Raw genomic sequence first — 120,515 nt, forward strand, 5'->3', positions numbered from 1 at the left:
GTCGTAGAAGGCGACTAAAAGGGGAGGGAGCGGGGGGCTGGAAATCCTCCCCTCTCACTTTTTTTTTTAATTTTCCAAAAGAGGGAACAGAGAAGGGGCCCAGGTGAGGATATTCCCTCAATGGCCCAGTCCTCTGTTCTCAACGCTACCTCGCTAATGCGGGAAATGGCGAATAGTATGAAAGAAAAAGAAAGATATATATATATATATATATATATATATATATATATATATATATATATATATATATATATATATATATATATATATATATATATATTGGAGTTACCGGGCGAATGAAGTCATTTCTAGCGAAACTGTATCACTGGCATCACAGTCTCGTCAAAGAACTTCTCACTCCAAAGGAGTCTACATTTCCCAGCTGTCGGAGGTAGAGCAGTCTTAGGATGCAGGGGCCTTCAGAGAAAGGTCCTGGGTAACTGGTCCTGGGCTAATTATAAAATATATAAACATAAAGGTTGACTGCCTTAAATGCAGGAAAGACTAAGCCATCTCAGTTTTTTGGGGGGGTTTCCTGAAGGTCATTATTGTCGTTTCTAAAAACTGGCAATATGTAATGGCGGACGATATGCGAAAAAAAAGTATGTGATAAATACATTTGATTCAAAGGAATGAAGGGAAAATCTTTCTACCCACAAAATCAACTGAGAAGATTTTCGTTTGCCATCACAGGCAGCTGGAAATTAACTTGTGTCTTATTTTGTCTCATTCAACATTTTTTAGGTACTTTTCACGAGTGTGCCGGTCCTGAGGAATGTACGAAGACTTATGAAATAAGTTTAGTGTTGGAACGCTGTAGCTGTGGTGTGGCGGGTGGCGTACGGTAGTAGGAGGGGAGGAGGGAGGGAGGCTAGGGAGGTGCGGACTCTACATCAAGATAAGGCGTCCCAGATGGTGCCTCTCGCCCCACAAACCTTACCAAAGGAAATTGTGCGGGAGGCGGAGGGAGGGTGTGTGTGTGTGTGTGTGTGTGTGTGTGTGTGGGTGTGTGTGTGTGTGTGTGTGTTTCTACACGTGTATTAATTTCTCATTTAAGCCTATCGACTGTTAAGGTCATTAAGGCCGTCAACTTCAGGTTATTATTATCAGCAGTCGAGGAAAAAATCAAACACCTTCCTCAGGTGTTCAAGATAATTCTAGAACCACACACGCTCCCACGGCATACGTTTGTGTGCGTATGTGTGTTATATGTTTTCGCTCTCATAAAATTCTTAAAGAAAGAATGATCACTAAGGACTTACAATCAGAAATACAGACAACCAGCTTGAGGCCACACGTTTGACCCTGGGCAAGCCCTTCACCTAAATAAACCATCATCTGCACTACCATGATAGATTACTAGAAGGTACTGAATACTGTTTCCTGACATCTACGCGACACCACTCGAGTAAAAGACGATGAACAGCGCGATCGAGATATTCTTCCGCGGCCACACAAAATGCATCACGGCCAAAAGTAACCTAGACGAACCTAACTTACGCGTTTATATAGAAAATTCTCGGTCGACCCTTCTGGAACAATAACAACTTCATATACAGAACTGTAACTCTAAAGTCTTCAGAAAAGAGAAAAACAAGATACTCTCTATACATGGCAACACACGGACGACTAAAACTGGAAAGACAAAGAAGGATTATATCTACACATATGCCTGGATATACTGAGAGACTCAGAACAAAAATCCGAGAGAATAATAAAAAGACTCCAGCGTTGTCTGGCAAATTCCGCCAGAATGACGACGGGACTTGTGTGTTTTCGCTAGACAGGAATCTACTCTGAGCACCGACACCTTCAAATGAAAACCCATAAAAGAAAACTAAGACAGCAGCAGAGACCATCATTGTGAATCCAGTAATATATGCGGCGAGCGCTCGCTCACTAGCCCAGCTTACGACAAAATGCCTTCGTCTGTGGGTAGGGTTGTGTAAACCACGTACCCAACTCCTGCACCGTGCTCAGTGACTCACAGAATCTCATTCCACTTCCTCAGTGAGCAGTGTCAGCCTGTATTCTCCAGTTCCCCCACCTGTGGCGTCCCACAGGACACGAAGATAGTTATGAACGGACGGGCGAACCGACCGACATACAACCCCATCGACGAACACGGACGAACGTACGGGTAATCACGAACGCAACGACCAACGCAGCTTCGAAATCATCAATAAACACAACACAAGCACTCGGGCACAAGTAACGTCTCCGTGTCTCACCAGATCTCACCAGATCAACATACTCGCTCTCACCCAAGATCTTTATGCTTGGCTACTGGATATAAACTAGACTCTAGCGAGACCAGGAAGGCTTGACTTATGTAGTGCTAGATCTAGGTATCTAGATTAACTGGTTCTTAACCTATATGTATATCATGTATGTATATGGTGCACTGCAAATCATCAAGTATACATAGCAGGCTTGGTCGTGCCCGATTTAGGAATAACAATAATTATCTCAAAACACTGAATGCGCTTAATTTTATGAAATGCAGTATTTTGACTCGATATCCTTAATCACCATATACAATACGACATATTCCCAGATTTTCATTAAAATATGAAGAAGTTCAAAATCTGAGCAAAATATTATCCAAAGCTAGCCTTGGATTTTTTTTATTTTTTGGAAAAAATAGATTTTTCTGAAATTTTCAGCATAGATATTTTTACGTCTTCTGAATAAGAATCCGTGGTCAAAACCTTAAAATTCGTGTAATTAGTCGAGTAATTAGCATATTAATATAATCATAATTAGTATTAAGTATGTAATTAAGCACTTAATTTTACGAAAAGCAGTATTTAGACTCGATATCCTTAATCAATATATACAACACGACATATTCCCAGATTTTCATTAAAATCTGAAGAAGTTGCAAATCTGAGCAAAATATTATCGAAGGCTATAGCCTTGGATTTTTCTTGATTTTTTGAAAAAAAATTTCCTAAAATTTTCAGCATAGATGTTTTTACGTGTGCTGAATAAGAATCTGTGGTTAAAACCTTATAATTCGTGTAATTAGTCGAGTAATTAGCATATTAATATAATTATAATTAATATCAAGTATGTAATTAAGAAGGCGACTAAAAGGGGAGGGAGCGGGGGGGCTGGAAATCCTCCCCTCTCGTTTTTTTTTTTAATTTTCCAAAAGAGGGAACAGAGAATTGCGCCAGGTGAGGGTATTCCCTCAAAGGCCCAGTCCTCTGTTCTTAACGCTACCTCGCTAATGCGGGAAATGGCGAATAGTTTGAAAGAAAGATGTAATTAAGCGTTTATTTTTACAAAATGCAGTATTTTCACTCGATATCCTTAATCACCATATAGAATACGACATATTCCCAGATTTTCATTAAAATCTGAAGAGGTTGAAAATATGAGCAAAATATTATCCAAGCCTTGGATTTTCCTTGATTTTTTTTTTCTAAAAAATAGATTTTCCTAAAATTTTCAGCATTGATGTTTTTACATGTGCTGAATAAGAATCTGTGGTCAAAATCTTAAAATTCGTGTAAGCAGTCGAGTAATTAGCATATTAATATAATCATAATTAATATTATGTATGTACTTAAGCGCTTAATTTTACGAAATGCAGTATTTAGACTCGATATCCTTAATCACTATATGGAATACGACATATTCCCAGACTTTCATTAAAATCTGAAGAAGTTGAAAATCTGAGCAAAATATTATCCAAGGTTTTTTTGAAAAAATAGATTTTTCTGAAATTTTCAGTAGAGATATTTTTACGTCTTCTGAATAAGAATCTGTGGGTAAAACCTTAAAATTCGTGTAATTAGTCGAGTAATTAGCATATTAATATAATTATAATTAATATTAAGTATGTAATTAAGCGCTTAATTTTACAATATGCAGTGTTTTGACTCGATAGCCTTAATCACCATATAGAATACGACATACTCCCAGATTTTCATTAAAATCTGAAGTTGAAAATCTGAGCAAAATGTTATCCAAGGATTGGATTTTTTTTATTTTTTTTGAAAAAATAGATTTTTCTGAAATATTCAGCAGAGATATTTTCACGTCTTCTGAATAAGAATCTGTGCTTAAAACCTTAAGATTCGTGTAATTAGTCGAGTAATTAGCATATTAATATAATCATAATTAATATTAAGTAATTAAGCGCTTAATTTTACAAAATGCAGTGTTTTAACTCGATATCCTTAATCACCATATAGAATACGACATATTCCCAGATTTTCAATAAAATCTGAAGTTGAAAATCTGAGCAAAATATTATCCAATTGAATTTTTTGGATTTTTTTGAAAAAATAGATTTTTCTGAAATTTTCAGCATAGATATTTTAACGTCTTCTGAATAAGAATCTGTGGTCAAAACCTTAAGATTCGTATAATTAGTCGAGTAATTAGCATATTAATATAATCATAATTAATGTTAAGTATGTAATTATGCGCTTAATTTTATGAAATCCAGTATTTTGACTCGATATCCTTAATCACTATATAGAATAAGACATATTCCCAAATTTTCATTAAAATCTGAAGAAGTTGCAAATATGAGCAAAATATTATCCATTTTTCTTGATTTTTTGAAAAAATAGGTTTTCCTAAAATTTTCAGCATAGATATATTTACATCTGCTCAATAAGAATCTGTGGACAAAACCTTAAAATTCGTGTAATTAGTCGAGTAATTAGCATATTAATATAATCATAATTAAGTATGTAATTAAGCGTTTAATTTTACGAAATGCTTTTTTGACACGATATCCTTAATCACAATAAAGAATTCCACATATTCCCAGATTTTCATTAAAATCTGAAGAAGTTGAAAATCTGAGCAAATTATTATCGAAGGCTATATAGCCTTGGATTTTTCTTGATTTTTTGAAAAAACAGATTTTCCTAAAATTATCAGCATAGATATTTTTACGTGTGCTGAATAAGAATCTGTGGTCAAAACCTTAAAATTCGTGTAATCAGTCGAGTAGTTAACATACTAATTTAATCATAATTGATATCATATATGTAAATAAGCGTTTAATTTTACGAAATACAGTATTTAGACTCGATATCCTTAATCACTATATACAATACGATATATTCCCAGATTTTCATTAAAATCTGAAGAAGTTGTAAATCTGAGCAAAATGTTATCCAAGGCTATCCTTGGATTTTTTTTATTTTTTTGAAAAAATAGATTTTTCTGAAATTTTCAGCATAGATATTCTTACGTCTTCTGAATAAGAATCCGTGGGCAAAACCTTAAAATTCGTGTAATTAGTCGAGTAATTAGCATATTAATATAATCATAATTAATATTAAGTATGTAATTAAGCGTTTAATTTTACGAAATGCAGTATTTAGACTCGATATCCTTAATCACTATATACAATCCGACATATTCCCCGATTTCCATTAAAATCTGAAGAAGTTGCAAATCAGAGCAAAATATTATCGAAGGCTATAGCCTTGGATTTTTCTTGATTTTTTGAAAAAAACAAATTTTCCTAAAATTTTCAGCATAGATATTTTTACGTGTGCGGAAAAAGAATCTTTGGTCAAAATCTTAAAATTCCTGTAATCAGTCGAGTAATTAACATACTAATACAATCATACTTAATATTATGTAATTAAGCGATTAATTTTACGAAAGGCAGTATTTAGACTCGATATCCTTAATCACTATATAGAATAAGACATATTCCCAGATTTTCATTAAAATCTGAAGAAGCTGAAAATCTGAGCAAAATATTATCCAAGGCTATAGCCTTGGATTTTTTGATTTTTTTGAAAAAATAGATTTTTCTGAAATTTTCAGCATAGATATTTTTACGTCCTCTGAAGAAGAATCTGTGGTTAAAACCTTAAAATTCGTGTAATTAGTCGAGTAATTAGTATATTAACATAATTATAATTAATATCCAGTATGTAATTAAGCGCTTAATTTTAGAAAATGCAGTGTTTAGACTCGATATCCTTAATCACTATATAGAACAAGACATATTCCCAGATTTTCATTAAAATCTGAAGAAGTTGAAAATCTGAGCAAAATATTATCGAAGGCTATAGCCTTGGATTTTTCTTGGATTTTTTGAAAAAAAAAATTTCTAAAATTTTCAGCATAGATGTTTTTACGTGTGCTGAATAAGAATCTGTGGTCAAAACCTTAAAATTCGTGTAATTAGTCGAGTAATTAGCATATCAATATAATTATAATTAATATTAAGTATGTAATTAAGCGCTTAATTTTACGAAATGCAGTGTTTAGACTCGATATCCTTAATCACTATATAGAACACGACATATTCCCAGATTTTCATTAAAATCTGAAGAAGTTGCAAATCTGAGCAAAATATTAAAAAATATTTTTCTTGATTTTTTGAAAAAAAATTTCCTAAAATTTTCAGCATACAAGTTTTTACGTGTGCTGAATAAGAATCTGTGGTTAAAACCTTAAAATTCGTGTAATTAGTCGAGTAATTAGCATAATAATATAATTATAATTAATATTAAGTATGTAATTAAGCGTTTAATTTTACAAAATGCAGTGTTTTAACTCGAAATCCTCAATCACCATATTGAATACGACATATTACCAGATTTTCAATAAAATCTGAAGAAGTTGATAATCTGAGCAAAATATTATCCAATTGAATTTTTTGGATTTTTTTGAAAAAATAGATTTTTCTGAAATTTTCAGCAAAGATATTTTTACGTCTTCTGAATAAGAATCTGTGGTCAAAACTTTAAGATTCGTGAAATTAGTCGAGTAATTAGCATATTGATATAATCATAATTAATGTTAAGTATGTATTTATACGCTTAATTTTATGAAATCCAGTATTTTGACTCAATATCCTTAATCACTATATAGAATACGACATATTCCCAAATTTTCATTAAAATCTGAAGAAGTTGAATATAGGAGCAAAATATTGTCCATTTTTCTTGATTTTTTGAAAAAACAGGTTTTCCTAAAATTTTCAGCATAGATATTTTTACATCTGCTGAATAAGAATCTGTGGACAAAACCTTAAAATTCGTGTAATTAGTCGAGTAATTACCATATTAATATAATCATAATTAAGTATGCAATTAAGCGTTTAATTTTACGAAATGGTTTTTTGACACGATATCCTTAATCACAATAAAGAATTCCACATATTCCCAGATTTTCATTAAAATCTGAAGAAGTTGAAAATCTGAGCAAAATATTATCGAAGGCCTTGGATTTTTCTTAATCTTTTCAAAAAACAGATTTTCCTAAAATTTTCAGCATAGATATTTTTACGTGTGTTGAATAAGAATCTGTGGTCAAAACCTTAAAATTCGTGTAATCAGTCGAGTAATTAACACACTAATATAATCATAATTAATATTATGTATGTAATTAAGCGCTTAATTTTACGAAATGCAGTATTTAGACTCGATATCCTTAATCACTAGAGAGAATACGACATATTCCCAGATTGTCATTAAAATCTGAAGAAGTTGAAAATCTGAGCAAAATATTATCCAAAGATTTTTTGAAAAAACAGATTTTTCTGAAATTTTCAGAATAGATATTTTTACGTCTTCTGAATAAGAATCTGTGGTCAAAACCTTAAAATTCGTGTAATTACTCGAGTAATTAGCATATTAATATAATTATAATTAATATTAAGTGTGTAATTAAGCGCTTACTTTTACGAAATACAGTATTTAGACTCGATATCCTTAATCACTATACAGAACACGACATATTCCCAGATTTTCATTAAAATCTGAAGAAGTTGCAAATCTGAGCAAAATATTATCCAAGCCTTGGATTTTTCTTGATTTTTTTTCTAAAAAATAGATTTTCCTAAAAAATTTCCGCATTGATGTTTTTACGTGTGCTAATATAATCATAATTAATATTATGTATGTAATTAAGCGCTTAATTTTACGAAATGCAGTATTTAGACTCGATATCCTTAACCGTAAAATTCGTGTAATTAGTCGAGTAATTAGCATATCAATATAATCAATTAATATTAAGTATGTAATTAAGCGTTTAATTTTACGAAATGGTTTTTTGACACGATATCCTTAATCACAATAAAGAATTCCACATATTCCCAGATTTTCATTCAAATCTAAAGAAGTTGAAAATCTGATCAAAATATTATCGAAGGCTATAGCCTTAGATTTTTCTTGATTTTTTGAAAAAACAGATTTTTCCTAAAAATTTTCAGCATAGATATTTTTACCAGTGCTGAAAAAGAATCTTTGGTCAAAACCTTAAATTCTCTGTAATCAGTCGAGTAATTAACATACTAGTATAATCATAATTAATATTATGTATGTAATTGAGCGATTAATTTTACGAAATGCAGTATTTAGACTCGATATCCTTAATCACTATATAGAACACGACATATTCCCAGATTTTCATTCAAATCTGAAGAAGTTGCAAATCTGAGCAAAATATTATCGAAGGCTATATAGCCTTGGATTTTTCTTGATTTTTTGAAAAAAAAATTTCCTAAAATTTTCAGCATACATGTTTTTACGTGTGCTGAATAAGAATCTGTGGTTAAAACCTTAAAATTCGTGTAATTAGTCGAGTAATTAGCATATTAATATAATTATAATTAATATTAAGTATGTAATTAAGCGTTTAATTTTACAAAATGCAGTATTTTGACTCAATATCCTTAATCATCATATAGAATACGATATATTCCCAGATTTTCATTATAATCTGAATAAGCTGAAAATCTGAGCAAAATTTTGTCCAAGCCTTGGATTTTTCTTGATTCTTTTTTTAAAAAATAGATTTTCCTAAAATTTTCAGCATTGATGTTTTTACGTGTGCTGAATAAGAATCTGTGGTCAAAACCTTAAAATTCGTGTAATCAGTCGAGGAATTAGCATATTGATATATTCATAATTAATATTATGTATGTAATTAAGCACTCAATTTTACGAAATGCAGTATTTAGACTCGATATCCTTAATCACCATATAGAACACGACATATTCCCAGATTTTCATTAAAATCTGAGGAAGTTGAAAATCTGAGCAAAATATTATCCCTTGGATTTTTTTTATTTTTTTGAAAAAATAGATTTTTCTTAAATTTTCAGCATAAATATTTTTACGTCCTCTGAATAAGAATCTGTGGTCAAAACCTTAAAATTCGTGTCATTAGTAGATTAATTAGCATATTCATATAACTATAATCAATATTAAGTATGTAATTAAGCGCTTAATTTTACGAAATGCTATATTTAGACTCGATATCCTTAATCACCATATAGAACACGACATATTCCCAGATTTTCATTAAAATCTGAAGAAGTTGAAAATATGAGCAAAATATTATAGAAGGCTATAGCCTTGGATTTTTCTTGGATATTTGAAAAAAAAAAATTTCCTAAAATTTTAGGCATAGATGTTTTTACGTGTGCTGAATAAGAAAATGTGGTCAAAACCTTAAAATTCGTGTCATTAGTCGAGTAATTAGCATATCAATATAATTATAATTAATATTAAGTATGTAATTAAGCGCTTAATTTTACGAAATGCAGTGTTTAGACTCGATATCCTTAATCACTATATAAAACACGACATATTCCCAGATTTTCATTAAAATCTGAAGAAGTTGCAAATCTGAGCAAAATATTATCTTGGATTTTTCTTGATTTTTTGAAAAAACAAAATTTTCCTAAAATTTTCAGCATACATGTTTTTACTTGTGCTGAATAAGAATCTGTGGTTAAAACCTTAAAATTTGTGTAATTAGTCGAGTAATTAGCATATTAATATAATTATAATTAATATTAAGTATGTAATTAAGCGTTTAATATTACAAAATGCAGTATTTTGACTCAATATCCTTAATCACCATATAGAATACGACATATTCCCAGATTTTCATTAAAATCTGAAGAAGTTGAAAATCTGAGCAAAATTTTATCCAAGCCTTGGATTTTTCTTGATTTTTTTTCTAAAAATAGATTTTCCTAAAATTTTCAGCATTGATGTTTTTACGTGTGCTGAATAAGAATCTGTGGTCAAAACCTTAAAATTCGTGTAATTAGTCGAGTAATTAGCATATTAATATAAGTATAATCGCTTTGAAGAATGTATGTGAGAAATACTTAGAAAAGCAAATGGATTTGTATGTAGCATTTATGGATCTGGAGAAGGCATATGATAGAGTTGATAGAGATGCTCTGTGGAAGGTATTAAGAATATATGGTGTGGGAGGCAAGTTGTTAGAAGCAGTGAAAAGTTTTTATCGAGGATGTAAGGCATGTGTACGTGTAGGAAGAGAGGAAAGTGATTGGTTCTCAGTGAATGTAGGTTTGCGGCAGGGGTGTGTGATGTCTCCATGGTTGTTTAATTTGTTTATGGATGGGGTTGTTAGGGAGGTAAATGCAAGAGTTTTGGAAAGAGGGGCAAGTATGAAGTCTGTTGGGGATGAGAGAGCTTGGGAAGTGAGTCAGTTGTTGTTCGCTGATGATACAGCGCTGGTGGCTGATTCATGTGAGAAACTGCAGAAGCTGGTGACTGAGTTTGGTAAAGTGTGTGGAAGAAAGTTAAGAGTAAATGTGAATAAGAGCAAGGTTATTAGGTACAGTAGGGTTGAGGGTCAAGTCAATTGGGAGGTGAGTTTGAATGGAGAAAAACTGGAGGAAGTGAAGTGTTTTAGATATCTGGGAGTGGATCTGTCAGCGGATGTAACCATGGAAGCGGAAGTGGATCATAGGGTGGGGGAGGGGGCAAAAATTCTGGGGGCCTTGAAGAATGTGTGGAAGTCGAGAACATTATCTCGGAAAGCAAAAATGGGTATGTTTGAAGGAATAGTGGTTCCAACAATGTTGTATGGTTGCGAGGCGTGGGCTATGGATAGAGTTGTGCGCAGGAGGACGGATGTGCTGGAAATGAGATGTTTGAGGACAATGTGTGGTGTGAGGTGGTTTGATCGAGTGAGTAACGTAAGGGTAAGAGAGATGTGTGGAAATAAAAAGAGCGTGGTTGAGAGAGCAGAAGAGAGTGTTTTGAAGTGGTTTGGGCACATGGAGAGAATGAGTGAGGAAAGATTGACCAAGAGGATATATGTGTCGGAGGTGGAGGGAACGAGGAGAAGAGGGAGACCAAATTGGAGGTGGAAAGATGGAGTGAAAAAGATTTTGTGTGATCGGGGCCTGAACATGCAGGATGGTGAAAGGAGGGCAAGGAATAGAGTGAATTGGAGCGATGTGGTATACCGGGGTTGACGTGCTGTCAGTGGATTGAATCAAGGCATGTGAAGCGTCTGGGGTAAACCATGGAAAGCTGTGTAGGTATGTATATTTGCGTGTGTGGACGTATGTATATACATGTGTATGGGGGGGGGGGCCATTCCTTTCGTCTGTTTCCTTGCGTTACCTCACAAACGCGGGAGACAGCGACAAAGTATAATAAAAAAAAAAAATAATGTACTTAAGCGTTTAATTTTACAAAATACAGTATTTTGACTCAATATCCTTAATCATCATACAGAATACGATATATTCCCAGATTTTCATTAAAATCTGAAGAAGTTGAAAATCTGAGCAAAATTTTATCCAAGCCTTGGATTTTTCTTGATTTTTTTTTCTAAAAAAATAGATTTTCCTAAAATTTTCAGCGTTGATGTTTTTAAGTGTGCTGAATAAGAATCTGTGGTCAAAACCTTAAAATTCGTGTAATCAGTCGAGTAATTAGCATATTAATATATTCATAATTAATATTATGTATGTAATTAAGCACTTAATTTTACGAAATGCAGTGTTTAGACTCGATATCCTTAATCACTATATAGAACACGACGTATTCCCAGATTTTCATTAAAATCTGAAGAAGTTGCAAATCTGAGCAAAATATGAAAAAATATTGTTCTTGATTTTTTGAAAAAAAAATTATCCTAAAATTTTCAGCATACATGTTTTTACGTGTGCTGAATAAGAATCTGTGGTTAAAACCTTAAAATTCGTGTAATTAGTCGAGTACTTAGCATATTAATATAATTATAATTAATATTAAGTATTAAGCGCTTAATTTTACAAACTACAGTATTTTGACTCAATATCCTTTATCACCATATAGAATACGACATATTCCCAGATTGTCATTAAAATCTGACGAAGTTGAAAATCTGAGCAAAATTTTATCCAAGCCTTGGATTTTTGATTTTTTTTCTAAATAATAGATTTTCCTAAAATTTTCAGCATTTATGTTTTTACGTGTGCTGAATAAGAATCTGTGGTCAAAACCTTAAAATTCATGTAATCAGTCGAGTAATTAGCATATTAATATAATCATAATTAATATTATGTATGAAATTAGGCACTTAATTTTACGAAATGCAGTATTTAGACTCGATATCCTTAATCACTATAGAGAATACGACATATTCCCAGATTTTCATTAAAATCTGAAGAAGTTGAAAATCTGAGTAAAATATTATCCAAGGTTTTTTGAAAAAATACATTTTTCTGAAATTTTCAGCAGAGACATTTTTACGTCTTCTGAATAAGAATCTGTGGTTAAAACCTTAAAATTCGTGTAATAAGTCGAGTAATTAGCATATATATATATATATATATATATATATATATATATATATATATATATATATATATATATATATATATATATATATATATAATCATAATTAATATTAAGTATGTAATTATGCGCTTAATTTTACAAAATGCAGTGTTTTGACTCGATATCCTTAATCACCATATAGATTACGACATATTCCCAGATTTTCATTAAAATCTGAAGTTGAAAATCTGAGCAAAATATTATCCAAGGATTGGATTTTTTTGATTTTTTTGAAAAAATAGATCTTTCTGAAATTTTCAGCAGAGATATTTTCACGTCTTCTGAATAAGAATCTGTAGTTAAAACTTTAAGATTCGTGTAATTAGTCGAGTAATTAGCATATCAATATAATTATAATTAATATTAAATAATTAAGCGCTTAATTATTTTTTTGAAAATATTTTCATATTTTTTTGAAAAAATATTTTCTGAAATTTTCAGCGTAGATATTTTTACTTCTGAATAAGAATCTGCGGTCAAAACCTCAAAATTCGTGTAATTAGTCGTGTAATTAGCATATTAATATAATTATAATTAATATTAAGTATGTAATTAAGCGCTTAATTTTACGAAATGCAGTATTTAGACTCGATATCCTTAATCACTATATAGAACACGACATATTCCCAGATTTTCATTAAAATCTGAAGAAGTTGTAAATCTGAGCAAAATATTATTGGATTTTTCTTGATTTTTTTGAAAAAATAAATTTTCCTAAAATTTTCAGCATAGATGTTTTTACGTGTGCTGAATAGGAATCTGTGCTTAAAACCTTAAAATTCTTGTAATTAGTCGAGTAATTAGCATATTAATATAATTATAATTAATATTAAGTATGTAATTAACCGTTCAGTTTTACAAAATGCAGTATTTCGACTCGTTATCCTTAATCACCATATAGAATACGACATATTCCCAGATTTTCATTAAAATCTGAAGAAGTTGAAAATGTGAGCAAAATATTATCTAAGGTTTTTTGAAAAAATAGATTTTTCTGAAATTTTCAGCAGAGATATTTTGCCGTCTTCTGAATAAGAATCTGTGGTTAAAACCTTAAAATTCGTGTAATTAGTCGAGTAATTAGCATATCAATATAATCAATTAATATTAAGTATGTAATTATGCGCTTAATTTTACAAAATGCAGTGTTTTGACTCGATATCCTTAATCACCATATAGAATACGACATATTCCCAGATTTTCATTAAAATCTGAAGTTGAAAATCTGAGCAAAATATTATCCAAGGATTGGATTTTTTTGATTTTTTTGAAAAATAGATTTTTCTGAAATTTTCAGCAGATATTTTCACGTCTTCTGAATAAGAATCTGTGGTTAAAACTTTAAGATTCGTGTAATTAGTCGAGTAATTAGCATATCAATATAATTATAATTAATATTAAATAATTAAGCGCTTAATTTTACAAAATGCAGTGTTTTAACTCGATATCCTTAATCACCATATAGAATACGACATATTCCCAGATTTTCAATAAAATCTGAAGTTCAAAATCTGAGCAAAATATTATCCAATTGAATTTTTTGGATTTTTTTGAAAAAATAGATTTTTCGGAAATTTTCAGCATAGATATTTTTACGTCTTCTGAATAAGAATCTGTGGTCAAAACCTTAAGATTCGTGTAATTAGTCGAGTAATTAGCATATTAATATAATCATAATTAATGTTAAGTATGTAATTATGCGCTTAATTTTATGAAATCCAGTATTTTGACTCGATATCCTTAATCACTATATAGAATACGACATATTCCCAAATTTTCATTAAAATCTGAAGAAGTTGCAAATATGAGCAAAATATCCATTTTTCTTGATTTTTTAAAAAAAAGGTTTTCCTAAAATTTTCAGCATAGATATTTTTACATCTGCTGAATAAGAATCTGTGCACAAAACCTTAAAATTCGTGTAATTAGTCGAGTATATAACATATTAACATAATCATAATTAAGCATGTAATTAAGCGTTTAATTTTACGAAATGGTTTTTTGACACGATATCCTTAATCACAATAAAGAATTCCACATATTCCCAGATTTTCATTCAAATCTGAAGAAGTTGAAAATCAGCTAAATATGGACTTTTCTTGATTTTTTGAAAAAACAGATTTTCCTAATATTTTCAGCATAGATATTTTTACGTGTGCTGAAAAAGAATCTGTGGTCAAAACCTTAAAATTCGTGTAATCAGTCGAGTAATTAACATACTAATATAATCATAATCAATATTATGTATGTAATTAAGCGATTAATTTTACGAAATGCAGTATTTAGACTCGATATCCTTAATCACTATATAGAATACGACATATTCCCAGATTTTCATTAAAATCTGAAGAAGTTGAAAATCTGAGCAAAATATTATCCAAGCCTTGGATTTTTCTTGATTTTCTTCTAAAAAATAGATTTTCCTAAAATTTTCAGCATTGATATTTTTACGTGTGCTGAATAAGAATCTGTGGTCAAAACCTTAAAATTCGTGTAATCAGTCGAGTAATTAGCATATTAATATAATCATAATTACAATTATGTATGTAAGTAAGCACTTAATTTTACGAAATGCAGTATTTAGACTCGATATCCTTAATCACCATATAGAATACGACATATTCCCAGATTTTCATTAAAATATGAAGAAGTTGAAAATCTGAGCAAAATAATATCCAAAGCTAGCCTTGGATTTTTTTATTTTTTTGAAAAAATAGATTTTTCTGAAATTTTCAGCATAGATATTTTTACGTCTTCTGAATAAGAATCTGTGGTCAAAACCTTAAAATTCGTGTAATCAGTCGAGTAATTAACATACTAATATAATCATAATTAATATGCATGTAATTAAGCGCTTAATTTTACGAAATGCAGTATTTAGACTCGATATCCTTAATCACTATATAGAATACGACATATTCCCAGATTTTAATTAAAATCTGAAGTTGAAAATCTGAGCAAAATATTATCCAAGGCTACATATAGCCTTGGATTTTTTTTATTCTTTTTAAAAAAATAAATTTTTCTGAAATTTTCAGCATAGATATTTTTAAGTCTGCTGAATAAGAATCTGTGGACAAAACCTTAAAATTCGTGTAATTAGTCGAGTAAATAGCATATCAATATAATCATAATTAAGTATGTAATTAAACGTTTAATTTTACGAAATGAAGTTTTTTGACACTATATCCTTAATCACAATAAAGAATTCCACATATTCCCAGATTTTCACTAAAATCTGAAGAAGTTAAAAATCTGAGCAAAATATCGATTTTTCTCTAATTTTTTAAAAAAATAGATTTTCCTAAAATTTTCAGCATAGATATTTTTACGTGTGCTGAATAAGAATCTATGGTTAAAACCTCAAAATTCGTGTAATTAGTCGAGTAATTAGCATATTAATATAACTATAATTATTAAGTATGTAATTAAGCGTTTAATTTTACAAAATGCAGTATTTTGACTCGATATCCTTAATCACCATATAGAATACGACATATTCCCAGATTTTCATTAAAATCTGAAGAAGTTGATAATCTGAGCAAAATATTATCCAAGCCTTGGATTTTTCTTGATTTTTTTGAAAAAATTGATTTTTCTGAAATTTTTCAGCATAGATATTTTTACGTCTTCTGAATAAGAATCTGTGGTCAAAACCTTAAAATTCGTGTAATTAGTCGAGTAATTAGCATATTAATATAATCATAATTAATGTTAAGTATGTAATTATGCGCTTAATTTAATGAAATCCAGTATTTGGACTCGATATCCTTAATCACCATAGAATACGACATATTCCCAAATTTTCATCAAAATCTGAAGAAGTTGCAAATATGAGCAAAATATTATCCAAAATATTATTTTATTTTTTTGAAAAAATAGATTTTTCTGAAATTTTCAGCATAGATATTTTTACGTCTTCTGAATAAGAATCTGTGGTCAAAACCTTGTAATTCGTGTAATTAGTCGAGTAATTAGCATATTAATATAATCATAATTAATGTTAAGTATGTAATTATGCGCTTAATTTTATCAAATCCAATATTTTGACTCGATATCCTTAATCACCATATAGATACGACATATTCCCAAATTTTCATTAAAATCTGAAGAAGTTGCAAATCTGAGCAAAATATTATCCAAGCCTTGGATTTTTCTTGATTTTTTTTTAAAAATAGATTTTTCTAAAATTTTCAGCATAGATTTTTTTACGTGGTAACTTTCTTGAATACCCTCAAGAGTAACTTGCTAGAGTAGCCTCATAAGTACGTTTCTACAACAGCTTCAAGGGCAACTTTCTAGAGAAGCTTCGAGGATAAATGTCTAGAGCAGCTTCAAGGAGAACTTTCTAGAGCAGCCTCAAGGGTAAGTTTCTAGAGCAACTCCAAGGGTAAGTCTGTAGACAAGCTTTACGGGTAAATATCTAGAGGAGCTTCAACGGTAAGTCTCTAGAGCATTTTCAAGTTTAGGTTTCCTGAGGAAGTTCAAGGATAAGTTTCTACAGAAGCGTCTGGGGCAGCATACAAGAGAGTCTTCAATGATAACTGTCTCAGAGCAGTGTTTACCATAGTGAATTACCTCAAAGGTAGTATTCACAGATAGCATTAGACAACCCTCAAGATAAGTTTCTAGTGAGTTTTCTAGAAGAACTTTTAGACCAAAGTTTCTGAACAGGTTTGATGATAACCTTAAAATAACATTGATTGTAACCTTTGCAAGATACCTTTGGAAACTTTCTAAAAGAAAAAGAGAGAGAGAGAGGAGGGGTTGGAATAACATTCAAGTTTAAGTGGAGGTAATTTTTCTTGGGCAACTTCGAGGGTTTAACTTCCTGAGACTCAACATGAGGAGCAGCTCTTGATGTTTCCAGACCAGTTTTCTGAAGCGACCAAAAAGGGTAACATTTCACGCGACTCCTGGAGTAGTTTCACCAGAGGCTTTCTCAAGAAGATTACTGCCTTGAGCTGGGCGCTAGGACCACTGACCACAAGAGAAGGGCCCTTGGGTAGGATGGCCTGGCCTTTGATCCGACCCTTAAGAGTCAGGTCAAAGGTCATTATTCCGAAAGGTCAAAAGTGGTAAGCACTGTCGTGTTCAAGGGTCGTACTCTCATCCTCAGGGGTCATAAAGCCACGGTCAAAGGTTAAAGAACGTTTTTAGAGCAGCATCTGGAACGAGTTACTGGAATAGCCTTAAGAGTAACAGTTTAGTACGGTTTCCAGAGTAACTTTCTGCCTCATTTCCAGGCTAACTTACTCAAGAGCAGCGTCTGGAAGACGAATTTGCCCAAAACAATGTCGTGCGCCACGTTCACAACCGTCTTGCACGGTAATCAACTTCACCCAAACCCCAATAATGATGATGATGATGATGATAATGATAATAACTTCACCCGTCTCCCCTAATGATAACATAGCATCTCAGAGCATTATATCCCAATGACAAAGCTAAGGTTGCGTCTTACACTGGATGGCCAAGACCTGGAGTTCGCCTCCTTTAGATATTGAGATGCCTTTGGAATAAACCAAGGCAGCCGCCGGCCTACTTCCGTTCCTTCCCTGAACCAGAGATGTCACAAGAACTCTCTCATCTTCAGCAGACAGACTGAATTCATTATAAGACTGAAATTCCAGATCATACAGAAGGTAGAAGCCAACGGGGCAGTTTGGGGGAGGAAAAATAAAATTTGGCGTTATGAAGACAGTGTTTGGACGGTACATAAAGTGCAACAGGTTGGATGTTGCTTTTCCCCTCGCCAGCAGAGGTTTGTAAAAATTACCTCTTGGGTTTTCAGCTGGGGACCTGGGCTGCTGGAGTCTACAGGGACGTGTTCCCGTCACTCGTGGTACGAGGCTCCAACAACAGACATGGCCCCCAACACCACACATGCCAGTCATTCGTGACTGGATCCGTATTCCAATAATTCCTCACATTAAACTCTTCCTCTCGTGGTGTGAGTTCCAATAAAAACCAGTTCGTATCCTCCCCTATTGTCAGGGTGAGGTGCCTACTGTGCCATAAGAGAGGTTTAGTTCTCCAGCAGTCCTACTACACGAGACGAACGTATCTACTGACTCAATTACTTCCAGCACATACAACGATGTGATTTACATTCTCTCTTAAATTTTTAGTCCACTGGTGTTGCTGTTCCTGAGACACAGCGCAACGCACAATGGTAGGGGAGCCACACAGCGCTTCTCAGCAGCTGTGTGTTCGACCTGTTCTCACAGTCATCAAGATCTGAGTCACCTCCCTCTTCCAAGCTAACATATTCATCCATACTCCCACAGTCATAATTTAATGATATTCACAATTTCATTCTCAGCAAACGTTACTCCACACTAACGATAACACACGCACACACAGACACACACACACACACCCGATCTTATCAGCTTACGGAGGAAGCCATGTCGTCTCCCACTCCTGCTACACTTGACTAATCTCTTTCTCGTCATCGTCACACAATTAACTGACATAAGCCTTAGCTCTAAACCTGTACCTAACCTGGCTGCAGCGAATTATACACACACACACACACACACACACACACACACACACACACACACATATATATATATATATATATATACATATATATATATATATATATATATATATATATATATATATATATATATATATATATATGTAAAGTCTCCTACTTCTCATTCAGAAGGTTCAAAAATTGGCTTGTGATCACGACTCACTTCAGAATACTGTACCCCTTACTACAAATTAGAACATTCATATAAGCACAACATGCAGAAGGAAAAAAACATAAAGTAAAACTCAAGTACAGTAAAAACAAACTAGCAAACGAAATGACATCAGTACAAACAGACCGATGAGTTCTCTTCAGGCCTAAAGCCAGAACATTCAGAGGGAAAGAGGCGGATGCTCAAGTCTATCTCCTAACCTGGCCTATGAATAAAAATGTCTATAGAAAACTGAAAGACAGTCAAGGGCACTTCATACGAGGCCTAAGAACAGAAAATTCTTTGGGGAAAAGAAAGAGAGAGAGAGAGTCAAGAACATCTCATAACTATGCCCGACTCCCTTTGAACATATTCTAAGAAGTTCCTGTTACCTTAATATCTTGTCTCCATCTATAGCGGTGGGTAGGGAGGAGCATTTTGCTTTACTATCTTGTCTCCTTATATAGTTGTAAGTGGGGAGGAACTTTCTGCTTTACTATCTTGTCTCCATCTGTAGCGGTGGATAGGGAGGAACCTGCATTACTATTGTCTCCATCTATAGTGGTGGGTGGGGAGGAACCTTCTGCTTTACTAACCTGTCTCCATCTATAGAAGTGGGTGGGAAGGAGCCTTCTGCTTTACTATCTTGTCTCCATCTATTGTGGTGGGTGGAGAGAAGCCTTCTGCTTTACTATCATGTCTCCATCTATAGTGGCGAGCGGGGAGGAGCCTTCATATATAGAAGTGTGTGTGTGTGTGTGTGTGTGTGTGTGTGTGTCTACTCGATCGCCGTTTCCCGCGTGAGTGCCAATAACAGACAAGAAAAAGTCACATCCGCTCATATCCACTCTCTAGTTGTCAATTGTAATGCACCGAAACCATAACTCCATATCCACAAACAGAGCCTCACAGACATTTCCATGGTTTACCACAGACGTTTCACATGCGCTGGTTCAGTTCACTGACAGCATGTCGAACCCAATACACCACATCGTTCCAATCTACTCTATCCCATGCACACCCTTCACCCTCCTGCATGTTCAGGCCCCGATCGTTCAAAATCTTTTTTCATTCCATCCTACCACCTCCAATTTGGTCTTCCGCTTCTCCTTGGCCCCTCCATCTCTGACACATATATCCTCTTTGTCAACCTTGCCTCACTCATTGTCTCCATATGTCCTACGGATTTCATTGTTGATAAGTACACAGTTTTATACTTCGGTTATAAGAAAGAAAAGGCAAGCTACAGTATGAATTCTGTTGAAATGCAAAAGGTAAATGAGGAGAAAGGCTTAGGTGTGATAATCTCTGGTGACCTAAAATCATATAAGCAGTGCAAAGAAGCAGCGAAAAGAGCAAAGAAAATTCTTGGATTCATAGGTAGGGCTTTTGAATCTTAGTCCAGGGAAATCATCCTTACTCTTTGCAATTCGTTGTTCTTTCCTAGCTTGAATGTTGTGCTCTGGTTTGGTCATCCTACTTAAAAAAAAAAAAAAAAGGAACAGGCGCAATGGAGTAGAGCTTCGAGCCACCATGATGGTTCCCAGCTTGAGACAATCTTATGAGTGCCTGCGAAACGATTTGAATCTATTTTGCTGGGAAAAGGAAAGGTTACGAGAGGATCTAATACAAGCATTCAAAATGATCAAAGGCTCTGGTAATTCTGAACTCACAAATATTACTGAAGACCTGATTCGTCTAACTTCACTCGTAGTAATGGATACAAACTCGTGGGCAAACGTTATAACTCGAATAAGGCGAAGTACTTTTTCTCTAACAGATACGTTTAAGAATAGTCTTGATATGTATTTCGCTTCAAGTTCACGACTTACTATATTTGTGTCTCCTTAGTCACATCGCCAGTGTGCGGGTTATTTTCTTTGAATCAACTGTCTTTTCCTTTATCACATTAATCTAGGAGTTTCTGATGTCTTCCGGTATCACAAACAACCTGAACACGACACAATGGTCTGTTGCAGGTTGAATGGCTTTGTAACGCTCCAGCTTGAGCCTGGCAACCTTACTAAACCACATGAAGACACGACCTGAGCAAATACATAATTCATCCCTGTATAGATCCTAACTCCCCAGGGTAATTACGCGTATCGCGAATCATGCTCTGTAATTTATACACAGGTATATATTACAGGTAGTTCATTAATGGCAGCAGGAACATGGACATAACGAACCAAAACATACTATCCTTTCCAGTACATAACGTTTACGCTTCACCTCCAATACAAGTAATGCTGTTAGCAGCCAATTCATGTGGTCACCATCTGGATGCACAGAGTGAGCAGTTCTAGACAACACGAGCGGCTGTTTAACACACCCAGAAGACCCGTCGCGTGAGGGCTGGCCGTCCCCGTCCTGGCTGTATTATGTGTGCCGGACAATTATCCTCCAGTTTCCCTCCCCGAGTCATACTAGGACTCAGCATGCCACCAGTTAAGCGGTGTTTACGACGTGATATTTCACGTTACTGTAGGGGTTTTGGGTAATGAGGAACACAACGTTCTTATAATACCACTGATAGCCGGCAGGGTGGAATACATGGGGGGTGTCTCGACGGCCAGGCGTCTCACGTAGCCTACAAGAAAAAAAACACTTTGTGTTTGTGTGTGATGAATTCAACGTTAGCCCCTGAGCTACAATGGTGCGACCCTTGGGAATGATGGGCTGGCCTCAGATCTGAACCCTTAAGGCTTAGATCACAGGCCAACACATCATTCCCAGGGGCCGAGCCAACCTGTTACATGGTTAAGAACCAACCCCCGCGGACGACGTGTCGCCTGAAAGGATATACGTGTTTGATGTTTCTCTCTAATGCTGATTGGCATGGTTCATTAGTGCCACAGGTTCTACTTGGCTCCTTGGGGAATAATCGAAGCCATGCGTGATCTGAGCCTCAAGAAAGGGAAGGATTTTTCTTTTCTTTAACACTGTGTTTATCTGTTGATGTGTGTATGTGTGTGTGTGTGTGTGTGTGTGTGTGTGTGTGTGTGTGTGTGTGTGTGTGTGTGTGTGTGTGTCACTAAAAGGAGGGGGTGCGACGCAATAGAGGTCGATAACCTTGCTACTCGACAACGCCCCCATCAAGAGCACTCCAGGCGGTTCCTCACTCTACGAGACAAAACCCGAAAGTAGAAGGTCTGATCCGGCTCCTTTGAGCAATTCCCAAACCAGAGGAAACGTATCACTAGTATTGCACGATAGCAATCCAGATGGCCCCAGTTGTTAGTCTCAGACGTTCTGGTTGTAAGGAATGTTGGACAATATATTTTCCCTATGTTAACTGGTGCCCTAAACATGACTTACTCACATCTTACTACTTTAAACTAAAATTTTTTGATAGAAGGTGGTAGGCAGAATGGACGAATGGGAGATCAGTGATAGGCTGGTTATTGAGAGGGGCTGGCAAACGACATTAGAGAAGTATTAATTGATTTTCTTTGTCGGAGGAGCTACTAGGTTACTGCGTAATGCTGCCCATCCCTAGAGCGGTGGGCAAGAGAGAGTACAGAGATCACAGAAAGTTCAGGGGCCAGTTGTCGTTTGAAGCACTTTTGGGGACATAGTCATTGCAGGACAACATGCTTATTTCCAATCCACTGCTGAGGAACTTTTAACTTCATCAGTGCTGTTTTTGAACGCGCGCACACACACACACACACACACACACACACACACACACACACACACACACACACAGTTCCTGGAACTGTGTGACAAACTACAAAGAACTGAACACATTACGTACACGGCTAATGAATTCAGCAGGATGGGACACGGGGAATGAGGCTAAGTTATGAGTATCATCTTAGGGGAGGAAATTACAGGTATTATGCGATGAGGGGCAGTAATGTGTTGACATTCTTACCTGAGGTGTCGAGGGACTACATTATATACTACAGTCGAAATGGCTCTCAAGTACTTAGACGAGGAAACTATTAAGTGGAGTATTTATGTCATAGACCCAATTTACCGTGTGCATCACCAGTTTGGTGGCCACTACTTGAGGAAACTTGATCTGCTGGAGGAGGTTCAGCAGCAGTCAACATAGATTATGCCTGGAGTAGCGGAAAGAGGTGAGCCACAGGGGAAAAAGTGAGCAGCCATGGCTCAGCCTACGCTGGGAGAGACAGGCACACGAGACATGATCATCATCATCATGAATTTCATGATGCTTTATCAATTCAACGATCTTTAACACACACACACACACACACACACACACACACACACACACACACACATTTCAAAAGTTACATCACACGACAGAGGGGCTAACATAACACCCCTGCTGGTTGGGTCTTTGTGCTGCTCACAGGAGAGTTTACCCTGGAAAAGAAAACGAGCTGGCTGTTCCGAGCGAGTTCGACTTATCCCTCCTAGGTGTCGCTCGTGAGGTGTCCCCCCCCCCAACACACACACACACACACACACACACACACACATCCAACTAAGGTGTGGGACGTGTTGCTGTGTTATTTTTTCGTATATCCCATCTGGCACAACCACATATCATCTGATGCCCTCTCCAGCATGACCCATAAGAGTGATACATGGATCATTCTCATCCACTCCATTCTCGGCCCGTCTGGAGTACGACTAGCGACCACTGAACACGACACAACGACCCCTTGGTCATGATGGCTTGGCTCTGAGCTTCATCAAAGGCCAGGGTCACAAACTAGGCTATCATACCCAAGGGTCGTACCGTCGTGTTCGAGGGTCGTCGTGTTGTGCTCAAAGGTCGTACTGCCGTGTTCAAATGTCGCACCGTCGTGTTCAAGTGTGGCACCGTCGTGTTCGAGGGTCCTGCCCACGGGGTTAACACAGACCGCACCTCTGCCGGTGGCAAGCCCCAGACAGGGCTGTGAATGTGTGCACCTGCGGCCCCGGGAAAATGTCAGGTGTGAAGGTGGGTCTATCCTTGTAATGGTTGGAAAATGTTACGGGGTTTTGCTGTGCAAATCCACAGGCACACCTAACATTTTCCAACAGCCAGGGCACTGGTGGCAGAATTATTCTCGCCTGCCACCACAACAGCACCCACTGTTGGAAAATGATGCGACAGCGGATATGCATCTTCAAACAACTTGGCCAATAGCGCTCGAAGGTAGAATATGATAAATTCTTACGATATAAACAATCGTTGTACAAAATATAATCACAAGACGTCAGCCCAACGAAGATCAGCAAGAGAAACTGAACGTCCATGAGCAAATGATAACCATAAGTGACAAATTGCGTCACTTGAGCTTCTTATATTGCCAGATGGCCACATATTTTGCCGTCATGACGCATTCAAAATGGCCGCCAACACCATTACTAGTAATTTCCAATATAGCATCAGACCCACGACATCCCCCTCCTTCATGGCCCCCACAGGCCGAGGGGCTATTTATATTTCATGTTATGGTCGCCTGGGGTCAGGACATAAATGCGGAGATGGAACATTTGGTCGGGGCCTAAATCACCAACAAATGGGTCGGAACTACTTTCTCACGAGGAGGAAAACGGAGGGCGACGACGCGGCGATGTGTGTGTCGTCCGAGCCTCCAAATTGGCGCCTTCAGCGAACGTGAGTTGAGGAAAGTTTATCCATCACACCACTTCACCCTTGTGTCTTGCTCGCTATCTTGCACCGAAGTTACCTTTTGTTGTCTTAAGGTTTCTATGCAACACCATCAGGTAAGATGGGAGAGAAAATAAATTTAGTTTCAGTCGGTGAGATTAAAGGAAGAGGCAGACGAAGAAAGAAGCTGTTGGGTCGGATGAAAGTTGAACCTGATTATTGAGGCTAACGACACCATCTACGTGACGGAGGGAGAGCATGTATGGGAGAACCATGATGGCCCGTCACAACACATGGCACAACGGTCATGATGAGGGGGAAGGACCATGATGGTCTACATCAAGGTCGGATCACAGGCCGGTCATCTCCTCCCTCCATACATTACAGCCGCTGTGTTAGAGGCGACAAACGCCAGCTTAAAGTGCAATATAAGAAAGGAAAAAATGAAAGTACAGCCTTAAGAAGGTACTTTAAAACTGCTATACTCTGCTAGGGTTTCCTGATACCAACCCCGCAGTGCTCTGAACAACTGTAATCTCTGTATTAATAACGGAAGTCTACTAGACCACAGCGATGGGAACATGTAAAGTTTGCATATTACACAATCTTATGTGAGGTGCCTGGTTTTGTGGTGCACAGGAATATTTGGCATCTATCATGTTGTGTGTGTGTGTGTGTTGTGTGTGGTGTTTTTTTTTTTGTGTGTGTGTGTGCAATGCCCTAGTTGGAGTCAGTGTTGACTTCCACTAATATGCGTTAGTGGTGTTCCCGGACTCCGCCTATAAGAAGCAACAGTGAGAGCGAGAAATCGTCTTCGACGAGGATGTATCACCGTCAATGGACCGACCTTACCGCCCCAGGGAAACCCACATTACCTTCCTGCCGCGTGCAGCGCACCCTTAAAGCTGCAGGAACCCCATAAAAGAAGCACAGAGTTGCAAATAAAAATAATAATGATAATAATAATAATAATAATAATAATAATAATAATAATAATAATATTATTATTATTATTATTATTATTATTAATATTATTATTATTGTTATTACTATTATCATTATTATCCAAACTTACTGTTTATGTTGTTTACACCGGTGTGTATAAGAAGTGCCAATCACATGGTTGCGATGTGGGCAGTTTAAGCTGTTTGATGTGTGCGGATTATCGACGTGGCATATACGTACAGGTCTGTGGTTAACGTACACGTCCGTGTGGCTTACGAGTGCAGCTGTGGTTTATTATAAGCTCGGTTGTGGTTTATGTGTACAGCTGTATTTTCTCTGGACAGTTGTGGTTTATGTGTTCAGCTGTGGTTTATGTCTTCATTTGTGTGAAGTTCTCTTCAAGTGCACAGTTGAGTTTTATCAATTTAGTCCAGGTTTATGTGCTCAGTTGTGGTTTATGTGAAGTCGCGTCTTATATCATATACAGCTGTATTGTTCAGGAACAACTGTGGTGTGTGTACGGTCGTGTAGTTGTGGCTTATTGGTTATTCATGTCTACAGCCATAGCTTATGTACACAACTAGTTTAAAATGAACAGTTTGGTTTATTAGTCAACCAGCTTGATTTATGATGTTGTTGCCTTGTTAAGACTGGCCGTCTTGGTGTAATGATGAGGTATTTGTGTGTGGCTGTTTACTTGTATGTATGTGTTGGTCACAGGTACAGTTCTACGGAGAGATACACAGGCAGAACCTTGAGCAATAAGGTGTGACCCTTGAGCACTAAGGTGTGACCCTTGAGCACTAAGGTGTGACCCTTGCTAAGGTGTGACCCTTGAGCACTAAGGCGTGACCCTTAAGCACTAAGGCGTGACCCTTGAGCACGAAGGTGTGACCCTTTATTGAGCACGAGGGTGCGACCCTTAAGGACGAGAGTGTGACCCTTGAGCACGAGGGTGCGACCTTTGAGTGCAAGGGTGTGACCCTTGGGTATAATGGCTTGGCCTCTGACTTGAGCCTAAAGTCTAAGGTTTAGGTTATCATCGTCATAACATGATAATCTCTCTCTCTCTCTCTCTCTCTCTCTCTCTCTCTCTCTCTCTCTCTCTCTCTCTCTCTCTCTCTCTCTCTCTCTCTCTCTCAAAACGCCTACTTAATGAAGAGTAAGAAGTCTGCGTTCCTTTAGGTTACTTCTCATTTTCTATACCTCTAATCATTAAAAGAAAACGGCCAGTCGGCCTCTCCGTGCGGATACCTATACGATCGGCTTTCAAGAAGCAGCAGGAAGTTGCCCGAACAATACTGAGCCTTCACGTTAACTTTCAGAGTGAGTTCCAGGGAGAACAATACCCAGGGAGATTAACATCCAGAGAGAGCAAACCCTTGGGAGAGTAACATCCAGGGAGAGTAACATCCGAGGAGAGCAACATCCAGGGAGAGTAACATCCGAGGAGAGCAACATCCAGGGAGAGCAACATCCAGGGAGAGCAACATCCGAGGAGAGCAACATCCAGGGAGAGCAACATCCAGGTTGACTAACATGGAGGGAGAACAATACCTAAGGAGAGTAACATCTAAATAGAGCAACAAACTGGGAGAATAACATCCAGGGAGAGTAACATCCAGGGAGAGCAACATCCAGGGAGAGCAACATCCAGGGAGAGTAACATCCAGGTTGACTAAATGGAGGGAGAACAATACCTAAGGAGAGTAACATCTAAATAGAGCAACAAACTGGGAGAATAACATCCAGGGAGAGTAACATCCGAGGAGAGCAACATCCAGGGAGAGCAACATCCAGGGAGAGCAACATCCAGGGAGAGTAACATCCGAGGAGAGCAACATCCAGGGAGAGCAACATCCAGGGAGAGCAACATCCGAGGATAGCAACATCCAGGGAGAGCAACATCCAGGTTGACTAACATGGAGGGAGAACAATACCTAAGGAGAGTAACATCTAAATAGAGCAACAAACTGGGAGAATAACATTCAGGGAGAGTAACATTCAGGAAGAACAACATCCAGTGAGAGTGACACCCACGAAAAATAACATCCGGTGAGAGTAACGTCTAGGGAGAGCAAGTGGTAACTCTCCCCGGGCACCCTGGTAACTCCCCCGGGCACCCTGGTAACTCCCCCGGGAACCGTGGTAACTCCCCCGGGGACCCTGGTAACTCCCCCGGGGACCGTGATAACTCCCCCGGGGACCCTGGTAACTCCCCCCGGGAACCCTGGTAACTCCCCCGGGCACCCTGGTAACTCCCCCGGGCACCCTGGTAACTCCCCCGGGGACCCTGGTAACTCCCCCGGGGACCGTGATAACTCCCCCGGGGACCCTGGTAACTCCCCCCGGGGACCCTGGTAACTCCCCCGGGGACCGTGGTAACTCCCCCGGGGACCCTGGTAACTCCCCCGGGGACCGTGGTAACTCCCCCGGGGACCCGCTCCATCCTGCGTACTGCACTTGGCCACAGCTGGCAGTTTTTCCTCCTTCGCTGCCCCGCCCCGGGAACCATACCAGACCCAACCCTGAACCTTCCTTAAACCTCGTTATATTCCCCCTAACAAATGATGAACATTAACGTGAGGTTTACCATGCATAAAGATAAGAAAATCTTGTAACTGGGGCAAAAGTTAGTTCAATATTACGTGGTGAAAAATATGACTCCTCCTCCCGACATGTTGCTCACGGCCAGAGCCGGCCACTAGTCGCCCTGGCTCGCCTCTAAGGCTTTTACAACCACCAAGAGTAACACACACACACACACACACACACACACACAGTAAACACACAAGTGAACACACTGGCTCTAAGAGTGGGCACAGAGGAAAATTTCCTAAACTAGCATATCACTGAGTACATCAGGACGACAGAGACTAACACACCATCATTCCTAGATGTAACCTGCACACACACACACACACACACACACACACACACACACACACACACACACACACACACACACACACAGACAGACACACGCTACCATGAATGTTGTAATGTAGGAAGTTATGAGACCAGATATGAGACACGACATGAAGAGAAGACATACTGATGGAGACTATACAACCATCAACAGTTTCTATGGGGATATGAACAGGCATCTGGAGGCCAGTAGCTAGGAACATGGCCACAAAATACAGGGATTGAGAGGGAAGAGTAGCGGAGGATGGTGTAAGGATATGTGAGGATCTGAATAACAAGTTCACGAGTGTCCTCACAGTGGAAGACACTACAGCCCCAACACCAGTGAGATGGGAGGTGGAGGAGGAGGAGGTCTTGGAGTTCTTGGATGGCATTGATTTCTTTAGAAAAGACATTAACAGACTTCCAGAGAGTCTTGACTCGTGCGAGTCTATGGTCCTGGTGCAATGTCATCATGTGTGCTGAAGATATGAGCAGTTACACTTGAGAAAACTCCTGAAACACCTTCAGGATGTCGCTGGAGAAAGGCAGAGTGCCACCGAAGTTGATATGAGGAAACTTCATACTTGTCAATGAGAAAGGAGACCGGGAAGTGACGTTGAACTACATAATGGTCTCCCTGACGAGCGTTAGTCTGTAACGTACAGGAAAAGATAATCAGAAAGCAACTGTATGTCTTCCTGCAAAGGAGAAATTACCTTTGTAAGAGGCAACACGGTTTCAGGGAGAGAAGGTTAAGCGTAACGAACCTCTTACCTTTCTACGAGAGAGTGAGCTCAATACTGGACATAAAAGTGGATGGATTTTTTCGTGCCTAGACTGCCAGAAAGCATTGAGCACTGCACCGCATGGAAGGCTGATTAAAAAGGCAGGATCATCAAACACGAGAGAAAGGGAGACTCCCTCGATGAAGAGATTATCTTACTGCAACGGAAAAAAAGGACAAAGAAATGCCTTCTCAAAATGGGTGGAGGACAGTAACGAAACTCGGCAAGGTTCTGTTCTCAGGCCATTACTCTTCTTGATTTATATAAATTACCTGCCTGAAGGTGTGGACTCCTACCTGAATGTGTTTGCAGATGTGAAGGTAATGAAGGAAGTGAATATTATGGAAGACTGCATCAAGTTACAAGGGAACACTGACAGACTCTTGGGCTGATCTTATACATGTGGTTGAAGTTCAACCAAAGCAAATGTAAAGTAATGAGGATGGCACAGGGCAAAAAAGGCCAATTATAAATATCATCCGGCAGGAAATAAGCGTCCTTTGTCCCCTTCCACTAAAGTGATATTCTATCTATTGAAAAAGGCTGCACTTATTCTTGCCTGGTGATCCAGGTTCATAATTAACCTCCAGTGTGGTAGAATCAAATGCTTTCTGGCAGTCCATACAAATACGTACATTCTACCCAGCCTTCCTTTTGTCTCAAAGAGAGCTCACTCTCTAGTAGAAATTTAAAAGATTCTTTACACATGACCTTTCTTCCCTAAAACCACGCCGTCTTTCAATTTGGAAATTACTCCTCTGCAGGAAGTAATGCACTTGCTTTCTGAGTATCTGTAGTATCTGTTCCAATATCTTACAGACCACCCACACCCGTTCGGGAGACTAGCTTTGTATTTTGCTGGACTGGTGTGAAAGTGAAGGCAGACAGCGCGCCATCATAACGTTAACCACTAACCAGTTTCTTTTTCCTAACCTAAACCTACCTAAACTAACCTAACCTAACCCAAACAAGCTCTACACTAACCAGAAAAGAGAACTCCAGTGCGCTACTCTCATCCCTGAAGTGTGCGCTAACCCCACCTAGCACTAAACTACAAGAATAATGTTCAGTTATTGTGCTTCAACCAACAGGAAATGGGGATCAGCCATGGAGAACACGAGATGAAAGCAAGCAATAATCTCTGAGCCAACTAGATGTGTTCAGGGCAGCCATCAACGTGTGACTCCGTCCAAGAACTGGTTCAGTTTCCTGACCATCACAAGACACAGTTGGTCTAGACACATCACCAGGAACTGCTATCAAATGCATCATCTACCCAGGACAGTGTTCGTACAACCTGGTCTTGTAAGGAACCCGTGGAGAGCCATCGAAGAGGGAAAACAAAGCTCCTTACATGTCTGGCCAACACGTCTGGTGTTCCATGATATCATGAACCACGGGGCAACACCCACACATCACCCAGCAACACTGATCTTCCTGTAGGCCACCAGCACTCACGAACACCAGAGGAAGGTCAGGAACACTCTTAATAAAGTACATTATAAAACTAGGATTCACCAGGGCTGAAAGAACAACTGACTACTTTCCTAACACGATATGAAGGCGGTGAAAGAACACCTGGCTGCTTTCCAAATGATAATATACAAATTTCTTTCATGGTAAGATATATAAAGGCGAGGAAACTGCTATCTACCTTCCTAGCAAGTTATAAAGGTAAGAAACCAGATATCTAACTTCCCAAGTACCATGTGTGTGCGACATCTCGACCTCCTCTAGCCTCACTCAGCCAATCCCCCAGCTAGTCACAGGACACGATATCCTACTGGCCTATCTTGATCCATCCTACTGGCCTATCTTGATCCCTGTCTTGATCATCACCTGCAACATGAGTCGATCCTGGGTAGCACGACGGCACGACTCCTGTGTACGACGGCCTGGGTGGCCTTCGACCTGATCTCTTACGGTCTGGACGAGGCCAAGCCATCACACCCATGGGTCGTACCGTCGCGTTCCAGGGTCGTACCGCCGTGCTCAAGTACGGTCGTGTTCGAACGTTCAGAACAGACACAATAACATGCGTGCAAAGTGACACAAGGGTGTATGTGTGTGTGTGTGTGTGCGTGTGTGTGTGTGTGTGTGTGTGTGTGTGTGAGAGAGAGAGAGAGAGAGAGAGAGAGAGAGAGAGAGAGAGAGAGAGAGAGAGAGAGAGAGAGAGAGAGTCTCCACTGATGAAGCCAGGACGTATCCCATTCTCCACGACAGGTGAAGCTGATCCTTTGCCTCTAATTGATACCACTTCAGTGTCACTGCGAGGTGGGGTCCGACCATGGTGGACCCCACCCCGCTCTGCTCTCTGTGGTGTACCCACTGCCATCTGCCACGGGATGGATTCACTAAGAGATAACGTCTACGCTGTATTCTGCTGACCAGTAAAGCAACTGCATGTTCATGTTGACACACACATATATATATATACTTATGTAGTCACACACACACACACACACACACACATATATATATATATATATATATATATATATATATATATATATATATATATATATATATAATAAACGCTCGCCATTTCCCGCGCGAGCGAGGCAGCGTCAGGAACAGCTGACAAAGCCTTAAAGGGAAAAATCCTCACCTGGCCCCCTTCTCTTCTTTCTTTTGGAAAGTAAGACAGAACGGGAAGATTTCCAGCCCCCTCTCCCACCCTTTTTACTCACCTTCTTCGGGAAGCAGGGAATACGTGGGCAGTATTCTTTCTCCCCTTGCCCCAGGGCTATATGTGTGTGTGTGTGTGTGTGTGTGTGTGTGTGTGTGTGTGTGTGTGTGTGTGTGTGCGTGTGTGTGTGTGTGTGTGTGTACTTACTTATTATGGTGAGGCAAATATACACTCATGGTGCCCTATCTCTTGATGTCTATTTACCTGTGTATTTAAGTCTGTGTGTGTGTGTGTGTGTGTGTGCGTGTAGGTGTGAGCGTATATGTGTGTGTGTGTGTGTGTGTGTGTGTGTGTGTGTGTGTGTGTGTGTGTGTATGTGTTTTGTGTGCAGTGCAGAATAAGGATGATGATGATTTTGTTCTGTATTAGCTTGAGAGAGAGAGAGAGAGAGAGAGAGAGAGAGAGAGAGAGAGAGAGAGAGAGAGAGAGAGAGAGAGAGAGAGAGAGAGAGAGACCTTAGAATCTTGTTACAATCCTTTAGGGACACCAGCAACAAGCAATTCCTAAAGAGCTCTTAAGACAACAATACCTTGCATTACTCTGATGAAGCTCAACCAAAGGGATAACACCCGTAGTCTCTTCTGAGGGGGGAAAAATATATTGTAACATCAAATGATCTCAATGCATAAAGAAAACAGTCAAGGCGGGAATTCTCCCCCTCACAAAATAAGCGTGCTAACACACCATTACGCACGTACGCGTCCGAAAGAGCTAGATTAGGCCTTTTATCATTTTGTTTATGCCTTCCTTACCTTCCACCAGCTTCGCCACTTTAGGTTTGTCTACTACTACCACCATGGTAAGAGTATTGGACTAAACTAACATATAAACATCATTCAAAACATGATAAACCATATCGCTATACAGTTGATGAGCTTTATATGATCACTTACCCACAAATGTATGTATAACGCTAACCCACGCAAGCGCAATATATTCATACAACCACACCAACACCATCATACACGCTCTCTCTCTCTCTCTCTCTCTCTCTCTCTCTCTCTCTCTCTCTCTCTCTCTCTCTCTCTCTCACCGTGATGGTAATATGCGTTGTACCATAAAAAACCAACACGAACATCAGTTAAGGTTGTTAAGCTCTTCAACTTACCTCAAGAGTTCCTTCCTAACGTGTAGAGGGGATTACCGCTGAAACTGACGGTGGAGTTTTCTTAAATCTTAGGGCAAAAGTTTTCTGCGAAATATATCTCCACTCTCCAACTACTTATACTTTTAAAAAGTCTGTTTAAAGTGTCTTCATTATGAACTACGCAATGTATATAATCATCCACAACGACAGCTGGATTTGTAAGTAACTTATCAAAGTAAATTAGTGCATATATTCCAAATACACCAAAAAAGTATTTAGGCTGAAGTCATGGAGCTGCCAGCGTCCCTAACAAACACTCCACCCCTCACCAATGATGCCACAGCACTGAGGCATCCACAAGTTGGAATGGCATCGCGATTCCTTTCCGAAGGGCTCATGCGCGGGTTCGAAATCGAAGTGCCACGTCTGGCATTACCCAGCAAGTGTTTATGTCTTGATTCTCATACCAACAGTAAGTTTATTGCTCATCCTGACACTCAAAAGCAGCAACATCACGGAAAACCGCCGAATCAGGTATTACGATGATTGAATATACGCAAATTCACAGTATTTCCCAAACAAAAAGAATATGTGGCACCACTGAAATTCCCGCCATCTTTATTGATTCGGCTATGGAGAGCGCGTAAGTTGGGTTCCCTTGAATTGGCTATGGCGCTTGGAGAACATCACATTTCCCTCGTTTCTCACTCACTTTCTGCCCCGCTTTTCAAACACAATGTTTGCAAGCTACCCTAACTGAAGGCAGTTCGGGATATATGACGTGATCGTCCTACGTGATAAACGTGATGAGTGAGACAAAGGCAAGAAGTTGGCGTCAACTCGTCTCTTACTACTACTACGCGGAGGTTCTTGTGAAAAGCGCGGGAGTCTAGGCGTATGCTTCAACGCGGCTAAAAGCACCTAACTTCACTTCCTCTCGACTTTTTTTTTTAACTCTCGTTCATCTTAAAAGCGCATTTCACAAACCTGCTGTGCTTTTCAGGCAACATTCATTTCATAAGAATGTATTCGCATAAAAAGGAAAAAATATTCTAAGAAAAACAAGAGTTTTGTATGATCTGTAAAAATTTTACTATCATCTGGAAATTTCAAAGATAAGGATTTCGCTCCCATTCACATTATTGATATGCTGATTCCACTGTGGTGTTATCATACAATATCAACTAGACTGTTATCCATAAGGAATTTTACTAGTCAATATTTCAAAGTAGAATTTAAAAAAGTAATGTTACGAGTTGCTAAAGTCGCTAAATCTACTGCTACGAGTCGCTAAAGTCACTAATTTATATAGTATATTAACCATCTTTTCCGTACAACGGAAAGTGAAATCATCACTCTTCATAATGGACATAATTAGTTCGACTTATTCTTCCTGTGCATACGCTACACTCTGGGTGAAAGAGTGAGTTGAAAAATTTTTACATTCTTACACTCGGGCTAGCTAAAAAGGTTTCGTCAACAATGCTGACGAGAAAATGGCAGGTCTGGGCGCTGTTGCTGCAAGGCGTTCACTAGGCTGTGGGAGCCACGTCCTTATCCTAGCTAACTCATGTACCCTGTTAGACGTTCTTATCCTTGCCACCTCACGTACCCTGAAAACCTTTCCCTCGCAGGTTCAGTGTTATTTCTGTTTCCCGAAGTTGTACCCAAATGAAGGGATTTACTTTCCTTTATACTGAATTATTAGTATCCAGTGAAATACCGTAGGGTTAGACTGCTGGAACCACACAAATACTTCATGTGTAGCAGCAATCGGGTGTGTTTACATCAATATTGTAAGAGGGATGAGTAGTTGAAATAATTATTATGAAGGAAAATTACCTCGTTTTCTGGTGATGTTCATGAAGCCGTAATTAGGGTGTTGTTTCAGGTGATATAAATGCAGGTCGTGGAAGTACCATGATTCATAGACCAGTAATATGTGCCTAGTTGATGACCCTGTAATGGCTGGCAGTGGGACTGTCCGACCCTTGCATATCACGGAATCATGCTAGGCTACTTGACGTGGACAGACCCAGACCAATACACAGCTACGCTACAATGAAATGAGTATGAATGTGCTGTTCACTCAGGTATTACAGACTGCTGTTACACACTTATGATTCAAACTATCAAACAAAATAAAACATTTTTTTGAGTTTATTGCCTCTCTTGGATGGCGAACTTGAACTTCCACAGTTACTACAAAAGCGAAACGGATAGCAACAAAGAAGTGTACACGATAGTCTAGAATGACGTGTGCTTCGAATTCCTTTCTCAAAAGCTTCAGCATTTAGTAGTATGTTCTTATGCACCGTCTCCTGCACTGCATAGCAGAACATGAATGTTACCACTGAGACACATACCTGGTAGGAGGTAAGTCAAGGGTCGTACCGTAGTGTTCAAAGGTGATAACGTCATGTTCAGGGACTAAGTTATTATGTCTAGGTCGGTGCAAGCTTAATGAGGAGAAGCAACAGACAGAGCTATTTAACATGTAATTCATGTGGTGGTATTGCACGCGAGCTAAGAAAGCAACCAACTCCGTCGATCAACTGAATCATAACCCCGTCAGCCTAATGACGCAGCAGAGAAAGAAAGTGGAATTAATCAGGGCTTAGCAAATGTTTGTGTGCCTGACTCTTACAGGAGAGGTTATATGAAGAGGGAGAGACAAAGGAAGAGAATTCCACAGCTTAGCTGTTCCAGGTAAGGAGGGGCATCACAACGGCCTACCCTCAGGTGGCCGGTCTCCACACAGACGTTCTAGGATGGGAACACGAGCAGACACAGACAGGCCATGACAACAGTGGCCAAAAGGATACCTAAATGAGAGAGGCAGAGGCAGCATCGTGCACCTGTAAAGGAAGACTAGGCTGAAGAGAGATGATGCCCGGGGAATTAATGACACGGAAGGTTTTTGATTCCACTCTTGCTGATACAGAGGTAGAAGATGAACCCCTCCCAGGAGCGTGAATAGTATTCTATATTCGGGCAAATGAAACCCTTATAAATGTGAAACAGCTGCTCACAAGATTAATCATGGCATTTATACAAATAATACGTGATCTGTCAAATATTTAAGTCAGGAATATGGCATAAGGTAGGGATTCTGTTATTAATACAAATACGAAATACATTACGAAAAACCAGTTATACCTATACAAGTGGAGTAATGTTGCTCATTTTGAATTCCCTCATTCCCTCCCCTCAAGCGTAGCAATATTGGTCCTCTGTGGTTTGCCACGTTGGAGAAGTATTACCTTTTCCTATTAAGTATGCAAGTCGTACTTCAGACCAGACAGAAGTGCCGGTTCGGCTTAAACAGGTAACAACCTTGATGATACACAACTGGAATTTTGGTGTTATTCACTATTTACTGAGTTCAGAAGTCAATACATATAACATTTATTTGTAAGAAATAGGAAATTATTCACCTGAAATTCATGCAACTACCTTAACCTAAAGCAAGCTAAAAACATAGAGATCTATAGTATCCACACAACTTTGGCTAGATTCTTATGAAATACAATATTATTAACTTTGGTAGGATGAATTCTCGCTAATACAAAATACAACCTTATGTGTCAATGTAACTTGAGTTGGATGACTATCAAATAAATCAAAATAATAAACATCTACTAACAACTTGATCCCTATAGCACTTCAGTATGGCCCTTAAGCACTGCAGGGAGGCTGCCATCAAAATAAGGATCTTAAGAATCATTAACAAAATATAAACAACCACCCCACCATCATTTCTACCACTATTAATCAGTCACAGAGGCTGCAGAGAAACCAGACTAAATTTATGAAAATCAAAAAGAAACGTTTTCAAAGCAAAAGGGAACTCGAGGTTCCCTTGAATAACAAAATCAAGAAACCAGAAATAAACATATCAAAAACTTGTCGCTTTGCCTGGCTCGTGGGAATCAACGCTGGCAGGTTGCAGCGCCAAGCGTGGACTGATCCAGGGCGTCATTTCCTGCTAGGAACAAGATAAATCACCAGTCTAACCCATGTAACATTTGAAATTCCTGCTAAAACCACCATTTTAACTCTCTACACTGCCCTAATGTACAGGTATTCATTAGTTGACTGGGTAGTTGGGCTTCAGGCCTATTATTTGCCAAGGTCGTTATGGTCGTCAACGCTAAGTTATAACCACCTCAAAAAACTGCCAACGCCATTTTCATGTTAAAAGATAATTCTATGGTCATAATTACTCCCACCATGTATATGGTCCTTGCTGTAACCTTGCTGTAGCAATGTTCTTGCGTCGATGTAAGCCTAAGGAATATATTGGGCCTTCACACCAATACTTTAACTTACTTGATACCCATCTGTATTTCTGTAACTATTATACCCCTACGTCTGTCGGGTGCCTGTAACGTCTTGGCCAAGGAAATTAAGTTATTAGATTACCTACTTTCCCTACACACCGGCCGTGCAGACCACAACAATGCTATACGCAATACCGTGCACGGGTCCTGATTGTTCTATGTGATTTTTGAGCGTCAATCTAACCACTTAATATAATCAAACCAAACCTAATCGCCTAACCCAGCCAAACCAAGTTACCTAACCTGACCCAGCCTGTTCTTGCACGATGGAAGAAAAATCCTCCACTCCTGAAACATGCACCTAGCCTAGCCTTATGAACTATGCTACAACAGTAACAGGTGACGCCCTTCACAAGATCTCAATCATTCAAGAAACAGTTCCTCCTGTATAACAAAAACTTTATCCTGGCTGTAAATCCGTTTGTTCTTCGGGGAAATGGATATCAACAGACATAATAGATATAATATTAATGGATATACTAGATATAATATCAATAGATAAAAGATATATCAAAATATAATAGATACAATACCTCCTTTTTCCCCTGCAGCAGCTAACCTGTGGCATTCTCTTCCTCCTTTAGTCGCTCCGTCTTCCTTTGACCTTTGTACCTTCACGAGTCAGGCCAACAAACACCTGCTGAGCCCTGTTAATTCCGACATTCTCTCTTGCTCTTTTTTCCTTTTCACCCGAAATGGCCTTCACTGGGGCATGTTTTGCCACGTCGGTCACTACAGTACGATAATAAATGTCTGTCATAAACCAGGGTCAGCATCATACGTCACACATATAACACTATACATCAACTGGTTAAAAAAAAAAAATCGTATAAAACAAGGGTAACACCGGGAATGGAGGCCATTAAATAATCCACTGTTTGCCAGCATTATGAGCATTTATCACTAAGCTTCTTATCTGAGTAACTGGATTAACAATGTAGCTGCCGCAAGAGTCACAGGTCCTAAGGCACTTGTATAGATTTAATGACTTCTAGAACGAAGAACTCTCGCACGGAGCAACGCCGGGTCACAACACCTGCTTACGAGAAAACCTTTGACGAATCTGGTAACTACGTGTCATATTACATGATATGAAGCGATAATTAATTAAGGAAATTTCAAATGCTGGTTCTTTTACTTTGAAAATTGTCCTGAGGGTAGCTTAACCTTCAAATCATCCTAAACAGAAAATCACCGTCTGATGCATTGATGAAAAATATGAGGTAAAAACTTTGACTTGAAGCGGAAAGAGAAAAGTTTTTGAAGAGAATGGATCGCTTCTACAGTGTAAAAAAGCTTGTGTAATATATAAGGAAAAATCGTTCATAAACACAGAAAGGAAATTCCTTCAATTCACCGGAGACGAGTTGGATTAAACAATATATATATATATATATATATATATATATATATATATATATATATATATATATATATATATATATATATATATATATATATATATAGATGCATGCAATTTTTACATGGATGCATCTATAAAGTGGCAAGTAGAAATTGTGATAAGGTTTATGTTGGGCAGACTGGTAAGGATCTTTCTGTTAGACTTAAGCAACATAAATATAGTATAAGAACAGGACAAGGATCAAATGCCTTGTTTAATCACGTTAAAAACTATGATCGTCGTATCTCACTTATTAACTCTATTACCACGAGAAATATCATTGAATCTTCTATTATCAAATACACAAAAAATATAATCTTAATATCAGTGATGGTCTATGCAAATTAGATAACTTTATTGTTGATAGAATTTGTAAAATGATAAGTATATTAACGCCCGTTGTCTGTCTTGGACAATCGCATGTTTACCAAATGGTGTCCTAGCTTCGTCTCTTCGATGTATATCAACTGACTGTTATATTTCTCTCTTGTGTCTCCCCTGATGATGTGATTATTGCATGAAAGTGCACTTGGGAACTTATCGTGTTTCATTTTCCCCGTGGAAAATGGCATTCTAGGTTCAGCAGTATCATCGTTATGACTCATAAAGTCAAAGCGTGGGTGAATAATTACCAATATATACATTACAGGGGAAGAGTTTTACCGTGGTGGGGTTCCATCTTCCTCACCATCAATAAAACTTAACTCTCCGTAAGCTGCTGGTATTCATCGTCTCCTTGAACAAACCGTTCCAGCCACCTACTGATCATGATTAGCCTCTGTCCCAGCGTCTGATCATGGCCTCTGGTAACTCTAGCACTGCACCTCGCGAAGAACCGACTAATGTGGACATCATCCAGGTGATTTCAGAATGTAAAGGCTGTTATCATGCGACCCATCTCTCCTCTCCCCTCCCTAGTGAACACCTGTGTAGCCCTTAACCTTTCATCGTAGCTTAGCTTTGTTGATTGAGGAACGTCTTGGCTGCTCCTGTGTGTGTGTGTGTGTGTGTGTGTACTATTACCCAGTTGTATTCCATATTGTGCAGAACGAGGAAGGATTTCTACACTTGTGGGGACCTATCCCTTGAACATTCTCATCATACAACATTCTGATATCTCTATATACGTACTCGACATACTACCTACATTCATAGTTTCACCACAGTTTCTTCCATATATCCTCTGCTCTCATAATAGATGAGTACTTATTATCTATTCCATTGGGTTTTTTGTTCTGACCTTTTATTGATCTTTCAATACATCTTTCAAAGAACTGCTCAATAACAAGTCCTTTACCATCTTTGTTGCCTCTTGTGGATCTTCACTATTACATCTCTGTTCTATAAACCTGCCGAGCAAACTTGAGATACAAAGTCTAATCCAGGTCTAAGTTGTACATTCTACATCAAAAAACTTCCTCGTTCATGTAGTTAAATGTACTATTAATGCAAACCAGTATACGGTTTCTCCCGCTCATACAATCGTGCACAATGTGGACCATCCACCTGTATATCTGGAAAGATTATGTTATCCTTTACCAAGACGGCCACACCCACTCCTCCTGTGTCTTATCTTTCCTCCTTGCTATCAGGCATCTTACATTAAAGGACCGTGCTGCAGTAGGGGCCTGTGTGGTCAGAGAATTATCTTGAACACCTGAAGAAACAGTTGAAGATTCTTAGATTGATGGTGATGATAATAACCCAATGTTGAAGACGTTAACGACCCTGGAAGTCGACATGCCTGACACCAATGTACACCACCAGCCGACCAACCTTCATCCATCCGTCTGGAGAGATCAGCTTAGGTCTCGTCTCTCAAGTAAGTGTCGCCTCTACATCTCCAACAATATCTACTTTGGTTTCCCCAATTCGGTCTTTTCCTAACTTATTCACCATCCAGTAAGGATCGTATACATCACATTCACTCTACTACCCTAACACTACTAACTACCCCGATCCTGTCTCCGTCAGTGGCAGGGCTGGTCTCCATCCACTCTCTCATCTCTTCGGACGACCCTGGTTTTATGCCCTCTGAATATTCTTCCTTCGCTCGTTTTCTTTGACCTACCTCTTTGGTGCGTAGCTTTTTCCGGTGATACCCAAATGGCAACATCGATCTTGCCATCTCATTTTAGTCCAAATTATGGTGACAAATTCTGAAGCTGATACACTCTTGCCTCTTCCAAGATCTTGGTTGTGCATTAGTATTTTGAGTGGTTGTCTTACGTTCTACTTTCTTAAAAACAGATACTGAAATTCCTTTTAATGTTATCATTATGCAATGTTTTATCAAAGATCTTGTTCCTTGTGCACAAAGAAACGACCCATCAGCAAGACCATACGACCCTTGAGAACTAAGACTCTAACATAAAATAGCCTGACCTTTGACCTGACTCGTGTTAAAGATCAGTTCAAAGACCAGGCCATTATACCTAGGAGTTGTACCGTCGTTCTCAAGTGTCGTGCAGTCGTGCGTAAGTGTCGTACCGTTATGCTCAAGTGTCGTAGCGTTGTGTTTCGGGGGAGGTAATCAGCCATTCATACATGGAGGATATGGTCGCTACAGAGGCAGACTTCGCTTGGTCATAAAGGCAACATGACTAGTCTTTAGCAACGAGAAGGACCTCCTGATTCAATACATGAGCTCAAAACACTTCCCAGATTGCCAGACCAACCTACCAGCTATAGTGGATAGGAAAATTACCAAATATGGTGGGTAGTAAAGGTGAATACTTGGATGAAAGGAACATGAAATCCCAGAAGGATAATTACCCTCACACGACAGTTTGAAACCAACATGAAATGCAGCTTGATGTTTATATACATAACAGAGGTTTATACATTTCTGACAACAATGGCTAATACCTGGAGAACAACAACAACACAACATAAGGTTTACAGATGTAAAATGAAATAAGACAAAGGTTGATCATGATGGTGAATGAGGTGAATATTACAACACAAACCCACGACCTTTCCCACTCTGATAGACCTGCCTCTTTATCTATTCACTGCACTAACATTAGTAGCGTCCAGTAACCTCTCTTCTGCTAAACACTTATTATAATATCTTGCTTTTCTCTGAGACCCAATTGTCTAAAGATGTTTTCACGAGCTCCTTTCTCATCTCTAACTATAACCTCCACTCACGATTCCGGTTCAGAGGTGGTGTTTGTGCTTATACCAACATCAACACACCTGTGGCTCGCCTCGAGGACCATGAGTCCCCAAACTTTGATGTTATGTAGCTCAAGGTCTGTCTTCCAACTACCTCAGTTTTCCTTCCGTACCTGAACTGCTCTCCTAATTCTACAGATTTTATATCTATCTTCAACAACCTAAACTTCTGTCCTTAGATTGTGACACTCACCCGCAAGCCGAGATCCTCTACCTAAGGGATTTCAATGTTCACCATAGAGAATGGTTGAATTCCTTCTATACTGATGATGGGGGGAGTGAAACCCTCATGTTCTCCAGTCTCATTGATGTGCTGCAAGTTATCACACACCACACCTCTATTCCTAACCGCTGTGACCACTGTCTTAATATTCTGGATCTATTTTTCACCACTAATTCTTCACGCAGGAGCTACACATCTCACCAGTTGGTTCATCTGATCAAACTATCAAAAATGTATCTATCGGAACGGCACCTCCCCCTCCAGCAGACCCTTCTCACCGTAAATATGGCTGGGCACGTTAACTAAGATGATTGGAATAACTTAAGTAAATCCTTTTCTAACTCTTCTTGGGTAAGTCACTCTCTGGTATGTGAAGATGCTCCCGTCTCCGGCAAACGCATAGCAGAGGGTTTTGTTACGGGAATGGAAGCATTTATCCACTCTTCCTCCAAGACGACCTCTACTTCCAATTCATGATTCAACCATTCCTGTTCTGAAACCATTCAGACAAGGATCAGGCATATTGGGTTTGGAAAACTCTCCATCCTCTGGCTCCCATACAGCATTTATCACCGCCCGTAATCATTGCAAGTCATTATCCGTGAGGGAAAGCGTTCTATTTTTCAAAGGAAGTGTGATAACCTCTCTTCATCTAATTGATTTGCCATTCTGAACATTGAATAACGGCATCGCTGACAACTTCTGTCGCTCTGCCTTTTCTTCACTTTCCCGTTCTGACGGTACTATAACAGTCTCTCCCATTGACAAAGCAACTCTCTTTGGTTCCCGTTTCTCCTCTAACTCCACCCTGGATGATTCTAACATTCCTTCACCCCCTGATGCTCTTCTCACTAACCCTGTGCCCCTCCCCCTCATTTCCTCTCTCTCTCTCTCTCTCTCTCTCTCTCTCTCTCTCTCTCTCTCTCTCTCTCTCTCTCTCTCTCTCTCTCTCTCTCTCCACAAAGCAAGGTTTATGGTCGTGATGGAATCCAGACCTGTGCTTGTTCGTCTGCTCCGATTCTGGCCGATCTATCTCTATGGTTATTGGTGGTTCAGCCTCCCACTTTCCCCATCAAGAGTCGTGTCTTTTAAGGTTGGGTCTTGTCTTTTACACTGTTTCTCCTTTTTATCAACGATTTCTTTTCCTCGATAGATATCGCTGACCACTCAACACTGCATTCATCCACATCCTTCAGTTCTGCTCCTTCTTCTATCACTCGATCTGCATCGCGTCTTGACAAAACTTTCTCAGTAAACTCAGACTTGGACAGAATATCTCAGAGGGATAAACGAAATCTGGTTAAGTTTAATGCCTCCAAAACCCACTTTCTACCCATCTCTCAATCAAGACTTCCTCGTAACTTTCCTCTCTCTTTCGACGGTTCTGTAATTCCACCTCTAAACTCATGAACATAAATGGTATTACTTCAACACCCACTCTATCTTGGAAACCCCACATTAAGGAAATGGTTTAGTCTGCCTGTAAGAAACTTGGTGTCCTATTTGGATGTCGAAGTTTCTTTTCTTTCAAACAGTTGCTCCGTTTATACAAGGGATTGATATGTCCTTTTATAGAGTAACACTCCCTCATCAGGGGTGGTTTATTAAGTTGAGTCGAAGGCAGTCCGACTCCTGAACTGTCCCAGGCTAACTTCCAAACTTGACCCACTCCTCTACGCCACAATGTTGGTTCATTTCTCCTCTTCTGTACACATTAGTTTGTTTGTTGTTACCGGGAGCTGGCTGTTGTGTGCACTCACCACTAGCTACACCACGCAATACTCGGCAAGCTGCTGCGTCACGTGATTACAGTGTGGCCATCGGCAACTCAAGGGTGGGCCATTTTGATACCTGCTTCTTTCCCTACACCTCGAGGCTTTGGAAGTCTGTACTCTCTCGAGTCTTTCCCATAAACTATGACTTGGCACTTTTCAAAAGACAGACTTTTCACCTCATCCAAAATTCGTGAATACTTTCCTTTGTCCTTCTTTTTCCCTGTCATGCACCTCTTCCTACTTCAGTTAAGGCCTGATCTTGATGTGGGCTTTTGTCCGTGATTGTAACCTTAAAAAAAAGGTCCGTCCACGTTGAACTGACAGAACATTCTTGCAACAGAGTCAGACTACATCCCGGGTGACCAATGTAAGTGAAGAGGAAATGAAAATGTCCCACACACCAGACAATGTCTCTCCACCGCTGCAGTAGTCATCTGTGGGACGAGATAAATCCCCAGGTTCCCCAATGGCCACACCTGCAGAGCCGCCAGGGGGCCGCTATGAACACAGACCCGGGAGCGGGAATCGTCGGGCACAATGCCGCTATGATGCATTGTTTCCGCCACAACCCTCCCCTGACAGACGTAGCGTCAGTCAACACTGTACGAACAGGACCATCGCAACCAAGTGTGAGGAAATAACTGAGACTACATGAACAATAGTATCTGTACGCCACAGGAGAGACCAGACAGGTGATTATATTTCCATTTTGTCTACTCTCATCCACCATATACAAACCGTCATCACTTCTTTCAGCATGCAACGTCGCCACGGGCCAACAGGTCTTCTCTTATCTACCTGTTCTGGCTCTGATATACAAACAGTAGGAAGATACAGGGACGTTGTAGGTCACTCTCCTACCCAGAGAATGGTAACACTGCCACTATCATAAAAAGATAAGGTACACAAATAACAACTGGATGTTCGTATGTTCCACCTAAAGCTTAATTACCTGCACAAGTCACAGGCAACGCCGGGGAAAAAAGGTAATTATGCAAATGAATAAGTCCTCTACCTTTATATATATATATATATATATATATATATATATATATATATATATATATATATATATATATATATATATATAAATATATATATATATATATATATATATATATATATATATATATATATATATATATATATATATATATATAAATATATATATATATATATATATATATATATATATATATATATATATATATATATATATATATATATATATATATATTGGAAAGGATCGCAATTTTGCGCGTGATCAAGATATTTCTATGAGTCCACGGGGAAAATGAAACACGATAAGTTCCCAAGTGCACTTTCGTGTAATAATCACATCATCAGGGGAGACACAAGAGAGAAATATAAGTCAGTTGATATACATCGAAGAGACGAAATGGTAAGGAAAAGAATGAAACCTACAAATCAACACTGCGATCGTGTCGCAACATTGAGCCCAAGACTTGATATGGCTTATCCTCCCTCGTATATTGACAGATAGGTAGAAAACGGGTAATCTGGTAGAAAATGGGTAATCTGGGAGAAAATGGGTTATATAGTAGAAAATGGGATATCCGAAAGTAATGCACAATCGCTATTCATAATCAACTAATTGACGTGTCGTTAATTAAACAGCATGATGAATAAAAGACACAGACTACATATGACCAAATCTTATCTGCAAACATAAGGAAAACCTCCCACACTCAAATTATAAAACAAACAAAACAAAATAAACGAAATATATAAATCTGTAAAAACAAAATGCAATGCGGAATGGTTTTATAAACCTAACCTAACCTAACCTAACCTAACCTAACCTAACCTACTCCTACGATCATTGTAATAAAAAACAAACACTTACAACAAGTGAATTTATCCCCTTTGATTACACAGTTCATCAAATTCCAATTTCGTGTAACTGTAACTGAAATGAATAAATTCCTATGTTCGAATTGCTTGGACATTAATACCAGGAGAGGGAGGGGGAGTACATATATATATATATTCGACCTATGTTGTACAGACTGTATATTATTACACACAATTTTTGCAGTTACATATGTTTGATATGAACGATATGAAGTTTGCTTTGAAGTACAATTAAACTTAACAAAAACACTCGATCACAGGAATATACGAAGCCTGACATTAGAACAAACACTTCATGATGTCACAATCTCAATTTGTCTACGATATAAATGGTTGTAAGGGCTCAGCCAGGGAGGTGAATGCAGGACTTCCAGTTGAGGTCAGGACGTGTGTACATGTGTGTATGTATGTATGTATGTATGTGTATGTATGTGTGTGTGTGTGTGTGTGTGTGTGTGTGTGTGTGTGTGTGTGTGTGTGTGTGTGCGTAGTACAACGTTAGCCCCATCATGTACATACAAACAGCACCACTGCAATAAGACCAGTCAATGAATTTATACCATGTGGTCTTACTAACCTCATTAACTAGGTAGATCGCCTTATCAACGAGGTGATCGCCTCATTAACGAGGTGATCTGGAAGCACACATGCGACCACGTAACCATTGCATTGACCAAGGTATATCAACAATTTCCTACAAGTGTAATGTATCCCGACATAATGTATTCACGTATGAATATTAAGTTATCATTATCTAATATAACTGTAGTTATCACAGGAGCTTTAACACAAGTGCGTAAGTAAATTACGCGGGGCAAGATTTGCCAACAAACATCGTAATTGTGACACATCTTAGATCAGTCATACACAGAAGCCGAGATGACTAGTATGATGCTCCTTCATCATTACAACTACACTTACAACAACAACCGCATGATACAACCATACAACTTACGTCACTTGTACTTGGGGAATCTAGCAGCAATAAGGGATCAAACACGTTTGATGAATGTTGAAGATAATCATACACACACACACACACACACACACACACACACACACACACACACGTCAAAGGTGACATGAGAAAATGTACCAGGTATATATTCATGCGTCAGTCATCCGCTCATAAAGATATCCTTCACGTTATAATTATCATTATTTATAGAAATATAGCGTAGTCAAGATAGATATATATATACACGACTGAAGCGTGGAAAATATGTATTTTATTCAGAGTAAAAACCAAACTCCATTCCTGTATTCTGAAATATTTTGTGTAGTGAAATATTACCTCTATCATATTACTGTAATATTTTGTGCAAAACATTCCTTTTTAAATTCTTCGAATATATTATAGGATAAAACATGTGTGTGTGTGTGTGTGTGTGTGTGTGTGTGTGTGTGTGTGTGTGTATGCAAAGATTCCCCAAGATTAAGCTTGGGATGAGCTCTTGTCAATTTCTAATCACGGAAAAGCTTAGTGTACACGCACTTAGAAAAAAAAGATAGTTTTAAAGCTAAAAATAAAAGAATTTGATAGCAGGAGTTTTGTTCCGTTATAATGGAATGGAGAGATGGTAACTTACTTCGTTAAGGGCCTCAGTACATACTAGGTGAGCAATATCGTATTTCATGCCACTGCATCCATTTTCGCTGACCCCTTGCGTAAAACGGTCCGACCCTTGAGCATGACGGTACGACCCAGGCTTCAGCACGACGCTACGATCCTCCAATACGACCCAAGTTTGAGCACGACGTTACGATCCTCCAGTACGACCCAAGTTTGAGCACGACGTTACGATCCTCCAGTACGACCCAAGTTTGAGCACGACGTTACGATCCTTTGGTATGATAACTTGGTCCGTAAAGTTAAGGTTAAAGCCCAAGCCATTATACCCATGGATCATATCGCTATGCTCAAATGTCGTATCGTCCTGCTCAAGGGTTGTGCCGTCCTGCTCAAGGGTCGTACCATCCTGCTCAAGGGTTGTGCCGTCCTGCTCAAGGGTCGTACCATCCTGCTCAAGGATTGTGCCGTCCTGCTCAAGGGTCGTACCGTCCTGCTCAAGGGTCGTACCGTCCTGCTCAGAGGTCGTACCATCCTGCTCAAGGGTTGTGCCACGCTCCTCAAGGGTCGTGCCATCATGCTCGTGGGATTCAAAATCGTTATCAATCCTTCTCATATAAGCCATTATAAACACCCAAATCCATACAATCATGCAAATTCTTCCGGGGAAATTTCCCGGATTTATGACACATAACAGAAGTTCCTTCCAGAAAACTTTATATCACATTTTCTTTCCCAGAGGATTTACGAGACCTCCCTAAGGAGCCCTTAGGTTGAGGAGCCCTTCCGTGTGAGTACCTCATACCACACAGTACGACACCACCTCCAGTGATATACGGACTTAAACGGTCGTTGCCAGCCAATTCGTAATCCATCTTTCGCAGAGAAAAAAAAAGATATTCAAGTATGAGCGAAAAACAATATGAATAGCGAAATCTATTTTACTTTAAAATGGTCAATTTCATATGTAGAATATTACTGAGTAAAAACATTCCCTTTTTCTCTAGTAAATTACGTGGATGAAAGGCTCTTGCAACCGTTATCTTCTCTTATCCGGCACTACCTAGACCCAGTAGATGCCGGATAATAGGAAACTCTGCATATCAAGTCGGGTGAGACACAGGCTGTTTCCAGGGCTATCCAGGCCTGTGTGTACAGCTGAACTAGCAGCCAACACGCATTTTGAAACTCATGGTTAAATTATCACATCCCAACAATTCATCCCTCCTACTGTGATTCTAATGTGTGGGACAGTTTTATGGTGAGAGAGAAGCTTGTAACGAGGCTCGTGCTGCTGGATGAACACACGGCAGCCACACGTTAATGACTGATACAGGCAAGCACCGAGGTCGGATGTGCGCTGCTACCCGGCTGGGTTCCCCTAGTGACCAGCAGGTGGTATGACCTCACGGGCTGACTCCTCACCCACCGTGCAGAACCGAACGAAAAATCAATATATAGTTTACACAAACGCAAAAAAAAATATTGATCTGAAACGTGAAGACCTGACATAATATGATCTATCAGAAAATCCTGATATTACAGCAGTATGAGTGAGAGACAAGGATGAATTCCACAAACAAACATTTGCTAGGCTGAGTTGGCGATCTTGGAGTATAATATTTCCTTAAAATACAGACTCCATAAACCAGATGGTGCTGTTGTGCGTCCTCCATCACGACAGTATAAAGCTTAACATGATTTTAAAAAAAAATCAAAATTTAATTCATAAGATTCGCTGCCCACTGAACTAACAGATAAGACGTTCAAAAAATACTATATAGGTTAGTGTATACCCCCCCCCCCCACCTATCCCCCTCAACTGTGTGGAGAAAACAGCAGAAATGTGTGTACAAGAATGATATCATATCCTCAGTAAACACCATAGAAGTAACATAAACTGGTATCTTATAACAGATCACCACGGGGGAAACACGTTACGAAGGAATGTAAAGGAATTCAAACAGCTACAGACCACAGGGTGCTTTCGAGGGTGTTTGTGATGGTGGAAGACGTCAGAAACACAGATCAATGTGGCAAAGTTAGTAGGTATACAGATAATGTAATGAGAATAACCTGCACACTGTCATTGAGACGTATGGTGGAGCAAATAATGTAAGTCGTGGACTTGAAGCGAATCATCTATCAAATACATTCTTAAACGTATCTGTAGTTCTGCTTTCAACGACTAATTTTGATTGATTAACAGAAAACTTGTTTTCTGAATCAAATAATCCGAGAAGCGGGAATAGATATAGCAATGTATGCAAACAGAAACCTTATTAGTAACTGTGAACATGGCTAAAAGTTAGGAAACAGCCATCACAATATTGTCGAACACAATGATACACTGTCAACTGCTGGTATGATTTCAGAAACAACAACATGACGGTCCCTATCTTTAGGGTACTTCCATAAAGTCCGTCATACTCACAACGTCCCGTGAGAGGTGAAAAGGAGCTGTGAAAGTGAGGGATGGATGAATAAAGAAATGTAAAAATTACACGTAAAAGAAGAGTTTACTGGGTATGTCAGTGACGTTAAACATGACCAAAAAAAGATTACAAGGAGAGTGTAGAAAAACAATCATAGCCAGTATATATATATATATATATATATATATATATATATATATATATATATATATATATATATATATATATATATATATATATATATATAATTTAAATATGAAAAAGAGCCCTAGAGAATTCTTTGAACAATCAGATGCAAGAAACAAATCTATACATACTATTGGCCCATGATCAAATGACAATCGTATATACCTTTAACTTGAGGCTATGCAAATATCTATCAGATAGGAGAGTACATACTCGTTATTTCTTTTTTTCAGAATCCAGCCACGGAGCAGATGTCATCCATCAAACTGGCGGGGAACTGCCTCCAGGCCACACATTCCCATAACATATCTATGCTAGTATCTAACCACATCAGTACATGGGGTGGTTTCTACATCTTTTTCCTGCTGGCAGTTAAGAGAGAGAGAGAGAGAGAGAGAGAGAGAGAGAGAGAGAGAGAGAGAGAGAGAGAGAGAGAGAGAGAGAGAGAGAGAGAGAGAGAGAGGTGGGTGTCGAGGTACCTTCTGTTTTGCTATCCACTTCTACCACGACATTCAGATTTCTCTTTATGGACCATCTGCTCTCCTGTTCCTAGGTGCTCGACGCATCACAGAACATTTTACAGTTCAATTTTCCAGTTGTGACGGCCTAGAATCAGCTCTGCCAATGAGATACCATTTGGTTTAGATTGGTAGAATCTGTCATTTATGATATCCCTCCTGCCCCATATCCATTGTCCATGACAAATCAAATTGGATTCTTACAGTTGACCTCCTTGGCTACCATAACCGTGAATTGCTAGATATCTTACGATCGAATTCTCCAGTTATGATGACCCGAAATCGGCTCTTCCAGTGAAATACCATTTGGTTCAATAGATGAACATGCCATTTCCCACATTCAGTGAATTGATATCCATTGTGTGTGATAACATATTCTGAATACCCTACAGTAGATTTCCCTGGCTTAACATCAAGGGGTAACTCAGCAAAAACTTTTAACTTATTATCATAATCAAACAAATATTCAGTGGTCAAAGATACGCCACCCCACCCAAGGGTCGTGCTCAAGGGTCGTACCGTCGTGCTCGAGGGTGGTACTGTCGTGCTCAAGGAGTTAAGGGCTGTCGTCAATTGTCATAGACGCACAAAGATACTTGTGGGAATTCGTAATACATGTATTATAAAGATACTACATACATATACGAACAAAGTGCATATGAACGCGCACCTTCATAGAACATACAAACCTTCAACAGCCAGGATCGTACCCGGGACCCCTGTGCAACAGGCGGGAGCGATACTCTTAGGCTATGATCGTCTCTAATCCAGTAAAATGCTACCTGCTGCCTGTGTGAGCCTGATGGGAAAAGACCGGTGTAGACCCCGTTGCTCACCAACGTGAGACGAAGGGTATTCAAGTACATAGTATTCGAATAGGCATTTCCCTTATTAGGGACGATCATAGCCTGGCTGTGACGCTCCCGCCTGTTGCACACGGGTCCCAGGTTCGATCCTGGCTGTTGGTTTGTATGATATATATATATATATATATATATATATATATATATATATATATATATATATATATATATATATATATATATATATATATATATTCCGAAGATGCTACTCAAAGTCATAAGGTGTTATTTCCACTATGGTCTTTAACCAGAGATTTCCACATGCGGCTGATCTACGGTCTACATTATTCATTATACATCTGTTTCTTTCCCTACACGTCGAAGCTTTGGAACTCTTTACCCTTTCATATGTCCCAATATATATATATATATATATATATATATATATATATATATATATATATATATATATATATATATATATATATATATACCTGGCACATTTTAAGACAAGTTTTTCACTTCCTCCAAAATTCGCTACATACTCTTCCTTGTCTCTTCTCTTCCTCTTTCTTTAACCTCTCTATATTTCAATTAAGCTTAGCTCGGCCTTGATGTGGACTTTTGTCCATGACTGGAGCCTCCAACGTGAAAAAAAGAATCCGCATCCTCCATATACAGGACAAAGGCAGGACTTGTACTTCCGCGATACAATTTTTCACACATAATTGCACATTTCTACACCTTTAGTTTTACTGATGATTTCCTCATTATCTTGATGATTAGCAAATTAAATATGTGTCTGAATGACATCAAATGATTATTCAATTGATACCATTTAATTCTATCGTTTCAATACGTTTTGTATACCTATTTCGAAACGCAAAAATCTTGTCTTATTCTTTTTTTTTTACGATATTTCACTAATTTCATAACGACATATTCATAGCGAGAGTCTTTAATACTTCAAGAAGATAGTAGGCATCTTTTGGGCTAGTGGATGTAGCTTAACGGTCACTACCTTAATGACCCTGGCAGTTGATGGGCCTAAAGGTCAAAGTGATCATCCAAACAACAGAACTGACCAAAAAAAGGGCTTTGTGAGAGATTCCCTAAACACGGTCTTTATGCTTAACATTTCTGCGAAACTTTCCTGATGTTTTCTGTTGACCGTTGCTAAACATTTTCTTGTCTATAGAAAACGCGGGCGGTTATGACAGTCGATGAACTTAATTCTGTAACCTTTTTTTCCCCCCATCGAAAGGTGTCCGCTTTATTTCCGGATTCTTACTATCAAATCAGACGCCGTTTTCTTTTCTTTATCTCAAGAGGAAATACATATCATTGTCATACAGGCACCCTTCGTTTGGGGTGATCACCACCATCCCACTCTATGCTGTGTTCCCAGCCGTCCACGCCCTACGCAAGGGACAGTGGACCAGTTAATACTGAGTTCGTGACCTTCCATGCACCCAGACTGACCCCTCGTGCCTCCCTCAATCCCTTCATGATCTTTAAAGTGGGTGGTGGACGCTGTGGAGAGGTCGAGAACGTCAGGAAAATCTCTCGTGGTAAACTATATGGTAAAATCAACCCGACGTCGCAGGTTCAGGACTGTCTGAGGAGGATGCAATGTCACCTGTGTGATGTTATGTCTAGCACAGTATAGCCGTGCCTTTATGCAGGGATATCATGTGTACGAGTGAGGATATCGTTGAAGGTCCGACCAATAAGGGAATAAGGTTACGGATTATCAGATCTTTCGGACGATTTCTTTAGCCAGAAAAAAAAAAAGTTACAGTTGGTTGGGAAATGTGTACCGTTGGCCTTTCGTAAGTAAACCTATGTACCTCTTGAAATGCCCAAGGTCTGCTCATAGAAACTGTAGTGCTCCTCAAACTCGTTATCGAGTGGTCAAGCGCGTTGACTGTGAAATTGGATGATCCTTATTTTTCCCGCACCTGCCTACTGTACGAAGGAGATCTCCACAGTTGAGGCAACAGAATACACTCCTGCTTTTCTCTAGGGACACTAGAAGCCAAGACTATCTTTGCAGAAGCATTGAAAATGAAGCCCCAGATGTGTGGACAAGTAGGTCAAACTGACCCTTTCCCCAGAACAGTGTACGCAACGTTGCCCAACACGCCTTCTTCTGCTCATAACGTCGGTACAAATTCCCTGCGTAACAGTGGCACCGTCAACACACACAAATATGAACCACTGAAGTGTGCAAGCTCTATGTACGCATCTAATATACTCAGGTAAGCAAACGACATATTAAATCTTTAAAAAAATGGATAAGGGTAATTGTAACGCTTCCAACAATGGACACAATAACGTAAGCCGTAGTCAGTCACACAGTTCCAGTACGACAAATTATAAGTCACTGTACTGGAGACTGAGGCTGATACAACGGCTGATGGCAAAGGTATTTTCCCAATAAACTCGAACTGAAAAAAACAAAATGTTAGTAAAAAGCCAGCACCCATGATCTCAAACCGGGGTTTAATATCCTGCGAAGACTGTAGAGCTCTTAGAATTAAGAATTCAAAATTAATGTTTCGTAGAGCTTCAAACAGGCTATCCGCCAATTGTCTACAGAAACAAATTATACCACAAATATCCAGGACAGGATAACATTAGAAAACTGCAAAAGAATAAAGATCACAGCGTAGCTACATTGTGTACACAATTGTTTATTTTTCATGAAGTGATTCTGAATTCTCTACAAGCGGTCGCATGTTGAAAAAAAAAAAAAGAAAATCAACACCATGCATCTAAAAGTTACTGTCTAATGTCCAGGCGCCAGTCCACTAGATAAAGACGACCTAAATTTTCTTTTTGATCAATGAAGCCAGTAAGACACCCCCCCCCCCATCTCCACCCCATCCCATACAGACCCCTAAAGATAATTACCATCATCATCATTAGCAGTAATTACAGGAAGGTCTAAGGGTTGATGATAGGGGACACCAAATGACGAATTTTATTCTAATTTTAAATCTCTCTTCTGCACGATCACAGTCCGACTCGTAAAGACGATCTGACACACAATACAACTTGACTGGATGTGTTAGTATGTTCTGCATTTCTTGTATGTGGGTAAACAAAGCGTCCTTCACAAATAACGCCGCCAACACAGATGTACCCTGAGGAAACATTCCATAGAACCGTATGAAATGGCGAAGGCAAGATCAAGGGGCGAAGGTACTACTATAATAGCCGCCGACTATCTAGTACAGGGAACCTCCCAGCCATCCATCGATGTACACAGCTATCAATGTTAAAGATTAGTTGAGCTACGATTCCTTCGCTTAACTAACAAGAAACATTATATACAAATCCCCAGTCCATCAAAATCACGTTTCCAGAATAATTATTCCCACACATCACAAAACCTACGCCATATACTATATACTCTCTCACTTCCATTCAAAAATCTACTTTCCCTTGTCTAAAAGCTTTCCTTTCTTCTCTGTTCATCCTAATAAAAAATCCTGCAAATCCCTTTCATTACTTTGATATTGCATTACGTAACATTCTGAGTAGATATATCTATGAAAATGAAAATCAACAAATTTGTGATAAGGGTTGCAGGAATAATGACCATTGTCATAGGCCACTGTCTTTTACACCCAACCAATCAACCAGCCTAAGCCAGCTACCCATTTTGTGGACCAACCCCTTTGGTTGGATGACAGTAGAACTGACGGTGGACGCACTGGGTGGACTATGAAAGCAACACAAGGTCAGGAACGCTAACTGCTACACTACGAAGGCACATAATTCAACTGAATTATGTATATCACCTTTCGTAAGTTCTGTGCCACTTACTTGTTCATGGGTCAACCTACCATACACAACATACCTTATGGCAAACTTCAAGCTGTGTTCATTTCTTAACTTCCTGAAATGCATTTGTTTATATTCCACCCTAAGAATACGGAGAATATTTCTAAACATCTACTGCACTCAACATACGACTGGAAAGATTTACATCTTATTCTAAGCCAGTAACTGAGTTGGACTGTAAATACAAGATAAAGCAATATCTAATTCTGGTAGCATCAACAAAAACACGTTTATACTATATGAACAAAAATATATCTGATATTGAACTCACGTATCTTGTTTAGATCGTATATACATTTAGTTATGAAACTTTGCTATGAAACTTTATGAAAATTAAGTTCTCTGCATACTCATGTCTGTATCACATACCCAACAATGCACAAGGAAGTTTATGGTGACGGTTTTAACCATAAAAACTTTCTCCCACTCCTACTCCTCTCCTCTTTCATGTTCTTCTGCACGGCGGAACTGCCTCCTTCCGCCTTTGTCTTCTTTGACGCTAATCTGACAATGTCGTCATCAGAGCTGCTGACAGAATAACACATTTTAGTCATGGACACAACTATCATGCTATGATCTGCCGTCTAATTTTTCTATGCCGGACTCTTGTCTAGTGAACTGTAAATAACATGTTTGATGTTTCCAGTTCTAACGTTGGCCAAAGACTAATATATTCATAGTCTTTGAACGTTAGCAAGTATGACTGATAAGACGTAGCCAATCGAATTAATATTGTTTCACTGTTCCTCATTAAAGTGTTCAATGCACAGTACCCATTAATCAGCGGTAAAGGAAAGGCGTATCAAATCTGTGGTGTGGTCATTATGTTGTTTAATCTGAACAACTATCAAACGATATTTGGCCGAGTAATTTATTTCTAGTCTAATCTAAGAGCTGCAGGCAAAAGTTGGTGGGTCAATTAGGGCTGATTAATTTGCTTGTTTTAGCAAAACTCTTTGCCTAGCTGGGGCACAGGTGCATAGTGAGGATGTATGTACTCAAGAAATTATCCTTAACACCCGAAGATGTTAAATAATTGCCGGTTGCTGGATGTAGCTTAAAACTGACGATGGAAGCTGACAGGCCTAATTAAGCCACCTTCCCCATCCCCCCCACCCCAAAAAATAGCTTCAATTTGAGGACTTTCTTTAATAGCTGTGGTTAATTCTATCAATAAAGCAAAATAAAGTTAAATAAACTACTCGGCAAAATACCATCAAAGCCGCCGATGGCCAATAGTAAAAATAACCACAGCGTAAATAAAAATGTCAGTTCGTTATGGAGTTACGCCATTAATAGTTTTATTTTTCAAATCTGTCATTCACTGTCTACTCTCACATACAGGTAAGAGTTTTAGACAAGTTATCAACTGATCTTTTCAGTGAAAATAAATACACCATATTACCAACCGTCAGTCAGTTAAAACTAGAAATTAACTTGGGTACAAGTCTTTCAGTGATTAACAATAAATTCTATTTCGTAATAAAAACTACAGATTTATGTAGGTTGTAGATTAAGGTAAGGTACATTCATACGGAGTAGATTTTGATACTATTATCAGGTTTTGTTTCCACACCAACAGCAGCCAAACTACTGCTATAGTGCCCAACTTTTCGACCAGCTTAAGTCACACTTTACGGAGTGTCTACAAGTTAACTTCTTCGTCCACAAAATGACTATTGCTTCTCTTAATATCTTGTGAACTTAAAGAACTTGATTTTTGAAATCTTAACATTAAAATTTGGAAATTTTATCTTTTTTATAGGTAAGACAATAAAAGCAACCGAATCCCTAAAGCCAGGCCTTCTCATTAACGATATATATATATATATATATATATATATATATATATATATATATATATATATATATATATATATATATATATATGTTATCGATCAACCTCTAAAGGTGGATGAACACCTAGGTGGAACGACTGCCATAACCTGAAGTAGAACCTATGCGTCACGGTCTGGAACGCTTACCAATATACCATGCTTTTCTGTTTTAGCTCATCAGCAACATGACTTCAACTTGTGTGGCAGGGGCTTGAAAAGTATCATAATATCTGAGGTGATAGAAGGAAAGAAAAGGGGTCATCTTAAGATTCACTCCCCCCCCCCTTAATAACAACGCTTTCTGGGCCAAGTTAGATATGATAATTATGTTACGTTACGATACAAATCCCACCTAATCCTCTTTAACCTATCCTCGTTAAACCTTTTGGAAAAAAGTGTTTACTCTAGCTTCACCGCTTTATTCTAGTTAATCGTTTTACTTTAAGAAGCGTTAATCAAAGTGTTCCAGTCATTTACGACAAAAATATGAAATTCGGAAGGGTGGCTCTTCATTGTCTAGACCTACTAAGTTTCCTATGAAAAAAAAAATGCAAATTCAGTCTTATCTCTTCTGATAACATTCAAGGACTTTACATGAGCAATTTGTTTTGGGGGGTACTGAATGATCTGTTTAATTCTAGGCTTTAACTGTTTTTAGAGTAAACAGTTATGGGTGTACAGGAAAATATTTTGAAGGGAGACGGGCAAAACATGCAAGTTTGACAGACTATAGTCCTTGACCATAAGGCAGATGTGATAACATGCCATACGTATGCATATAATATTTCTAGAACGTCATAGTAAGAAGTTAGAAATTCTCATATACATAGAATCCTACAAATTTATTTGTCATTCCAATGTTTTTCTGAACGTCAAACGGAAAGCGCCATGTTTGTATTCTTGCCCTGGTGCTTCCGCCATGTTGGTCTTCAGAGTTTGTGCTATTAGCAAACTTTGATTGATGAAATGAGTACTCATTAACATTATATGGTCTACCTCGATAACAAAATTACTTACAATAATTATGCCTTCTTGTGCGGCAATATATTGTCGTAGTCAAGCTGGTAAAGGTAGTGGGAAGACGTTCCATCGGTGAGTTGGTAAACATTGGGGTCAGGCTGATGACACTGACCCCAGGCAGAATCCTCCTCTGATCTGAAGTTCTCAACAATAAAGTGGTTTGCGTGTTTAACATTGTTTTTCCCCATAATACTCTACATTGGTTTCGTATTTTTCGATCTACAGATCATTGTTTATCAATTTGTTTTACTGCGGAAGTTAATGTGATTCGATGATAAACATGTTTTGTAAGCATTGTTTAGCACCCAGTTGTATTACTTGGCAATATATAGTTACAGATGGGTCAGACGGCACTAAGCAGATTTTATTTCATTTCATTGTGCCACTGTGGTATTGGGTTTATCATCAGATCCAGTTTATTTACAAGTTTCGTGGTTGTAGTTTAGACTGGTTATTTTGCCGACCAAACGGTATCAGTCATGCTGATTTACCAACTGTATTTTTCTTTTTGTCCTCTTCATATCTGGTTTTAATGGATTTCCCGCGGAAAAAAAGACTTTTAGATTTATGGCAAATACCATCAATGTTAATTATGATGAGCAAAACTTTAATTTTGAATGCACTAAGTCCACTGGAGTTACAGGAGATCCCTTATCTGTTGCTGGCTCCATGTCCACGCAGTGTTAGGTTAAAATAGTGTCAAACCAAGCATCATTACCTAACAACCAGTCAACCTCCAACCCTAGCCTTCCTCAACATTATACAAAGATTGCCTTAGAGAAAATAATTGAGTTGAGAAAATAACATAGGGTCCTTTTATGCCAACTAGTCAGCAAAATAACCTCTGTATCATTTTTGTTGAGGTAGGTTAAGTTCAATTCATGACTACATACCTGGGAAAGCTGATTAGTTTAACAGTTTTAACACAACACTTTCCTGCACTTCAAGATGACAACAGGCAAGAGCTATATAGAGACATTCATTGGACTTAATGAAATTTAACTTCATCTTTTCACTCATCAGAATCGGTCCAGGTACTGGCGGGTCCCCTTCTGTTAATAGGCCCTCAGGCCTCTGACATCAGATCTGTATCATTCTGGTGCTGGGCTGTGCACATGCCTCATCTGGTGATGCTAGTATCGGCTTCACAGTTATATTTTGTTGACTTGTCTAACCACAGCTTGTTCAAACACCTTTCAATGTCCAACACACTAGGAATGTTGACTGTGCCCGTTGGTAGATTTTTCAGGGGTTTGCACTTTTGTGTACAAAAGCAAATTTTCTAATGAAGCTTATTGCGCACTTTGAATATTTTTATGTTGGTGACCCCTTTTTATTGCTGTTTTTCACTTCTGTTAAAGTCTGTCACATCTGCATCTTTATCATATATTCTAGTTGTCACCTCTGTATCATATATCCTGATTACAATCTGAGGCATTTCAGTCATGTCATCCCTCAACTGATGGTTTTCATGTGTGGATAACTCCAGATATCTCAGTTGATCCTTGTATATCAAATCTTTAAAACCTTTTTAAGTTTTGTTGCCCTTCTTTCTATGTTTTTCATGGTATTCATGTGTTTTTTCCAAGTGTGATGCCCAGACCTGGCTAGCAAACTTTGAGTGTGGTCTTAATAAAGCCATAGATAATAGCAGAGAGCTGTCTTCATAACCAGGTGCATATCCAGGATTCAATTACAAACTTGCCAAGATAATTATGAAAAGTTAAAAAAGAGAGTGTTATGTCAGAACACATTGTATCTTATAGAACTGAGCACTATGAAATAATTGGATATTCATTTTAAACAACAATATATGTTAAATTATCATAGAATAAATACACCCATTGTAGAGAAATGTTTATAGGATTCTGGTAACCAGATTGGATTGAAATTAGATCTATGGTATTTGATAACATATAATAGGTGATAGAAGTAATCAAGAGAATTATGTTCAATGAAACAGTATGCTTCTGCAGGCAGAGAAATTTGGTATTATTACTGTATATCATTAAGGGGGGGTGGTGAAATGGACATTTATGGCATTTGGTCACTAGTATAAATAACTGAAACAGTTGAAATTCACATACATAAATTTTTCCTTTTGAGGGATTGATAGGGTTAGAACAGTTGTAAAAGTATAGTAAATTGGAATTATTATGGATACTGTGTAGCTCAAGGGAGGGGTAATCACACCCGTCCCCCTTCCTCTGGGTATGCCCCTGCTCATGATGGAGTTAGCTTTGTTTATTTTCACGAACATATTGCTCTTGAAAGTTAGCTTCTCCTCTGTGATGACTCCATTATTCCTTCCCTTTATGGATCACTTTTATGTCTTGGTTATCAGTTCCTATGGAGTATTTTCTTATTACTAGACAAGTCCTGCATACTCCCATCGCTCTAAACTCAAGTGGATGGAACTGTAACAGAGTTGTCAGTCCAAGTAACTTTATTATTGATAGCCTGTTGCATGATTTCATAATCCTCTTCTTTTGCATCATACATAAACTTCATTGCACATCTTCACATATTCAGGGAGGGTGTTGAAATGGTTTGGTCACATGGAGAGAATGAGTGAGGAAAGATTGACCAAGAGGATATACGTGTCGGAGGTGGAGGGAACGAGGAGAAGAGGGAGACCAAATTGGAGGTGGAAAGATGGAGTGAAAAAGATTTTGTGTGATCGGGGCCTGAACATGCAGGAGGGTGAAAGGAGGGCAAGGAATAGAGTGAATTGGATCGATGTGGTATACCGGGGTTGACGTGCTGTCAGTGGATTGAATCAAGGCATGTGAAGCGTCTGGGGTAAACCATGGAAAGCTGTGTGGGTATGTATATTTGCGTGTGTGGACGTATGTATATACATGTGTATGGGGGTGGGTTGGGCCATTTCTTTCGTCTGTTTCCTTGCGCTACCTCGCAAACGCGGGAGACAGCGACAAAGCAAAAAAAAACAAAAAAAAAAATATATATATATATATATATATATATATATATATATATATATATATATATATATATATATATATATATATGGATCAGGTGTTTGCTTTGAAGAATGTATGTGAGAAATACTTAGAAAAGCAAATGGATTTGTATGTAGCATTTATGGATCTGGAGAAGGCATATGATAGAGTTGATAGAGATGCTCTGTGGAAGGTATTAAGAATATATGGTGTGGGAGGCAAGTTGTTAGAAGCAGTGAAAAGTTTTTATCGAGGATGTAAGGCATGTGTACGTGTAGGAAGAGAGGAAAGTGATTGGTTCTCAGTGAATGTAGGTTTGCGGCAGGGGTGTGTGATGTCTCCAGTGGTTGTTTAATTTGTTTATGGATGGGGTTGTAAGGGAGGTAAATGCAAGAGTCTGGAAAGAGGGGCAAGTATGAAGTCTGTTGGGGATGAGAGAGCTTGGGAAGTGAGTCAGTTGTTGTTCGCTGATGATACAGCGCTGGTGGCTGATTCATGTGAGAAACTGCAGAAGCTGGTGACTGAGTTTGGTAAAGTGTGTGGAAGAAGAAAGTTAAGAGTAAATGTGAATAAGAGCAAGGTTATTAGGTACAGTAGGGTTGAGGGTCAAGTCAATTGGGAGGTGAGTTTGAATGGAGCAAAACTGGAGGAAGTGAAGTGTTTTAGATATCTGGGAGTGGATCTGTCAGCGGATGGAACCATGGAAGCGGAAGTGGATCATAGGGTGGGGGAGGGGGCGAAAATCTTGGGAGCCTTGAAGAATGTGTGGAAGTCGAGAACATTATCTCGGAAAGCAAAAATGGGTATGTTTGAAGGAATAGTGGTTCCAACAATGTTGTATGGTTGCGAGGCGTGGGCTATGGATAGAGTTGTGCGCAGGAGGATGGATGTGCTGGAAATGAGATGTTTGAGGACAATGTGTGGTGTGAGGTGGTTTGATCGAGTAAGTAACGTAAGGGTAAGAGAGATGTGTGGAAATAAAAAGAGCGTGGTTGAGAGAGCAGAAGAGGGTGTTTTGAAATGGTTTGGGCACATGGAGAGAATGAGTGAGGAAAGATTGACCAAGAGGATATATGTGTCGGAGGTGGAGGGAACGAGGAGAAGAGGGAGACCAAATTGGAGGTGGAAAGATGGAGTGAAAAAGATTTTGTGTGATCGGGGCCTGAACATGCAGGAGGGTGAAAGGAGGGCAAGGAATAGAGTGAATTGGAGCGATGTGGTATACAGGGGTTGACGTGCTGTCAGTGGATTGAATCAAGGCATGTGAAGCGTCTGGGGTAAACCATGGAAAGCTGTGTAGGTATGTATATTTGCGTGTGTGGACGTGTGTATGTACGTGTGTATGGGGGTTGGGCCATTTCTTTCGTCTGTTTCCTCGCGCTACCTCGCAAACGCGGGAGACAGCGACAAAGTATAAAAAAAAAAAAAAAAAAAAAAAATCATTAAGGGGGGGTGGTGAAATGGACATTTATGGCATTTGGTCACTAGTATAAATAACTGAAACAGTTGAAATTCACATACATAAATTTTTCCTTTTGAGGGATTGATAGGGTTAGAACAGTTGTAAAAGTATAGTAAATTGGAATTATTATGGATACTGTGTAGCTCAAGGGAGGGGTAATCACACCCGTCCCCCTTCCTCTGGGTATGCCCCTGCTCATGATGGAGTTAGCTTTGTTTATTTTCACGAACATATTGCTCTTGAAAGTTAGCTTCTCCTCTGTGATGACTCCATTATTCCTTCCCTTTATGGATCACTTTTATGTCTTGGTTATCAGTTCCTATGGAGTATTTTCTTATTACTAGACAAGTCCTGCATACTCCCATCGCTCTAAACTCAAGTGGATGGAACTGTAACAGAGTTGTCAGTCCAAGTAACTTTATTATTGATAGCCTGTTGCATGATTTCATAATCCTCTTCTTTTGCATCATACATAAACTTCATTGCACATCTTCACATATTCAGGGAGGGTGTTGAAATGGTTTGGTCACATGGAGAGAATGAGTGAGGAAAGATTGACCAAGAGGATATACGTGTCGGAGGTGGAGGGAACGAGGAGAAGAGGGAGACCAAATTGGAGGTGGAAAGATGGAGTGAAAAAGATTTTGTGTGATCGGGGCCTGAACATGCAGGAGGGTGAAAGGAGGGCAAGGAATAGAGTGAATTGGATCGATGTGGTATACCGGGGTTGACGTGCTGTCAGTGGATTGAATCAAGGCATGTGAAGCGTCTGGGGTAAACCATGGAAAGCTGTGTGGGTATGTATATTTGCGTGTGTGGACGTATGTATATACATGTGTATGGGGGTGGGTTGGGCCATTTCTTTCGTCTGTTTCCTTGCGCTACCTCGCAAACGCGGGAGACAGCGACAAAGCAAAAAAAAACAAAAAAAAAAAAAAATATATATATATATATATATATATATGTATATATATATATATATATATATATATATATATATATATATATATATATATATATATATGGATCAGGTGTTTGCTTTGAAGAATGTATGTGAGAAATACTTAGAAAAGCAAATGGATTTGTATGTAGCATTTATGGATCTGGAGAAGGCATATGATAGAGTTGATAGAGATGCTCTGTGGAAGGTATTAAGAATATATGGTGTGGGAGGCAAGTTGTTAGAAGCAGTGAAAAGTTTTTATCGAGGATGTAAGGCATGTGTACGTGTAGGAAGAGAGGAAAGTGATTGGTTCTCAGTGAATGTAGGTTTGCGGCAGGGGTGTGTGATGTCTCTGTGGTTGTTTAATTTGTTTATGGATGGGGTTGTAAGGGAGGTGAATGCAAGAGTTTTGGAAAGAGGGGCAAGTATGAAGTCTGTTGGGGATGAGAGAGCTTGGGAAGTGAGTCAGTTGTTGTTCGCTGATGATACAGCGCTGGTGGCTGATTCATGTGAGAAACTGCAGAAGCTGGTGACTGAGTTTGGTAAAGTGTGTGAAAGAAGAAAGTTAAGAGTAAATGTGAATAAGAGCAAGGTTATTAGGTACAGTAGGGTTGAGGGTCAAGTCAATTGGGAGGTAAGTTTGAATGGAGCAAAACTGGAGGAAGTAAAGTGTTTTAGATATCTGGGAGTGGATCTGGCAGCGGATGGAACCATGGAAGCGGAAGTGGATCATAGGGTGGGGGAGGGGGCGAAAATCCTGGGAGCCTTGAAGAATGTGTGGAAGTCGAGAACATTATCTCGGAAAGCAAAAATGGGTATGTTTGAAGGAATAGTGGTTCCAACAATGTTGTATGGTTGCGAGGCGTGGGCTATGGATAGAGTTGTGCGCAGGAGGATGGATGTGCTGGAAATGAGATGTTTGAGGACAATGTGTTGGGTGAGGTGGTTTGATCAAGTAAGTAACGTAAGGGTAAGAGAGATGTGTGGAAATAAAAAGAGCGTGGTTGAGAGAGCAGAAGAGGGTGTTTTGAAATGGTTTGGGCACATGGAGAGAATGAGTGAGGAAAGATTGACCAAGAGGATATATGTGTCGGAGGTGGAGGGAACAAGGAGAAGTGGGAGACCAAATTGGAGGTGGAAAGATGGAGTGAAAAAGATTTTGTGTGATCGGGGCCTGAACATGCAGGAGGGTGAAAGGAGGGCAAGGAATAGAGTGAATTGGATCGATGTGGTATACCGGGGTTGACGTGCTGTCAGTGGATTGAATCAGGGCATGTGAAGCGTCTGGGGTAAACCATGGAAAGCTGTGTAGGTATGTATGTTTGCGTGTGTGGACGTATGTATATACATGTGTATGGTGGTGGGTTGGGCCATTTCTTTCGTCTGTTTCCTTGCGCTACCTCGCAAACGTGGGAGACCGGCAAAAAAAAAAAATAAAAATATATTATTATATTATTTTTTTATTATACTTTGTCGCTGTCTCCCGCGTTTGCGAGGTAGCGCCAGGAAACAGACGAAAGAAATGGCCCAACCCCCCCCCCCCCATACACATGTATATACATACGTCCACACACGCAAATATACATACCTACACAGCTTTCCATGGTTTACCCCAGACGCTTCACATGCCTTGATTCAATCCACTGACAGCACGTCAACCCCGGTATACCACATCGCTCCAATTCACTCTATTTCTTGCCCTCCTTTCACCCTCCTGCATGTTCAGGCCCCGATCACACAAAATCTTTTTCACTCCATCTTTCCACCTCCAATTTGGTCTCCCTCTTCTCCTCGTTCCCTCCACCTCCGACACATATTTCCTCTTGGTCAATCTTTCCTCACTCATTCTCTCCATGTGCCCAAACCACTTCAAAACACCTTCTTCTGCTCTCTCAACCACGCTCTTTTTATTTCCACACATCTCTCTTACCCTTACGTTACTCACTCGATCAAACCACTTCACACCACACATTGTCCTCAAACATCTCATTTCCAGCACATCCATCCTCCTGCGCACAACTCTATCCATAGCCCACGCCTCGCAACCATACAACATTGTTGGAACCACTATTCCTTCAAACATACCCATTTTTGCTTTCCGAGATAATGTTCTCGACTTCCACACATTCTTCAAGGCCCCCAGAATTTTCGCCCCCTCCCCCACCCTGTGATCCACTTCCGCTTCCATGGTTCCATCCGCTGACAGATCCACTCCCAGATATCTAAAACACTTCACTTCCTCCAGTTTTTCTCCATTCAAACTCACCTCCCAATTGACTTGACCCTCAACCCTACTGTACCTAATAACCTTGCTCTTATTCACATTTACTCTTAACTTTCTTCTTCCACACACTTTACCAGACTCAGTCACCAGCTTCTGCAGTTTCTCACATGAATCAGCCACCAGCGCTGTATCATCAGCGAACAACAACTGACTCACTTCCCAAGCTCTCTCATCCCCAACAGACTTCATACTTGCCCCTCTTTCCAAAACTCTTGCATTTACCTCCCTAACAACCCCATCCATAAACAAATTAAACAACCATGGAGACATCACACACCCCTGCCGCAAACCTACATTCACTGAGAACCAATCACTTTCCTCTCTTCCTACACGTACACATGCCTTACATCCTCGATAAAAACTTTTCACTGCTTCTAACAACTTGCCTCCCACACCATATATTCTTAATACCTTCCACAGAACATCTCTATCAACTCTATCATATGCCTTCTCCAGATCCATAAATGCTACATACAAATCCATTTGCTTTTCTAAGTATTTCTCACATACATTCTTCAAATATATATATATATATATATATATATATTTTTTTTTTTTTTTTTTTTCAAACTATTCGCCATTTCCCGCATTAGCGAGGTAGCGTTAAGAACAGAGGACTGGGCCTTTTTCGGAATATCCTCACCTGGCCCCCTCTGTTCCTTCTTTTGGAAAATTAAAAAAAAAAAAAATATATATATATATATTCTTTCTTTTTCTTTCATACTATTCGCCATTTCCCGCATTAGCGAGGTAGTGCTAAGAACAGAGGACTGGGCCTTTGAGGAATATCCTCACCTGGCCCCCTTCTCTATATATTATTTATTTATTTTATTTTGCTTTGTCTCTGTCTCCCGTGTTAGTGAGACAGCGCAAGGAAACAGACGAAAGAATGGCCCAACCCACCCACATATACATGTATATACATACACATCCACACATGCAAATATACATACCTAAACATCTCAGCATATACATATATATACACACAGAGACATATACATATATACATGTGTACATAATTCATATGGTCTGCCTTTATTCATTCCCATCACCACCCCGCCACACATGAAATAACAACCCCCACCCCATGTGCGCGAGGTAGTGCTAGGAAAAGACAACAAAGGCCACATTCATTCACACTCAGTCTCTAGCTGGCATGTGATAATGCACCAAAACCACAGCTCCCCTTCCACATCCAGGCCCCACAGAACTTTGCATGGTTTACCCCAGGCGCTTCATATGCCCTGGTTCAATCCATTGACAGCATGTATATATATACATTTAACAGAGAGGATTGGGCCAAGCACTGATCCTTGTGGGATCTTGCTCAGGACATCCCAACACTATGATGTTTCTCCCTTTCGAATCACTCTTTGCTTCCTATTACACAAGAATTCCTCAGTCCATTCCAGTATGGGGGTCACTATTTTCATAATATCTAAGCTTACCAACTGTCTGTATTGTACATTATCAGAGGCCTTTTACAGAGTCACAGCAATGTACATCAATATAACCTCCTGCTTCTGATACTTCAATCCACCTGCCTTGTACTTTCAGTAATTGTAGGAACATTGATCTATCACTGATAAATCCACACTGCTGATAACTGAGATTCAAGTATGTATTGCTAATTTGTATTTTAGCTGGGTAGTAAGTCTACATAAGGAAGCTGGGCATCCCTGCCCTTTGCCTGACTGTGGGAGCTGGGGTCATGTATTCCTGCAAAATGTGCCTACTTTTTTGCACTTCATTCATCATATGTAAATAAAATTGGAATTGATGGTAATGGATTCATAGACAGAGAGAATTATTTTTGTGGTGTAGATTTCTTGTTTTCCTAAATACAACTCCATTACAAACAAACTCCACTAGAAACACATTTTGCCCTCACCTTATTTTCATTGTTTGCTATGTAAATAAGATTAGAATAATGGTAATGGATCAGATTTCTTGTTTTCCCTAAAACAACTTCACTACAAGCACATTTGGGCATCACCTTATTTTTCATTTTCTACCACTTTTTTGAATGTATGCATAGTTCAGTTTCTCCAGCCTTACAGTAAATCATCACTTACTTGTATAACAATAACAGTTTTTCAGTCTTTTTCAAATATATGCACTGCTCAGTTTCCCAGCTTTGCAATAAATCATCATGCACTTGTATAACAAGAACAGTTTTTCAGTCTGTAGATTCAATTAGAAATATTTTTATTTGTAATAATGATGATTAAGAAACACTTATATAAGTGGAGAAGCTCATATTTCATTTTTTCACACTGGTCATGGGTTGAGGATGTGTATTAAGTGACTTTGAAAAGTTCTGTTTGTACCTGATCCACCCCATGGAATTGGTGATAGATAGATAGGTGGATGGATTGATAGATTTTGTGTCAGGGTTTTGATAGAAATTAAGGATTTTTGCTTTAGGTAAGGCATTATTTTATCTTTCTAGATTTCCCCCTAACGGTGGTGATCGACAAAAATGGATTATGATCACATGCAGGGAAAATTGGGTCCCAAGCAGGAGATCAGTATTGTGTTCTGATCATTTTGAAGAACAGTGGTTTGACAGAACAGGCCAAACAACAAGGCTAAGAATGGGTGCTATCCCAACAAAAGGCATATCTTCTCCACAGCAGAGTGAGGTAATCATTCCCTTTAGGCAGAACATGAACATCAATTATTTTCATTTAGAATTTAGTTGAGATTTTTTCTCTTTTTATTGAGTCACATGTACTTCTGCTTTACAAAACTAATGCTTTATATGTTCGACATTTTTTCAGCAAACACACCCCCCCTTTCTTGTAATGCATTTTCTAAACAGTGAAACAAGAAGAAGCCAAGCAAGGAATGCTTATCCTCCTCATAGAGTATTTGAATATGTGTGGATGTAATCAAGATGAGAAGAGAGGATACTAGTATGTTTTAGAAAGAAACCTGGATGTTCTGGCTTTGAGTGAAACAAAGCTCAAGGGTAAAGAGGAAGAATGGTGTGGAAATGTCTTGGAAGTAAAGTCAGGGGGTTGGTGAGAACAAGAGCTAAGGGGAGAGTAGCACTGCTGAAGCAAGAGTTGTAGGAGTGTATAAGGAAGTAATTCTTAGATTGATGTGGTTAAAGTTGAAATTGGATAGCAAGAGATGGGTGATTTTGAGTGTTTATGGACCTGGCCATGAGAAGGAAGAACAAGAGAGGCAAGTGATTTAGGAGCAGCTGAATTAGTGTGTCAGCAGTTTTAATGTAAGAGACCGAGCATTGGTGATGGGTGCTTTAAATGTAATAAGGCAGTAGAAGGTATAATTGGGGCACGTGGGATACTGTGTTATGAATGGAAATGGTGAACAGCTTGCGAAATTGTATGCTGAAAAAGGGCTCAAGATTGGTAATACCTGGTTTAAAAAGAGGGATATACACAAGTAAATGTGTGTGAATAGGAGAGATGGTTGAGAAGTATTATTAGATTACATGTTGATTGATAGGCATGTAAAAAGAGAGACTTCTAGGTGTAAATGTGCTGAGAGAGGCAGCTGGTGGGATGTTTGATCAATATCTTGTGCAGTTGAGGGTGAAAATTTGTAGAGCTTTTTGAAAAAGAGGAGACCGTTTTGGGGAGAAGGGAGTGGTAAGAGAAAGTAAGCTTAGAAAAGAGATGTGTGAAGAAGCACCAGGAGAGATTAAGTGTAAAATGGCAAAAGATGAGAATGAATAAAGTAAGGGTAGTGGATGAGGAATGGGAGGTATTTAGGGAAGCAGTGCTGGCATGTGCAAGAAATGTATGTGGCATGGGAAAGGTTGGAGGTGGGCAGATTAGAAATGGTAGTGAGTGGAGGGATGAACAAGTAAAGTTGCTAGTGAAAGAGAAAAGAGAGGCATTTCAGTAGTACTTACAGGGAAATTTGAATGTTTTGGAAGGAGGTAAATAATGTGCAAAATACAAGGGAACAAATGGGAACATCAGTGAAGGGTGCAAAAGGGGAAGTGATAACAGGTAGTGATGAAGTAAGGAGGAGAAAGTATTTTGAAGGACCATTAAATGTGTTTGATGATAGAGTGGCAGATGTTGGGTATTTAGGTCGGGATGGTATGCAAAGAGAGACGGTTATGAAGAATGGTTTGGTGAAGAGGGGAGAGGGGTGAAAGCCTTGCTTAATATGAAATGTGGCAAGACAGCTGGAGTGGATGGTATTGTAGTTTAATTTATGAAGAAAGGGGATGACTGTGTTGTTGATTGGTTGGTAAGAATTTTCAGTGTATGTATGGATCATGGTGAGGTGCCTGAGGAATAGCAGAGTGCATGTATAGTGTCACTGTATAAAGGCAAAGGGGATAAAAGTAATAGTTCAAACTACAGAGGTATAAGTAAATGAGTATACCTGGTAAGTTGTATGGGAGGTTATTGATTGAGAGGGTAAAGGCACTTCCAGACCATTGGACAGGAGGAGTGGTGTGGTTTCAGAAGTGATAAAGGATATGTGGATCAGGTGATTGCTTTAAAGAATGTTTGAGAGAAATACATAGAGAAATAGATGGATTTGTATGTGGCATTTATGGATCTGGAAAAGGGATATGATAGGGATGATAGAGATGCTTAATGGAAGGAGAAAAGCTGGTAGAAGCAGTGAGAAGATTTTATTAAAAGTGTAAGGCTTGTGTACCAATGGGAAGAGAGGAGTGTGAATGGCTGGTCAATGGGCTGGGGGTGTGATGTCATCGTGGTCGGTCAGATTATTTATTGATGAGGTGGTGAGGGAGGTGAATGCGAGAGTCTTGGAGAAAGGGTCAAATTTGCAGTCTGTGGGGGATGAGAGGGCCTGATAAGTGTCAGTTGTTTGCTGATATACAGCACTGTTGGTAGATTCAAGTGAGAAACTACTGAAGATGTTGAATGAGTGGAAGATTGTGTGAAAGGAGAAAGTTGAAAGTGAATGTGAATAAAAGCAAGGTTATAAAGTTTAGTAGGGTTGAGACAGGTTAGTTCGGGTGTGGGCATAGATGGAAAAAATTGAAGGAAATGAAGCATTTTAGATATATGGGAGTGGACATGGCTGCAAATGGAACCATAGAAGCAAATGTGAGTCATAGGGTGGGGGAAGTGTTCGAAGGTTTTAGGAGTGCTGAAGAATGTGTGGAAAGAGAAAACGTTATCTGGGAGGGCAAAAATGGGTATGTTTAAAGGAAAAGTAGCCCCAACAATATTATATGGATGCGAGGCATGGGCTGTAGGTAAGGCTATGTGGAGGAGGATAGATTTGTTAGAAATAAAATGCCTGTGGACGGTATGTGGTGTGAGGTGGTTTGAATGAGTAAGAAGTGAAAGGGTAAGAGATATGTGTGGAAATAAAAAGAGTGTGGTTGAGAGAGCAGAAGGTATGCTGAAATGGTTTAGAAATATGGAGAGAATGAATGAGGGAAGGTTGACAAAGAGGATATATTTGTCAGAAGTGGAGCGAACAAGGAGAATAGAGAGACCAAATTGGAGATGGAAGGATAGAGTTGCAAAGTTGTTGAATGATTGAGGCTTGAACATACTGGAGGATGAAAGGCATGGAAGGGATAAAGTGAATTGGAATGATGTGGTATGCTGGGGTCGACAGTGCTGTCATTGGACTGAACCAGAGCATTTGAAGTGTCCTGGATAAACCATGGAAAGGTCTATAGGACCTGGTTGCAGATGGGGAGCTGTGGCTTCGTTGTATTACACATGATAGCTAGAGAATGTATGTGAGCGGACATGATTTCTATTCATATGTTCGTGGCACTACCTCTAATACAGGAAACAGCTATCAAGTATGAAAAAACAATTAAACTAGAGTTAGATGATGAATTTCTGAAACATACTCGATGCAGTAGTGATATGTGCCATCACTAAGAGTTGTACCATCACTTTTTCTTTATGTTGGAGGCTCCAGTCACAGATGAAAGTTCATATTGAAACTAGGCCTTAACTGAAATGTGAAAAAGGTTGAAGAGAGGAAGAAATTATGTGAAAAAGTACTATAGGTTTCTGAAGTGGAAAATATGCATTTTGAAAAAGGACAGGTCATTGCTGTTGGGAAAGGCAGTACATTACCATCTCTGAGATATGAGTGCTTCACTGCTTCATGTATCATCCTGATTGTTTCTTCATTGTTATTACTATATATTTGTATTGGGTTGTTGCAATTACTTGTAGGTTCCTATGATATTGATACTACTTTGCACTTCTTCCTTACAGTTACACTTCCCATTATGTATTGTCAGAATGGGCCTTCCTCCATTATTTCTTGAAACTTAAGGCTGTGTATTACAAGAAGGCCAGTCCTACCCCTTCTTTGCCCTCTATTTCCCCCTTACCATCATATACCCTTTGGGCAGAACAGATAAGATCTCTCTTTAGTAAGCTTTGTTTCCATGCACTTTTCCTAATAGGATCCTAAAATTCTGGCTCTTTACTATTAACTATTAATCCATCATCATTTGAAAACATACTTGCAGTCTGACATTTCCACCTTCTAACACTCATGCTCTCTGTGCAATGCTGGCAGGGCTGCTCCATCCTCTTGCCTTATTTGTCCTTTTTTTCTTTGACTATTCTTTTGCATATCTCCCACTTTTCCTGTGATTTATCACATTTGATGAATGTCCCACTAACTTCCGCCATGCCTTTTAAGTTTTCTTAGCTTACACAAATACCTCCTAGATGGATGACTGTGTCATATTTACATATAATTGGCTACCCCCCTACAATTTAAGTATAACCACCTATACCTGTGTAGGTATGTATATTTGCGTGTGTGGACGTGTGTATGTACGTGTGTATGGGGGTTGGGCCATTTCTTTCGTCTGTTTCCTTGCGCTACCTCGCAAACGCGGGAGACAGCGACAAAGTAAAAAAAAAAAAAAAAAAAAAAAAAAAAAAAAAAAACCTCTTTCGTTTATTGCTGAAATTTCATGTGGCAATTCCATAGTCTCTAGCAATCTAGCATTTCTTTTTTCTACCCATTTCTTCTCTATCTTCCAGACCAATAATAATCAGTGATTTAGAGTTACACATCCATCAACTACTTGCTTTTTAATCTTTCCAATTTTGGTACAACCTTCTTTTTCAGATAGATCCTATAATGTTGAATTAACAACTTCCTTGTGTGATTTTCTCTAAGGTTTTTCTAAAATATCTCTTTTAGCTAGCAAGCACTGGTCCTGTGTGTTCTACTTTTCTAGACCTTACATCATTTATGCCATAAACTACCTTGATTGCTCCATCTCTTACTGTGAATATTATTCTTTGACCAGCTTTACATAATTCCTTGTGTACCTCTGTTTGTAGTACCCTGGGTCTGTGTTCTTCCCTCTCCTCCCTCCAGTCTTCAAGATCTGTCTATTGATCATCTGCTCCAGCTAGTCCCCCCTTCCCACTTCTTTCAGCATACTCTGTACATTGTTTTTATTCTTTCTTCTAATCGAGCATTTCCCAGTATTGCTCCTGCACTTCCCTGCCCACTTTTGGCAATAGATTCTGCATGCATTTTAGTCCTTTCTTTTAATTGAACAACTTCTAGGACATTTAGAAAAAAACCATCAGACCTTACTTGCTTTTCAATGAAACTCCTACTTTCCTGTGAGTGTGTGCCTCCTGAATCCCTCTGACTCAGTCAGATTTTTGTTGATAATCAGTGGCGAGGTGGCAGTGGGAATGAATAAAGGCAGACAGTGTGAATTGTGTGCATGGGTATATATGTATGTGTCTGTGTGTGTATATATATGTGTACATTGAGATGTATAGGTATGTATATTGGCGTGTGTGGACGTGTATGTATATACATTGTGTATGGGGGTGGGTTGGGCCATTTCTTTCGTCTGTTTCCTTGCGCTACCTCGCAAACGCGGGAGACAGTGACAAAGCAAAATAAATAAATAAAATAAAATCAGTGAATATATTCATCCAAGTTCCTCTCTTATCTCATGACCTCATCATTGTCTTTGGAATTATTTAACTCTCTAGTTATATTACCTTCTGCTCTTGCTCCTTAACAGTTTCTCATAACATATCCAAATATTTGCTATCCAGTGTTTCCTCTTACATCTCTCCCTTTAGTGTGTGAATGGATTATGCCTCCTAGGCTCTGGTTTTAACATGTTGGTTTATTATACTAGATGGCTAGAAATTGGATGCATACAAATGATGTCAGCTTGCTAATGCAGGAAAGGAAATTAGGTATAACTGCAAGAGAATGAGTGTGAGCAGATGTGGCCATTCTTTCTTCTGGTTTCTGGTGCTACCTCGCTGTTCAATGGGATGGTGACGTTGTTTCCTATGGGGTGGGATGATGCCGGGAATGGATGATGACGAGCAAGTATGAATATGTACATGTGTATATATGTATATGTATGTGTGTGTGTATGTATATATATTTTTTATTATATATTTATTATACTTTGTCACTGTCTCCTGCGTTAGTGAGGTAGCGCAAGAAAACAGATGAAAGAATGGCCCAACCCAGCCACATACACATGTATATACATACACGTCCACATACGCACATATACATACCTATACATTTCAACGTATACATATATATATATGTACGTGTAGGAAGAGAGGAAAGTGATTGGTTCTCAGTGAATGTAGGTTTGCGGCAGGGGTGTGTGATGTCTCCATGGTTGTTTAATTTGTTTATGGATGGGGTTGTTAGGGAGGTAAATGCAAGAGTTTTGGAAAGAGGGGCAAGTATGAAGTCTGTTGGGGATGAGAGAGCTTGGGAAGTGAGTCAGTTGTTGTTCGCTGATGATACAGCGCTGGTGGCTGATTCATGTGAGAAACTGCAGAAGCTGGTGACGGAGTTTGGTAAAGTGTGTGGAAGAAGAAAGTTAAGAGTAAATGTGAATAAGAGCAAGGTTATTAGGTACAGTAGGGTTGAGGGTCAAGTCAATTGGGAGGTGAGTTTGAATGGAGAAAAACTGGAGGAAGTGAAGTGTTTTAGATATCTGGGAGTGGACCTGGCAGCGGATGGAACCATGGAAGCGGAAGTGGATCATAGGGTGGGGGAGGGGGCGAAAATTCTGGGGGCTTTGAAGAATGTGTGGAAGTCGAGAACATTATCTCAGAAAGCAAAAATGGGTATGTTTGAAGGAATAGTGGTTCCAACAATGTTGTATGGTTGCGAGGCGTGGGCTATGGATAGAGTTGTGCGCAGGAGGATGGATGTGCTGGAAATGAGATGTTTGAGGACAATGTGTGGTGTGAGGTGGTTTGATTGAGTGAGTAACGTAAGGGTAAGAGAGATGTGTGGAAATAAAAAGAGCGTGGTTGAGAGAGCAGAAGAGGGTGTTTTGAAGTGGTTTGGCACATGGAGAGGATGAGTGAGGAAAGATTGACCAAGAGGATATATGTGTCGGAGGTGGAGGGAGCAAGGAGAAGAGGGAGACCAAATTGGAGGTGGAAAGATGGAGTGAAAAAGATTTTGTGTGATCGGGGCCTGAACATGCAGGAGGGTGAAAGGAGGGCAAGGAATAGAGTGAATTGGATCGATGTGGTATACCGGGGTTGACGTGCTGTCAGTGGATTGAATCAGGGCATGTGAAGCGTCTGGGGTAAACCATGGAAAGCTGTGTAGGTATGTATATTTGCGTGTGTGGACGTATGTATATACATGTGTATGGGGGTGGGTTGGGCCATTTCTTTTGTCTGTTTCCTTGCGCTACCTCGCAAACGCGGGAGACAGCGACAAAGTAAAAAAAAAAAAAAAAAAAAAAAAAAAAAAAATATATATATATATATATATATATATACATACACAGACATATACATATATACACATGTACATAATTCATACTTGCTGCCTTTATTTATTCCTGTCGCCACCCCGCCACACATGAAATGACAACCCCCTCCTCCCGCATGCGTGCGAGGTAGCCCTAGGAAAAGACAACAGAGCCCACATTTGTTCACACTCAGTCTCTAGCTGTCATGTGCAATGCACCAAAACTACAGCTCCCTTTCCACATCCAGGCCCCACAAAACTTTCCATGGTTTACCCCAGACACTTCACATGCCCTGATTCAGTCCATTGACAGCATGTCCACCCTGGTATACCACACTGTTCCAATTCACTCTATTCCTTGCATGCCTTTCACCCTCCTGTATGTTCAGGCCCCAATTGCTCAAAATCTTTTTCACTCCATCCTTCCACCTCCAATTTGGTCTCCTACTTCTTCTCGTTCTCTCTACCTCTGACACATATATGTATATGTCCTCTTTGTCAGTTTTTCCTCTCTCATTCTCTCCATGTGACCAAACCATTTTAACACACCCTCTTCTGCTCTCTCAACCACACTCTTTTTATTACCACACATCTCTTTTACCCTTTCATTACTCACTCGATCAAACCACCTCACACCACATAGTGTCCTCAAACATCTCATTTCCAACACATTCACCCTCCTCCACTCAACCCTATCTATAGCTCATGCCTTGCAACCATATAACATTGTTGGAACCGCTATTCCTTCAAACATATACATTTTTGCTCTCTGAGATAACCTTCTCACCTTCCACACATTCTTCAGCGCTCCCAGAACTTTCGCCTCCTCCCTCACCCTGTGACTCACTTCCTCCGTGGTTCCTCCTCTGATAAATCCACTCCCAGATATTTAAGACACTTCACTTCCTCCAGTTTCTCTCCATTCAAACTTACCTCCTAATTAACTTGTCCCTCAATCCTATTGAACCTATAACCTTGCTTTTATTCTCATTTACTTTCAGCTTTCTTCTTTCACACACTTTATGAAAGTCAGTCACCAACTTCTGCAGTTTCTCACTCGAATCAGCCACCAGTGCTGTATCATCAGAGAACAACAACTGACTCTCTTCCCAAGCCCTCTCTTCCAGAACAGACTGCATACTTGCCCCTTTCCAAAACTCTTGCATTCACCTCCCTAACCACCCCATCCATAAACAAATTAAATAGACATGGAGACATCATGCACAAACCAACATTCACTGGGAACCAGTCACTTTCCTCTCTTCCTACTTGTACACATGCCTTACATCCTTGGTAAAAACTTTTCACTGCTTCTAGCAGCTTACCTCCCACACCATATACTCTTAATACCTTCCACAAAGCATCTCTATCAACCCTCTCATATGCCTTCTCCAGATCCATAAATGCTACATACAAATAAAGGATGATATATATTATTAGTTTTTTTTCTTTTTTTTTCATACTATTCGCCATTTTCCCGTATTAGCGAGGTAGCGTTAAGAACAGAGGACTGAGCCTTTAAGGGAATATCCTCACTTGGCCCCCTCCTCTGTTCCTTCTTTTGGAAAACTAAAAATGAGAGAGGGGGATTTCTAGCCCCCTGCTCCCATATATTATTAGTATTGTAATTATTATTGTTGCCATTGTTATTATTACTATCATTGTTGTTATCATCATCATCATCATTACTATTACTGCTTTTGTTATGATAATGTTTCTTTGTACCTTGACCATATGGTCTTAAGAGTTTTTTAAGAGACAGTTTCTTTCTTTCAAACTATTCGCCATTTCCCGCATTAGTGAGGTAGCGTTAAGAACAGAGGACTGGGCCTTTGAGGGAATATCCTCACCTGGCCCCCTTCTCTGTTCCTTCTTTTGGAAAATTAAAAAAAAAAAAAAAGGAGAGGGGAGGATTTCCAGCCCCCCGCTCCCTCCCCTTTTAGTCATCTTCTACGACACACAGGGAATACGTGGGAAGTATTCTTTCTCCCCTATCCTCAGAGACAGTACGTATTCTAAAACTAGAATAAGGGGACAATGTTATGACCACAAAGATAAAAGTTTTGCTCTGACTGCATATTACACATCATAAAGCCTACAAATTTCTTTGTAATATAATTGCCCTACCATCAAGTACATTATTGGTTTAAGAGAATAAGTATGAATGCTGTAGGAATACCTGCACACTACAGATGATGAAGAATGAATCAAACAATTGAAGCCAAATGTCTTTGTAGATAGTAGTTAGTAGGCAGCCAATAACCAGAGAGGTATAGTACCTTGCAATATCCACCTGGGTATTGAGAAGGTTAGTGATAGCTGCATAGTGAGCCAGCTTTTCATTGTTTGTCAAGTTGCACACGGAACTCTCTTTTCTTTCTGCCTAACCCACACATGGACTACTGGCATTTTGTTTACAAACATACAGTCTCTCCTTGTCACACATAACACTTGACAACTTTTATCTCACACTGTTCATTTGTTGTAACTCTAGATTTTCCTGTGGGAGTGCTATGTGCTAGCCCTGCCTTTTGGCAATATGGTGGGAGTAATCGATAGAAGTAGTAGGTAGGAGTATTAGGTAGAAACATTAGGTAGAAGTAGTAGGTAGGAACATTAGGCATGAGCATTAGGAATAAGTAGTCAGTAGGAACATTAGGTATGAGCCTCAGCATACACTGTGCTAGACATGCCCTCTGCAAGTGGCTTGTTAAGGATGAGGCACTAGAGGCTAAGAAGCGGCACAAGAGTTCTCGAGTCATGGAGATTATTACTTTGGCCACCCCCTCCTTGAGGAAGTTCCAGAGTGGAACATGCATAGAGATATAGATAGATAGATTATGATCATTGAAATAATTTTGATGTAATTTTGGCAAAGCCATTAGGTTTTTAGATGAATTATGTAATTTCAGGAACAAGAATGTAGTTCTTATACTGATGTCATCAAAGGATTATCATCTCCAGAAGACTCATCAGACATACGTCACTCTGCTTTGGCTAACATAACATCAGTACTTGAAGAGCAAATATCAGTGAAATCTGAACCCTGGGATTCTTCAGATTTTGATCTGGAGTCAAAGGAAAGAATTGTTTGTCCTCAAGGAGCTGAAAAACCCGAAAAGCAGGTAATGTGTACTTTAAGTGTTGTGTAAATTGTATTGTTCAAGTTGAAGAATTTATACAGCATCATAAACATTTTTTCATATTCATTTTTAATGTATTTCCATGTGAATTTTGAAAATTTATCATTTTAATTTCATTTCCGTATGAATATTGAGAATGTATTATGAAGTATTTATAGAAAAAACTATGATTCAGAACTCTACAGTGTTTCAAGGAAGACCTTGAAATGGGACTAAGGTGAGTGCAAATTATGATGAGCTATCTACAGAAACACAAATTGTATGGCCTTGAATGAAGAATATGGTTTAGTTCAAGAAAGGGTCTTGAGTCCATAAAGGATATTACAAGATGTAGTTATTGATCTTCATATTAACCAGATTTTTGCTTTCCAGTGAGGTCTCTCCAAGAGCATTTGAGATTCTGTAGGATATTTTTTTGGGAAATTGGGGTTAGCTCCTTCTGACCCCCATCTTTCTGGTGTGGAAATACTGGCTTCCCCCTCATGTCACTATCCTTCCAACTACAACTTTATGACATTTTTTGTTGAACCGAATCTCTCTCTATTTTGATCCTCCTCCTTTGTTGGCCTTCAGAGGTGTCCATGTTCTGATGGTTCGGTACTTCCTTTAGTCTGAACAAAATTACATGAGGGAACTTGAAATTACTGCAGGCACCAGACTAGTTTACTAGGCGGCCACCAATGGCGTTGTGTGTAGGGCGTGCTTATTTACATTCTTTGCACTGCACGTGTTGGTGATGATCCCACAATTCTGAGATTCTTAGCTTTTATTGCTTAGATTTAACCCTAGCTATGGCTTCTAAGACATATGAGTGTCAGTCAATGATTTCGCAGGATTTGACATATCAAAGGAAAAGAAGTTGTTCATGAGTTGCTTAAGTATGCTAAAAGTGTTACAGAAACTGTTGCAAAGGATATGCCAAGTAATCTTAATGAAGAAAATCTAAGCAAATGAATGAATGTCGACAACGAAACACCAGTTGTGTATTATCTTACAGACCCTTGAAGTTATAGACACTGTTCTGATTGCTGATAAAAACACAGGAAGTGATGAAGATGAAACAGATGTAGCTGAAAGACTTTCCACTGAAAAGTTAATTGAGTTTATGAGTGAATTAATCAGAGGGCTAGAGCAACATACCTTTGTTACGAAACAAGAGGTAATGAATTTTCATTTGATGCATGAAAAATTACATGGAAAAATCTAGACACATGAAGCAACTTCACTTGAATGAAATGTTTAAGAAGATAGCGAAGAAGAATGTGTCTCACAGGAGTAAGCCTACAGGTACATCTGTAAATCCTGTGGCTTCAACTTTAAGTACCCCAAATGTCTCACCTGCAACATCAGAAATCCAAGATGAAACGATCAACTACGAAATGGACAGTAATTCTGATTGCCCTCAACTTCCAGGCCTTTGTGATTAGCTTTACAGTTCCAGTAAAAGTAGAAAAAAAAAAACCCACCTCACACCACATATTGTCCTCAAACATCTCATTTCCAACACATCCACCCTCCTCCACACAACTCTATCCATAGCCCACGCCTCGCAACCATACAACATTATTGGAACCATTATTCCTTCAAACATACCCATTTTTGCTTTCTGAGATAATGTTTTCGACTTCCAAACATTCTTCAAGGCTCCCAGAATTTTCACCCCCTCCCCCACCCTATGATTCACTTCAGCTTCCATGGTTTCATCCACTGCCAAATCCACTCCCAGATATCTAAAACACTTTACTTCCTCCAGTTTTTCTCCATTCAAACTTACCTCCCAATTGACTTGACTCTCAACCCTACTGTACCTAATAACCTTGCTCTTATTGACATTTACTCTCAGCTTTCTTCTTTCACACACTTTACCTAACTCAGTCACTAGCTTCTGCAGTTTCTCACATGAATCAGCCACCAGCGCTGTATCATCAGCGAACAACAACTGACTCACTTCCCAAGCTCTCTCATCCACAACAGACTGCATACTTGCCCCTCTTTCCAAAACTCTTGCATTCACCTCCCTAACAACCCCATCCATAAACAAATTAAACAACCATGGAGACATCACACACCCGGAGGAGGGTGGATGTGTTGGAAATGAGATGTTTGAGGACAATATGTGGTGTGAGGTGGTTTGATCGAGCAAGTAATGTAAGGGTAAGAGAGTTGTGTGGAAATATAAAGAGTGTGGTTGAGAGAGCAGAAGAGGGTGTTTTGAAATGGTTTGGTCACATGGAGAGAATGAGTGAGGAAAGATTGACCAAGAGGATATATGTGTCAGAGGTGGAGGGAACGAGGAGAAGTGGGAGACCAAATTGTAGGTGAAAAGATGGAGTGAAAAAGATTTTGAGAGATCGGGGCCTGAACATGCAGGAGGGTGAAAGGTGTGCAAGGAATAGAGTGAATTGGAATGATGTGGTATACCGGGGTTGACGTGCTGTCAGTGGATTGAACCAGGGCATGTGAAGCGTCTGGGGTAAACCATGGAAAGTTCTGTGGGAGGTGTAGTTTCGGTGCATTATTACATGACAGCTAGAGACTGAGTGTGAACGAATGTGGCCTTTGTTGTCTTTTCTTAACGCTACTTCGCGCACATGCGGGGGGAGGGGGTTGTTATTCCATGTGTGGTGAGGTGGCAATGGGAATGAATAAAGGCAGACAGTATGAATTATGTACATGTGTATATATGTATATGTCTGTGTGTGTGTATATATAAGTATACGTTGAGACATATAGGTATGTATATTTGCGTGTGTGGATGGGTATGTATATACATGTGTATGTGGTTGCGTTGGGCCATTCTTTCATCTGTTTCCTTGCGCTACCTCGCTAACGCAGGAGACAGCGACAAAGCAAAATAGTATAGATACATAAAATAGATAATATGTGTGTGTGTGTGTGTGTATGGTGGACATGTCTTTCTTGATCTGTTTCCTGGCACTACCTCACTAACGTGGGAAACAGTGATCAGGCATGAAAAACATATATAGTCAGCTGGAGTCATCCCAAGGACAGAATGGAGACTGAAGCTTGTGGAACATTCTGCCGCTGTATGCTTCTCAGAATGGGAACTCAAAGGCAATAACAAAGGATTCATTCAAGCAGTCTGAAGCAAATGACCTTACATGTGAGCTGAAATGCTCAAGTGAAATTGAAAAGGGCTTCCAAATGTCTGGCGCTGGTGGGCATGACAACAGGTGATGGTGGTCCTCCTGATACTGCTCTTAAGGTTTGGTGACATTTGCACAAGGAAGATCTGCCCAATAATACCTCAGGCCACCTGTCTAACTTATCAAAAGTTACAAGCTCATGGTGGAAACAGATTTTATGACTGAAACTGGGCTGATGATGGAACTGGACTAGAGATTGTGGTAGAACCATGGATAGAAGGACTTCTTCCTGCACTAAAGAATTTCCTGTCCAAGAGACAAAATTGGAAGAGATACCCAAAGTAATTCAGGTAACTTTAAGGATTCGAATACATCTGTAGAAGAAAGTCACAGAATGGAAAATGAAAATTAGACACATACTTTTGTGTACCTATATTTCTGTATCTCTGATGTCTGTTCCTTTCTGAAACTCCCTCCAGGGAGTGGCCATAGCAATAGAGTCTCCATAACTAGTGAACTCCAGTGCTACTTCTTATCCTTTAGTGCCTCACAATTCACAGGCCACTGGCAGAGGGCAAGTCTAGAGTAGTGTTTGCTGAGGCTCGTACCTAGCATTCCCCCTGACCACATCTAGCCTATGCTCCAACCTAAATGTTTCTTCCTACTACTTCTGTCTACTGCTCCTACCTTTTTGCTAAAAGCCAGGGTTAGCACATAGCGCTTACCACAGGAAAATATAAAGTTATGAAGAATGAGCTGTATGAGTTTAGTTTTGTCAAGTGTTATGTGTGACAAAGAGAGATTCTATGTCTGTGGACAGAATGCCAGTAGACCACGTGTGGGTGAGGCAGAAAGAAAAGACAGCTATCTAGTCAGAGGAGAGCAACTTGACAACCACCGAAGTGCTGGCTTACCATGCAGCTGTCACTAACCCTCCCTATACCCAGGCAGGTAGTATAGCCTTCCTGGTCATTGGTAGCCTATTACCTACTTAATGTTGCTAGGGAAAGTAATCTTGAAGTAGTAGTCTGTTATTAGATAATGGAAAGTATTTTAGACCGGACACAAATGGCCTCGAAAAAAGTTGACAATCAAGAAAAACAGATGGATTTGTATGTTGCATTTTTGGATCTGAGGAAGGCATATGACAGGGCTGATGGAGATGCTTAGTGGAAGACATTAAGAGCATATGGTGTGGGAGGTGAGGTGCTTGAAGCAGAGAAGTTTTATCAAGGGTGTAAAGCATGTGTGCAAGTAGAAAGAGAGGAGAGTGAATGGTTCCAAGTGAAGATTTCTCTGCAGCAGGGGTGTGTGATGTCACTATGATTGTTTAATTCGTTTAAGAGAGGTAAATGCAAGATTTTTGGAGAGAGAGGCAAGTATGTAGTCTGTGGGGATGAGATGGCCTAGGAAGTGTCAGTCGTTGTTTGCTGATTACACTACACTGGTGGTTGATTTGAGTGAGAAACTGCAGAAGTTAATGACTGAGTTAAGAAGAGTGTGTGAAAGGAGAAAGTTAAGAGTGAATGCAAATAAAAGCAAGGTTATCGGGTTTAACAGGGTTGAGGGACAAGTTAGTTGGGATGTAAGTTTGAATGGAAAAAACTGGAAGTAAAGTGTTTAAGATATCTGGGAGTGGACACAACAGCAAATGGAACCATGGAAGTGGAAATGAGTCTTAGGGTGGGGGAGGGGGCATAGGTTTTGAGAGCACTGAAGAATGTGAGGAAAAAGAGTATTAATTCGGGAGGGCAGAAATGGGAACATTTGAAGAAACAGTAGTTCCAGCAGTATTATACGTTTGTGAGGCATAGACTATAGATAGGCTTGTGTGAAGGAAGGTGGATGTGTTGGAAATGAAATGTTTGAGGACAGTATGTGATATGAGGTAGTTCGATCGATTAAGTAATGAAAGGGTGAGAGAGATGTGTGTTAATAAAATGAGTATGGTTGAGAGAACAGGTGTGTTGAAATGGTTTGGACACATGAAGAGAATGAGTGAGGAAAGGTTGACAAAGAGGATATACTTGTCAGAAGTGGAGAGAACAAGGATAGTGAAAGACCAGAATGGAGACGGAAGGATGGAATGAAAAAAATTTCTAGCAATCTGGGCCTGAACATGCAGGAGGGTGAAATGCTTGGAAGGGATAGTTGATTGGAACAATGTGGTATACTGGGGTTAATGTACTGGCAATGGACTGAACCAGGGCATGTAAAACATCTGGGGTAAACCATGGAAAGGTCTGTGGGGCCGAGGTGTGGATAGGGAGCTGCTATTTTGGTACATAACATATGATGACTAATGAGTGGATGTGAATGGATGTGGCCTTTATTCACCTGTTTCCTAGTTCTTCCTCAGTTATGTAGGGGACAGTGATTGATGTGGGGGAGGAGAAGAGAATGTATGTCATTATTTTTTTTTCTTTTCTTTGATGCATTTGTGCTGTTTCCTTTTTTGGGAGGTTGGCATTGGGAATAGATGACAGTGAGCATGTATGAATATGCACATGTGTATATATGTGTATGTATACTATGTATACTGTTTACATGTTTGTGCATATATGTATATATGTGTATGTAAGCGGATGTGCATTTTTTTGTCTGTTTCCTGTTGCTACCTTGCTAATGTGAGAAATGGCAATCATTCATGAAAAAACTATATAGAATTAATTAGATGGCCTTGATTTGGATATTCATTTGCCCATAGCATTATTTTAACTACTACAAAAAAGATTACTTTTACCCTTTTACTCAAAAGATAGTACCTTGGTCTGGAGATCACTTCAGGCCTTTTTTTGAAGTTTCTACTGCTTGGAAGTTATGGAAATCTTTTGTTTAGAGTTATCTACTGATTTCTTGATAATTGCATTACTAGTAACACTATTGCCTCTAAAAGGAATGCCCTTGAAGAACTGTGTTTCTTAGGATTATGGTATTGACTTGACAAGCCCTACCTGGGACAGATTTCTCCATCTTTCTTTTGGGGAGACTCATTGCTTTTCTCCATTAGCTTAAGTGGAGCTTTCAGTCATGTCAGAATTTTTACTGTATGTTTTTTCTTGCAATTTAGCTTTCAGGTGTCATCTTGTGACAATTCCTTACAGCCTTAGGTTTCTTAGGGTTAGTTACTGATTTTCATGTTATGTCCAGACACAGAATCTTCATGTTTTTGATGATGAAGTCTATTTATCTAGCCATCTATCTATCAGTCTATCTATGTCTCTGATGCCCATTCCCTCTGGGAACTCCTTCAAGGCATGATCACAGCAAAAGAGTCTCCATAAGTGGTTAACTTCAGTGCATGAGCTTTTATAGATCAATATAAACCCAGACCCCAGTTTTTTGCCTAAGACTGAAATCATTACATTTATGAATATTCCCATTATCAGCCACTCTTGGAAATTTTTCATCAAGAGTTTGTCTTCCTTTCACAGTTAAATCCCTTAGAGATCTCTAGGATTTCATTGGAGATTATGTAGGGAATCATTTTTTTATGCACCTTGTAACCTTGAATCCCCTTTTGCTGAGATACCTCTAAGTGAATCAAGAAATTAGTCATGCTGGCTCAGCCTGGGATTTATACAAGAATATGTGATGTAAGGAAGGTAGCTTTTGCCTAATCCTTCCTCAGAAAGCTTATGTTAGGGGAAGGCAAGAAAGGGGCATCTTCTTCCTTCTTTGTAAGACAGTATCCTAGTTGGGATGTGGATTAAACTGTGGCACTGGAGATTCCTCCCAGAGATTTGGATTTCAGTGCATCTCTGATTCAGCAGTAAAGGTGCTGGATTTATTGTTCTTTGTCTGATTTAAAAGCTTTTCTCTAACCCTCTGCCTTTATGTTGGTATGCTTTCATGCAGAGGTATGCAATGGAGAGAAATGTAGGTTTTGAAAATCTAAAAGAATTCTCAATGAGGAGGTTTCTTGGAATAGATTTTTCTTGCTTTTCTTGACCTGCCCATCACTCCCCTCAGCTTTCATACAGAGGTATGTAGAAGAGAAAAATTCAGGTTTAAAGATTGAAAAAACTCACAAAGGAGCTTTCTTGGATTCAGTTTTTCTTGTTTTTCTTGACCTGCCCAGCACTCCCCTCCTCTTTTGAAAAATCTATTCTGTGTTTCTTTTGTTACCAACTTGGGTTGGCACTGCCATCCGTGAATTGTCAGCTTTGGTTGAGTGGGAGCAGGTTGGTTGATGGTGACAACCTATTGGGGGTAATTGATTGGTTAAGAGTGAACCTGTTAGTCAAATAAAGACTTTGAAGATCTGAGGATTGACAAAAAGGTTGAATAAAAGAGAGCTTTGTCTTCAGTTTTATAAGTATAGGAATGATCCTGGCCTTATATTTCTTGAGGAGTATTTCATGTATGTGGAGCACTTCCATGGAGAGAAAAGGTGTTAATCTTCAAAACCTACATTATGACTACCGGGATATAATGCTCCAAAATTGGGCCTTTTTTATTAAATTGTTGAATAGATTATCAGTTTATGATGCAATAAATAATTTAGTTCCCTTCTGATAGATTGCTTTCTGCATAGTTATAGATAATGTCTCCACAGATATATGAGAGATGAATAATATCCATTCTGTATAATTGATTGAGTTTGTTTTTTTTCCAGGACATTTCAAATACAAAAGTGACTTGAACAGGTATGGTAAGAAAAGGATGTACTTGAGTTGGTTGATTGTTCATACAGTATGAAATGTATTCTGGATTACTAGTGTTTATATAGGTCTACACTAGTGTCTGATTACATGGTCTACAATTTTGCTAATGTAGGAGTTTTCCCTTGGATGTAATTGGCATACATCTGCTTTGGGTCTAATTCCTGTACTGAAAGGTTAACTACAGCCATTGTTTCATTAACTGTGTTTGTGTACAAGTATTGTTTAGAAATGGAACTTTATGGATCTTATCCAGTAAAACATTTTCAGCAAAAAAATTTTTTTTAAGAGTTTAAAGATTGCTTTACAATTTCAGGAACAGTTTCTAGTGCAGATGGAAAATCCAAAAGTCTCCTCTGCATTGAAAAATGAACCATTACAATATGAGGAACCTTCCAAGCTAGAAGAACCTGTATTATCTGAGGACCCTTCCCACTCACAGAAATGTCTTCCAGCTCCACTAGTGGATCCTTTTTATTCAGATCATTATTACTGCCAGAAAGCTAAAGAGACAGAATTAATATGTAAAAAAGAAATACAGGTAAGGGATTTCCTTTATGACAGTCTCGTGTTCAATAAGAAATATAGTGATTTTTTTTTAAAGATACCCAGATTATTTTATGATCAGTTGTTCTTGTTGTCCTCATAGGACTGATTGTTGTTGTTTTTAGTAGGATCAGCATTATTATTTGGAAGCCAATGGACCTCAGGTATCTGATAACATTTACCAGTTAATCTCGGGAGCTGCGTTGTTGGGGCTAGAATGACATTGCAAACATAGTGGGCTTTGATGCAGTGGAAGCTTTTGCTAGTACTGGTTGTAGAGTGGGTTGTGACCACAGCAGGGTCTGACTGTTAATTGGACCTTGATTTCTTAGGAGAGTGTGGTTCCAGGGTTGTGTATGTCATTGATAGAACATGCAATAGTTGATTTGGTTGGAGTTGTTGGCTGTATTGGGTTTTTGATGAGTTGACAGTGCACCTAAGGCTGCCTTTATAGTTCTTTTGAATCTGGCCCTATAATTTTTGGGTAAGTTATGGATGTTATGATAAAAAGTATGTCATGCAAGTGGGTGTTATGTATTATGATTCATAAATGATAATGTGCATCATAATGATGACGTAAGATGTTTTCGAAAAGTGCTCATGAATTGGCAATCTGGACCTACTTAGTACCCCTTAAGTCCAGTCTTCCCCTCTTTTCTTTTGTATGTTTTTCCAGTTTGTCCATCACTATGAGTTTAAGGTGCAAGAATTTGTTATACTTGAGACAGTTGATACCATTTTGCTGGCATCAAACCGTAGGAAATTATAATGCCAGATATTGAAATAATGTTGTAAAAGAGGGCCAGTTACCATTTTCATATTTTCCTGAAGAATTCACTCTCCTTGGGAATGCCGATGAAACTTAATTCTATGGCAAGAGTGTTCATGAACAAAAACTCATGCCATTCTCTTCATCCTTTGGAATCATAGATCAGTTTTATGGCAAAGTATTGTTGGTCACTAGGAAAATATATATTGAAATGGAAAATGTTAAGATGTGATGTAGAGATTATCCCTGATATTTTGTACTTTTATTAAAAGATGGTAAAATCTATATATTTTAGTTTGAATTTTCATGTCTCATAAAATGAAATTTGCTTGATAGAGTAACATTTTCAATTAGATATAAATTTCTTTTTTATCTTCCAGAAACATGAGTCCTCAGACTGGACACTTCATAAGAAGTTGACTCCAGATAGCCCACCAAATTTAGAATTTGGGATATCGTCATTAGAGCATCATACTTCAGGTGATTTATGCCTTAGGCACTCAAATAAAACTACTCACATCCTCAAGGAAAATGAAAAGGAGGTATGTTTTTCTCAAAAAGTTTACCATAACATTATTTGAGAAAGTATGGAAGGGGCTTGCATGTAAGTGTTCAGAAGTATTGTATATTTTGTTTTTGATTTCCTTTCCCACCTTAACTGGGTAGCAGTGGGATAAGAAAGACAATGTCCCCATTTGCACACATGCATTTTCTGTCTGTCAGTCATTATGATACACTAAAACCCAAACCCACTATCCACAACCAAGCCACAAAGACCATTGGTTTATCTTCTCTACTTTGTTTGCCTTGGTTCTGCTCATTGACAACACATTGCCCTATATTTTCCAAATCAATCCAACTCATTCTATCCATTGCACCTATCTTACCTTCATGAGTGCTTTTTGTATGCCCTGATACCCAAAAGCCTTCTTCACTCCATCTCTACATGTCTTTCTTGCTGCTGGAGTCACTCACAGTGTCTTCACCTCTAAAGCTTTCAAATTCTACCCTAGTGTTCCTAAAGTAGCAGCTCCTAATCTAATCTTCTTCATTATCTTCCTTCATAGCCTCCCATTACCTCCAGCAGACCACTTCACGAAGGTCCTTTCATTTGGTGATGACCTTGCAGTCACATCGCAGCACCCTGATACCAAAAGAGCATCAGCAAAGATGCAACACTATGTTTCACAGTTGGAATATTGGCTCACCAAGAACAGAATGTCTGCATCTCCACAGAAGTCTTCAGTCAATCTTTTAACCCATGAATCCAGCTCACACCCTCCTGTCACTTTGCATATACAAGCACTCCCACCAAACAAAACTCCAACAGTTTTAGGCCTTACATCTGACATACATGACATTCACTCCCACATCAATAACACCAATACAAAAGCTAAATACCCTCAGAATACTAACTGGCATCAGGTTTAGACAATAAAAAGAATCCCACAGCATCCTTTACAAACAGTCATTCCTCTCGACTCTAAACTGTGCCTCACATTCCTAGTCTTCTACTATCTCTAAATTGAATATAACAAAACTGCAAGCCACACAAAATAGAGCACAAAGAATAATCACTGGCGGCTTAGCAACCACAAATACAAAGTAATTATGCAGTGATTAAGTATGATAGATGAATGATATTTTTTTCTACATATTTGCCATTTCCCGCATTAGTGAGGTCGCGTTAAGAACAGAGGACTGAGCCCTAGAAGGACTATCATCACTTGGCCCCTTTCTCTGTTCCTGCTCTTAGAAAATTAAAAATGGAAGGGGAGGACTTCCAACCCCCCCCCCCTCTCCCTCCCCTTTTAGTCACCTTCTACAATACGTAGGGAATACATGGGAAGTATTCTTTTGCTGTTTCCCATGTTAGTGAGGTAGCACCAGGAACAGACAAAGAAAGGCATCAGAAGATTCAATGGCTGCTAGGTGCAAGGAATGGTTGATGCACCTAAACAAATATATGGCTGGTTTATCGTTTTTCAGGAGTCACTTGGGAATGGTTATGACCTATCATTGAGTTTGCTCCATCTTAATGTATTCCAATTGGTTTTCAATTTTCAAGCAACCATCTTGCATGCAGTTTCTCACAGTTCTTTAAAGCATGTCTGCCATGCATTCTTGTAGTAGAACTAGATGATGAAATTTGTTTACTGTTAATCTTTTGGTTTTTCTGTGATAATGGACACAAGAGCTTAATAAGAGACCTTTGCTTCATTAGTACTTTCATTTACTATGAAGTTATACTGGTGGTCTCCTCTATCATTTTAAAGATGTTTTGCAAAACATGGAGCAATCTTATTTCTCTGTAACCGATCATATTTTGTTGTGTGCATTTTCAAGTTTGGAGGCAAGTTCATTTTTTGTCTAATTGTGGTAGTAACTTTCCTAGGTGATCTGCCAAGAGGGTAGATGAGTGTTCTGAAATATAAACAGCCATTTCTAGTTTAGCATCTCTAGTAGGATTTTGTGCTACTGGCTGCACTAATCAGTGATAGAAGGTTGATACGTGCTACTACTAGCACTCAAATATTCCTTATGCTTCTGCTATTATAGTGACCAACCAAGGATTTTATAGGATTTGGAGTGAGCCTTGGTGTCATCTCCCAGTACAGGTTTCAGCCATCCTGCAGGAGAAATATGACTATCATGCAAAATATGAGAATATCTAAAAATTAAAGCTGTAATAACTATGGAAGCTTGCATGACCAGAATGTGCTAAATATTTGCCAGATTCAAAAAGGAGCATTAATTTACTCAAGTTGACTAAATGAGAACTTCAAGAAGATGTGACACCTCACACTTATAGTAAAGCATGAATTAAGTCAAAAGATTTATTTGTGTCTTAACATTGTTCAGATCGTAATGAAATCATGAATATCTTATGAGGCAGCAACCAAGCTACACCCTGAGAAGGGGCCAGTTGAGGATTTTTCATTTAAAAGTTCATTGTAATATTAGATTATTATAGCCATCATCATCATTTATGTCAAGTAAATTGATGTGGTGATAATTCTCTGAAGAGAGTATTGCTGTATGGTAATTACTTTGTGTAACCTTCTTACTACGTGAGAGTTTCCTTATGCTTTATAAAAAATTTTAGCATTAGACAGGATGAAAATGTTTTAAAGTTTGCTATGGACCATGGCAGCCATAAGTTAGACACTGTATGGTAGACTCTAACTTTGAGCAGCTGTTCTGCTATGCTATGTTTTCATTGATAATAAACCTCTACTCTGGTATTATTACATACCTTTAAATATCTGATCAAGCTCTCAGACTGGGTGATACCTCTGACAGTATGCTGCCTTTTTATCTGCACTCATTGTTAATGCACACAAATCTCATGATAGCCAGTGAGTTCCTCAGTCAAGAATCAAAAGCTGACTAATGCCCTTTGCTCTCAGTATTCAGGACCAGAACTTGTCCTTAGTGGATTTTCACATCCACAGCATGCTGTTTAAGTCAGCCCAAATATCACTTCTTGTGAGGATTTGCAACATTTAAAGATTCTGTGCCACCAATTCAAGATAATTTAATATGATTAAGTCAATTATTTTGTAATATATTTTTTAGGGAAAAATGGGATTATCTGGTAATTGCCGGAATATTCCCACAAATGAGTCGTCTTTCCATGATGCCTCCCATGTAGCCTCATTATCCTCACAAATTTGTGGGAAATCAAAACTTCCTCATTTGGAATACTAGGGTTGGAAGGTCCTGACTTATATGCATAGAAAATGTATCTGATGCTTGCATAACAGACCATAGAGGAGAGAAAAGAATGTTAAGAATAATACTTGTATGACTATAATTTCAAATCCTAATTGGTTTTTACACTGCAAACAAAGAACAGGTTGTTGAAACTTAAGACAAACACAATCTGGAAGAAAATGATGAAATAGCAAGTAAAAAGTATGTTAGATCATTTGCCATAATAACAGAATGATTGACATGTAAAACAGATTTAAAAGTGATTTAGAACATGCACCAGACAGGTAGATGCTTGAAAGTATGCATGACTGGTGGCAAAATTAGAGAGGTGTATAAATGCTGTCATCATAAAGATTACATTTAATGCATAGGTACGTAAGCTCATTTTCTTTGTACTTTTACATATCTGTATTACTTATAGTAGATTGCATACACTTGTGAAGCACTGATATGAGTAAACTCGCTGGAAAAATAAACACAGAAGCTTCAAGCTTTCTACCAGTATTTCAAGCCATTTTCAAGGTTACAGAGTCTGCAAGAAAAAGAGAATATGAGCAAAATCAAACTTTACCACAATTGAAGAAACAAAGACCATTTGATGTGAGAAAAATGGAAAGGTGTGTCATCCCTCTACCTGGCTACTGCTTTCTTAATTTTACTTCTTATCAGCTGGGATTTCATTCATGTTTATAGTGTAATTACCTTTGATAAGAGAGGATTCATCAACAAGCCTTTCTATAAGTGACACACAAGGGTAAAATTTTTTTGACTCCCCCTGATTCAATATATGTGGATAATCTTCTATATGTTTGAATATCGCCTTTGATTCCAAAGCTCTCTTTACAGAATATTTATGCTGTTGAATCCTCTCCTTTAAAGATATACCCATTTGGACAATATAGATCTTATTACATACTTTACACAAAAGAGAGTAGACACCTGATTTTTCATTAGATGTCAGTTCCATATGGTGTTTTCATTTTAGAATGAAATTAACATTAAGTTATTTCAAAATATTAGCAGGAGAAGAGAAGTCCCTATGATAGGGTAGAATCATAATACTTTTTGTTGAATTTGTCTTCCTTCTCATTACAATAGTAGGTGTTCGTTGCATTTTGTATACATTTGTCAATAACCTCAGGATAACTAAGTTTTTGTGCAATATCATAAATGTGATCACTTTATTCATTTAAGAATTCAGAGTCACAAATACTTAAGACCCTAAGAAACTTACCTGTGAAAGTAGAAACTCTGACTAGAACGTAATGGCTCAAGAAGTGATGAATAAATACATCAACTTGGGTAGGTTTCCTATAAACTTTGAACCTAAAACCCCTATGTGATCTTACTATCAAAGTGTCTAAAAAGTGCAGTGAATTACTGACTTTCTCTTCCATTACCCTTTTTAGACACTTTGATAAGATCAAATAGGCGTTTTAGGTTCAAAGTTTATAAGAAACATACCCTAGTTGATGCATTTATTCTTCATTTTTTGAACTCTCATGATTCTGTCATAATTTCTACTATTACAGGTATGCTTCTTAGGTCCTTAAGAATTTGTGACCCTGAATTCTTAAATGAAGAAATTGATTGTATTTGTACCGCAAAAATCTTTTGAATATCCTGAGAAGATTAACAGATGCATGCAAAAAGCAAAAGGAAGAAAAATTCAACTATAAGAATATTGGTTCTACTTTATCATATGAAATTATCTCCTCTTACTAGTATTTTGAAATAGCTTGACATTGTTTTCAAATATGAGAACACCATACAAAATTGCTTGTTAAAGAACAGCCTATCATCTAATTGAAAATCAGATGTCTACTGTCTTAAATGTAAAGTCTATAATAAGGCGTATATCGGCCAAATGGGTAAACTTTTATTCCCTGGGGATAGGGGAGAAAGAATACTTCCCACGTATTCCCTGCGTGTCGTAGAAGGCGACTAAAAGGGGGGGGGGGGGGAGCGGGGGGCTGGAAATCCTCCCCTCTTGTTTTTTTTTTAATTTTCCAAAAGAAGGAACAGAGAAGGGGGCCAGGTGAGGATATTCCCTCAGAGGCCCAGTCCTCTATTCTTACCGCTACCTTGCTAACGTGGGAAATGGCGAATAGTTTGAAAAAGAAAAAAGAAAGGGTAAACTTTTAAGTGAGAGGATTCAACAGCATAAATATTCTGTATAGACTGCCTCGAAATCAAAGGTAATATTCAAACATATAGATTATTTACATCCACTGAATTAGGGGTAGTAAGATTTTTTTTACGTTTGTGTGTCTTAATAGAAAGGCTTAATGTTGAATCCTCTCTCATCAAAGTTTAACATTTCCATAAACATAAATGAAGGAATGTATAAATTACATATCTTAATGAAATCTGTTAGAATGAGGCAAAATCAACCTTTCCATGCTTCTAAGATCGCTGTTCCCTGTTTCCTCAGCTGTTTTGAAGTCTGGTTTTGTATATATTCTTTTATTCATGTTGATTCTGTAACCTTGAAGAGGGCTTGAAATACAGTTGGAAGGTTGAAGCTTCTGTGTTTATTTTTCCTACAAGTTTACTCATACATATATCAGTATACATCACCTCAAAGTAATGTTTCAATTATAATACCAACAGTTTCTGATGCTGCTGAAGAAGATAAAGAAACTACAACAGAAGAAAAGAATGGTAAGTATTTGAAAGTTTTTAAATCAGACATCTTAAGAATACATATTTCATTTCACATAGTCAGTATCTCAAAATCTATCAAATTCTAGTATCAAAATTTCATACAATTTAAGTTCGGTAGCTGTTTAAAGATATTCATATACCACAGTGGCAACACAATAGAACATTTGTTGAAATACATTTACATAGCCATTTTTGTCTTTTTATATTCATGTTTATACCTCAGAAAAAAAGATATTCACATTCTCTGCCACTTTTCCCATTAAAACTTATTTCACATAGCTTTGATGAATGTGAATAGATTATCAACAAAATTGTACCTGAAGATAGTATGGCACTGAGCCTTCTCTAGGAATTCAGTATCTTTGCCCATGTCATCTTGCAGAATTGGGTTTGGGTACTTCAATTCTGCAAAATTGATTCTCACGAAAGTTGCATTGCTGCTTGCTTTTGGTCCTTCCTATTTGATAGGAAACAGAGTTAACAGATGGATATTATTCAAGTAAGATGAATGTAAACTGGTATGGAGAAGGGACATGGATTGGTTGGAAGAATAGATGTAGAGATGACATAAGTATACGTGAGTGAGCAGGAAAGATGGTCAGCAGGCAATATTGGATTACATACCAACTGATATGCATGGAATCATGTGTTTGAGGGAGATGTGTAAGGATAGGGATAAGTGGACTCTTTTGCCATGGGCACCCCCTTGATGGGAGTTTTCAGAGAGAACAGGCATGAGATATATAGATAGATAGCAAGGGAAAGGCTGAGGAGGCAGCTGGTGGGAAACCTGATCATTACTTGGTGAAGGCTAAGGTGAAGATTTGTTGAGGTTTTTGGAAAAGAGGAAATGATATGGGCAAGAAGAGGGTAGTGGAAGTAAGTGAGCTTGGAAAAGAGACTTCTGCAGAGAAATACTAGGGGAAATTGAGCATTGAATGGCAAAAGGTGAGAGTAAATGAAGTTAGGGGAGTGAGTGAGGATTGGAAAGTATGTAGAAGAGCAGTACTAGCATGTGCAAGATGAGAAAGGGTAGTAAGTGGTGGGATGTTGAAGTAAAATTTTCTAGTGAAAGAGAAAAGAGAGGTGTAGGGGCAGTTCAAAGGAATGTGAATGGTTAGGAGATGTATAAGAGAAAGCAGCATGAGGTCAAAAGGAAAGTGCAGGGGCGGAAAAAGAGAGCAAGTGAGAGTTGGGATGGGAGAGTAACAGCAAACTTCAGGGAGAGTATGATGTTATGGAAGGAGGTTCAGTGTGAGAAATGCAAGAGAACAAATGGGAACATCAGTGAAAGGGGCAAATGGGGAAGTAGTGACAGGTAGTGATGAGGTAAAGAGGAGATGGAGTAAGCTTTGAAGGCTTGCTGAATTTGTTTCATGAAATGATGACAGGTGGAAGGTGCTTGGGACAGGGAGGTATGTGAAGTGAGAGGGTCATGGCAAGTGGTTGGGTGAAAGACTTGCATTAAGATAAAGTGTGGCAAGGTAGCTGGAGTGGATGCTATTGCAGTTAATTTCTTAAAGAAAAGGAGTGATTGTGTTGTTGATTGGTTAATTAGGATTTTCACTGTATGTATGGATTGTGATAAGATGCCTGAGGATTGACAGAATGCATGTATAGTGTCACTGTGTAGACAAGTGGACAAAGGTAAGTGTTTGAATTACCAAGGTATAAGTTTGTTGCATGTAATGGTAGGTTTTATGGAAGAGTGGTGATTGTTAGGATAAAGGCATGCCCTGAACATCAGACAAGGGAGGGACAGTTTGGTTGAGAAGTGTTAAAGTATATGTGGTTCAGATATGTGAGAAATAAGTAGACGGAAGGATTTATATGGATCTGGGGAATGCCTCTGACAGTTTAACATTAATGGTTTTGAAAGGTATTATGATGACATGGCATGGGAGGAAAACTGATAGAAGCAGAGGAGTTTTTATCAAGAGATTAAGGCATGTGTGTTGAGCAGGTATAGAGAAGAATGAGTGGTTCCAAGTAGTGGTGGTAGTATCATTACCAAAGTACCTATATTCCCAGTACCAGCCATGAAAGTATCAGTACCAGTAGCCTGGTATCAAGTATTTTGAGTACTTTAAGGAAAATATGCTAAACTGTGCTCTGGAAATTATGTTGAAGTTATACCATTATTAGACATTTACTTGTTAATGCATGAGCTAAAATAGGAAATAGGGAGTTGGATTAGGAAAACATGAACTACAAATGAAAACTCAAAATGAAACAGTAACAATTCAGGACTCCTCAATGTCAGCAACGCCAGTCAAAGGTTTATATTTTATATATTTATTATACTTTGTCGCTGTCTCCCGCTTTAGTGAGGTAGCGCAAGGAAACAGACGAAAGAATGCCCAACCCACCCACATACACATGTATATACATACACGTCCACACGCACATATGCATACCTATACATCTCAACTTATACATATATATATATATATATATATATATATATATATACACACACAGACATATACATATATACACATGTACATAATTCACACTGTCTGCCCTTATTCATTCCTGTCGCCACCCCGCCACACATGAAATAACAACCCCCTCCCCCCGCATGTGCACGAGGTAGCGCTAGGAAAAGACAACAAAGGCCACATTTGTTCACACTCAGTCTCTAGCTGTCATGTATAATGCACCGAAACCACAGCTATCTTTCCACATCCAGGCCCCACAGAACTTTCCATAGTTTACCCCAGACGCTTCACATGCCCTGGTTCAATCCATTGACAGCACGTCAACCCCGGTATACCACATCGTTCCAATTCACTCTATTCCTTGCACGCCTTTCACCCTCCTGCATGTTCAGGCCCCGATCACTCAAAATCTTTTTCACTCCATCTTTCCTCCTCCAATTTGGTCTCCCACTTCTCCTCGTTCCCTCCACCTCTGACACATATATCCTCTTGGTCAATCTTTCCTCACTCATTCTCTCCATGTGACCAAATCATTTCAAAACACCCTCTTCTGCTCTTTCAACCACACTCTTTTTATTACCACACATCTCTCTTACCCTTTCATTATTTACTTGATCAAACCATGTCATACCACATATTGTCCTCAAAACCTCATTTCCAGCACATCCACCCTCCTCCACACAACTCTATCTATAGCCCATGCATCGCAACCATATATCATTGTTGGAACCACTATTCCTTCAAACATACCCATTTTTGCTTTCCAAGATAAAGTTCTCGACTTCCACACATTCTTCAATGCTCCCAGAAATTTTGCCCCCTCCCCTCCCCTATGATTCACTTCCGCTGCCAGATCCACTCCCAGATATCTAAAACACTTCACTTCCTCCACTTTTTCTCCATTCAAACTTACCTCCCAATTGACTTGCCCCTCAACCCTGCTGTACCTGATAACCTTGCTCTTATTCACATTTACTCTCAGCTTTCTTCTTTCACATACTTTACCAAACTCAGTCACCAGCTTCTGCAGTTTCTCACCTGAATCAGCCACCAGCACTGTATTATCAGTGAACAACAACAACTGACTCACTTCCCAAGCTCTCTCATCTCCAACAGACTGCATACTTGCCCCTCTTGCATTCACCTCCCTAACAACCCCATCCATAAACAAATTAAACAACCATGGAGACTTCATGCACCCTTGCCGCAAACCAACATTCACTGAGGACCAATCACTTTCCTCTCTTACTGCACGTACACATGCCTTACATCCTCGATAAAAACTTTTCACTGCTTCTAATAACTTGCCTCCCACACCACATATTCTTAATACCTTCCACAGAGCATCTCTATCATCTCTGTCGTATGCCTTCTACAGATCCATAAATGCTTAAAGAATGTGTAAGAGATAGGACCCCACAAGTAAATCTCCCTCCCCATACATTACAGATAGTTCCTGTAAACCTTTCTGTGGTTTTCCCTGGCTGCTTCATATGCCCTAGCTCAGTCCATTAACAGCACAGCAAATAATTTTTTTTTTCTTTTTCTCTCCAGTTGTGGATGTAGACCACATCAAGGCCAAGCCTTAATTGAAATATGGAGAGAGTTAGGAGCAGGAAAAAGAAAAATTAAGGGAAAGTATTTACAAATTTTGGAGGAAATGAGAAACCTGTCTTTTAAAATGTGCCAGGTCATAGTTGTTAAGAAGGACATGAGAAAGCAGAGTTCCAAAGCTTCGAGGTGTAGGGGAAGGAACAGTTATCAAAATGGCCCCACCTTGAATTGCCAGTGGCCACACTGCAATCATGTGATGCATCAGCTTGCTGAGTATTGTGTGGTCTACCTAGTTGTGGGGCATGCAAGCAGCTTGCTGTCGGAAGGAAAAACCAAAGTAATACCTTTAAAAGAGATAAAGTGAACCGACTTTACAGCGAAGGGCAAGAGGGTCAAGTTTGAAAGTTAGCTTGAGGCAGTTTATGTCAGACCACTTTCAGCTCAGTTCTGTCATGGTTGCAGAGTGAGAACCTATACCACAGCACTCAAGGTCATTCTCTCCCATGTATGACCTTCTCCCTCTTGCATGATATTATTATTAGCAGTAGTTGTAATTGTAACACTAACCTTATATAACCACAGAACCAGGGATTCCTGCTGTCTCAAGGTGTGCTACAGTCGAGCAGAGAGTGAGACGTTCTTCAGTAAGATTGTACTCCAATGATACATCCTTGTCGAAGATGAAACTTGATTCACAGCATAACTGCAGACAAGGACAGTGCAGTAGTGCATTGTAACTTTCATTTCATACCAGAACAACATGCAACTATTAACTAACCACATAACAGTGAAAACAAACACAAGATAAAAAGTATTGTTAGGTTAGTGCATTTGGAAAAAACAGTCTTTAATAATTCTTTCTGTATCTTGCATTCTTTTCAGCATTTAGAGCAGGATGAACTCTGCAGATTTTTCTCAGTTTTAGGTTTTAAATGTTGATTCTCTTTATAGCAGGAAGAAGCTAAGCAAATAATAACATTTCATTCTTACCATATTAGGAATATATGTTACAGACTATGTAGACCATTTTATCTCAATTCCAGAAAAAGAAGCAAAAGGCTAACATCTTCAGATACGTGGTTATGATTGAACCAACAAAACAAGATAGTAAAAAGACATCTTTTACTCCATTATCTGGTAGTAACTGTTTATTATCTGGTGATAATGCAGTGCCTGATGACCCCCCACTGTTAGAGGAGTCTGCTCCTCAAAACTCATTAGAATCTCATACAGCTGCTCAGATGGCAGCTGACAGCTTTTATAAAGAGACATCAAGAAAAACTGTTGATATCCTTCAAGTAAAGGAAAAGGAGGTAAAATATTTTCATTTACTTATCTGCCTATCTTACATGTTGATTTGATATGTTTGGTAAATTTGACTTTTTATATGTTGCTAAAACATTGTCAGAATACAGAAATTCTTCACTTGCATATAGGAGATGTAGTATTGTTGGTCACCATATCACCCTTTTTAAGATATGCATTTATATTGACAGATTCATAATCTCCAAAAGAAGTTAAGAGCTTTACAACGGAGAGATAAGATAAAGACAGCACAAATAGCACATCTTCAAGGGGTTATACAGATTTTGAAAGCCAGACCTGAAGAACAATCACATGAAAAGGAATTTGCACAAAGGTGATTATTATGCCAGTTAAGAGTAAGTAAACCCTGTCACAGGTTGAGAGACTCATGAATTCCATCAATGACTGTAGAGGATTCCTTCCTTTACTAGTGCTACTCTCATATTCATGACTTCCGAGGAAATCATTTGATAATCTTGGTATAAATAGCCAACTTTTCCAGTTTGTTCAGATTGCTGGATAATGTTTTTAAAAGCTTCAATGAGAAAAATATCAGATTTTCACATATTCAGCTGCAAGGAAATATGACCTTTAACAGTGATTCTTCTTACTGTCATATTAACATTTCCTCAGATTTTTATCCACACTGCAACCCCTTCTTATGATTTTTTTATGCACTTGCTCACTGTTTTCCATATTATTGAAGTTATGCTAGGGAAAAGAGAGTAAAGAAGTAGGAAATGTCTGTTTAAAGATTGCTAGGGGTTAGAGGATTCCTGATGTGATTTCCATGATAAAGGAAAGAAGACAGAAGGGGCTAACCAATTATGGTTACATTTGATTTGGAATCATCAAGCCAGGAAATACTTAGAAAAGCTAAGAAACTTAGAGGCAAGGTGGAATTCAGTGGGATATTCATCAAATGTGACAAATCTAAGGATGAGAGGGAGAAAAGTAAAGGATGCTGTCAGACCATAAAAGACTCAAGATGCTACATGTGGCTAGAGGATGGAGCAGCCCTGCTAGCACTGCAGAGAGGGCAGGATTGTTAGATGGTAATGTCAGATTGAAAGTAATGCATTTAAATTTTGATGGATTAATAGTCGTTGATAATGAGCTAGAATTCATGGATTGTATAAGTGATAATAACTTGTCAGGATACGTACAGTACGCACAAAGAAAAATAAGCATTTTATTATTAAGTAGTCAAGGCAAGGATTCATTGTGTAGAACAAATACCATTAATATTTCTGGTAAAACCAGTCAGTTACTATAGAACTCTTGTACTCAGGTGGTTGAATTACTGTAGAGGTAAAATTATAATTTTAAAAATTCCTCCCCAGTATTAGGTAGGGGGTCTCATGGCTAGTCACTGTGATCACAGTGGAAATGTAATTTGAGTGCATTTGATGTAAGAATCAGCAGTTTTAGTGCTAGCATTGATGTAAGAGTCAGCAATTTTAATACTACCTGCAAAATTATAGCACTATAGGTTGTCATAAAGGTGTCTTGGTGACAAATCTAAACTGACTTACTGAAGTGATTCACTTGAAACTCAAAATGGTGTTTATGAAAGAAATTTTCTATCCATATTGGGAGTGGGTCTCATAGCATGGAAACATTGTTCAGCTATATATGAACAACATTTTTTAAGATATCTCTTGATTTTTTTTTTCTTTTTTTAGGACTGTAGTGGTATTCTTTATACTGAAGAGTCTGTGATATCCTCATCACAGGATACTGGTTTGCAGTGTTTATAGTTAGCTTACCTAGTAGCAAGCATGCATTGTTTCAAAAGAACAGCAGTGAGAGTAAAAGCAACTGGTTATTTTGGTTTTTAAAGAAGCAGATAGAGAATATGGTATTAGAGAAAGATATTAATAAGCAGAGCAACATTAATGAATATTATGTGAAAAGAGTAGGTAATGTGAAAGGACAGATTTAGTGTACTTGTGAAAAAATATACAGCTTTATTGAGGGAGCACAGTGAGGAGAGGTGGCCACATGCCATCTTTCATTATATGTCTAGGCAGGAAGTTACTAGTTTCTGGTTGAAAGTACAATATGCATAATTAAATTTCTAGCATTGCTTATACCTGTCTGGATTCATTAGTACAGTATGCATAATTAAATTTCTAGCATTGCTTATACCTGTCTGGATTCATTAGTATTTCATTGTAATAGGGCTTATAAGAAAAATAAACGGAATGGTAACATGTTTAATTTGAATGATTACAGTTAATGAAATTATTTATTCTGAGCACCCTGGCACCTTAACCCTTTGCAGCCAGTGCTCCGTGTCAAACCACAAGGACAGGGAGGTTTATGGTTTGGAGTCCACTCTCCTAAGCTTTCATTAGCATAAAAATCCATTGGATAGTTCTGAGAATGCCATTCAGCATGTTTTAGCGCTACAGTTGCCTCATAAGGGGTTAAAAGTGGCCGAGGGAAAGAAGCACCCCAGTCTATAGAAAGTCGGGGGCATGCCACTTGGACCCATGCATCCACATCACTCATGGCTGCTAACTTTGCTGGAAATATTTCAGATAGCAGCACAATGATAAAGTCTTTTCCTGAAGCCATCAACTGCTTCTGAAATTCAGAAAAATTTTATGACAAAGTTTTTCTTTTAAAGAAAAAAATTATTCAACAATTGTTACATTGTATCAGCAGTTGATTATATATAATGAGAATGTTCCTGTATATTTAATTCTAACAAATTTCACTTAAAGGAAATATTTCATTATGTGCATCCTGGCATCTTAACCCTTTACATTTAGTACTACATATTCATTTAATCATAATTACCCCAGGACCAATATCTGTGTAAAAGCCCTATTGTTAGCTAGGACCTTTCCAAATACTCCTACAGCCCAAGAAGCAGAGAAATGTAATCTCCTTTGGAGTGAGAGGTTCTATGAAGACAATGTACTCCAAATGATAGAACCTTGCCAAAGGTGACCTTTCATTCATGATGTAAGGTGTGAGGTGGTTTGATCGTAAGTAATGAAAGGGGAAGAGAGATGTGTGGTAATAAAAAGATTGTGGTTGAGAGAGCAGAAGAAGAGATAATGAGTGAGGAAAGATAGACGAAGAGGATATATGTGTCAGAGGTGGACGGAAAAAGGAGAAGTAGGAGACCAAATTGGAGGTGGAAGGATGGAGTGAAAAATATTTTGAGCAATCAGGGCCTGAACATACAGGAGGGTGAGAGGTTTGCAAGAAATAGAGTGAACTGGAAAGATGTGGTATACTGGGATCGATGTGCTTTCAATGGATTGAACCAGGCCATATGAAGCATCTGGGGTAAACCATGGAAAGGTCTGAGGGCCTGGATGTGGAAAGGGAGCTGTGGTTTAGGTGCAGTACACTTGACAGCAAGAGACTGTGAACAAACGTGGCCTTTTCTGTCTTTTCCTGGTGTTGGTGCTGGTGGGTGCATGGGGGGGGGGTGTGTGTGTGTGTGTGTGTGTGTGTGTGTGTGTGTGTGTGTGTGTGTGTGCTATTTCATGTGTAGCAGGATGGTGACGGAACTGGATGAAGGCATTTCTTTTTTATTCATTATACTTAATCATGGAACCATGGAAGCGGAAGTGAATCATAGGGTGGGGGAGGGGGCGAAAATCCTGGGAGCCTTGAAGAATGTGTGGAAGTAATAGTGGTTCCAACAATGTTGTATGGTTGTGAGGTGTGGGCTATGGATAGAGTTGTGCGCAGGAGGGTGGATGTGCTGGAAATGAGATGTTTGAGGACAATGTGTGGTGTGAGGTGGTTTGATCGAGTAAGTAATGTAAGGGTAAGAGAGATGTGTGGAAATAAAAAGAGCGTGGTTGAGAGAGCAGAAGAGGGTGTTTTGAAATGGTTTGGGCACATGGAGAGAATGAGTGAGGAAAGATTGACCAAGAGGATATATGTGTCAGAGGTGGAGGGAACGAGGAGAAGTGGGAGACCAAATTGGAGGTGGAAAGATGGAGTGAAAAAGATTTTGAGTGATCGGGGCCTGAACATGCGGGAGGGTGAAAGGCGGGCAAGGAATAGAGTGAATTGGAATGATGTGGTATACCGGGGTTGACATGCAGTCAGTGGATTGAATCAGGGCATGTGAAGCGTCTGGGGTAAACCATGGAAAGTTGTGTGGGGCCTGGATGTGGAAAGGGAGCTGTGGTTTCGGGCATTATTGCATGACAGCTGGAGACTGAGTGTGAACGAATGGGGCCTTTGTTGTTTTTTCCTAGTGCTACCTCGCACACATGAGGGGGGAGGGGGATGGTATTCCCTGTGTGGCGAGGTGGCGATGGGAATGAATAGGGGCAGGCAGTGTGAATTGTGTGCATGGGTATATATGTATATGTCTGTGTGTGTATATATATGTGTACATTGAGATGTATAGGTATGTATATTTGCGTGTGTGTGTGTACATTGTGTATGGGGGTGGGTTGTGCCATTTCTTTCGTCTGTTTCCTTGCACTACCTCGCAAACGCGGGAGACAGCGACAAAGCAAAATAAAAAATAATACTTAATCACCGTCTCCCGCATAAGCAAAGTAGCGCAAGGAAACAGATGAAGAATGGCCTAACCCACCCACATACATATGAATATACATAAACGCCCACACATATATACACATATATACACATGTATACATTTCAATGTATACATACATATACATACACAGACATATACATATATACACATGTACATATTCATACTTGCTGCCTTCTTCCATTCCCATCACCACTCCGCCACACATGAAATAGCGCTAGGAAAAGACAAGAAGGCCACATTCGTTCATACTCAGTCTCTAGCTGTCATGTGTAATGCATTGAAACCACAGCTCTCTTTCCACATTCAGGCCCCACAAAACTTTCCATGGATCACCCCAGATGTTTCACATGCCCTGGTTCAATCCACTAAAAGCACGTCGACCCTGGTATACCACATCGTTCCAATTCACTCTATTCCTTGCATGCTTTTCATCCTCCTGTATGTTCAGGCCCTGGTTGTTAAAAATCTTTTTCACTTCATCCTTCCATCTCCAATTTGGTCTCCCGCTTCTCCTCGTTCCCTCTACCTCTGACACGTACATCTTCTTTGTCAATCTTTCCTCACTCGTTCTCTCCACGTGACCAAACCATTTCAACACACTCTCTTCTGCTCTCTCAACCACACTCTTTTTATTGCCACAAATCTCTCTTACACTTTAATTACTTACTCAATCAAACCACCTCACACCACATATTGTCCTCAAGCATTTAATTTCCAACACATCCCCCCTCCTCTGTGCAACCCTATCAACTGCCCATGCCTCACAACCACATAACATTGTTGGAACCACTATTCCTTCAAATATACCCATTTTAGCTCTCCAAGATAATGCTCTCGCCTTCCACACATTCTTCAACGCTCCCAGGACCTTTGCCCCCTCCCCCACCCTGTGACACTTCCGCTTCCATGGTTCCATCTGCTGCTAATTCCACTCCCAGATATCTAAAACACTTCACTTCCTCCAGTTTTTCTCCATTCAAACTTACATCCCAATTAACTTGTCCCTCAACCCTACTTACCTAATAACCTTTCTCTTATTCACATTTACTCTCAGCTTCTTTCACACACTTTACCAAACTCAGTCACCAACTTCTGCAGTTTCTCACTCAAATCAGCCACCAGCGCTGTATCATCAGTGAACAACAACTGACTCGCTTCCCAAGCCCTCTCATCCACAACAGACTGCATACTTGCTCCTCTCCAAAACTCCTGCATTCACCTCCCTAACCACCCCATCCATAAACAAATTAAACAACCATGGAGACATCATGCACCCTTGCTGCAAACCGACATTCACTGGGAACCAATCACTTTCCTCTCTTTCTACTCGTACACATGCCTTACATCCTTGGAAGAACTTTTCACTGCTTCTGGCAACTTACCCCCCACACCATATACCCTTAATACCTTCTACAAGGTATTACGTGTACGTGTAGGAAGAGAGGAAAGTGATTGGTCCTCAGTGAATGTAGGTTTGCGGCAGGGGTGTGTGATGTCTCCATGGTTGTTTAATTTGTTTATGGATGGGATTGTTAGGGAGGTGAATGCAAGAGTTTTGGAAAGAGGGGCAAGTATGAAGTCTGTTGGGGATGAGAGAGCTTGGGAAGTGAGTCAGTTGTTGTTCGCTGATGATACAGCGCTGGTGGCTGATCCATGTGAGAAACTGCAGAAGCTGGTGACTGAGTTTGGTAAAGTGTGTGAAAGAAGAAAGTTAAGAGTAAATGTGAATAAGAGCAAGGTTATTAGGTACAGTAGGGTTGAGGGTCAAGTCAATTGGGAGGTGAGTTTGAATGGAGAAAAACTGGAGGAAGTGAAGTGTTTTAGATATCTGGGAGTGGATCTGGCAGCGGATGGAACCATGGAAGCGGAAGTGGATCATAGGGTGGGGGAGGGGGCGAAAATTCTGGGAGCCTTGAAGAATGTGTGGAAGTCGAGAACATTATCTCGGAAAGCAAAAATGGGTATGTTTGAAGGAATAGTGGTTCCAACAATGTTGTATGGTTGCGAGGCGTGGGCTATGGATAGAGTTGTGCGCAGGAGGATGGATGTGCTGGAAATGAGATGTTTGAGGACAATGTGTGGTGTGAGGTGGTTTGATGGAGTAAGTAACGTAAGGGTAAGAGAGATGTGTGGAAATAAAAAGAGCGTGGTTGAGAGAGCAGAAGAGGGTGTTTTGAAGTGGTTTGGGCACATGGAGAGAATGAGTGAGGAAAGATTGACCAAGAGGATATATGTGTCGGAGGTGGAGGGAACGAGGAGAAGAGGGAGACCAAATTGGAGGTGGAAAGATGGAGTGAAAAAGATTTTGTGTGATCGGGGCCTGAACATGCAGGAGGGTGAAAGGAGGGCAAGGAATAGAGTGAATTGGAGCGATGTGGTATACCGGGGTTGACGTGCTGTCAGTGGATTGAATCGGGGCATGTGAAGCGTCTGGGGTAAACCATGGAAAGCTGTGTAGGTATGTATATTTGCGTGTGTGGACGTATGTATATACATGTGTATAGGGGTGGGTTGGGCCATTTCTTTCGTCTGTTTCCTTGCGCTACCTCGCAAACGCGGGAGACAGCGAAAAAAAAAAAAACCTTCTACAAAGTATCTCTATCAACCCTATCATATGCCTTCTCCAGATCCATAAATGCTACATACACATACATTCTTCAAAGCAAACACCTGATCCACACATCCTCTACCACTTCTAAAACCACACTGCTCTTCCCCAATCTGATGCTCTGTTAATGCCTTTACCCTCTCAATCAATATCCTTCCGTATAATTTCCCAGGAATACTCAACAAACTTATACCTCTGTAATTTGAACATTCACCTTTATCCCACTTGCCTTTGTGCTGTATAAGGAGAGTTCACACTTGTGGGACTCTGTCTCTTGAAAATTCTCTAGTAATTATACAACTTCTTACATTTATGTATGATGTCAGCATTAACCATGTTTTCAGTCATTTCATTCCAATCATCACCCATGCCTATAGTATAAATGTACCCCTTTATATACTTTTAAATAAGCTTGTTACTAAATTTCACACTAAGTCCTCTAGTTTTCCTATCCCTACATCTTTTGAAGACCTGTTGACTACCTGCATCATCAATCTAACTTAAAATCTTAAAAGTTGTGATAAGTCATTGCTAGCTTTTCTGTCTTCCAAGCTGGGTAAATTTTCCCTATAACTCAGCCATCTTAATTCTGATACTATATTTTATTACTTTCACTAGTAACTCTTTTTGCTTCTTTTGGTACACTGACCAAATCTGAGAAGCATAATCTGGTCATGGCCTCGTGTAAGATATGAACAGTTTGCTACATGTTTCCTTACCCAAATACTTGAAAGCTATTCTAACATTTCCCAACAAACAGTTTGTCTCCCTGAGTATTCTCCTAAATGTGGGACTCTAGTAACAAGTTAGGGGTCAACTCCCAAGTCAATCACACACAATAATCCTGAAGCTCATTTTCTGCTAGATAATAATGATGTGGCCTTCTTCACTCTGTCCCATCCTCATTACTTTACATTTGCTTGGACTGTATTTTATCTACTATGGAAGGAGTCAGTTTAGGTCCCACTGTAAACTAATGCAATCCTCCTCACTTTTCATGTCTCTTATGACCTTGATATTTTCTGCAAACACATTCAGGTAGGAGTCCGTATCTTCAAGCAAGTCATTTTCAAAATGTATATTTCACTAAAACCTTGCTGTCTTATCACTTGAGTAATTTCTCCCTAGTAGATAGTCATTCATTTGCTTTTTAAATTTCTTTTCCAGAATCTTACAGACCACAACTGTCAGTGAGACCGGTCATAGATAGGTATGAAATTTGCCCTTTTCCCTTACCCAGGCAATTTGCCATTCTCCAGTGACATTTTGAACAGTCATGATCTCATGTATCTGCACACATCTTCAGCAGATATGATGAAATTTCGTAAGATGCTATGTATGGGTCAAGATCTTTCAGTATACTATTAAAGTCTTTTCTAGATATCTTAATGTTTTCTAAAACCTCCCACTTCCACCTCCCTGGTGTTGAGGCTATAGTTCTACCACTGTCAAAACACTTTTCATCTTGCTATTCAGTTCCTTAGGTATCCTGATATAATCCTCTTCAATTCTTCTCTCTGAATCCTTTAGCCTGATTAGCTGCTCTTTAACTGACAACTGACTCCTAATGAATTTATGGGAAAGTTTTGGTTTCTCTTCTGCTCTGTCCATTATATTCTTTACAAGGTTTCATTGTTCCACCTTTCTTACCCTGCTAAATGTGTTCCTTGCTCCTGAATCTTATACTTCATAAGTGTTAGCTGGCTAAAGTGCTGACTGTATCTTCGCCAATGCACACCTCGTAGGTCCTTTGCTTTGTAATCTAGGGCCCACACCTCACACCCTTACAACACCAATGGGATGACTATACTATAATACATATCCATTTTTGCCCACATTCCTCAATGGGCTTTGGGCCTTCAACCCCACACTCATCCCCTGGTTCACTTCAGATCCCATGGTTCCATTCATTTCCATGTCTGCTCCAAGATGAATTAAACAATCCACTTCTTCCAAGTTCTCTCTGTTCAAACTTACACTCCAATTAACTTGTCTCTCTACTGCTAAACCTAGTAACCTTGCTTTTATTCATTTCTACTCTCAACTTCCTCCTGTCATTCACTCTCACAAACTCACAAATCAGCTTCCAAAATCTCTTGCTTAAATCTACCATTAAAGCCATGTCATCAGCAAACAAAACCTGATTCACCTAGGTCCCCCCACCACAATGGCACTATACAAGCATTCTATCAATCGTTAGGCACCTCTCTGTGAGTCATTACCTACAATGAAAATCCTAACTAGCCAACAGAACAATTATCTCCTTTCTAGAAATTTAATATCAATACCATCAATTTGCACCACTCCTCTTGTATGTCTTCCATTCACTCACACTCCTTATTAGCAGCTGAACTCCCTCATCCAACCATGCACTACCCTTTCTCACAACATGACTCTCATACATGCCAGCACTACTTCTGCAAATACCTCCCATTCCTTACCCACTCCCCTAGATTCACATGCTTTCAACTTTTTCCATTCTACACTTAAAATCTCTTGGTATCTCGATGTACAAACCTCTCTTTAAAGCTCACTCATTTTCACTACCCTCTTCCCACTTCCTAAAATCTCTACAAACCTTCACCCTTGCCTCCACCAAGTAATGATCGGACATCCCACCAGCTGTCCATCTCATCACAATCACATCCAAGAGCCTCTTTTGCTCACCTATCAATTAGTATATAATCCAACAAAGCCCATCATCATTTACCCCACCCCACTCACACATATGTAATTATGTATGTCCTTTTTAGATAAGATATTTTACAGCACACAACTCCACAAGTTTTTAATATTTATATGCACATCACTGTGTACCCTAAGCCCACCCAATCAAAACTGCTGACACACTCACTTAGCTCTTTCCTATCTTCCTTAGTTCTTTCATTTCCTTGTGTATACAAATTAATAATCATCCATCTCTTGTAATCCATTTTCATTTTTACCTGCATCAGTCTGTGAATGACTTCCTTTCACACATTCTCACAACTCCTTCAGTGGAAATGCTACCCCTTCCTAAAGTCTAACCCTCACACTAACCCCTAACTTTATCCATAGGACATTTCCAAAATATCTCCCCCTTTTCCTTGAGCTTAGTTTCACACAAACTCAGAACATCCAGGTTCCTCTCCTCAAACACACTACCTATATATCCCTTCTCATTCACACACATTCAGACATCCCAATACATTGCTAATGTGACAAAAGATGGTAGACTAACTTGAATGTTTTCAAGAACTTTGGTACTGCCTTGTCTTCCAAGAGTTCCCAATATCAGACCCCATTTTTTGGCCTTGCTTGCCTTATCAATGGCATCTTTTCGAATTTTCTTCATCAGTGGCTGATCATAGTTTTCCTTTGACAGAACCTTGGAATAAGGGTTGTATCTGTAAAGAAAAACCAAGATAAATTAGTTTGTTAAAAATTTAAGTTTTAGCAAAAAATAAACTAATCATATTGAGACGACACATAAGCTATTGTTAACAATAAAAGGATTGAATATTTTTACTAACATTAATAAATCTGTTTAAAAGAATAAAGCAGGGTAGATATATGGCAGGTACTCTTATTCATGTACGATTACAACTACAGAATACCAAAAATCATACAGCACTGGAAAAATAAACTACATTGCAACAGTGCATATCCATATCTCTAATGTGCACATTGGCATTCAAAACCATACAGTTGGAATAAGATGCAGGCTATTTACAACTGCATTTTCAACCACACAGGAGTACCATGATGTCTGGGCTAGTCCTCAACTTTCTAATCCAAAACAAACATGATAAAATTAGGAAAAGGATTTCAATGAGGAGCATGATAAGTGTCAGTATGAAGTGTTATCTATGTTATATTAATTACGTAGAAGTTGTGTGGATTCTGAATTATGGATCATAAGAAAGTATTGGAAGTAACACGACATGATATAACAGATGTACAGTGAAAAAGGACAGGCTTGTCAGAGAGAAGGCATAAAAGATCCACCTACCTTATCATAAGCTATTAATAATTATATACAGAGTACGAGGAAGGGACAGAATTTTTTTTAACAAATTGTGGGTAAGAATAAGAATAATCTAAAAATGTATAAAAGTTTTAATGTGAGAAAAGTTGAACACAAACGAATAACTGTGAGTAGGGGTTGATGGTGGGAAAATGTTAAAAAGACTGGTAAAATTATGAATTTTTCCATGGTCACTTTCCCTTCCCATATTTTCAATGTAGTGGGTAGTATGTCCAGTATGAAAACACTAAAATTTGCATTTAGTTCCTCACATATAGCCTCTTTTGTTTCTATAACCTTTCAATCTAAGTTCTTCAGTCTACTTATCTGTGACTAATTATTTGCTCTTTTTGAAGTCCTGTAACAGCTTTTAGTTTTTTGCATTTTCCACAATGTTTCTTTCATGAATTTTCAACTCCAGATTTAACATTATGATACTTTTAGCCCTTGTTTACTTCAAATGCTGCCTGGCTGTTTTGTTGGGTACGTTTTACCATCATGCATCTCCATTTTCTTTAACTTCCTGATGTCTCCTGAACCATAACTTATTCTTTCTTGATCCCATCTCTCTTCTTCCTTTCAATTTTATCATTCACTGACTCCATCAGTACATATTTTGCAGATCTTACAATACTGTTCCATACTCTTCAAAGTGGAACCACCTTTTCCAATCCATATCTCCCAAAAACCTGAATAGTTCTGTATAGATATTAGCCTTGTATCTGAATTTTACATTTGGTTTTAATGTACACTGCAATATCTTTGCTGACCATATACTCAAATTCCAGCATTGTTTAATCACTCTTCCTAAATGGTCATCAAACCTGAGGTTTTCAATTTTCTGGCTACTGTATGGAACTAGAATTGTGTTCCATGGAACATTTGTGTTACATGCTGTGCAGCACAATTATTGGGAGTATAATCAGAATGGGTCAAGTTAGGGAAATAACAAAAACATCTACATCAAGTTTCATAGTCAAAGTTGGAATTTCCTTCACGTTAAAAGCCAGGGATATAATTACTGCAAAATTCAAACAAGAGTTACAGATTTTAAATGATCAGATTTTTTAGAGGCTGGAAAATGACTGTATAAAGCTTCATGCAATCACATTTTGGAGTTATGTTGCAGGTTAAAGTAAGACTCCTGATAGCAAAAGGATGGAAAACAAATGATGGACAATGCCCACAACAGACTAAGCAACCCTTAAGTGTCTGCCATGCTACACAGATGATACAAAAATGAGATCAAGTGCTGAAGGTGTATATCCCATCTGACTCTATGTTCTGTGTTGTGCTGGTACAGTGCATAATTTCGTACATACATTCTAAGAATCTGAGCCTCAAGATTCTTTCTCCATGTAAATCCAAGGTTTTCAGTTAAACTCCTTATAATCAAAACTTCCAAGCCTATCATTAGCATTTTGTGTTTCAAAGAAGGGCCTGTTTTGCCTCTTCTTGCACAATTGTGCATTTTACACCCAAAAGTGTAAAACAAATTGCATGAGGTTTGAATTTTACAGGCACTTCAAGAAAACTGTGCTAGCAAATCCCATGGTACTAAATGATATTAAGGTGTCCATGTTGTCACTCACCAAGCATTTGTTTTCACTAATACAAAGCTTAAGCTTACAAATTCAACTGTGTGACACACAAAGAGGGTATATACAAATGAATATGACAGTATGAGTTTGGTAAAGTGTGTGAAAGAAGAAAGTTAAGAGTAAATGTGAATAAGAGCAAAGTTATTAGGTACAGTAGGGTTGAGGGTCAAGTCAATTGGGAGGTAAGTTTGAATGGAGAAAAACTGGAGGAAGTAAAGTGTTTTAGATATCTGGGAGTGGATCCGGCAGCGGATGGAACCATGGAGGCAGAAGTGGATCATAGGGTGGGGGAGGGGGCGAAAATTCTGGGAGCATTGAAGAATGTGTGGAAGTCGAGAACATTATCTTGGAAAGCAAAAATGGGTATGTTTGAAGGAACAGTGGTTCCAACAATGTTGTATGGTTGTGAGGCGTGGGCTATGGATAGAGTTGTGCGCAGGAGGATGGATGTGCTGGAAATGAGATGTTTGAGGACAATGTGTGATGTGAGGTGGTTTGATGGAGTAAGTAACGTAAGGGTAAGAGAGATGTGTGGAAATAAAAAGAGCGTGGTTGAAAGAGCAGAAGAGGGTGTTTTGAAATGGTTTGGGCACATGGAGAGAATGAGTGAGGAAAGATTGACCAAGAGGATATATGTGTCGGAGGTGGAGGGAACGAGGAGAAGTGGGAGACCAAATTGGAGGTGGAAAGATGGAGTGAAAAAGATTTTGTGTGATCGGGGCCTGAACATGCAGGTGGGTGAAAGGAGGGTAAGGAATAGTGAATTGGATCGATGTGGTATACCGGGGTTGACGTGCTGTCAGTGGATTGAATCAGGGCATGTGAAGCGTCTGGGGTAAACCATTGAAAGCTGTGTAGGTATGTATATTTGCGTGTGTGGACGTATGTATATACACGTGTATGGGGGTGGGTTGGGCCATTTCTTTCGTCTGTTTCCTTGCGCTACCTCGCAAACGCGGGAGACAGTGGAAAAAAAAAATGACTAATAAAGCTGCTAATCTTGTAAACTAAAATAACATTATGTAGGAAGATGAATTATTTTGTTTTCAATACCACTACAGGAAATTTGCTATTAAAAGTGACAAGTGTATATGGTAGTACAGAGAAATTGCCATAATTCATAGGTTTGGTACCAAGAGCCTTCATGAATTATCAAATCATGAATTCTAATTTAAGTGAATTAAATGGATGTAATTAGTTATGTTCTGGAAACCAAAAAGTACACATAAACTTTCCAAAAAATGCTTCAACGAATACTAAACATCATACATTATACATCAACAAATACAATGAAAATTCAAAATAAAGAAAAAAATGAATGATGGTTCAACTTACGTGATATGACTGGCATGTAATGAATCTGCTGACATAGATTCAGTGGTAGTTTCGTCCTCCACCCTCCTCTCAAGTGCACAATCATACAATTATATACAGAATTTATCAAACATTTTGTTTGTGATACCCAGATTCTTATAGCACATCATTACCTCACAGATTTTTCATCACCAAGTGTCCTTGAATTTGATTATGGAAAATACTTAAAACCCTGAGCTGAGGATGCTTTGAGAGTCCTTTCTCAGTGGAAGCAGAAACTTGCCCACCTTCCCCTTCAATGTATAATCATATGTGTTAAATGAATTCATCAAACATTTTGTTTGTGATATCCAGGTCCTTACAACATATCATCATTACCTCGCTATATTTTTCACTACCAAACAGATTCTTCATTACTAAATTTCCTTATATTTGGCAGTGGAAAATACAAAATGTAAACCCTGGTGTGAGGATGCTGTAAGAGTCTTTTCTAAGCAGAAGCTTGCCCACCGAGTGCACTGACCTAGAGATTCATATATTGCAGCTGTCACCACATGGCTGCTAATTATGAAAATCTGACTTAAAATTAAAAGAAAAAAAAAGGTATAACAGAGGTACCTGTAACTTTGTACTTTTTTTTTATATACTTGTTCGTCATTTCCTGCATTAGTGAGGTAGTGCCAGGATCAGATGAAGAAAAGCCGCTTTCACTTGCATCCAGCATTCATTCTCTAACTTTCATGTGCAATGCACCAAAACCACAGCCCCTCTATCCACAACCAGGCCCTATAAACCTTTCTGTCGTTTACCCCAGCTACTTCATGTGTCCTAGTTCAGTTTAATGATAGTGTGTTTGCCCCTGTGTACCGCAGTGCTCCAATTCACTCAATCCCATGCACATCCCTCACCCTCCTGCATGTTCAGGCCCCAAGCTCTCAGAATATTTTTTCATTCCATCCTTCCATCTCGAATTTGGTTTCTCCTTTCTTATCCCCTCCATTTCTGAAACATATATCCTCTTTGTCATCCTCTCTTTGCTCATTCTCTCCATATGTCCAAGCCATTTCAACACACCCTTTCCAGCTATATCAACCATACCCTTCTTTTAACACCCCTCTTTCTTACCCTTTTATTACTTACTTGATGAAACCACCTCTTACCATGTATAGTCTAAATATTTCATTTCCACCACATTCACTCTCCTCTGTACATTTTCATCTATAACCCATACTACTTACCACTTACCAACTTCAGCAGAAAAGGAAATTCCTGCACATTAATAAACATGATCATGTGAAGTATTGTCTGCTACTCACTCATTCAAATATAATGTATTTCTGTTGCCAAGCTAACATGGATCCCAGTATAACACACAAATATTGAATAGATAAAAATTTACAGCTTGTAATATTACATTAAATAAGAATAGAAAGTAAGACCGCTTGCTGGATATGCTCTTTGTATAGAAATCATATCAACAACATACTCTATACAATAATTCAGTATATCTCAAAATAAATAGTAACTGTTACTTACAAATATGTGGGGATTTCTGGGTTTGAAATCATTATAGACTCCAAGTGGAATCTGCCATCACCAAGACATATGATAGTGTAGCCTTTTGGTATCGGAGGTGATGTACAGCCCAGGACCTCTCCTGGAGATAATGGTCGGCACTGTGGTACAAGAACAGTATACCCACTGCTCTTAAGGTCTTGGGCCATTTTTTGAAGCGAGCCAACAAACTGGATAATTGAAACTAAAGCTAATGGTACTGTTGAAGGAAAGACTGATTTAATGGTCTCTATTAGGTGCACTGTATCAAACTGAATGTCAACAAACACATACAAACAGGGTATAGAGCCTGTTTGATCTATTGGTACAAGGCATGAGTGGCCATAATGAACCATAAAATCTGCGCCAATGGCTCGTGCAGTGAAGTCATCCACACAGCAAGCTCCATATGTTACATCTCCCATTATGGTAGTTTCTGCTCCTGTCCATGACTCAATAATGTCTGCTATTGTTGTAGCAAATAATAATAAGCCCTCAGGAAACTGAAGAGCAACATGCTGTGATTTAGCTTGTTGAATTCTCCAGATAGTTTTTGGTATTTCAAAATTGTAATTTTTGGGTAAAACATCAATTGCCAGCTTAAGTTTTGTATCATTTTCTATCTCAGATGGGACTCCCTTTACAACATTCCGTTTAGGACGAAAAATTTTTCTTTCTCTCTTTGGAGCAACTACCATTTCCTTGTTAACAGTCTCTCCTACTGTCATTCCCTCCTCCATTGTGTCTGAAGGCCATACAGCTCCTGAAAAATATAACAAATTCATTAAATTTCAGCTCTTCTGCCAGCCTGTGGGAATAGAGACTGAAAGCCAAGTAATGCAAATCGATTCCCAAGAAAAAAGTGTATGTATGCCCTTGATCCAGCCAAGGCAAACATGAAAGAATAAGATGTAAAATTTAAGTAAGAATTGAGTTAATTCTTAAATAGCTTGCAATGGCCTTTAGTGTTCCTATTGAAGACAGCATTGATCATAACATGACACCTCTATATATACAGTGTATCCACCTGAGTTATCACACCATTAGTAGCCTATTAAAGGTCTCTTCCATCAGCAGGAAGGCACAGAAAAAAAATTCTGGCCTCAGTATCCCAACAACCACCATTATAAGTTCATGGCCATCAACCTGCAGGCTGTGCATACACAGTGGCCTTAGGGAAAGTATGCAGATTGCTGGATGACTTAGGTGATGAGGAGGAACACTTATTATATGTATCATGTGGTGAGAAAAGTGTAGAACATTCAAATCTAAGGTAGCTTTGAAGTTACAGGAATCCAGTAAAAGGGATCCTGGGGTTGTATAATGAAAAATTAAAGCCTACATTTCATAGTTTTTTATCCATATTAATGAAGCTGATATGGGCACTTTGATACAAAAGAGATAAAAGTGCTGTCAAAACCCAAGAATCAATAGTAACTTAATGGCTGTTCTGTACCTGGTCAAAAAGCCACAGATCATTACTCTTTTACCTAGAGCATACAAAAACTAGAAAAGTGTACATAGAAATCAAAACCAACAAAATCAAATACATTCTTCTTACTTCCTTTGCAGAGAACAAGCAGATATGCTGCAAAAAAAAAAAGTGAAAAATCATTTATACTACACACCAGAATTTCCATGAAAAGTCCTCAATGCATTCAGGACCCTTGCCCCCTCTCTTACCCTATGACTCAATTCAGCTCCCTTGGTTAAACCTGCTGCAAAGCCCACTCCTAGGTGCCGACACATCACTTACCCCACATTCTCTTCATTTCAAACTCACACTCAATCCATCCTATCCCATCTTTCCTCATACTACACCTCAATACCTTACTTTTATTCATATCAACTCTCAACTCCCTCCTTTTACACAGTCTCCCAAGCACTAACTTCTTTAGTTTCATCAGGAAAATGTAATTAACTCACCTCCGAGGTTCCCACCCCCAGCATAGTGCAGACCTGCCACTCTCCAAGACCCTTGCATTCACTTCCCCATCTATGAACTGATTAAACAGCTATAAACTCATGCGGTGTAGCGGTTAGTGTGCCTGACCATGATGCATTCACAGGTTGTCCACAGTCGAGCACACAGGTTCGAATCCTGGCTCAGGGTAGGGTATATACATATATGTATTTATTTATATTCTATTATACTTTGTTGCTGTCTCCCGCGTTATATATATATGTATGTATGTATATATATATATATATATATATATATATATATATATATATATATATATATACATATATTTTTTTTTTTTTTTTTTTTTTTTTTTTCCAAAAGAAGGAACAGAGAAGGGGGCCAGGTGAGGGTATTCCCTCAAAGGCCCAGTCCTCTGTTCTTAACGCTACCTCGCTATCGCGGGAAATGGCGAATAGTATGAAAAAAAAAAAAAAAAAAATATATATATATATATATATTTTTCATACATATTCACTGTTTCCCGTGTTAGCAAGGTGGCGTTAAGAACAGAGAATTGAGCCTAAGGGGGAAATTCCTCACTTGGCCCCCTTCTCTGTTCCTGGTTTTGGAGAAGCAAAAATCTGGAGGGGAGGATTTCTAGCCCCCTACTCCCTCCCCTTTTAGTTGCCTTCTACGACACGCAGGGAACACATGGGAAGTATTCTTTCTCCCTTATCCCCAGGGATATATATATATATATATATATATATATATATATATATATATATATATATATATATATATATATATATATATACGTGCTTTCAGTGGATTGAACCAGGGCATGTGAAGTGTCTGGGGTAAACCATGGAAAGTTGTGGGGCCCAGATGTGGAAAGAGAGCTGTGGTTTCAGTGCATTACACATAACAGCTAGAGACTTAGTGCAAATGAATGTAGCCTTTGTTGTCTCTTCCTAGCGCTACCTCACGTGTGTGTGGGGGAGGGGGTGCCATTTCATGTATGGTGGGGTGGCAAAGGGAATGGATGAAGGCAGCAAGTATAAATGTGTATATGTGTATATATGTGTATGTCTATGTATATGTATGCATACGTTGAAATGTATAGGTATGTATATGAGCGTGTGTGGGCATTTATGTATGTACATGTGTATATAGGTGGGTTGGGCCATTCTTTCGTCTGTTTCCTTGCGCTACCTCGCTAACGCGGGAGACATCGATAAAGCAAAATAAATATAACATAAATATGTGTATTTTTTCCTCTAAGGCTCAGTCCTCTGTTCTTAACACTACCTCGTTAACGCGGGAAATGGCGAATAGTATGAAAAAATATTTTTTCATACATATTCGCCATATCCCGTGATAGCTAGTTAACGTTAAGAACAAAGGGCAGAGCCTTAGAGAGAATATCCTCACTTGGCCCCCTTCTCTGTTCCCTCTTTTGGAAAAGTAAAAATGGGAGGGGAGGATTTTCAGCTCCCACTCCATCCTCTTTTAATTGCCTTCTATGACATGCAGGGAATACTTGGGAGTACTCTTTCTCCCTGACCCAAGATATATATATATATATATATATATATATATATATATATATATATATATATATATATATCTTTCTTTCATACTATTTGCCATTTCCCGCATTAGCGAGGTAGCGTTAAGAACAGAGGACTGGGCCTTTGAGGGAATATCCTCACCTGGCCCCCCTTCTCTGTTCCTTCTTTTGGAAAATTGAAAAAAAAACGAGAGGGGAGGATTTCCAGCCACCCGCTCCCTCCCCTTTTAGTCGCCTTCTACGACACGCAGGGAATACGTGGGAAGTATTCTTTCTCCCCTATCCCCAGGGATAAAATATATATATATATATATATATATATATATATATATATATATATATATATATATATATATATCATCCCCGGGGAAAGGGGAGAAAGAATACTTTGCCGATGATACAGCTCTAGTAGCTGATTCGTGTAAGAAATTGTAGAGGTTAGAGACTGAGTTTGGAAAACTGTGTGAAACGAGAAAGTTGAGAGTAAATGTGAATAAGAGTAAGGTTATTGGGATCAGTAGAGCTCAAGTACAAGTTAACTGGGATGTAAGTTTGTATGGAGAAAAATTGGAGGAAATGGTGTTTTAGATATCTGGGTGTGAATTTAGCTGTGGATGGAACCATGAAAGTGGAAGTGAGTCACAGGGTGGGGGAGAGGGCAAAGTTTCGGAGAGCAATGAAGAACGTGTGGAAAGAGTGAACGTTATCTCGAAGAGCAAAAACTAGTATGTCTGAAGGAATAGTAGTTTGAACAATGTTATATGGTTGTAAGGCATGGGCTACAGATAGAGGTAGGTTAGGTTAGGTGAGGAGGGTGGATGTGTTGGAAATGAAATGTTTGAGGACAATATGTGGTGTGAGACGATTTGATTGAGTAAGTGATGAAAGGGTAAGAGAGATGTGTGAAAATAAAGAGTGTGGTTGAGAGAGCAGGATAGGGTGTGTTGAAATGTTTAGACAAATGGAGAGAATTAGTGAGGAAAGATTGAAAAAGAGGATATATGCGTCAGGGGTGGAGGGAAGGAGAAGCGGGAGACCAAATTGGAGGTGGAAGGATGGAGTGAAAAATATTTTGAGCGATCGGGGCCTGAACATAGAGTGAATAGGGACGATATAATACCCGAGTCGACGTGCTATTAATCGACTGAACCAGGGCATGTAAAGCGTTACAAAATAAGTAGCATCCTCACTAATGTTGTCATGGCTCTATACAGAACTGTACTTTATTGATGCAAGTCATTATCCAAGTATGTTATATTCCATACCTTTAACCACCAAAGAGGTAATAAACAGGATAATCATTTCCTTCTCACCAAGGTAGCAAATGTAATTCGTTATTATTTGCCCTTATTTATTCGTAGTTTCTTTAAATGCTCCAGTCCTCGTGGTCGGAGAAAGTGGTGGTGTTGTGGTTCGATCAGCTGAGTCTGTGTACGTCGCCTCTGCCCAAACTCACCAAAGCTCTGGGAAGCTTTTGACCTGTTTTCCTTTCTGTATTTCGGTGTCATGTTTGTGCTATTTAATAAGATCGTCTGATGGACTTTTACACAGTTATATTATATATATATATATATATATATATATATATATATATATATATATATATATATATATATATATATATATATATATATATATATATATATCCCTAGGGATAGGGGAGAAAGAATACTTCCCACGTATTCAATGCATGTCGTAGAAGGCGACTGAATGGGGAGGGAGCGGAGGCTGGAAATCTTCCCCTCTCGTTTTTTATTTTCCAAAAGAAGGAACAGAGAAAGGGGCCAAGTGAAGGT

At 38.9% G+C, this 120,515-nt stretch overlaps 2 protein-coding genes across 8 annotated transcripts; one reads left to right on the forward strand and one right to left on the reverse strand.

Annotated features, from left to right (window-relative positions):
* Positions 1–58,034: 58,034 nt before the first annotated feature.
* LOC139766996 (uncharacterized) lies at positions 58,035–101,825 on the forward strand. 6 transcript variants are annotated; one of them, XM_071696027.1, is made up of 9 exons: positions 58,035–58,058; positions 68,413–68,605; positions 78,611–78,823; positions 86,929–87,153; positions 88,308–88,469; positions 94,258–94,308; positions 99,350–99,619; positions 99,803–99,945; positions 101,297–101,825. In XM_071696027.1, exons 2-9 carry the CDS (start codon positions 68,450–68,452, stop codon positions 101,331–101,333), a joined length of 1,257 nt encoding a protein of 418 aa, XP_071552128.1. In that variant the 5' UTR covers positions 58,035–58,058; positions 68,413–68,449; the 3' UTR covers positions 101,334–101,825. The 6 variants fall into 6 exon arrangements, with proteins under 6 accessions (XP_071552128.1, XP_071552124.1, XP_071552125.1 ...); XM_071696023.1 differs by lacking the exon at positions 58,035–58,058 and adding an exon at positions 58,187–58,380; XM_071696026.1 differs by lacking the exon at positions 58,035–58,058 and adding an exon at positions 58,211–58,258.
* Dph1 (diphthamide biosynthesis 1) lies at positions 101,817–120,190 on the reverse strand. Of its 2 annotated transcripts, none has more exons than XM_071696039.1 (4): positions 120,033–120,190; positions 115,223–116,003; positions 109,986–110,151; positions 101,817–102,203 (listed from the first exon to the last, which is right to left on the reverse strand). In XM_071696039.1, exons 2-4 carry the CDS (start codon positions 115,978–115,980, stop codon positions 101,859–101,861), a joined length of 1,269 nt encoding a protein of 422 aa, XP_071552140.1. In that variant the 5' UTR covers positions 115,981–116,003; positions 120,033–120,190; the 3' UTR covers positions 101,817–101,858. The 2 variants fall into 2 exon arrangements, with proteins under 2 accessions (XP_071552140.1, XP_071552132.1); XM_071696031.1 differs by having other exon boundaries at positions 119,985–120,140.
* Positions 120,191–120,515: the final 325 nt, after the last annotated feature.

This window comes from Panulirus ornatus, chromosome 4 (assembly GCF_036320965.1).
Source record: "Panulirus ornatus isolate Po-2019 chromosome 4, ASM3632096v1, whole genome shotgun sequence".
In the NCBI taxonomy this organism is placed as follows: Eukaryota; Metazoa; Arthropoda; class Malacostraca; order Decapoda; family Palinuridae; genus Panulirus; species Panulirus ornatus.

What these genes read in the sequence shown, in the direction of transcription:
- LOC139766996 (XM_071696023.1), top strand. Translation starts at nt 58,313, where the DNA reads ATGCCTTCTTGTGCGGCAATATATTGTCGTAGTCAAGCTGGTAAAGGT. An exon ending in CTTCTCCACAGCAGAGTGAG is followed by an intron (nt 68,606 to 78,610) that starts GTAATCATTCCC and finishes ATGTAATTTCAG; the next exon opens with GAACAAGAATGTAGTTCTTA. An exon ending in TACAACAGAAGAAAAGAATG is followed by an intron (nt 94,309 to 99,349) that starts GTAAGTATTTGA and finishes TCTCAATTCCAG; the next exon opens with AAAAAGAAGCAAAAGGCTAA.
- Dph1 (XM_071696031.1), bottom strand. Translation starts at nt 120,021, where the DNA reads ATGATTATCCTGTTTATTACCTCTTTGGTGGTTAAAG. An exon ending in TACCTCTTTGGTGGTTAAAG is followed by an intron (nt 116,004 to 119,984) that starts GTATGGAATATA and finishes TATATTTTTCAG; the next exon opens with GAGCTGTATGGCCTTCAGAC. An exon ending in CCAGAAATCCCCACATATTT is followed by an intron (nt 110,152 to 115,222) that starts GTAAGTAACAGT and finishes TTTTCTTTACAG; the next exon opens with ATACAACCCTTATTCCAAGG.